This window comes from Microtus pennsylvanicus, chromosome X, assembly GCF_037038515.1.
Source record: "Microtus pennsylvanicus isolate mMicPen1 chromosome X, mMicPen1.hap1, whole genome shotgun sequence".
Lineage (NCBI taxonomy): Eukaryota > Metazoa > Chordata > Mammalia > Rodentia > Cricetidae > Microtus > Microtus pennsylvanicus.
In genome coordinates this window covers 86,191,630-86,334,948 of record NC_134601.1, presented here as the reverse complement: position 1 = coordinate 86,334,948, position 143,319 = coordinate 86,191,630, and the positions used below count along the sequence as shown (strand labels likewise).

General features: G+C 42.8%; 1 protein-coding gene across 3 annotated transcripts; it reads left to right on the top strand.

Annotated features, from left to right (window-relative positions):
* The first annotated feature begins 64,165 nt into the window (after nucleotides 1-64,165).
* Nucleotides 64,166-137,649, top strand: Taf1 (TATA-box binding protein associated factor 1). Of its 3 annotated transcripts, XM_075958924.1 has the most exons (39): nucleotides 64,166-64,431; nucleotides 65,072-65,186; nucleotides 65,504-65,620; nucleotides 73,008-73,127; nucleotides 75,107-75,348; nucleotides 76,297-76,518; nucleotides 77,206-77,424; nucleotides 78,136-78,343; nucleotides 81,912-82,088; nucleotides 83,343-83,470; nucleotides 83,564-83,671; nucleotides 83,767-83,940; nucleotides 84,390-84,563; nucleotides 85,159-85,263; nucleotides 91,660-91,860; nucleotides 91,998-92,139; nucleotides 92,490-92,620; nucleotides 94,251-94,331; nucleotides 96,580-96,729; nucleotides 96,892-97,011; nucleotides 97,262-97,437; nucleotides 98,888-99,066; nucleotides 100,810-101,023; nucleotides 101,545-101,710; nucleotides 104,454-104,665; nucleotides 107,937-108,045; nucleotides 108,943-109,041; nucleotides 110,055-110,232; nucleotides 113,607-113,674; nucleotides 116,630-116,752; nucleotides 118,649-118,741; nucleotides 118,825-118,909; nucleotides 125,859-125,926; nucleotides 126,198-126,314; nucleotides 130,036-130,161; nucleotides 131,222-131,378; nucleotides 132,400-132,577; nucleotides 136,286-136,350; nucleotides 137,498-137,649. In XM_075958924.1, the coding sequence occupies exons 1-39, from the start codon at nucleotides 64,255-64,257 to the stop codon at nucleotides 137,512-137,514; spliced, it is 5,541 nt and encodes a 1,846-aa protein (XP_075815039.1). In that variant the 5' UTR covers nucleotides 64,166-64,254; the 3' UTR covers nucleotides 137,515-137,649. The 3 variants fall into 3 exon arrangements, with proteins under 3 accessions (XP_075815039.1, XP_075815037.1, XP_075815038.1); XM_075958922.1 differs by lacking the exon at nucleotides 137,498-137,649 and having other exon boundaries at nucleotides 136,286-136,632; XM_075958923.1 differs by lacking the exon at nucleotides 137,498-137,649 and having other exon boundaries at nucleotides 64,191-64,431; nucleotides 75,170-75,348; nucleotides 136,286-136,632.
* The last annotated feature ends 5,670 nt before the right edge of the window (nucleotides 137,650-143,319 follow it).

The window sequence follows — 143,319 nt, the reverse complement described above, 5'->3', positions numbered from 1 at the left end:
GCTCTGCCTTCATGGACAAACTGTGTTTCTTTCCCTGGTTCTTTTTAGCTTTTTAACTCTAATCTTAGGACCAGGGCACATTTCTCTCACTGACTCTGACTCTAGGGACAAAGTGTGTTTCTGTGACACTAGTTTCAGAGCCAGGGCACACGTCCTTAGTTCTGAATTCAGGGATAAAGATGTTTCTTTCCCGGCTCAGGTCTAAAAACACGGTGTGTTTCTTTCAGTAGCCCTGGGGATCAGAGTCATGGTTCTCAGTGATTGGTCGGTTTCCTGCCCTGTGATTGGTTGGTTTAGCTGGGCAGGGCCACAGGCGGCTCTGCCTTCATGATCAAACTGTGTTTCTTTCCCTGGTTCTTTTTAGCTTTTTAACTCTAATCTTAGGACCTGGGCACATTTCTCTGACTGACTCTGACTCTAGGAACAAAGTATGTTCCTGTGACACTAGTTTCAGAGCTAGGGCACACGTCCTTAGTTCTGAATTCAGGGATAAAGATGTTTCTTTCCTGGCTTAGGTCTCAAAAACAGGGTGTGTTTCTTTCAGTAGCCCTGGGTTCAGAGTCAGGGTACTCAGTGATTGGTCGGTTTCCTGCCCTGTGATTGGTTGGTGTAGCTGGGCAGGGCCACAGGCGGCTCTGCCTTCATGGTCAAACTGTGTTTCTTTCCCTGGTTCTTTTTAGCTTTTTAACTCTAATCTTAGGACCAGGGCACATTTCTCTCACTGACTCTGATTCTAGGGACAAAGTATGTTCCTGTGACACTAGTTTCAGAGCCAGGGCACACGTCCTTACTTCTGAAATCAGGGATAAAGATGTTTCTTTCCTGGCTCAGGTCTCAAAAACAGGGTGGTTTTTTTTCAGTAGCCCTGGGTTCAGAGTCAGGGTGCTCAGTGATTGGTCGGTTTCCTGCCCTGTGATTGGTTGGTTTAGCTGGGCAGGGCCACAGGCGGCTATGCCTTTATGGTCAAACTGTGTTTCTTTCCCTGGTTCTTTTTAGCTTTTTAACTCTAATCTTAGGACCAGGGCACATTTCTCTCACTGACTCTGACTCTAGGGACAAAGTGTGTTACTGTGACACTAGTTTCAGAGCCAGGGCACACGTCCTTAGTTCTGAATTCAGGGATAAAGATGTTTCTTTCCCGGCTCAGGTCTCAAAAACAGGGTGTGTTTCTTTCAGTAGCCCTGGGTTCAGGTTCAGGGTTCTCAGTGATTGGTTGGTTTAGCTGGGCAGGGCCACAGGCGGCTCTGCCTTCATGGTCAAACTGTGTTTCTTTCCCTGGTTCTTTTTAGCTTTTTAACTCTAATCTTGGGACCAGGGCACATTTCTCTCACTGACTCCGACTCTAGGGACAAAGCATGTTCCTGTGACACTAGTTTCAGAGCCAGGGCACACGTCCTTAGTTCTGAAATCAGGGATAAAGATGTTTCTTTCCCTGCTCAGGTCTCAAAAACAGGGTGTGTTTCTTTCAGTAGCCCTGGGTTCAGAGTCAGGGTGCTCAGTGATTGGTCGATTTCCTGCCCTGTGATTGGTTGGTTTAGCTGGGCAGGGCCACAGGCGGCTCTGCCTTCATGGTCAAACTGTGTTTCTTTCCCTGGTTCTTTTTAGCTTTTTAACTCTAATCTTAGGACCAGGGCACATTTCTCTCACTGACTCCGACTCTAGGGACAAAGCATGTTCCTGTGACACTAGTTTCAGAGCCAGGGCACACGTCCTTAGTTCTGAAATCAGGGATAAAGATGTTTCTTTCCCGGGTCAGGTCTCAAAAACAGGGTGTGTTTCTTTCAGTAGCCCTGGGTTCAGAGTCAGGGTGCTCAGTGATTGGTTGATTTACTGCCCTGTGATTGGTTGGTTTAGCTGGGCCGGGCCACAGGCGGCTCTGCCTTCATGGTCAAACTGTGTTTCTTTCCCTGGTTCTTTTTAGCTTTTTAACTCTAATCTTAGGACCAGGGCACATTTCTCTCACTGACTCTGACTCTAGGAACAAAGTATGTTCCTGTGACAGTAGTGTCAGAGCCAGGGCACACGTCCTTCGTTCTGAATTCAGGGATAAAGATGTTTCTTTCCTGGCTCAGGTCTCAAAAACAGGGTGTGTTTTTTCAGTAGCCCTGGGTTCAGAGTCAGGGTGCTCAGTGATTGGTCGATTTACTGCCCTGTGATTGGTTGGTTTAGCTGGGCCGGGCCACAGGCGGCTCTGCCTTCATGGTCAAACTGTGTTTCTTTCCCTGGTTCTTTTTAGCTTTTTAACTCTAATCTTAGGACCAGGGCACATTTCGCTCACTGACTCTGACTCTAGGAACAAAGTATGTTCCTGTGACACTAGTGTCAGAGCCAGGGCACACGTCCTTCGTTCTGAATTCAGGGATAAAGATGTTTCTTTCCTGGCTCAGGTCTCAAAAACAGGGTGTGTTTTTTCAGTAGCCCTGGGTTCAGAGTCAGGGTGCTCAGTGATTGGTCGGTTTCCTGCCCTGTGATTGGTTGGTTTAGCTGGGCAGGGCCACAGGCGGCTCTGCCTTCATGGACAAACTGTGTTTCTTTCCCTGGTTCTTTTTAGCTTTTTAACTCTAATCTTAGGACCAGGGCACATTTCTCTCACTGACTCTGACTCTAGGGACAAAGTGTGTTACTGTGACACTAGTTTCAAGCCAGGGCACACGTCCTTAGTTCTGAATTCAGGGATAAAGATGTTTCTTTCCCGGCTCAGGTCTCAAAAACAGGGTGTGTTTCTTTCAGTAGCCCTGGGTTCAGGTTCAGGGTGCTCAGTGATTGGTCGGTTTCCTGCCCTGTGATTGGTTGGTTTAGCTGGGCAGGGCCACAGGCGGCTATGCCTTCATGGTCAAACTGTGTTTCTTTCCCTGGTTCTTTTTAGCTTTTTAACTCTAATCTTAGGACCTGGGCACATTTCTCTCACTGACTCTGACTCTAGGGACAAAGTGTGTTCCTGTGACACTAGTTTCAGAGCCAGGGCACATGTCCTTAGTTCTGAATTCAGGGATAAAGATGTTTCTTTCCCGGGTCAGGTCTCAAAAACAGGGTGTGTTTCTTTCAGTAGCCCTGTGTTCAGAGTCAGGGTGCTCAGTGATTGGTTGATTTAGCTGGGCAGGGCCACAGGCGGCTCTGCCTTCATGGACAAACTGTGTTTCTTTCCCTGGTTCTTTTTAGCTTTTTAAGTCTAATCTTAGGACCAGGGCACATTTCTCTCACTGACTCCAACTCTAGGGACAAAGCATGTTCCTGTGACACTAGTTTCAGAGCCAGGGCACACGTCCTTAGTTCTGAATTCAGGGATAAAGATGTTTCTTTCCTGGCTCAGGTCTAAAAACAGGGTGTGTTTCTTTCAGTAGCCCTGGGTTCAGAGTCAGGGTGCTCAGTGATTGGTCGGTTTCCTGCCCTGTGATTGGTTGGTTTAGCTGGGCAGGGCCACAGGCGGCTCTGCCTTCATGGTCAAACTGTGTTTCTTTCCCTGGTTCTTTTTAGCTTTTTAACTCTAATCTTAGGACCAGGGCACATTTCTCTGACTGACTCTGACTCTAGGAACAAAGTGTGTTTCTGTGACACTAGTTTCAGAGCCAGGGCACACGTCCTTAGTTCTGAATTCAGGGATAAAGATGTTTCTTTTCCGGCTCAGGTCTAAAAAACAGGGTGTCTTTCTCGTTCAGTAGCCCTGGGGTGAGTCAGGATGCTCAGTGATTGGTCGGTTTCCTGCCCTGTGATTGGTTAGTTTAGCTGGGCAGGGCCACAGGCGGCTCTGCCTTCATGGTCAAACTGTGTTTCTTTCCCTGGTTCTTTTTAGCTTTTTAACCCTAATCTCAGGACCAGGGCACATTTCTCTCACTGACTCTGACTCTAGGGACAAAGTGTGTTTCTGTGACACTAGTTTCAGAGCCAGGGCACACGTCCTTAGTTCTGAAATCAGGGATAAAGATGTTTCTTTCCCTGCTCAGGTCTCAAAAACAGGGTGTGTTTTTTTCAGTAGCCCTGGGTTCAGAGTCAGGGTGCTCAGTGATTGGTCGATTTCCTGCCCTGTGATTGGTTGGTTTAGCTGGGCAGGGCCACAGGCGGCTCTGCCTTCATGGTCAAACTGTGTTTCTTTCCCTGGTTCTTTTTAGCTTTTTAACTCTAATCTTAGGACCAGGGCACATTTCTCTCACTGACTCTGACTCTAGGGACAAAGTGTGTTACTGTGACACTAGTTTCAGAGCCAGGGCACACGTCCTTCGTTCTGAATTCAGGGATAAAGATGTTTCTTTCCCGGCTCAGGTTTCAAAAACAGGGTGTGTTTCTTTCAGTAGCCCTGGGTTCAGGTTCAGGGTGCTCAGTGATTGGTTGGTTTAGCTGGGCAGGGCCACAGGCGGCTATGCCTTCATGGTCAAACTGTGTTTCTTTCCCTGGTTCTTTTTAGCTTTTTAACTCTAATCTTAGGACCAGGGCACATTTCTCTCACTGACTCTGACTCTAGGGACAAAGTGTTTTTCTGTGACACTAGTTTCAGAGCCAGGGCACACGTCCTTAGTTCTGAATTCAGGGATAAAAATGTTTCTTTCCTGGCTCAGGTCTCAAAAACAGGGTGTGTTTCTTGCACTGGCTCTGGGATCAGAGTCATGTTACTCAGTGATTGGTCGGTTTCCTGCCCTGTGATTGGTTCGTTTAGCTGGGCAGGGCCACAGGCGGCTCTGCCTTCATGGTCAAACTGTTTCTTTCCCTGGTTCTTTTTAGCTTTTTAACTCTAATCTTAGGACCAGGGCACATTTCTCTCACTGACTCTGACTCTAGGGACAAAGTGTGTTACTGTGACACTAGTTTCAGAACCAGGGCACACGTCCTTAGTTCTGAATTCAGGGATAAAGATGTTTCTTTCCCGGCTCAGGTCTCAAAAACAGGGTGTGTTTCTTTCAGTAGCCCTGGGGTGAGTCAGGGTGCTCAGTGATTGGTCGGTTTCCTGCCCTGTGATTGGTTGGTTTAGCTGGGCAGGGCCACAGGCGGCTCTGCCTTCATGGTCAAACTGTGTTTCTTTCCCTGGTTCTTTTTAGCTTTTTAACTCTAATCTTAGGACCAGGGCACATTTCTCTCACTGACTCTGACTCTAGGGACAAAGTGTGTTCCTGTGACACTAGTTTCAGAGCCAGGGCACATGTCCTTAGTTCTGAATTCAGGGATAAAGATGTTTCTTTCCCGGGTCAGGTCTCAAAAACAGGGTGTGTTTCTTTCAGTAGCCCTGTGTTCAGAGTCAGGGTGCTCAGTTATTGGTTGATTTAGCTGGGCAGGGCCACAGGCGGCTCTGCCTTCATGGTCAAACTGTGTTTCTTTCCCTGGTTCTTTTTAGCTTTTTAACCCTAATCTCAGGACCAGGGCACATTTCTCTCACTGACTCTGACTCTAGGGACAAAGTGTGTTTCTGTGACACTAGTTTCAGAGCCAGGGCACACGTCCTTAGTTCTGAATTCAGGGATAAAGATGTTTCTTTCCCGGCTCAGGTCTCAAAAACAGGGTGTGTTTCTTTCAGTAGACCTGGGTTCAGAGTCAGGGTGCTCAGTGATTGGTTGGTTTAGCTGTGCTGGGCCACAGGCGGCTCTGCCTTCATGGTCAAACTGTGTTTCTTTCCCTGATTCTTTTTAGCTTTTTAACTCTAATCTTAGGACCAGGGCACATTTCTCTCACTGACTCTGACTCTAGGGACAAAGTGTGTTCCTGTGACACTAGTTTCAGAGCCAGGGCACACGTCCTTAGTTCTGAATTCAGGGATAAAGATGTTTCTTTCCCGGCTCAGGTCTCAAAAACAGGGTGTGTTTCTTTCAGTAGCCCTGGGTTCAGAGTCAGGGTGCTCAGTGATTGGTTGGATTAGCTGGGCAGGGCCACAGGCGGCTCTGCCTTCATGGTCAAACTGTGTTTCTTTCCCTGGTTCTTTTTAGCTTTTTAACTCTAATCTTAGGACCAGGGCACATTTCTCTCACTGACTCCGACTCTAGGGACAAAGCATGTTCCTGTGACACTAGTTTCAGAGCCAGGGCACACGTCCTTAGTTCTGAATTCAGGGATAAAGATGTTTCTTTCCCTGGTCAGGTCTGAAAAACAGGGTGTGTTTCTTTCAGTAGCCCTGGGTTCAGGTCAGGGTGCTCAGTGATTGGTTGGTTTAGCTGGGCAGGGCCACAGGCGGCTCTGCCTTCATGGTCAAACTGTGTTTCTTTCCCTGGTTCTTTTTAGCTTTTTAACTCTAATCTTAGGACCAGGGCACATTTCTCTCACTGACTCTGACTCTAGGGACAAAGTGTATTCCTGTAACACTAGTTTCAGAGCCAGGGCACACGTCCTTAGTTCTGAATTCAGGGATAAAAATGTTTCTTTCCTGGCTCAGGTCTCAAAAACAGGGTGTGTTTCTTGCACTGGCTCTGGGATCAGAGTCATGGTACTCAGTGATTGGTCGGTTTCCTGCCCTGTGATTGGTTGGTTTAGCTGGGCATGGCCACAGGCGGCTCTGCCTTCATGGTCAAACTGTGTTTCTTTCCCTGGTTCTTTTTAGCTTTTTAACTCTAATCTTAGGACCAGGGCACATTTTTCTCACTGACTGTGACTCTAGGAACAAAGTATGTTCCTGTGACAGTAGTTTCAGCGCTAGGGAACACGTCCTTAGTTCATAATTCAGGGATAAAGATGTTTCTTTCCCGGGTCAGGTCTCAAAAACAGGGTGTGTTTCTTTCAGTAGCCCTGGGTTCAGAGTCAGGGTGCTCAGTGATTGGTCGGTTTCCTGCCCTGTGATTGGTTGGTTTATCTGGGCAGGGCCACAGGCGGCTCTGCCTTCATGGTCAAACTGTGTTTCTTTCCCTGGTTCTTTTTAGCTTTTTAACTCTAATCTTAGGACCAGGGCACATTTCTCTCACTGACTCTGACTCTAGGGACAAAGTGTGTTTCTGTGACACTAGTTTCAGAGCCAGGGCACACGTCCTTAGTTCTGAATTCAGGGATAAAAATGTTTCTTTCCCGGCTCAGGTCTAAAAACAGGGTGTGTTTCTTTCAGTAGCCCTGGGTTCAGAGTCAGGGTGCTCAGTGATTGGTCGGTTTCCTGCCCTGTGATTGGTTGGTTTAGCTGGGCAGGGCCACAGGCGGCTCTGCCTTCATGGTCAAACTGTGTTTCTTTCCCTGGTTCTTTTTAGCTTTTTAACTCTAATCTTAGGACCAGGGCACATTTCTCTCACTGACTCTGACTCTAGGGACAAAGCGTGTTTCTGTGACACTAGTTTCAGAACCAGGGCACACGTCCTTAGTTCTGAAATCAGGGATAAAAATGTTTCTTTCCCGGCTCAGGTCTAAAACCAGGGTGTGTTTCCTTCAGTAGACCTGGGTTCAGAGTCAGGGTGCTCAGTGATTGGTCGGTTTCCTGCCCTGTGATTGGTTGGTTTAGCTGGGCAGGGCCACAGGCGGCTCTGCCTTCATGGTCAAACTGTGTTTCTTTCCCTGGTTCTTTTTAGCTTTTTAACTCTAATCTTAGGACCAGGGCACATTTCTCTCACTGACTCTGATTCTAGGAACAAAGTGTGTTTCTGTGACACTAGTTTCAGAGCCAGGGCACACGTCCTTCGTTCTGAATTCAGGGATAAAGATGTTTCTTTCCCGGGTCAGGTCTCAAAAACAGGGTGTGTTTCTTTCAGTAGCCCTGGGTTCAGAGTCAGGGTGCTCAGTGATTGGTTGGTTTAGCTGGGCTGGGCCACAGGCGGCTCTGCCTTCATGGTCAAACTGTGTTTCTTTCCCTGGTTCTTTTTAGCTTTTTAACTCTAATCTTAGGACCAGGGCACATTTCTCTCACTGACTCTGACTCTAGGGACAAAGTGTGTTCCTGTGACAAGAGTTTCAGAGCCAGGGCACACGTCCTTAGTTCTGAATTCAGGGATAAAAATGTTTCTTTCCTGGCTCAGGTCTCAAAAACAGGGTGTGTTTCTTGCACTGGCTGTGGGATCAGAGTCATGGTATTCAGTGATTGGTCGGTTTCCTGCCCTGTGATTGGTTGGTTTAGCTGGGCAGGGCCACAGGCGGCTCTGCCTTCATGGTCAAACTGTGTTTCTTTCCCTGGTTCTTTTTAGCTTTTTAACTCTAATCTTAGGACCAGGGCACATTTCTCTCACTGACTCTGACTCTAGGGACAAAGTGTATTCCTGTGACACTAGTTTCAGAGCCAGGGCACACGTCCTTAGTTCTGAATTCAGGGATAAAGATGTTTCTTTCCCGGGTCAGGTCTCAAAAACAGGGTGTGTTTCTTTCAGTAGCCCTGGGTTCAGAGTCAGGGTGCTCAGTGATTGGTCGGTTTCCTGCCCTGTGATTGGTTGGTTTAGCTGGGCAGGGCCACAGGCGGCTCTGCCTTCATGGTCAAACTGTGTTTCTTTCCCTGGTTCTTTTTAGCTTTTTAACTCTAATCTTAGGACCAGGGCACATTTCTCTCACTGACTCTGACTCTAGGGACAAAGTGTGTTTCTGTGACACTAGTTTCAGAACCAGGGCACACGTCCTTAGTTCTGAAATCAGGGATAAAAATGTTTCTTTCCCAGCTCAGGTCTAAAAACAGGGTGTGTTTCTTTCAGTAGACCTGGGTTCAGAGTCAGGGTGCTCAGTGATTGGTCGGTTTCCTGCCCTGTGATTGGTTGGTTTAGCTGGGCAGGGCCACAGGCGGCTCTGCCTTCATGGTCAAACTGTGTTTCTTTCCCTGGTTCTTTTTAGCTTTTTAACTCTAATCTTAGGACCAGGGCACATTTCTCTCACTGACTCTGACTATAGGGACAAAGTGTGTTTCTGTGACACTAGTTTCAGAGCCAGGGCACACGTCCTCAGTTCTGAATTCAGGGATAAAGATGTTTCTTTCTCGGTTCAGGTCTCAAAAACAGGGTGTGTTTCTTTCAGTAGCTCTCGGTTCAGAGTCAGGGTGCTCAGTGATTGGTTGGTTTATCTGGGCAGGGCCACAGGCGGCTCTGCCTTCATGGTCAAACTGTGTTTCTTTCCCTGGTTCTTTTTAGCTTTTTAACTCTAATCTTAGGACCAGGGCACATTTCTCTCACTGACTCTGATTCTAGGAACAAAGTGTGTTTCTGTGACACTAGTTTCAGAGCCAGGGCACACGTCCTTCGTTCTGAATTCAGGGATAAAGATGTTTCTTTCCCGGCTCAGGTCTCAAAAACAGGGTGTGTTTCTTTCAGTAGCCCTGGGTTCAGAGTCAGGGTGCTCAGTGATTGGTCGGTTTCCTGCCCTGTGATTGGTTGGTTTAGCTGGGCAGGGCCACAGGCGGCTCTGCCTTCATGGTCAAAATGTGTTTCTTTCCCTGGTTCTTTTTAGCTTTTTAACTCTAATCTTAGGACCAGGGCACATTTCTCTCACTGACTCTGACTCTAGGGACAAAGTGTGTTTCTGTGACACTAGTTTCAGAGCCAGGGCACACTTCCTCAGTTCATAATTCAGGGATAAAGATGTTTCTTTCCTGGCTCAGGTCTAAAAACAGGGTGTGTTTCTTTCAGTAGCCCTGGGTTCAGAGTCAGGGTGCTCAGTGATTGGTCGGTTTCCTGCCCTGTGATTGGTTGGTTTAGCTGGGCAGGGCCACAGGCGGCTCTGCCTTCATGGTCAAAATGTGTTTCTTTCCCTGGTTCTTTTTAGCTTTTTAACTCTAATCTTAGGACCAGGGCACATTTCTCTCACTGACTCTGACTCTAGGGACAAAGTGTGTTTCTGTGACACTAGTTTCAGAGCCAGGGCACACGTCCTTAGTTCTGAATTCAGGGATAAAGATGTTTCTTTCCCGGCTCAGGTCTAAAAACAGGATGTGTTTCTTTCAGTAGCCCTGGGTTCAGAGTCAGGGTGCTCAGTGATTGGTCGGTTTCCTGCCCTGTGATTGGTTGGTTTAGCTGGGCAGGGCCACAGGCGGCTCTGCCTTCATGGTCAAACGGTGTTTCTTTCCCTGGTTCTTTTTAGCTTTTTAACTCTAATCTTAGGACCAGGGCACATTTCTCTCACTGACTCTGACTCTAGGGACAAAGCATGGTCCTGTGACACTAGTTTCAGAGCCAGGGCACATGTCCTTAGTTCTGAATTCAGGGATAAAGATGTTTCTTTCCCGGGTCAGGTCTCAAAAACAGGGTGTGTTTCTTTCAGTAGCCCTGGGTTCAGAGTCAGGGTGCTCAGTGATTGGTCGGTTTCCTGCCCTGTGATTGGTTGGTTTAGCTGGGCAGGGCCACAGGCGGCTCTGCCTTCATGGTCAAACTGTGTTTCTTTCCCTGGTTCTTTTTAGCTTTTTAACTCTAATCTTAGGACCAGGGCACATTTCTCTCACTGACTCTGACTCTAGGTACAAAGTGTGTTTCTGTGACACTAGTTTCAGAGCCAGGGCACACGTCCTTAGTTCTGAATTCAGGGATAAAAATGTTTCTTTCCTGGCTCAGGTCTCAAAAACAGGGTGTGTTTCTTGCACTGGCTCTGGGATCAGAGTCATGGTACTCAGTGATTGGTCGGTTTCCTGCCCTGTGATTGGTTGGTTTAGCTGGGCAGGGCCACAGGCAGCTCTGCCTTCATGGTCAAACTGTGTTTCTTTCCCTGGTTCTTTTTAGCTTTTTAACTCTAATCTTAGGACCAGGGCACATTTCTCTCACTGACTCTGACTATAGGGACAAAGTGTGTTTCTGTGACACTAGTTTCAGAGCCAGGGCACACGTCCTCAGTTCATAATTCAGGGATAAAGATGTTTCTTTCCTGGCTCAGGTCTAAAAACAGGGTGTGTTTCTTTCAGTAGCCCTGGGTTCAGAGTCAGGGTGCTCAGTGATTGGTCGGTTTCCTGCCCTGTGATTGGTTGGTTTAGCTGGGCAGGGCCACAGGCGGCTCTGCCTTCATGGTCAAAATGTGTTTCTTTCCCTGGTTCTTTTTAGCTTTTTCACTCTAATCTTACGACCAGGGCACATTTCTCTCACTGACTCTGACTCTAGGGACAAAGTGTGTTTCTGTGACACTAGTTTCAGAGCCAGGGCACACGTCCTTAGTTCTGAATTCAGGGATAGAGATGTTTCTTTCCCGGCTCAGGTCTAAAAACAGGATGTGTTTCTTTCAGTAGCCCTGGGTTCAGAGTCAGGGTGCTCAGTGATTGGTCGGTTTCCTGCCCTGTGATTGGTTGGTTTAGCTGGGCAGGGCCACAGGCGGCTCTGCCTTCATGGTCAAACTGTGTTTCTTTCCCTGGTTCTTTTTAGCTTTTTAACTCTAATCTTAGGACCAGGGCACATTTCTCTCACTGACTCTGACTCTAGGGACAAAGTGTGTTTCTGTGACACTAGTTTCAGAGCCAGGGCACATGTCCTTAGTTCTGAATTCAGGGATAAAGATGTTTCTTTCCCGGGTCAGGTCTCAAAAACAGGGTGTGTTTCTTTCAGTAGCCCTGGGTTCAGAGTCAGGGTGCTCAGTGATTGGTCGGTTTCCTGCCCTGTGATTGGTTGGTTTAGCTGGGCAGGGCCACAGGCGGCTCTGCCTTCATGGTCAAACTGTGTTTCTTTCCCTGGTTCTTTTTAGCTTTTTAACTCTAATCTTAGGACCAGGGCACATTTCTCTCACTGACTCTGACTCTAGGGACAAAGTGTATTTCTGTGACACTAGTTTCAGAGCCAGGGCACACGTCCTTCGTTCTGAATTCAGGGATAAAGATGTTTCTTTCCTGGCTCAGGTCTCCAAAACAGGGTGTGTTTCTTCCAATGGCTCTGGGATATGAGTCATGGTACTCAGTGATTGGTCGGTTTCCTGCCCTGTGATTGGTTGGTTTAGCTGGGCAGGGCCACAGGCGGCTCTGCCTTCATGGTCAAACTGTGTTTCTTTCCCTGGTTCTTTTTAGCTTTTTAACTCTAATCTTAGGACCAGGGCACATTTCTCTCACTGACTCTGACTATAGGGACAAAGTGTGTTTCTGTGACACTAGTTTCAGAGCCAGGGCACACGTCCTCAGTTCTGAATTCAGGGATAAAGATGTTTCTTTCTCGGTTCAGGTCTCAAAAACAGGGTGTGTTTCTTTCAGTAGCCCTCGGTTCAGAGTCAGGGTGCTCAGTGATTGGTTGGTTTCCTGCCCTGTGATTGGTTGGTTTAGCTGGGCAGGGCCATAGGCGGCTCTGCCTTCATGGTCAAACTGTGTTTCTTTCCCTGGTTCTTTTTAGCTTTTTAACTCTAATCTTAGGACCAGGGCACATTTCTCTCACTGACTCTGACTCTAGGGACAAAGTGTGTTTCTGTTACACTAGTTTCAGAGCCAGGGCACACGTCCTTAGTTCTGAATTCAGGGATAGAGATGTTTCTTTCCCGGCTCAGGTCTAAAAACAGGGTGTGTTTCTTTCAGTAGCCCTGGGTTCAGAGTCAGGGTGCTCAGTGATTGGTCGGTTTCCTGCCCTGTGATTGGTTGGTTTAGCTGGGCAGGGCCACAGGCGGCTCTGCCTTCATGGTCAAACTGTGTTTCTTTCCCTGGTTCTTTTTAGCTTTTTAACTCTAATCTTAGGACCAGGGCACATTTCTCTCACTGACTCTGACTCTAGGGACAAAGCATGTTCCTGTGACACTAGTTTCAGAGCCAGGGCACACGTCCTTAGTTCTGAAATCAGGGATAAAGATGTTTCTTTCCCGGGTCAGGTCTCAAAAACAGGGTGTGTTTCTTTCAGTAGCCCTGGGTTCAGAGTCAGGGTGCTCAGTGATTGGTCGGTTTCCTGCCCTGTGATTGGTTGGTTTAGCTGGGCAGGGCCACAGGCGGCTCTGCCTTCATGGTCAAACTGTGTTTCTTTCCCTGGTTCTTTTTAGCTTTTTAACTCTAATCTTAGGACCAGGGCACATTTCTCTCATTGACTCTGATTCTAGGAACAAAGTGTGTTTCTGTGACACTAGTTTCAGAGCCAGGGCACACGTCCTTCGTTCTGAATTCATGGATAAAGATGTTTCTTTCCCGGGTCAGGTCTCAAAAACAGGGTGTGTTTCTTTCAGTAGCCCTGGGTTCAGAGTCAGGGTGCTCAGTGATTGGTCGGTTTCCTGCCCTGTGATTGGTTGGTTTAGCTGGGCAGGGCCACAGGCGGCTCTGCCTTCATGGTCAAACTGTGTTTCTTTCCCTGGTTCTTTTTAGCTTTTTAACTCTAATCTTAGGACCAGGGCACATTTCTCTCACTGACTCTGACTCTAGGTACAAAGTGTGTTTCTGTGACACTAGTTTCAGAGCCAGGGCACACGTCCTTAGTTCTGAATTCAGGGATAAAAATGTTTCTTTCCTGGCTCAGGTCTCAAAAACAGGGTGTGTTTCTTGCACTGGCTCTGGGATCAGAGTCATGGTACTCAGTGATTGGTCGGTTTCCTGCCCTGTGATTGGTTGGTTTAGCTGGGCAGGGCCACAGGCGGCTCTGCCTTCATGGTCAAACTGTGTTTCTTTCCCTGGTTCTTTTTAGCTTTTTAACTCTAATCTTAGGACCAGGGCACATTTCTCTCACTGACTCTGACTATAGGGACAAAGTGTGTTTCTGTGACACTAGTTTCAGAGCCAGGGCACACGTCCTCAGTTCATAATTCAGGGATAAAGATGTTTCTTTCCTGGCTCAGGTCTAAAAACAGGGTGTGTTTCTTTCAGTAGCCCTGGGTTCAGAGTCAGGGTGCTCAGTGATTGGTCGGTTTCCTGCCCTGTGATTGGTTGGTTTAGCTGGGCAGGGCCACAGGCGGCTCTGCCTTCATGGTCAAAATGTGTTTCTTTCCCTGGTTCTTTTTAGCTTTTTAACTCTAATCTTACGACCAGGGCACATTTCTCTCACTGACTCTGACTCTAGGAACAAAGTGTGTTTCTGTGACACTAGTTTCAGAGCCAGGGCACACGTCCTTAGTTCTGAATTCAGGGATAAAGATGTTTCTTTCCCGGGTCAGGTCTCAAAAACAGGGTGTGTTTCTTTCAGTAGCCCTGGGTTCAGAGTCAGGGTGCTCAGTGATTGGTCGGTTTCCTGCCCTGTGATTGGTTGGTTTAGCTGGGCAGGGCCACAGGCGGCTCTGCCTTCATGGTCAAACTGTGTTTCTTTCCCTGGTTCTTTTTAGCTTTTTAACTCTAATCTTAGGACCAGGGCACATTTCTCTCACTGACTCCGACTCTAGGGACAAAGTGTGTTTCTGTGACACTAGTTTCAGAGCCAGGGCACACGTCCTTCGTTCTGAAATCAGGGATAAAAATGTTTCTTTCCTGGCTCAGGTCTCAAAAACAGGGTGTGTTTCTTGCACTGGCTCTGGGATATGAGTCATGGTACTCAGTGATTGGTCGGTTTCCTGCCCTGTGATTGGTTGGTTTAGCTGGGCAGGGCCACAGGCGGCTCTGCCTTCATGGTCAAACTGTGTTTCTTTCCCTGGTTCTTTTTAGCTTTTTAACTCTAATCTTAGGACCAGGGCACATTTCTCTCACTGACTCTGACTATAGGGACAAAGTGTGTTTCTGTGACACTAGTTTCAGAGCCAGGGCACACGTCCTCAGTTCTGAATTCAGGGATAAATATGTTTCTTTCTCGGTTCAGGTCTCAAAAACAGGGTGTGTTTCTTTCAGTAGCCCTCGGTTCAGAGTCAGGGTGCTCAGTGATTGGTTGGTTTTCTGCCCTGTGATTGGTTGGTTTAGCTGGGCAGGGCCATAGGCGGCTCTGCCTTCATGGTCAAACTGTGTTTCTTTCCCTGGTTCTTTTTAGCTTTTTAACTCTAATCTTAGGACCAGGGCACATTTCTCTCACTGACTCTGACTCTAGGGACAAAGTGTGTTCCTGTGACACTAGTTTCAGAGCCAGGGCACACGTCCTTAGTTCTGAATTCAGGGATAGAGATGTTTCTTTCCCGGCTCAGGTCTAAAAACAGGGTGTGTTTCTTTCTGTAGCCCTGGGTTCAGAGTCAGGGTGCTCAGTGATTGGTCGGTTTCCTGCCCTGTGATTGGTTGGTTTAGCTGGGCAGGGCCACAGGCGGCTCTGCCTTCATGGTCAAACTGTGTTTCTTTCCCTGGTTCTTTTTAGCTTTTTAACTCTAATCTTAGGACCAGGGCACATTTCTCTCACTGACTCTGACTATAGGGACAAAGTGTGTTTCTGTGACACTAGTTTCAGAGCCAGGGCACACGTCCTCAGTTCTGAATTCAGGGATAAAGATGTTTCTTTCTCGGTTCAGGTCTCAAAAACAGGGTGTGTTTCTTTCAGTAGCTCTCGGTTCAGAGTCAGGGTGCTCAGTGATTGGTTGGTTTATCTGGGCAGGGCCACAGGCGGCTCTGCCTTCATGATCAAACTGTGTTTCTTTCCCTGGTTCTTTTTAGCTTTTTAACTCTAATCTTAGGACCAGGGCACATTTCTCTCACTGACTCTGATTCTAGGAACAAAGTGTGTTTCTGTGACACTAGTTTCAGAGCCAGGGCACACGTCCTTCGTTCTGAATTCAGGGATAAAGATGTTTCTTTCCCGGGTCAGGTCTCAAAAACAGGGTGTGTTTCTTTCAGTAGCCCTGGGTTCAGAGTCAGGGTGCTCAGTGATTGGTCGGTTTCCTGCCCTGTGATTGGTTGGTTTAGCTGGGCAGGGCCACAGGCGGCTCTGCCTTCATGGTCAAAATGTGTTTCTTTCCCTGGTTCTTTTTAGCTTTTTAACTCTAATCTTAGGACCAGGGCACATTTCTCTCACTGACTCTGACTCTAGGGACAAAGTGTGTTTCTGTGACACTAGTTTCAGAGCCAGGGCACACTTCCTCAGTTCATAATTCAGGGATAAAGATGTTTCTTTCCTGGCTCAGGTCTAAAAACAGGGTGTGTTTCTTTCAGTAGCCCTGGGTTCAGAGTCAGGGTGCTCAGTGATTGGTCGGTTTCCTGCCCTGTGATTGGTTGGTTTAGCTGGGCAGGGCCACAGGCGGCTCTGCCTTCATGGTCAAACTGTGTTTCTTTCCCTGGTTCTTTTTAGCTTTTTAACTCTAATCTTAGGACCAGGGCACATTTCTCTCACTGACTCCGACTCTAGGGACAAAGTGTGTTTCTGTGACACTAGTTTCAGAGCCAGGGCACACGTCCTTCGTTCTGAAATCAGGGATAAAAATGTTTCTTTCCTGGCTCAGGTCTCAAAAACAGGGTGTGTTTCTTGCACTGGCTCTGGGATATGAGTCATGGTACTCAGTGATTGGTCGGTTTCCTGCCCTGTGATTGGTTGGTTTAGCTGGGCAGGGCCACAGGCGGCTCTGCCTTCATGGTCAAACTGTGTTTCTTTCCCTGGTTCTTTTTAGCTTTTTAACTCTAATCTTAGGACCAGGGCACATTTCTCTCACTGACTCTGACTATAGGGACAAAGTGTGTTTCTGTGACACTAGTTTCAGAGCCAGGGCACACGTCCTCAGTTCTGAATTCAGGGATAAATATGTTTCTTTCTCGGTTCAGGTCTCAAAAACAGGGTGTGTTTCTTTCAGTAGCCCTCGGTTCAGAGTCAGGGTGCTCAGTGATTGGTTGGTTTCCTGCCCTGTGATTGGTTGGTTTAGCTGGGCAGGGCCATAGGCGGCTCTGCCTTCATGGTCAAACTGTGTTTCTTTCCCTGGTTCTTTTTAGCTTTTTAACTCTAATCTTAGGACCAGGGCACATTTCTCTCACTGACTCTGACTCTAGGGACAAAGTGTGTTCCTGTGACACTAGTTTCAGAGCCAGGGCACACGTCCTTAGTTCTGAATTCAGGGATAGAGATGTTTCTTTCCCGGCTCAGGCCTAAAAACAGGGTGTGTTTCTTTCTGTAGCCCTGGGTTCAGAGTCAGGGTGCTCAGTGATTGGTCGGTTTCCTGCCCTGTGATTGGTTGGTTTAGCTGGGCAGGGCCACAGGCGGCTCTGCCTTCATGGTCAAACTGTGTTTCTTTCCCTGGTTCTTTTTAGCTTTTTAACTCTAATCTTAGGACCAGGGCACATTTCTCTCACTGACTCTGACTATAGGGACAAAGTGTGTTTCTGTGACACTAGTTTCAGAGCCAGGGCACACGTCCTCAGTTCTGAATTCAGGGATAAAGATGTTTCTTTCTCGGTTCAGGTCTCAAAAACAGGGTGTGTTTCTTTCAGTAGCCCTGGGTTCAGAGTCAGGGTGCTCAGTGATTGGTTGGTTTATCTGGGCAGGGCCACAGGCGGCTCTGCCTTCATGATCAAACTGTGTTTCTTTCCCTGGTTCTTTTTAGCTTTTTAACTCTAATCTTAGGACCAGGGCACATTTCTCTCACTGACTCTGATTCTAGGAACAAAGTGTGTTTCTGTGACACTAGTTTCAGAGCCAGGGCACACGTCCTTCGTTCTGAATTCAGGGATAAAGATGTTTCTTTCCCGGGTCAGGTCTCAAAAACAGGGTGTGTTTCTTTCAGTAGCCCTGGGTTCAGAGTCAGGGTGCTCAGTGATTGGTCGGTTTCCTGCCCTGTGATTGGTTGGTTTAGCTGGGCAGGGCCACAGGCGGCTCTGCCTTCATGGTCAAAATGTGTTTCTTTCCCTGGTTCTTTTTAGCTTTTTAACTCTAATCTTAGGACCAGGGCACATTTCTCTCACTGACTCTGACTCTAGGGACAAAGTGTGTTTCTGTGACACTAGTTTCAGAGCCAGGGCACACTTCCTCAGTTCATAATTCAGGGATAAAGATGTTTCTTTCCTGGCTCAGGTCTAAAAACAGGGTGTGTTTCTTTCAGTAGCCCTGGGTTCAGAGTCAGGGTGCTCAGTGATTGGTCGGTTTCCTGCCCTGTGATTGGTTGGTTTAGCTGGGCAGGGCCACAGGCGGCTCTGCCTTCATGGTCAAAATGTGTTTCTTTCCCTGGTTCTTTTTAGCTTTTTAACTCTAATCTTAGGACCAGGGCACATTTCTCTCACTGACTCTGACTCTAGGGACAAAGTGTGTTTCTGTGACACTAGTTTCAGAGCCAGGGCACACGTCCTTAGTTCTGAATTCAGGGATAAAGATGTTTCTTTCCCGGCTCAGGTCTAAAAACAGGATGTGTTTCTTTCAGTAGCCCTGGGTTCAGAGTCAGGGTGCTCAGTGATTGGTCGGTTTCCTGCCCTGTGATTGGTTGGTTTAGCTGGGCAGGGCCACAGGCGGCTCTGCCTTCATGGTCAAACGGTGTTTCTTTCCCTGGTTCTTTTTAGCTTTTTAACTCTAATTTTAGGACCAGGGCACATTTCTCTCACTGACTCTGACTCTAGGGACAAAGCATGGTCCTGTGACACTAGTTTCAGAGCCAGGGCACATGTCCTTAGTTCTGAATTCAGGGATAAAGATGTTTCTTTCCCGGGTCAGGTCTCAAAAACAGGGTGTGTTTCTTTCAGTAGCCCTGGGTTCAGAGTCAGGGTGCTCAGTGATTGGTCGGTTTCCTGCCCTGTGATTGGTTGGTTTAGCTGGGCAGGGCCACAGGCGGCTCTGCCTTCATGGTCAAACTGTGTTTCTTTCCCTGGTTCTTTTTAGCTTTTTAACTCTAATCTTAGGACCAGGGCACATTTCTCTCACTGACTCTGACTCTAGGTACAAAGTGTGTTTCTGTGACACTAGTTTCAGAGCCAGGGCACACGTCCTTAGTTCTGAATTCAGGGATAAAAATGTTTCTTTCCTGGCTCAGGTCTCAAAAACAGGGTGTGTTTCTTGCACTGGCTCTGGGATCAGAGTCATGGTACTCAGTGATTGGTCGGTTTCCTGCCCTGTGATTGGTTGGTTTAGCTGGGCAGGGCCACAGGCAGCTCTGCCTTCATGGTCAAACTGTGTTTCTTTCCCTGGTTCTTTTTAGCTTTTTAACTCTAATCTTAGGACCAGGGCACATTTCTCTCACTGACTCTGACTATAGGGACAAAGTGTGTTTCTGTGACACTAGTTTCAGAGCCAGGGCACACGTCCTCAGTTCATAATTCAGGGATAAAGATGTTTCTTTCCTGGCTCAGGTCTAAAAACAGGGTGTGTTTCTTTCAGTAGCCCTGGGTTCAGAGTCAGGGTGCTCAGTGATTGGTCGGTTTCCTGCCCTGTGATTGGTTGGTTTAGCTGGGCAGGGCCACAGGCGGCTCTGCCTTCATGGTCAAAATGTGTTTCTTTCCCTGGTTCTTTTTAGCTTTTTCACTCTAATCTTACGACCAGGGCACATTTCTCTCACTGACTCTGACTCTAGGGACAAAGTGTGTTTCTGTGACACTAGTTTCAGAGCCAGGGCACACGTCCTTAGTTCTGAATTCAGGGATAAAGATGTTTCTTTCCCGGCTCAGGTCTAAAAACAGGATGTGTTTCTTTCAGTAGCCCTGGGTTCAGAGTCAGGGTGCTCAGTGATTGGTCGGTTTCCTGCCCTGTGATTGGTTGGTTTAGCTGGGCAGGGCCACAGGCGGCTCTGCCTTCATGGTCAAACTGTGTTTCTTTCCCTGGTTCTTTTTAGCTTTTTAACTCTAATCTTAGGACCAGGGCACATTTCTCTCACTGACTCTGACTCTAGGGACAAAGCATGTTCCTGTGACACTAGTTTCAGAGCCAGGGCACATGTCCTTAGTTCTGAATTCAGGGATAAAGATGTTTCTTTCCCGGGTCAGGTCTCAAAAACAGGGTGTGTTTCTTTCAGTAGCCCTGGGTTCAGAGTCAGGGTGCTCAGTGATTGGTCGGTTTCCTGCCCTGTGATTGGTTGGTTTAGCTGGGCAGGGCCACAGGCGGCTCTGCCTTCATGGTTAAACTGTGTTTCTTTCCCTGGTTCTTTTTAGCTTTTTAACTCTAATCTTAGGACCAGGGCACATTTCTCTCACTGACTCTGACTCTAGGGACAAAGTGTGTTTCTGTGACACTAGTTTCAGAGCCAGGGCACATGTCCTTCGTTCTGAATTCAGGGATAAAGATGTTTCTTTCCTGGCTCAGGTCTCCAAAACAGGGTGTGTTTCTTCCACTGGCTCTGGGATATGAGTCATGGTACTCAGTGATTGGTCGGTTTCCTGCCCTGTGATTGGTTGGTTTAGCTGGGCAGGGCCACAGGCGGCTCTGCCTTCATGGTCAAACTGTGTTTCTTTCCCTGGTTCTTTTTAGCTTTTTAACTCTAATCTTAGGACTAGGGCACATTTCTCTCACTGACTCTGACTATAGGGACAAAGCGTGTTTCTGTGACACTAGTTTCAGAGCCAGGGCACACGTCCTCAGTTCTGAATTCAGGGATAAAGATGTTTCTTTCTCGGTTCAGGTCTCAAAAACAGGGTGTGTTTCTTTCAGTAGCCCTGGGTTCAGAGTCAGGGTGCTCAGTGATTGGTCGGTTTCCTGCCCTGTGATTGGTTGGTTTAGCTGGGCAGGGCCACAGGCGGCTCTGCCTTCATGGTCAAACTGTGTTTCTTTTCCTGGTTCTTTTTAGCTTTTTAACTCTAATCTTAGGACCAGGGCACATTTCTCTCACTGACTCTGACTCTAGGGACAAAGCATGTTCCTGTGACACTAGTTTCAGAGCCAGGGCACATGTCCTTAGTTCTGAATTCAGGGATAAAGATGTTTCTTTCCCGGGTCAGGTCTCAAAAACAGGGTGTGTTTCTTTCAGTAGCCCTGGGTTCAGAGTCAGGGTGCTCAGTGATTGGTCGGTTTCCTGCCCTGTGATTGGTTGGTTTAGCTGGGCAGGGCCACAGGCGGCTCTGCCTTCATGGTCAAACTGTGTTTCTTTCCCTGGTTCTTTTTAGCTTTTTAACTCTAATCTTAGGACCAGGGCACATTTCTCTCACTGACTCTGACTATAGGGATAAAGTGTGTTTCTGTGACACTAGTTTCAGAGCCAGGGCACACGTCCTCAGTTCTGAATTCAAGGATAAAGATGTTTCTTTCTCGGTTCAGGTCTCAAAAACAGGGTGTGTTTCTTTCAGTAGCCCTCGGTTCAGAGTCAGGGTGCTCAGTGATTGGTTGGTTTCCTGCCCTGTGATTGGTTGGTTTAGCTGGGCAGGGCCATAGGCGGCTCTGCCTTCATGGTCAAACTGTGTTTCTTTCCCTGGTTCTTTTTAGCTTTTTAACTCTAATCTTAGGACCAGGGCACATTTCTCTCACTGACTCTGACTCTAGGGACAAAGTGTGTTTCTGTGACACTAGTTTCAGAGCCAGGGCACACGTCCTTAGTTCTGAATTCAGGGATAGAGATGTTTCTTTCCCGGCTCAGGTCTAAAAACAGGGTGTGTTTCTTTCAGTAGCCCTGGGTTCAGAGTCAGGGTGCTCAGTGATTGGTCGGTTTCCTGCCCTGTGATTGGTTGGTTTAGCTGGGCAGGGCCACAGGCGGCTCTGCCTTCATGGTCAAACTGTGTTTCTTTCCCTGGTTCTTTTTAGCCTTTTAACTCTAATCTTAGGACCAGGGCACATTTCTCTCACTGACTCTGACTCTAGGGACAAAGCATGTTCCTGTGACACTAGTTTCAGAGCCAGGGCACACGTCCTTAGTTCTGAAATCAGGGATAAAGATGTTTCTTTCCCGGGTCAGGTCTCAAAAACAGGGTGTGTTTCTTTCAGTAGCCCTGGGTTCAGAGTCAGGGTGCTCAGTGATTGGTCGGTTTCCTGCCCTGTGATTGGTTGGTTTAGCTGGGCAGGGCCACAGGCGGCTCTGCCTTCATGGTCAAACTGTGTTTCTTTCCCTGGTTCTTTTTAGCTTTTTAACTCTAATCTTAGGACCAGGGCACATTTCTCTCACTGACTCTGACTCTAGGGACAAAGCATGTTCCTGTGACACTAGTTTCAGAGCCAGGGCACACGTCCTTAGTTCTGAAATCAGGGATAAAGATGTTTCTTTCCCGGGTCAGGTCTCAAAAACAGGGTGTGTTTCTTTCAGTAGCCCTGGGTTCAGAGTCAGGGTGCTCAGTGATTGGTCGGTTTCCTGCCCTGTGATTGGTTGGTTTAGCTGGGCAGGGCCACAGGCGGCTCTGCCTTCATGGTCAAACTGTGTTTCTTTCCCTGGTTCTTTTTAGCTTTTTAACTCTAATCTTAGGACCAGGGCACATTTCTCTCATTGACTCTGATTCTAGGAACAAAGTGTGTTTCTGTGACACTAGTTTCAGAGCCAGGGCACACGTCCTTCGTTCTGAATTCATGGATAAAGATGTTTCTTTCCCGGGTCAGGTCTCAAAAACAGGGTGTGTTTCTTTCAGTAGCCCTGGGTTCAGAGTCAGGGTGCTCAGTGATTGGTCGGTTTCCTGCCCTGTGATTGGTTGGTTTAGCTGGGCAGGGCCACAGGCGGCTCTGCCTTCATGGTCAAACTGTGTTTCTTTCCCTGGTTCTTTTTAGCTTTTTAACTCTAATCTTAGGACCAGGGCACATTTCTCTCACTGACTCTGACTCTAGGGACAAAGTGTATTCCTGTGACACTAGTTTCAGAGCCAGGGCACACGTCCTCAGTTCTGAATTCAGGGATAAAGATGTTTCTTTCTCGGCTCAGGTCTCAAAAACAGGGTGTGTTTCTTTCAGTAGCCCTCGGTTCAGAGTCAGGGTGCTCAGTGATTGGTCGGTTTCCTGCCCTGTGATTGGTTGGTTTAGCTGGGCAGGGCCACAGGCGGCTCTGCCTTCATGGTCAAACTGTGTTTCTTTCCCTGGTTCTTTTTAGCTTTTTAACTCTCATCTTAGGACCAGGGCACATTTTTCTCACTGACTCTGACTCTAGGAACAAAGTATGTTCCTGTGACACTAGTTTCAGCGCTAGGGAACACGTCCTTAGTTCATAATTCAGGGATAAAGATGTTTCTTTCCTGGCTCAGGTCTCAAAAACAGGGTGTGTTTCTTTCAGTAGCCCTGGGTTCAGAGTCAGGGTGCTCAGTGATTGGTTGGTTTCCTGCCCTGTGATTGGTTGGTTTAGCTGGGCAGGGCCATAGGCGGCTCTGCCTTCATGGTCAAACTGTGTTTCTTTCCCTGGTTCTTTTTAGCTTTTTAACTCTAATCTTAGGACCAGGGCACATTTCTCTCACTGACTCTGACTCTAGGGACAAAGTGTGTTTCTGTGACACTAGTTTCAGAGCCAGGGCACACGTCCTTAGTTCTGAATTCAGGGATAAAGATGTTTCTTTCCCGGGTCAGGTCTAAAAACAGGGTGTGTTTCTTTCAGTAGCCCTGGGTTCAGAGTCAGGGTGCTCAGTGATTGGTCGGTTTCCTGCCCTGTGATTGGTTGGTTTAGCTGGGCAGGGCCACAGGCGGCTCTGCCTTCATGGTCAAACTGTGTTTCTTTCCCTGGTTCTTTTTAGCTTTTTAACTCTAATCTTAGGACCAGGGCACATTTCTCTCACTGACTCTGACTCTAGGGACAAAGCATGTTCCTGTGACACTAGTTTCAGAGCCAGGGCACACGTCCTTAGTTCTGAATTCAGGGATAAAGATGTTTCTTTCCTGGCTCAGGTCTCAAAAACAGGGTGTGTTTCTTTCAGTAGCCCTGGGTTCAGGTTCAGGGTGCTCAGTGATTGGTTGGTTTAGCTGGGCAGGGCCACAGGCGGCTCTGCCTTCATGGTCAAACTGTGTTTCTTTCCCTGGTTCTTTTTAGCTTTTTAACTCTAATCTTAGGACCAGGGCACATTTCTCTCACTGACTCCAACTCTAGGGACAAAGTGTATTCCTGTGACAATAGTTTCAGAGCCAGGGCACACGTCCTTAGTTCTGAATTCAGGGATAAAAATGTTTCTTTCCTGGCTCAGGTCTCAAAAACAGGGTGTGTTTCTTTCAGTAGCCCTGGGTTCAGAGTCAGGGTGCTCAGTGATTGGTCGGTTTCCTGCCCTGTGATTGGTTGGTTTAGCTGGGCAGGGCCACAGGCGGCTCTGCCTTCATGGTTAAAATGTGTTTCTTTCCCTGGTTCTTTTTAGCTTTTTAACTCTAATCTTAGGACCAGGGCACATTTCTCTCACTGACTCCAACTCTAGGGACAAAGCATGGTCCTGTGACACTAGTTTCAGATTCAGGGCACATGTCCTTAGTTCTGAATTCAGGAATAAAGATGTTTCTTTCCCGGGTCAGGTCTCAAAAAGAGGGTGTGTTTCTTTCAGCAGCCCTGGGATCAGAGTCAGGGTGCTCAGTGATTGGTCGGTTTCCTGCCCTGTGATTGGTTGGTTTAGCTGGGCAGGGCCACAGGCGGCTCTGCCTTCATGGTCAAACTGTGTTTCTTTCCCTGGTTCTTTTTAGCTTTTTAACTCTAATCTTAGGACCAGGGCACATTTCTCTCACTGACTCTGACTCTAGGTACAAAGTGTGTTTCTGTGACACTAGTTTCAGAGCCAGGGCACACGTCCTTAGTTCTGAATTCAGGGATAAAAATGTTTCTTTCCTGGCTCAGGTCTCAAAAACAGGGTGTGTTTCTTGCACTGGCTCTGGGATCAGAGTCATGGTACTCAGTGATTGGTCGGTTTCCTGCCCTGTGATTGGTTGGTTTAGCTGGGCAGGGCCACAGGCGGCTCTGCCTTCATGGTCAAACTGTGTTTCTTTCCCTGGTTCTTTTTAGCTTTTTAACTCTAATCTTAGGACCAGGGCACATTTCTCTCACTGACTCTGACTATAGGGACAAAGTGTGTTTCTGTGACACTAGTTTCAGAGCCAGGGCACACGTCCTCAGTTCATAATTCAGGGATAAAGATGTTTCTTTCCTGGCTCAGGTCTAAAAACAGGGTGTGTTTCTTTCAGTAGCCCTGGGTTCAGAGTCAGGGTGCTCAGTGATTGGTCGGTTTCCTGCCCTGTGATTGGTTGGTTTAGCTGGGCAGGGCCACAGGCGGCTCTGCCTTCATGGTCAAAATGTGTTTCTTTCCCTGGTTCTTTTTAGCTTTTTAACTCTAATCTTACGACCAGGGCACATTTCTCTCACTGACTCTGACTCTAGGAACAAAGTGTGTTTCTGTGACACTAGTTTCAGAGCCAGGGCACACGTCCTTAGTTCTGAATTCAGGGATAAAGATGTTTCTTTCCCGGGTCAGGTCTCAAAAACAGGGTGTGTTTCTTTCAGTAGCCCTGGGTTCAGAGTCAGGGTGCTCAGTGATTGGTCGGTTTCCTGCCCTGTGATTGGTTGGTTTAGCTGGGCAGGGCCACAGGCGGCTCTGCCTTCATGGTCAAACTGTGTTTCTTTCCCTGGTTCTTTTTAGCTTTTTAACTCTAATCTTAGGACCAGGGCACATTTCTCTCACTGACTCCGACTCTAGGGACAAAGTGTGTTTCTGTGACACTAGTTTCAGAGCCAGGGCACACGTCCTTCGTTCTGAAATCAGGGATAAAAATGTTTCTTTCCTGGCTCAGGTCTCAAAAACAGGGTGTGTTTCTTGCACTGGCTCTGGGATATGAGTCATGGTACTCAGTGATTGGTCGGTTTCCTGCCCTGTGATTGGTTGGTTTAGCTGGGCAGGGCCACAGGCGGCTCTGCCTTCATGGTCAAACTGTGTTTCTTTCCCTGGTTCTTTTTAGCTTTTTAACTCTAATCTTAGGACCAGGGCACATTTCTCTCACTGACTCTGACTATAGGGACAAAGTGTGTTTCTGTGACACTAGTTTCAGAGCCAGGGCACACGTCCTCAGTTCTGAATTCAGGGATAAAGATGTTTCTTTCTCGGTTCAGGTCTCAAAAACAGGGTGTGTTTCTTTCAGTAGCCCTCGGTTCAGAGTCAGGGTGCTCAGTGATTGGTTGGTTTCCTGCCCTGTGATTGGTTGGTTTAGCTGGGCAGGGCCATAGGCGGCTCTGCCTTCATGGTCACACTGTGTTTCTTTCCCTGGTTCTTTTTAGCTTTTTAACTCTAATCTTAGGACCAGGGCACATTTCTCTCACTGACTCTGACTCTAGGGACAAAGTGTGTTCCTGTGACACTAGTTTCAGAGCCAGGGCACACGTCCTTAGTTCTGAATTCAGGGATAGAGATGTTTCTTTCCCGGCTCAGGTCGAAAAACAGGGTGTGTTTCTTTCAGTAGCCCTGGGTTCAGAGTTAGGGTGCTCAGTGATTGGTTGGTTTAGCTGGGCAGGGCCACAGGCGGCTCTGCCTTCATGGTCAAACTGTGTTTCTTTCCCTGGTTCTTTTTAGCTTTTTAACTCTAATCTTAGGACCAGGGCACATTTCTCTCACTGACTCTGACTCTAGGGACAAAGTGTATTCCTGTGACACTAGTTTCAGAGCCAGGGCACACGTCCTCAGTTCTGAATTCAGGGATAAAGTTGTTTCTTTCTCGGCTCAGGTCTCAAAAACAGGGTGTGTTTCTTTCAGTAGCCCTGGGTTCAGAGTCAGGGTGCTCAGTGATTGGTCGGTTTCCTGCCCTGTGATTGGTTGGTTTAGCTGGGCAGGGCCACAGGCGGCTCTGCCTTCATGGTCAAACTGTGTTTCTTTCCCTGGTTCTTTTTAGCTTTTTAACTATCATCTTAGGACCAGGGCACATTTTTCTCACTGACTCTGACTCTAGGAACAAAGTATGTTCCTGTGACACTAGTTTCAGCGCTAGGGAACACGTCCTTAGTTCATAATTCAGGGATAAAGATGTTTCTTTCCTGGCTCAGGTCTCAAAAACAGGGTGTGTTTCTTTCAGTAGCCCTGGGTTCAGAGTCAGGGTGCTCAGTGATTGGTTGGTTTCCTGCCCTGTGATTGGTTGGTTTAGCTGGGCAGGGCCACAGGCGGCTCTGCCTTCATGGTCAAACTGTGTTTCTTTCCCTGGTTCTTTTTAGCTTTTTAACTCTAATCTTAGGACCAGGGCACATTTCTCTCACTGACTCTGACTCTAGGGACAAAGTGTGTTTCTGTGACACTAGTTTCAGAGCCAGGGCACACGTCCTTAGTTCTGAATTCAGGGATAAAGATGTTTCTTTCCCGGGTCAGGTCTAAAAACAGGGTGTGTTTCTTTCAGTAGCCCTGGGTTCAGAGTCAGGGTGCTCAGTGATTGGCCGGTTTCCTGCCCTGTGATTGGTTGGTTTAGCTGGGCAGGGCCACAGGCGGCTCTGCCTTCATGGTCAAACTGTGTTTCTTTCCCTGGTTCTTTTTAGCTTTTTAACTCTAATCTTAGGACCAGGGCACATTTCTCTCACTGACTCTGACTCTAGGGACAAAGCATGTTCCTGTGACACTAGTTTCAGAGCCAGGGCACACGTCCTTAGTTCTGAATTCAGGGATAAAGATGTTTCTTTCCTGGCTCAGGTCTCAAAAACAGGGTGTGTTTCTTTCAGTAGCCCTGGGTTCAGGTTCAGGGTGCTCAGTGATTGGTTGGTTTAGCTGGGCAGGGCCACAGGCGGCTCTGCCTTCATGGTCAAACTGTGTTTCTTTCCCTGGTTCTTTTTAGCTTTTTAACTCTAATCTTAGGACCAGGGCACATTTCTCTCACTGACTCCAACTCTAGGGACAAAGTGTATTCCTGTGACACTAGTTTCAGAGCCAGGGCACACGTCCTTAGTTCTGAATTCAGGGATAAAAATGTTTCTTTCCTGGCTCAGGTCTCAAAAACAGGGTGTGTTTCTTGCACTGGCTCTGGGATCAGAGTCATGGTACTCAGTGATTGGTCGGTTCCCTGCCCTGTGATTGGTTGGTTTAGCTGGGCAGGGCCACAGGCGGCTCTGCCTTCATGGTCAAACTGTGTTTCTTTCCCTGGTTCTTTTTAGCTTTTTAACTCTAATCTTAGGACCAGGGCACATTTCTCTCACTGACTCCAACTCTAGGGACAAAGTGTGTTTCTGTGACACTAGTTTCAGCGCTAGGGAACACGTCCTTAGTTCATAATTCAGGGATAAAGATGTTTCTTTCCTGGCTCAGGTCTCAAAAACAGGGTGTGTTTCTTTCAGTAGCCCTGGGTTCAGAGTCAGGGTGCTCAGTGATTGGTCGGTTTCCTGCCCTGTGATTGGTTGGTTTAGCTGGGCAGGGCCACAGGCGGCTCTGCCTTCATGGTCAAACTGTGTTTCTATCCCTGGTTCTTTTTAGCTTTTTAACTCTAATCTTAGGACCAGGGCACATTTCTCTCACTGACTCTGACTCTAGGGACAAAGTGTGTTTCTGTGACACTAGTTTCAGAGCCAGGGCACACGTCCTTAGTTCTGAAATCAGGGATAAAGATGTTTCTTTCCCGGCTCAGGTCTAAAAACAGGGTGTGTTTCTTTCAGTAGCCCTGGGTTCAGAGTCAGGGTGCTCAGTGATTGGTCGGTTTCCTGCCCTGTGATTGGTTGGTTTAGCTGGGCAGGGCCACAGGCGGCTCTGCCTTCATGGTCAAACTGTGTTTCTTTCCCTGGTTCTTTTTAGCTTTTTAACTCTAATCTTAGGACCAGGGCACATTTCTCTCACTGACTCTGACTCTAGGGACAAAGCATGTTCCTGTGACACTAGTTTCAGAGCCAGGGCACATGTCCTTAGTTCTGAATTCAGGGATAAAGATGTTTCTTTCCTGGCTCAGGTCTCAAAAACAGGGTGTGTTTCTTTCAGTAGCCCTGGGTTCAGGTTCAGGGTGCTCAGTGATTGGTTGGTTTAGCTGGGCAGGGCCACAGGCGGCTCTGCCTTCATGGTCAAACTGTGTTTCTTTCCCTGGTTCTTTTTAGCTTTTTAACTCTAAACTTAGGACCAGGGCACATTTCTCTCACTGACTCCAACTCTAGGGACAAAGTGTATTCCTGTGACACTAGTTTCAGAGCCAGGGCACACGTCCTTAGTTCTGAATTCAGGGATAAAAATGTTTCTTTCCTGGCTCAGGTCTCAAAAACAGGGTGTGTTTCTTGCACTGGCTCTGGGATCAGAGTCATGGTACTCAGTGATTGGTCGGTTTCCTGCCCTGTGATTGGTTGGTTTAGCTGGGCAGGGCCACAGGCGGCTCTGACTTCATGGTCAAACTGTGTTTCTTTCCCTGGTTCTTTTTAGCTTTTTAACTCTAATCTTAGGACCAGGGCACATTTCTCTCACTGACTCTGACTCTAGGGACAAAGTGTGTTTCTGTGACACTAGTTTCAGAGCCAGGGCACACGTCCTTAGTTCTGAAATCAGGGATAAAAATGTTTCTTTCCCGGCTCAGGTCTAAAAACAGGATGTGTTTCTTTCAGTAGCCCTGGGTTCAGAGTCAGGGTGCTCAGTGATTGGTCGGTTTCCTGCCCTGTGATTGGTTGCTTTAGCTGGGCAGGGCCACAGGTGGCTCTGCCTTCATGGTCAAACTGTGTTTCTTTCCCTGGTTCTTTTTAGCTTTTTAACTCTAATCTTAGGACCAGGGCACATTTCTCTCACTGACTCTGACTCTAGGGACAAGGTATGTTCCTGTGACACTAGTTTCAGAGCCAGGGCACACGTCCTTAGTTCTGAAATCAGGGATAAAGATGTTTCTTTCTCGGCTCAGGTCTCAAAAACAGGGTGTGTTTCTTTCAGTAGCCCTGTGTTCAGAGTCAGGGTACTCAGTGATTGGTTGGTTTAGCTTGGCAGGGCCACAGGCGGCTCTGCCTTCATGGTCAAACTGTGTTTCTTTCCCTGGTTCTTTTTAGCTTTTTAACTCTAATCTTAGGACCAGGGCACATTTCTCTCACTGACTCTGACTCTAGGAACAAAGTATGTTCCTGTGACACTAGTTTCAGCGCTAGGGAACACGTCCTTAGTTCATAATTCAGGGATAAAGATGTTTCTTTCCTGGCTCAGGTCTCAAAAACAGGGTGTGTTTCTTTCAGTAGCCCTGGGTTCAGAGTCAGGGTGCTCAGTGATTGGTCGGTTTCCTGCCCTGTGATTGGTTGGTTTAGCTGGGCAGGGCCACAGGCGGCTCTGCCTTCATGGTCAAACTGTGTTTCTTTCCCTGGTTCTTTTTAGCTTTTTAACTCTAATCTTAGGACCAGGGCACATTTCTCTCACTGACTCTGACTCTAGTAACAAAGTGTGTTTCTGTGACACTAGTTTCAGAGCCAGTGCACACGTCCTTCGTTCTGAATTCAGGGATAAAGATGTTTCTTTCCCGGCTCAGGTCTAAAAACAGGGTGTGTTTCTTTCAGTAGCCCTGGGTTCAGAGTCAGGGTGCTCAGTGATTGGTCGGTTTCCTGCCCTGTGATTGGTTGGTTTAGCTGGGCAGGGCCACAGGCGGCTCTGCCTTCATGGTCAAACTGTGTTTCTTTCCCTGGTTCTTTTTAGCTTTTTAACTCTAATCTTAGGACCAGGGCACATTTCTCTCACTGACTCTGACTCTAGGAACAAAGTGTGTTTCTCTGACACTAGTTTCAGAGCCAGGGCACACGTCCTTCATTCTGAATTCAGGGATAAATATGTTTCTTTCCTGGCTCAGGTCTCAAAAACAGGGTGTGTTTCTTTCAGTAGCCCTGGGTTCAGAGTCAGGGTGCTCAGTGATTGGTCGGTTTCCTGCCCTGTGATTGGTTGGTTTAGCTGGGCAGGGCCACAGGCGGCTCTGCCTTCATGGTCAAACTGTGTTTCTTTCCCTGGTTCATTTTAGCTTTTTAACTCTAATCTTAGGACCAGGGCACATTTCTCTCACTGACTCTGACTCTAGGGACAAAGTGTATTCCTGTGACACTAGTTTCAGAGCCAGGGCACACGTCCTTAGTTCTGAATTCAGGGATAAAGATGTTTCTTTCCCGGGTCAGGTCTCAAAAACGGTGTGTTTCTTTCAGTAGCCCTGGGTTCAGGTTCAGGGTGCTCAGTGATTGGTTGGTTTAGCTGGGCAGGGCCACAGGCGGCTCTGCCTTCATGGTCAAACTGTGTTTCTTTCCCTGGTTCTTTTTAGCTTTTTAACTCTAATCTTAGGACCAGGGCACATTTCTCTCACTGACTCCAACTCTAGGGACAAAGTGTATTCCTGTGACACTAGTTTCAGAGCCAGGGCACACGTCCTTAGTTCTGAATTCAGGGATAAAAATGTTTCTTTCCTGGCTCAGGTCTCAAAAACAGGGTGTGTTTCTTGTACTGGATCTGGGATCAGAGTCATGGTACTCAGTGATTGGTCGGTTTCCTGCCCTGTGATTGGTTGGTTTAGCTGGGCAGGGCCACAGGCGGCTCTGCCTTCATGGTCAAACTGTGTTTCTTTCCCTGGTTCTTTTTAGCTTTTTAACTCTAATCTTAGGACCAGGGCACATTTCTCTCACTGACTCTGACTCTAGGAACAAAGTGTGTTTCTGTGACACAAGTTTCAGAGCCAGGGCACACGTCCTTAGTTCTGAATTCAGGGATAAAGATGTTTCTTTCCCGGCTCAGGTCTAAAAACAGGGTGTGTTTCTTTCAGTAGCCCTGGGTTCAGAGTCAGGGTGCTCAGTGATTGGTCGGTTTCCTGCCCTGTGATTGGTTGGTTTAGCTGGGCAGGGCCACAGGCGGCTCTGCCTTCATGGTCAAACTGTGTTTCTTTCCCTGGTTCTTTTTAGCTTTTTAACTCTAATCTTAGGACCAGGGCACATTTCTCTCACTGACTCTGACTCTAGGGACAAAGCATGTTCCTGTGACACTAGTTTCAGAGCCAGGGCACATGTCCTTAGTTCTGAATTCAGGGATAAAGATGTTTCTTTCCCGGGTCAGGTCTCAAAAACAGGGTGTGTTTCTTTCAGTAGCCCTGGGTTCAGGTTCAGGGTGCTCAGTGATTGGTTGGTTTAGCTGGGCAGGGCCACAGGCGGCTCTGCCTTCATGGTCAAACTGTGTTTCTTTCCCTGGTTCTTTTTAGCTTTTTAACTCTAATCTTAGGACCAGGGCACATTTCTCTCTCTGACTCTGACTCTAGGGACAAAGTATGTTCCTGTGACACTAGTTTCAGAGCCAGGGCACACGTCCTTAGTTCTGAATTCAGGGATAAAGATGTTTCTTTCCTGGCTCAGGTCTCAAACACAGGGTGTGTTTCTTTCTGTAGCCCTGGGTTCAGAGTCAGGGTGCTCAGTGATTGGTCGGTTTCCTGCCCTGTGATTGGTTGGTTTAGCTGGGCATGGCCACAGGCGGCTCTGCCTTCATTGTCAAACTGTGTTTCTTTCCCTGGTTCTTTTTAGCTTTTTAACTCTAATCTTAGGACCAGGGCACATTTCTCTCACTGACTCTGACTCTAGGGACAAAGTATGTTCCTGTGACACTAGTTTAAGAGCCAGGGCACACGTCCTTAGTTCTGAATTCAGGGATAAAAATGTTTCTTTCCCGGCTGAGGTCTAAAAACAGGGTGTGTTTCTTTCAGTATACCTGGGTTCAGAGTCAGGGTGCTCAGTGATTGGTCGGTTTCCTGCCCTGTGATTGGTTGGTTTAGCTGGGCAGGGCCACAGGCGGCTCTGCCTTCATGGTCAAACTGTGTTTCTTTCCCTGGTTCTTTTTAGCTTTTTAACTCTAATCTTAGGACCAGGGCACATTTCTCTCACTGACTCTGATTCTAGGAACAAAGTGTGTTTCTGTGACACTAGTTTCAGAGCCAGGGCACACGTCCTTCGTTCTGAATTCAGGGATAAAGATGTTTCTTTCCCGGCTCAGGTCTCAAAAACAGGGTGTGTTTCTTTCAGTAGCCCTGGGTTCAGAGTCAGGGTGCTCAGTGATTGGTCTGTTTCCTGCCCTGTGATTGGTTGGTTTAGCTGGGCAGGGCCACAGGCGGCTATGCCTTCATGGTCAAACTGTGTTTCTTTCCCTGGTTCTTTTTAGCTTTTTAACTCTAATCTTAGGACCAGGGCACATTTCTCTCACTGACTCTGACTCTAGGGACAAAGTATGTTCCTGTGACACTAGTTTCAGAGCCAGGGCACACGTCCTTAGTTCTGAAATCAGGGATAAAGATGTTTCTTTCCCGGGTCAGGTCTCAAAAACAGGGTGTGTTTCTTTCAGTAGCCCTGTGTTCAGAGTCAGGGTACTCAGTGATTGGTTGGTTTAGCTTGGCAGGGCCACAGGTGGCTCTGCCTTCATGGTCAAACTGTGTTTCTTTCCCTGGTTCTTTTTAGCTTTTTAACTCTAATCTTAGGACCAGGGCACATTTCTCTCACTGACTTTGACTCTAGGAACAAAGTATGTTCCTGTGACACTAGTTTCAGCGCTAGGGAACACGTCCTTAGTTCATAATTCAGGGATAAAGATGTTTCTTTCCTGGCTCAGGTCTCAAAAACAGGGTGTTTTTCTTTCAGTAGCCCTGGGTTCAGAGTCAGGGTGCTCAGTGATTGGTCGGTTTCCTGCCCTGTGATTGGTTGGTTTAGCTGGGCAGGGCCACAGGCGGCTCTGCCTTCATGGTCAAACTGTGTTTCTTTCCCTGGTTCTTTTTAGCTTTTTAACTCTAATCTTAGGACCAGGGCACATTTCTCTCACTGACTCTGACTCTAGGGACAAAGTGTGTTTCTCTGACACTAGTTTCAGAGCCAGGGCACACGTCCTTAGTTCTGAAATCAGGGATAAAGATGTTTCTTTCCCGGCTCAGGTCTAAAAACAGGGTGTGTTTCTTTCAGTAGACCTGGGTTCAGAGTCAGGGTGCTCAGTGATTGGTCGGTTTCCTTCCCTGTGATTGGTTGGTTTAGCTGGGCAGGGCCACAGGCGGCTCTGCCTTCATGGTCAAACTGTGTTTCTTTCCCTGGTTCTTTTTAGCTTTTTAACTCTAATCTTAGGACCAGGGCACATTTCTCTCACTGACTCTGACTCTAGGGACAAAGTGTGTTTCTGTGACACTAGTTTCAGAGCCAGGGCACACGTCCTTAGTTCTGAAATCAGGGATAAAAATGTTTCTTTCCCGGCTCAGGTCTAAAAACAGGGTGTGTTTCTTTCAGTAGACCTGGGTTCAGAGTCAGGGTGCTCAGTGATTGGTCGGTTTCCTGCCCTGTGATTGGTTGGTTTAGCTGGGCAGGGCCACAGGCGGCTCTGCCTTCATGGTCAAACTGTGTTTCTTTCCTTGGTTCTTTTTAGCTTTTTAACTCTAATCTTAGGACCAGGGCACATTTCTCTCACTGACTCTGACTCTAGGGACAAAGTGTGTTTCTGTGACACTAGTTTCAGAGCCAGGGCACACGTCCTTAGTTCTGAAATCAGGGATAAAAATGTTTCTTTCCCGGCTCAGGTCTAAAAACAGGGTGTGTTTCTTTCAGTAGCCCTGGGTTCAGAGTCAGGGTGCTCAGTGATTGGTCGGTTTCCTGCCCTGTGATTGGTTGGTTTAGCTGGGCAGGGCCACAGGCGGCTCTGCCTTCATGGTCAAACTGTGTTTCTTTCCCTGGTTCTTTTTAGCTTTTTAACTCTAATCTTAGGACCAGGGCACATTTCTCTCACTGACTCTGACTCTAGGAACAAAGTGTGTTCCTGTGACACTAGTTTCATTGCCAGGGCACATGTCCTTAGTTTTGAATATCAATGACCCTCAGTGTTGGGGAGACTCTCATTCAAGTCTGGGGATAACATGACCCCCCAGTAAGTCATGAGGACCGTTTTTGCCTCAATCACAGGAGACTTTAATGATGAGGTGAGATGGGAACCAGTGCACTGGGCCTGAGACTCATAACACACACGGGGGGGGGGGGGGGGGGAGATTTCGACCCCGAGTGACCAGGAGAAGCGATTTTTAAGGCAAGAAACCACAGCCCAGTGATCCGGAAATGGCAGGGAGTGTGTCACAGAAAATTCCGAAAATACCAGTGAAGCAACAAGGGGGTAACCCCCTGCCTCTCAAGACCACTCCCAAGGTCATAATCAGCTAGTTCTTAAAACACATTACAATGACAATCACAAGGGGGAAACTCCCTGTTTCTCAAGACTATTCTCAAGATTACAACCTAACTTTATCTTCAGCTAGTTCCTGAAACAGTCACTAAATTGACTAACCCTAGATTTTTTATTCTTCTCTTCCTGCTTGGATTTTTGGCTATTTTCTTCCTGCTGGGGCGGGGACCTGGATTTATCCAGGGCTTTCTTTGGGGATAGCTGGAGTTATCTAGGTCTTTCATCTCCCCACTTCTTCTAGTACCTAGTTCTAATCATAGAACTAGATTTTAGTATCTTCTTGACCTTGTAAAGCACTATATTGGTGTCGTAACATCAAAATGTGAACAGCACTTATTCCTTCTCTATGGATGGTAATTAGTTTTAATTCATTAAAGTACTGAGGGGCCTGTATTAGGGCAGCTACCCCGAGGCCCAGGATTACTGCTAATCTCCTTTTGAGTGCTTGGTAAGTGTAGTCCAAGTGACTTTCAACACTAGACTATCACTGCCCTCAGCTTGAGGGTGGACCCCTATCGCTGAAGACATTGCGTTTAGGAACCAGAATTAGGATGCGTAGAGCTGGATCTGACCTAAAAGCCTCTTTCCTACAGTCTGGCTTCCATGGTGACCGAAAAATACTATGCAAGCTGCCAATGGAGAAAAGCAATTAAATAGTCAGCTGTAACACCTGTGAACTGTGACAGTCACCAGCATGGCAAGGGATTTGTAAAGGTGCAGGAAGTGGCACTCACATGTTGGTGACAACAGCTGGCTAATAGACCCACTGCAAAAGAGGGAAATCATGCCTGGAACTAGAAACCTAAATAATTTTCTGGGACTAGTGAGTCATGGGCCTTAGAAAAGAATCGACTACTGCCATTTTGCTAGATCAGTGCAATGCCTTACTGCATTCTGAGTCTTATCCTTACACCCACAGAGAAGGGTAGCTGCCACTCCTCATCAAAGACGCCTCGCTTTACAGCAAATGGAGACGTTAGAGAAACCACAACTGGACACAATGCAGAGAAGGACAGATCGTGGGGAGCCCAGCCCTAAAAGATACATCACAGTTCCTGCATCCGTGGTTCAGGGAAGAACATGGAAGAGTGGGCAGAAAGATTGTAAGAGCCAGAACACCAGGAAACCCACTGTGAAACAGTCTCTCATAGAACACCAGGAAACCCACTGTGAAACAGTCTCTCATAGAACACCAGGAAACCCACTGTGAAACAGTCTCTCATAGAAATGGCTCTTGACAAAGATCAGGACAGTGGCAATATCAGGGGACATGTTAACAGGGAAGGGGGAGATTTTCAGGGTCCCTCCCTTCTAAAAAGAACTATAGGCAAGTAATGGCTGCTGGGAGGAGAGTTAGCCTCTCCCAGTGTATGAGCCCTCTTAGTAATTCAACACAGAGGGTCAGCCCTGAAATATATATCCACAAACAACAAAACAGACTAAATACATTTAGTTATATCTTTGTATACACACATATACATGTATTATGTAACAATAAGAATCAGAAGAGGCTGGCAGCTTGAGCAGGGAGCATGGAAGGGGCTGACGAGAGGGTACCTGGGAGGGACTAGAGGGAAGAAAGGTAGAGGGAAAGTGGTGTGATTCTATTTCAATAAAAAAGAGGAAATTCTTAGCTATATTTTATCTTTTTGTGTGTGTGAGACAAGCTCTCTTATGTTCCAGGTTGGCCCTGAACTCAAGATTCTCCTACTTCCACTTCCCAAGTGCTGGGATTACAAGGATGTGCCACCGTGCCCCTTAGTTTATGCACTGCTGAGGATGGAGCTCATTCTTTTTTATTGATTTTATTGAGCTCTACATTTTTCTCTGCTCCCCTCTCTTCCTCTCCTCTCCCATTCAACCCTCTCCTATGGTCCTCATGCTCCCAATTTACTCAGGAGATCTTGTCTTTTTCTACTTCTCATGTGGATTAGATCCATGTATGTCTCTCTTCGGGTCCTATTTGTTGTCTAGGTTCTCTGGGATTGTGATTTGTAGGCTGGTTTTCTTTGCTTTGTGTTTAAAAGCCACTTATGAGTGAGTACATATGATGTTTGTCTTTCTGGGACTGGGTTACCTCATTCAATTTAATGTTTTCTAGCTCTATCCATTTGCCTGCAAATTTCAAGATCTCATTTTTTTCTGCTGTGTAGTACTCCATTGTATAAATGTACCACATTTTCCTTATCCATTATTCGGTTGAGGGGTATTTAGGTTGTTTCCAGGTTCTGGCTATGACAAACAAAGCTGCTATGAACATAGTTGAGCACATGTCCTTGTGGTACGATTGAGCATCCTTTGGATATATACCCAAAGGTGGTATTGCTAGGTCTTGAGGAAAGTTGTTTCCTAATTTTCTGAGAAATCTCCACACTGACATCCAAAGGGGCTGTACCAGCTTGCACTCCCATCAGCAATGCAGAAGTGTTCCCTTTTCCCTACAACCTCTCCAGCATAAGTTGTCATCAGTGTTTTTGATCTTTGCCATTCTTACAGGTGTAAGATGGAATCTCATAGTTGTTTTGATTTGGATTTCTCTGATGACTAAGGATGTTGAGCATTTCCTTAAGTGTCTTTCAGCCATTTTAGATTTCTCTGTTGAGAGTTTTCTGTTTAGGTCTGTGCTCCATGCTTTTATTGGATTATTTTTTCCTTTGATGACCAATGTCTTGAGTTCTTTGTATGTTTTGGAGATCAGACCTCTGTCTGATGTGGGGTTAGTGAAGATCTTTTCTCATTCTGTAGGCTGTCATTTTGTCTTGTTGACTGTGTCCTTTGCTTTACAGAAGCTTTTCAGTTTCAGGAGGTCCCATTTATTCATTGTGTCTGTGCTACTGGGGTGAAATTTAGAAAGTGGTCAGACGGAGCCCATTCTGACATTTGTTTGTTGAAACAGGTCTCAATATTTAAGTCAGGCTTGCTTCAAATAGGTCACCTTAATAAGCATAGTAAAGAATGCCTTTTAGACATGTAAAAATAGCTTAGTCAGAATCCCTACATGATTTAATAATCCTTTATTAACAGTTATACAAAAGGGCCAGAAAAAATGCTCAGCTAAGCTAAACGTACTTGCCAGCAAGCCCTCAGACTTGTGCACATCCCTAGAACTAACTGGAGTGGTGGAAGAAGAAAATCCACTCCCCCAAACTGTCCTGTGTTGCATTCATGAGGCAAATGCTCCTATGAGTATGCACACACACACACAAATAAGTAGGTAAATAAATAAATAAATGTAAAAAATACACTAAAGTCACAACCAGGGATATGATTCAGTTGTGACTGCAAAGGCAATCTTATTCAGCTGAGTTCCTGAGGGGAACTTCCAGGTATACTTAAGTGTGGTACATCCCACATTTGAGTGAGGTGTGGGTCTATTCAACAGAAACACAGCAATGCATTTTTTAAAAAAGTTTTTTTTTTAATTTTCGAGACAGGGTTTCTCCGCAGCTTTTTCGTTCCTGTCCTGGAACTAGCTCTTGTAGACCAGGCTGGCCTCGAACTCACAGAGATCCACCTGCCTCTGCCTCCCGAGTGCTGGGATTAAAGGCGTGCACCACCACCGCCCAGCAAAGATTTATTTATTAATTAGGTATACAGGTTTCTTCCTGCACATATCCCTGCAGGCCAGAAGAGGGTACCAGATCTCATTACAGATGGTTGTGAGCCACCGTGTGGTTTCTGGGAATTGAATTCAGAATCTTTGGAAGAACAGTGCTCTTAACCTCGGAGCCATCTCTCCAGCCCCACAGCAATGCATTTTTGTGAATAAAAATTGACATGTCAAGCTGGGTAGTGGTGGTGCACGCCCTTAATCCTAGCACTAGGGAGGCAGAGGCAGGAGGATCTTTGTGAGTTTGAGGCCAGCCTGGTCTACAAAGTGAGTTCCGGGACAGCCAGGAGCCCTGTCTCGAAAAAGAAAAAGACAGAGAAACCCTGTCTCGAAAAAGAAAAGAAAGAAAATTGGGAACTCAGATGTATCTTTAGAAAAAGACTTGGTATAATGTCTTTTTTCTTTTGAGACTGAAGGGTTGGTGTTTGCCTCATGTATCCCAGGCTGGTTTGTGGTCTGAACTTGTTCTTGATTGAGAATGGCCTTAAGCCGGGCGGTGGTGGTGCACGCCTTTAATCCCAGCACTCGGGAGGCAGAGGCAGGCGGATCTCTGTGAGTTCGAGACCAGCCTGGTCTACAAGAGCTAGTTCCAGGACAGGCTCCAAAACCACAGAAAAGCCCTGTCTTGAAAAACCAAAAAAAAAAAAAAAAAGAGAGAATGGCCTTGAACACCTGCATGTCCCTCCTTTCTACCTTCTGAGTCCCAGAATTACTCAGCCTGTCTAATAGTTTTAATTGTTTTGCAAAATTAAAGGTTATTTTTATGAACATCCTGATATTTGAAATCTTTTTATTTCTATGTATTTATTTTTGAGATTTTTTTTTTAGATGGGGTCTCATTCTATAGATCAGGCTGGCCTCTAACTCATAGAGATCTGCCTGCCTCTGTCTCTTGAGTCCTGGGATTAAAAAAATATTTATTCATTCTGTAGATCAGGCTGGCCTCTAACTCATAGAGATCTGCCTGCCTCTGTCTCTTGAGTCCTGGGATTAAAAAAATGTTTATTTTGCCGGGTGGTGATATGTTGTGGGATAATGGTCTTTCATCCTGTTACTTGTATTATTTTTAATAAAATGCTGATTGGCCAGTAGCCAGGCAGGAAGTATAGGCAGGGCGACCAAGCAGGAAGTAGAGACAGAACAATGAAAATTCTGAAAAGAGAAAGAGGCAGTCTCCAGTCGTCACCCAGGCACAGAGAAAGCCAGACACAGAGCAAACAAGATCTGACTGTCTCTGCAAAAAGGGTACCAAGCCACGTGGTTAACACAGACAAAAATTATGGGCTAATGTAAGTTATAAGAGTTAATAAGAAGCCTGAGCTACTAAGCCAACTAGTTTGTAATAGACCTCTGTGTGATGATTTGAACTAAACAGATGTGGGACCTGGTGGGACAGAAACCTCTGTCAACAGTGGTAGTGTGTGTCTTTAATCATACCACTCAAGAGGCTGAGGCAGGTGGATCTTTGTAAATTCGAGGCCAACCTGGTCTACACAGCAAGTTCCACGACAGCCAGGGCTACATAGAGAAACTCTGTCTTGAAAGACAAAACACACACACACACACACACACACAAAAAAAAAAAAACCAAAAACAACCTTACCATTTGTGTGAGTGTTTTGCCTGCATGTATGTCTGTTCACCATGTGTGTGCCTGGTGCCTGCGGAGGTCAGAAGGCAATGACTCTTCTGGAATGACAGATGCTCGTAAGCCAATATGTGGTGCTAGGAAATGAATCCGGGTCATCTGCAAGAGCAGCCAGTGTCTAACTGCCGAGACATCTTTGTACACATGAGATTTTTTTTAATCAAAATAAACAGGTGCTTACTAAATCAAGAATTTGGATAGAAGCTGAGCAGTGGTGGCACACACCTTTAATCCCAGCACTCGGGAAACAGAGGCAGGTGGATCTCTGTGAGTTCGAGGCCAGCCTGGTCTATAAGAGCTAGTTCCAGGACAGGCTCCAAAAGCTACAGAGAAACCCTGTTTCAAACCCCTCCCCCGATTGTCTCAATATTCATATATATAAGCAACGTGTTCATAACCTTTGTTTTGCCCTAGTACAAAGATATCATAATCCACATTGTCTTGAGTCTCAGGGTATTTGTTTATTTTGGGATAGGACTTTATTCTGTAGTTTAGGCTGGACCAAAACTAACTGTACAACCCTAAGCTAGCCTCAAGTTCCTAGGGATCTCCTACTCTACCCTCCCAAGAGTTGGGATTCTTTACTTTTGTTGGTATTTTTTTTTTTTTTGGCTTTTCAAGACAGGGTTTCTCTGTAGCTTTGGTGCCCGTCCTGGAACTAGCTCTTGTAGACCAGGCTGGCCTCGAACTCCCAGAGATCCGCCTGCCTCTGCCTTCCCAGTGCTGGGATTAAAGGTATGCGCCACCACCACCTGGCTTGTCGTATTTTTTTTAAGTTGAGTCTCATATGTCCCAGGCTGTCCTCCAACTTGCTCTGTAGCCAGATCCTCTTGTTCCAACCTTTAGAGTGCCTGAGATTAGAAGTGTTCGGCAGCCAGGCAGTGGTGGCGCACACCTTTAATCCCAGCACTTGGGAGGCAGAGGCAGGTGGATCTCTGTGAGTTCGAGACCAGCCTGGCCTACAAGAGCTAGTTCCAGGACAGGCTCCAAAACCACAGAGAAACCCTGTCTCGAAAAACGAAATAAATAAATAAATAAAATAAAATAAAAAATAGAAGTGTTCGGCAGTGCAGGCAGTTATTCAGAACTGGGGACTTGAACACTGGACTTTGTGACTGCTCGGCAGTCACTAATCTACAAGTTACATCTTCAGGATGTTCTGATTTTTGTTTGGTTTTCTAAATGCTCAGATTACAAGTGTGAGACACTATGCCTGGCCTCCTCCCTCCCTCCATCCTGTCCTTCCTTCTTTTTCCCTCCCTTTCTCTCCTGCCTTTTTCCCTTTCTCCCTCTCCCCTTCCCTTTTTCTGGATTTTAGACAAGATCATGTAGCCCTAGTGGGCCTTATACTCACTGTCACCGAGAGTGGCCTTCAACTTCTGACCTCCTTCCTCAGCCTCATGAGTACTGGAATTATAGCCAAGAGCCACGGTACTTTACTATTTCTTTTGTTAGTTTTTTTAAATATTTATTTATTTATGTATTATGTATACAATATTCTGTCTGTGTGTATGTCTGCAGGCCAGAAGAGGGCACCAGACCTCATTACAGATGGTTGTGAGCCACCATGTGGTTGCCGGGAATTGAACTCAGGACCTTTGGTAGAGCAGGCAATGCTCTTAACCACTGAGCCATCTCTCCAGCCCCCTTTTGTTAGTTTTTTAATGTTTATTCTATTCCTATTTTGTGTGTGTGCGTTGTAGGGGAGTCTGTTCTCTTCCACCATGTGGGTGGGCCCCAGGGACTGAACTCCCATAGTCAGGCTTGCACCTTTATCCACTAATGTAGTAATATGAGTGGCGGCGGGGCTGCGTCCCCAACACCCCAGCCGCCTGCCCGGCTAGCTTATGCCCCGAAATAATTACACAGACACTGTATTCTTTTAAACACTGCTTTGGCCCATTCCTATCTAGCCTCTTCTAGGCTAATTCTCACATCCCGATCAACCCATCTCTAATAATCTGTGAGCACCGGTCTTACCGGGAAGATTCTAGCCTAAGTCCATCCTGGGTCAGAGCTTCATAGCGTGTGTCTTCCCTGGAGCAGGTAGCATGGCGTCTCTCTGAAGCGTCTGCTCCGGAGAGGAGAGCTGCGGAGTCTGACCTCACTTCCTCTTCCTCCCAGCATTCTGTTCTGTTTACTCCACCTACCTATGTCCTAACCAATAAAAAAGGGCCAAGGCAGTTCCTTTATTAGCCAATGACCTTCCTCCATCACACTAAGCCCTGACTGTTTCTTATATTGTGTATTCAGGGCAAGCAGTCTACCACTGAGGTGTGCACCCGGACTTTCCTTAGAACCTTTAAGCTGCTCTAGTTGTCCATTTCTTCTAGGGTCTTTCCTATTTTTTCTTGACACCTCTACACTTCTTGCTCATACCATTGAAACCCAGTTTTAATCATCTCTCTTTTTCTGTGTTCTTGTTTGTTTGTTTGTTTGTTTGTTTGAGACAGGGTTTTTCTGTGTAGGCCTGGCTTCCCTAGAACTTGCTCTGTAAACCAGGCTGGCCTAGAATTCAGAGGGATCCACCTGCCTCTGCCTCCCAAGTGCTGGGATTAGAGGCTTACACCACCACCGCCTGAGTTCTTTCATCTTTTGGTGGGGAGGGTACAGGGGATGTTGTGATCTATCTATATGTTTTGTTTTTAGACACAGTCCCTCTATACAGCTCTCACTGTCCTAGAAGTCATTATGTAGACCAGATTGGCCTTGAACTCACAGAAATCTGCCTGCTTCTGCCTCCCAAGTGATGTGGGATTTCCTTCTGTATGCTATGATTACCATTAATGAATAAAGAAACTGCTTTGGACCTATAGCAGGGCAGAACTTAGCTAGGCAGGGAAAACTAAACTGAATGCTGCGAGAAAGAAGGGCGGAGTCAGGGAGATGCCATGTAGCCCCACTGGAGACAGATGCTGGAACTTTAGCCTGTAAGCCACAGCCACATGGCGATACCCAGATTAATAGAAATGCATTAAATTAAATGTAAGAGTTTGCCAATAAGAAGCTAGAGCTAATGGGGCAAGCAGTGATTTAATTAATACAGTTTCAGTGTGGTTATTTTGGGGCTAAGCGCCCGGGAACCAGCAAGCAGCCCTCCTTGTAACACCCCAGCGCCATCATTAAAGCCTTGTGCTACTCTACCTCTTATTTCCTGAAACCCAATTGCAACTTAGCTACCATTTAAGCTTATGATAGCATTCTGTTTTTTCCCCTGTGATATTGGGAATTCGAGCCAGGGCCTTGTGCATGCTAGGCAAGTGTTCTGCCCTCAGCTTCAACCCCAGGTATCGTGGTAATCTTAACCAATGCAGTGAAATGAGAAACCAAAATAAAAGGTATTATGAAATTCATCATTTCCAGTTGACGTTGTAAAGGACCTCAGACCTTAGTAGGCCCCCAGATTTTAGTGCAACTGACCCCATGATGGAAGTATCATTCAGGCCATAAAACTTGGCATATAGACAGCACCACCTGCCAAAACTAAAACAAAGACCTAATCCACCAAAGTCCATAGTTCTGGGAAAATCTCTAAATACACTAACCTTGCTTTTGGGCTTCTGTGGTTCTGCTTCTGGCTGACTGTTCTTGTTAACTGAAATATGTCAACCCAGATCATGGTTTTTGTGCTTAAAAGTCCACCCTGAGAAAGACTGGGATCTTGAACACACAGTGTAGTTGCCTAGTGGCTAATAAAGACTTTCTGTTGGCCTAAACCCATGTTCCCAAGCACCCTTCTCTGGTGAATACCCTACAACAAGGTGGAAATCCAAACAACCAACTCTCCATTCGTTAAACAAAGGAAGCATTTATATGCAAAATGACCTAAAACACCTGAATCCTGAGGGCTAGAGAGATGGCTCAGCTATTAAGAGCACGTATAGGAAACAAATTCTACTTATAATAGTAACAGAAGATATAAAGTAATACAGGCAAAGAAACAAGAACAATAATAGACATGGTAACATGGTCAGGGGAAAGCCCAGGAGGCCTCAGCCCTACACAAGGCCTACAGTCAACTAAGGAATGCTAGAGGGATAGTCTTCCCCAGGGAGGAGCACACCAACTGCTTATCCAATCCCAATAGTCTGCCCTGAGAACACAGATACAAGTAACATTGTATAGACTGATCCGATGCATCTTCTGGCCTGCACAGCCACCACACACAGATGTCACGCATTCCTACAGACATGCACGTAAATAAGAGTAAATTATACCCTTTAAAAAGAAGTACAAAAATAAAAATAAATCAACAAAAATTAAAAGCAACAAATAAAAAGAAAAACAAAAAATCAAAATAAAGAAAAAAAATGAAACTTAAAAGAAGGGATCAGAGAGCTGACTCAACAGATAAGAGCATTTGTGGCTCCTCCACCCCAAGTCTGATTTTCAGAACTATCTGCAGGTGGCTCACAGCCATCTTTAGCTCCAGCTCCAGGAGCCCCTATAGTATCTATGTGCATATACCCACATACAAACATGCACATCTATATTAATTAAAAATAATAAAAACAAGTTTTATAGAAAAAAAGAGAAATACAAAGAGCACAAAAGATATATGCTGAGCTGGGCGTAGTAACACAGACACCTGGGATCCCAGCACTTGGGAGCTCCAAACAGGCTTTGTGTTGAAAGCTAGACTTGGCTACAGGAGAGACCCTGCCTCAAACAAAACAAAACAAACAAAACCCACAAAGAAATGTAATTAGGTAATAAAAGTAGACAAAGTACTGATGAACACTGTAATATCGATAACTTTAAAGTAGCCTCGAAAGATGGCAGATTCTCGTGAGACTATCCCTAGATGTAAATTAACATTTGACTCTGCACATGATTTTAGCCAAAAGGCAGGCAAGAGCCCACATCTGGCTTTGCATTGGGATGGCTCAAAGAATGGGGCACATTTACATACATCTTCGATGGAACTTACTGATAAAATGCTTACCTAGCATTGCAAGACCTAAGAAAAGTTTATTAGAAAGCTGATTACAGGGGGAAGGACAAATGTGGACAATTTCATTTTCCCAAAATGGTCAACCCCCTACCTCACATCCTCCTTTGGTTTACAGCGTTAAAGCTACAGTAATATTAACAAACATGGTTTTAGAGCGCCACCTAGTGTTATATTAGCAGAGGTGATTAAAGGCTTGAACCAGACTCTGGGAATATTATCTTTGTCCTTATTGGGGGACTTCTCTGGATTTAGCAAACACAGTTTATGTAAATCTGGCACATAAATGGCTACCTGGTGGCTTGTTACAAGGTGGAGTTACTTGCTAGGCGGTGGTGGTGCACACCTTTAATCCCAGCATTCCGGACGCAGAGGCAACTAAAAATAGGCAATTTTAGATTGTGATGAAAATGTTCTAAGATTAGATTTTTTCCCCCTAAGATTAGATTTTTAAATTTTTATTTTTCTTCTTATTTTATGTGTGTTTTGACTGTGTGTGTTTATGTGCGCCACCTGTTGTCCAGGGAGGTCAGAAGAGGGCGTTGGCTCCTCTCGAACTGGAATGATGGATAGCTGCGAGGCACCGTGTGGGTGCTGGGAATGGAGCCTGGGTCTTCTGCAAGAATGATGAATGCTCTTAACTGCTGAGCTATCTCTGCAGCCCCGTAAGCTTTAGTATTATTTTTGAGACAAGGTCTCTATGTAGCCCTGGTTGGCCTGGAGCTTGTTCTAGAATCCAGACTGGTCTCAAACTTGCAGAGATCCACCTGCTTCTGCCTCTCAAGTACTGAGGTTAAAGGTGTGCCCTAGCACATCCAGACAAACTTTATTTTTATTTTATTTTTTCTTGAAAATTTCATAGACCCATGCATCTATATCACTTGGGTACCTCCCTCTTCCCACCCCAATTCCCCCTGCAAATTCATGTTCTCTTCTTTAGTATTTTTACACACACACACACACACACACACCACACAATATATATATATCTTACCTACCAAGTTTATTTATTATTTGTTTTGGGGAGCAGGGAGGTGGTGGAGACAGAGTCAGACAGTGTCTTACTGTGTAGCCTGGGTTGGCCTGGAACTCACTGTATAAACCAGACAGACCTTGATCTACCTGTCTCTCCCTCCCAAGTGCTGCTATGAAAGTTGTCACCATCATTCCCAATGGTCCAATCATCCTTGAAAGTAGAATGGTACCCTCAGAAGGTTTAAAGAGTCAGTAAAATAACAAAGAATAGAAGCTTGAGAGAGGAGTGGGGCTCGGTGGCAGAGTGCTCACCTAGCATGGGTGAGATTTCCAGTAACCCCAGCAAACACAAAGGATTCCAGGGCTAGATGTGGTGGGGGTATGCCTTTAATCCTAGCACTTAGGAGACAAGGGCATAGAACTCTCTATGAGTTCTGGTACACAATTCCATGACAACCAGCCAGAGCTACATAATGAGACCCTGTCTCAAAACAGACACAAATCAACAACAACCAAAAAGGTAGGTCTACAATTTGAGTCATAGATTTCTTTGAGACAGGGTCTTTCTCTGCAGCAGAGGCTGACCTGGAATTCATGGCAATACTTCTGCCTCAGTTTCCTGAGAGCAAGCTGTAGATTTCAGTGTTCCCTTTCAATAGTGGATGGAACAGACAGGCATAAATTTAGCAAGGCTATTGTAGAAATGAGAAACACCATGGATCATGGTGATCTGGTTGACTTTTATAGAAGATTCTCCCCAGTGTAACAGAACCCCAGATGTAGTTCCCCAGACCTTATCCCAACTAACGTCATGAAGGGAAGTGCCATTCACGCTATGGAACTCAGCATGTAGACAGCACCACCTGCCAAAATAAAAAAAAAAAGATCCATGTCTATAGTTCTGGGAAAGTCTCTTAATGTCTAACCTGGCTTTTTGGCTTCTTCTGCTTCTGTCTAACTGCTCTTGCTAACTGAAGTATGTCAACCCAGAACATGGTTTTGTGGTTAAAAACTCACCCTAAGAAAGGCTTGGAACTACACTGGGATCCTGAACACCAAGTGCAACCACCAGCTAATAAAGCTTTCTATTGGCTTAAACCCATGCCCAAGCAATCTTCTCTATGAGCACCCCACAACATTTCTGGAGGTCCCACACAGATCCCAGAGATCAGACCTTGATACACTGGGGGTCTCAGAGCCCCTGGAGCGAGGTTTTATAGGTTGTTGCCTAACATTTCAGAGTGAGCTGACACCTCCACTCCAAAAGGAAACAAACTAGAAAGTCCCCTGGTGTGTCACCTCTGGTCTGTCACCTCCTGGTGAGTCTGGTTAAGGCTACTTCTGTTTGCATACATAGGAGAAGCCGGACGTGGCGGCTGATCCAGTGTCTGGATCCGTGTGTGACATCATTGGATCCCTCTGTCTGTTCAGGTGTGTGACTGTGTACTGGCTGCCCCAATTGTGTCCTCTCTCTCTCTTTCTCCCCCACCTCTGTGTGCGTGTGTTTCTCGAGACAGGGTTTCTCTGTAGCTTTGGAGCCTGTCCTGGAACTAGCTCTTGTAGACCAGGCTGGCCTTGAACTCACAGAGATCTGCCTGCCTCTGCCTCCCGAGTGCTGGGATTAAAGGTGTGCGCCACCACTGCCCGGCTTCTGTGTTTCTATGTGTTTCTGAGAGTTTTTGGCTTTCTCTGGTGTGAGACCGTCCCCACACCCAGTTTAAGACCTGTGCCACCTTCTGCTGGGAATTCAAATCCTTTTGGCTCTTCCAGGTCATCGAGAGAAACAGAAAAACAAACAAGAAAACAAACAAACAAAACCATAAACCTACTTGTCCCATGTCCCACTCTGGGAACAGGAGCACCTACTTGCTTCCTTAGTGCTCATGATCAGGGTTGGTCCTTGTGGGGAGGAGCTGGGTCCATCATCTAAGTGGAATGCACACAAAGGGAAAATAGTTCCCCCAGGTGGACACCCCCTTTGCTCCACTCTGTGCCTGCTCTAAGCAGCCCCAGGGAAGGAAAAAAGTTCCCCAGGGCTGAGCCTGAAGGAAAAGAGAAAGCTGCACTCTGTTCCTTTCCATGGTATATGTCACTTTTTCAACCAGCAATCCGGAAAACCCACCATTCTCTGAAAAAGTAGAAAAACTGCCCCTGGGTCACTCTTGGCAGGGGTATCACTGCCAACAACACAGTCTGGACAGAACAAATTTTCCCTTCTGCCCAACACTGATCAAGGAGACTTTAAACAATTTTCGTTACGTCCTTCTTAAGGATTAAAGACAGGTTCATGGGAGCTGCAATAGTTACTTTAACTGAAGTGATCTGGGCCCAAGCCAGGTACTTCAGCCTGGAGAGCAGAATTGATTGATCCGAGCCAGGCTCTCAGATGGGGAAAGGAAGGCCCGCCAATATACATACGGACTGTCGGTCAGTGTGCTTTTACTACTGGCCATGCCCACAGTATGATCTATAGAGAAAGGGGGCTTCTCACAGCTAGAGAAAAGGGACATTAAATAATCTTGGCCCTCCTAGAGGCTATTTGGCTTCCCCTACAAACTGTTGTCCTCCACTGCCAGGCTATTGACCTGGTTGCCCGACAAACAGCCCCAAGACCAGTGGGGCCTATTGATACCCTAATGACACAGCATGACCCGGTGCTGCCTGAGACTCCACGGTAAAGAAGGCACGGACAGCTCAAACCCACAGGCTGATGGAGGACAGCAGAGGGAAGGGTCATTCTCCCAGAAACACCAGGCAGGACTCTGGTAACTGACCTTCACCAGGTCAGGTCCACAACCTTTCTGAGTTGCTCAGACCAAGGTATGCTATACCTAGACTGGACAACCTAGTGCGGGATGCCTCAGCCAGATGCCAGGTTTGTGTTCAAGTCAATACAGAACAGGGAGCCCTTACCCAGGCAGGGCTCCAATGAGAGACCAACAGGCCCACAAACTCTGGGAAAACTGACTTCACCAACATCCGGCCTGTGGGAGAAAGATAAAAGTGCCTGCTAGTTTTAATAGACACCTTTTCTGGGTGGTAGAAGCATTCCTCACCGGGACTGAAACTGCTCAAATAGTAGCTAAAAGCTCCTCCAGGAACTCATCCCCTGATTTGGTCTCATCCGAGGCCCCGTACTGACCTGGCTTTCATAGCCCAAACCTCTCAGTTAATAGTTAAAGCTTTAGACATAGATTTAAAACTTCCCTGTGCATACAGATGACAGAGCTGTGGCCAGGTAAAAGGGATAAACAGGGCACGGAAAGAAACTAGAACAAAACTCTCATTAGAGTCCAGCGAAGAATGGACAGGGCTCCTTCCTTTGCTTTGACTCTCTGCACTCCATATAGAGAGGGATCTACTCCCCTATGAGATTATGATAGGAAGACCTCCCCACTGCTTCCCAGGCACAGAGACCAGCAGTTGGCAGAACTCTCTAACCATTTGTTTCTCAACAGGCCCTCCAGTTCTCCAGAAAGGTTATTATTCATTGGACTATCCAAGAGATACAGCCGACCCCTGAGTCCACCACCACGTTCCCCTTGTTCCAGTTCAGGATACAGTCTGGGTCAAGCGAGTAGCCCAAGGGGCACTGAAACCAACTTGAAATTCTCTCCACTCCTAAGGTGGTGAAGGCAGCTGGCATTACTCCATGGATCTACTGCATCCAGGTCAAGAAAACAGAAACCACAGATGCTGCTGCCAAGTGGACTGTCTCCAGACTATGGACCATTGAAATTAAGGTTTCATTGGGTCCCTGGCCCTTCCACTCTCTGCCCCTCTACCTCCTCCTGAGTCTTGTGTTTTGCACTATGGGTATAAATGCAGGATCATGATCCAACCCCCACTGTCCTCAGGCCTGGACTGGAAATTGAGGAGGACAGATACAGGGAAGGTATCAGCTAGAGGGACTACCGGCCAGCAACACATGTTCTATATTGACTTTACTTGCTGATGCCTACTTTAAATATCTGGTTGCACTAGAGAAAGGAAAGCTATGGAAATTTATCTTTTGAGATAGAAATGCAGAGTTTACAATTCTATGCATGCCCTGCAGCTGGGCTTCCCAGTTGCCAGAAACAAAGGAGTTTCCACTGCAAAACTGGGGCTTCCAAAAAATTCCTTTAAAACTCCTTTGGGAAACAGGACAAACCTAGGGAACTAGACTCTATGCCACTCTATGCCTGGGGGATGGATGGAGTTAATCATTCCCAGCCAGAAATCAGCCAGGATTGCTGCTTATGCTTAGATACCTGGCCCCAATACTCGGAATTGGGCTGAAACTTGTTAATATCCAAAACCTTTTCTCTCCTTCTTTCATTTTGGTTTTTCAACACAGGGTTTCTATGTAGCTTTGGAGTCTGTCCTGGAACTAGCTCTTGTAGACCAGGCTGGCCTCAAACTCACAGATATCCACCTGCCTTTGCCTCCTCAATGCTGGGATTAAGAGCATGCCCACCACCACCCAGCTATATCTAAAACCTTTAGCCTAGGCACTTCCCCTTATTCTCATGCCTGCTGTTCTGCCTTATGGGCTAATTCATCTGGATAACAGCAACATTACCAAGCCCCTGGTAATACTTGGTGGGCGTGTACCAATGGTTTGTCTAAATTGCCTCTTCTGATGCTTTCCCAACTAAGTAGACAGGTTGACCAGACCCTGAAGGTATTAAAAACAACAGATTCCCTCACAGAAATGGTCCTACAGAAATTAGAAAGGTTGGGCTGGAGAGATGACTCAGAAGTTAAGAGCACTGGCTGATCTTCCAGAGGTCCTGAGTTCAATTCCCAGCAACCACATGGTGGCTCACAAGCATCTGTAATGAGATCTTGTGCCCTCTTCTGGCCTGCAGTCATACAAGGAGGCTGAACACTGTATACACAATAAATACATAAATCTTTTAAAAAAAGAAGTTAGAAAGGTTTAGACTTACTTTCCATGAGATATACTATAAGTTGCTTTGGAAAAAACCTGTTGTTTTTGTCCCTATGCTAATTGATCAGGAGTAATAAAAAAAATCTTGCCATGGCTGGAAAAAAACTAAGAAAGAGACAAAGGCATAAGTCAGATAATTGATACCAGTCACTGTTCTCTTTTTATTTTATTTTATTTTATTTTGTCACTGTTCTCTTGGTCCCTCTGGTTAAGCACTCTATAAGCTCTGACTGGGCCTTTAATTCCCATTCTGATAGGGTTAACAGTGGGCTGCTGCATCTTAAACTACAAGAAATCCATGTCTTTATAAACAACAAGACAAAGAAGAAATAAAAGAATAATGTAGAAAATGTTTAAAACTGAAGGAAAATAAAAACTAACGCATATTATAATTTATGGGGTTCTGTGAAAGCTCTAGCAGGGGGTAATTTTCCCATTAAAATTATTTTTTTTAATTTGCCTACATGTCTGTATGTGAACCACATGTATATAGTACCACCCATAGAGGCCAGAAGAAGGTATCAATCAATCCCTTGCAACTGAAGTTACAGATAGCTGTGAGCTGCCAAATGGGTGCTGGGAACAGAATACGGGCCTTCTGCAAGTGCTCTTTTTTGTTTTGTTTTGTTTTGTTTTATTTCGAGACAAGGTTTCTCTATAGTTTTGGTGCCTGTCCTGGAACTAGCTCTTGTAGCCCAGGCTGTCCTTGAACTCACAGAGATCCTCCTGCCTCTGCCTCCCAAGTGATGGATTTAAAGGTATGCGCCACCACCACCCGGCAGCAGCAAGTGCTGTTAAACATGGAGCCATCCCCCCCCCCAGACCCAAGGGTAATTTTTACAGGATTAAACTGCCTACATTTGAGTACTGAAGGTATAGCTCAGTGGTAGAGCATTTACCTAGTATGCACTGCACTTGGGGTTCAGACTCCACCACAAGCTTATTAATAAACTTCTAATTAAATGTTCACAATATTGAATGCTGGGATTAAAGGTGTGTGCCACCACTGCCTGGCCTGTACGGCCGACTAGTTTGGCTGCTGGGATTAAAGGTGTGTGCCACCACTGCCTGGCCTGTACGGCCGACTAGTGTGGCTGCTTTGCTCTCTGATCTTCAGGCAAGCTTTATTTATTAAAATACAAATAATATACCACTATACTTGATGGTTCCTCACCCCTTGCTACTTCTAAGTTAAGAAGCACAGGTTTTGCCGGGCAGTGGTGATGCACGCCTTTAATCCCAGCACTAGGGAGGCAGAGGCAGGTGGATCTCCGTGAGTTCAAGACCAGCCTGGTCTACAAGAGCTAGTTCCAGGACAAGTTCCAAAGCTACAAAGAAAACAAAAAAAAAAAAAAGCACAGGTTTCTTCTGTAGCTCAGGATTGAGGAGTGGGGGGCTGGAGAGATGGCTCAGAGGTTAAGAGCACACTGCCTGCTCTTTCAAAGGTCCTGAGTTCAATTCCCAGCAACCACATGGTGGCTCACAACCATCTGTATAGGGTCTGGTGCCCTCTTCTGGCCTGCAGGCATACACACAGACAGAATATTGTATATGTAATAAATAAATAAATATTAAAAAGAAAAGGATTGAGGAGTGTTCACATGGTTTTCTTCACCCTGAGTGTCTGGTTTACAGCTTCCTGTGACACTTCTGACAGCCAAGCCATTTGTCTTCAATGTGGAAAAGTTCTCCAGTTTAGTATAGAAGTCAACTGTAGAAAGCAGTAAATAAGTGGGTTCTGGGGAACCAGATTTGTGCAACACTTGTGCTTTTACACATTGAGCCATCTTCCTGGCGTTGGTTTATGAGACAAGGTTACCCTGGGTAGTGTGGCTGGCTTGGAACTTGCTATACATACCAGGCCGGCCTTGAACTTAGATATCTACCTGCATCACCACGTTTGGTCTGTATTGCTTTTTTTTTCTTTTGATGTTTCCCTCTACAAGCCTTTTGAGACAAATGTTTATCAGAGTGTTAGCGCCGTGGACTTGGTGATACGGAATTAGTCCTTGAAAAAGCTATGTCCCAACAGGGAGGTGTTAGAGGAACAGGCTTTAAACCCTGCACTCCGGGAGGCAGAGGCAAGTTGATCTCTGTGAGTCTGAGGCTAGCCTGGTCTACAGAGCAAGTTCCAGGACAGCCAAGTTCTGGGATAACGGTGTGCACCACCACCGACCTTGGACTCCTAAATCTTTTGTGTGGCCATTTCCCTTCTCATTCACATCTTACCTTATGGAGAGAACAAGAGTATCACCCAAATAAAACAAAACCGTTATCAATGAGTTCTGGGGTATCTTCTGTCACTGTCCTTAGCTGTTCTGTGTCTCTAAGGGTGGCCTTGCTTGCTTCCTTCCTCGATTCAACGCTAAATGCTTTCCGATTGCTCTGGCTTTAAAAAGCAGTGTGTGTGTGTGTGTGCGTGTGTGTGCGCGCGCTCCTGTGTGTGTGTGTGTGCATGTGTAATATTTATTTTTAATTATGTGTCTATCCAGGGGTATGTGTGCAGGGAGTGAAGTGCCCTCGGAGACCAAAGGTGCTGGATCCCCTGGAGCTGGAGTTACAGGTGGTTGTGAACCATCTGATGTGGATGCTGGGAAGAGAACTCAGGACTTCTGGGAAAGCAGCAAGCACTTGCAACTGCTGAGCCATTTCTCCACTCCTCTGGTAAATGTTAATTAATTGCACAAAATATTTGGTTTTATTAAGACATTTTAATACACACATATAAGGTGCTTCAATCATATTTCTTTTTTTAAGATTTGTTTATTTATTATGTATACAGTCTTCCATCCACGTGTATGCCTGCAGGCCAGAAGAGGGCACCAGATCTCAGTACAGATGGTTGTGAGACACCATGTAGGTGCTAGGAATTGAACTCAGGACCTCTGGAAGAGCAACCATTTCTCTTAACTGGTGAGTTACCTCTCCAACCACCCCCCGATTTTCTTTATCCATTCATCTTCTGACAGACACCTAAGCTGATTCCATAACTGGCCTATTGTAAAAACTGCCCTGAAAGCCAGGTGGTGGTGGCACACGACTTTAATTCCCACACTTGGGAGAGAGAGACAGGCAGATCTCTGTGAGTTTTTGTTGTTGTTGTTGTTTTTCGAGACAGGGTTTCTCTGTGGCTTTGGAGCCTGTCCTGGAACTAGCTTTGTAGACCAAGCTGGTCTCGAACTCACAGAGATCCACCTGCCTCTGCTTCCCGAGTGCTGGGATTAAAGGCGTGTGCCACCACCGCCCGGCTCTTATTTCAATTCTTAATGACCTGTATTAATTACTTTTTTATTGCTGGATAAAACACCTTGTTGTCCAAATGCAATTTATGGAAAGATCTTTCTGGTTTATGGCTCTAGAGGGAGAGTCTATAATGGCTGGGAGACATGGCAGCAGGCAGACCAAGCAGGAATCTCAGAGATCAAATCTTCAACAACAAACATGAACCAGAGAGTAAACTGGGAGTGGAGTGAGCCTATGAACTCTCAAGGCTTGCCATTACTGGGGCTGGAGAGATGGCTCAGTGGTTAAGCGTGCCGGCTACTCTTTTTTTAAAAAATATTTATTTATTATGTATACAATATTCTGTCTGTGTGTATGCCTGCAGGCCAGAAGAGGGCACCAGACCTCATTACAGATGGTTGTGAGCCACCATGTGCTTGCTGGGAATTGAACTCAGGACCTTTGGAAGAGCAGACAATGCTCTCAACCTCTGAGCCATCTCTCCAGCCCTGCTGGCTACTCTTGTAGAGAACCTGGGTTCGATTCTCAACATCAGCGTGACAGCTCAGAATCATCTATAACTTCAGTTCTAGGAAAGTCAATGCCCTTTGGCAGCCTCCATCAAGGCACATGTGGTTCAAAGGTCCATATACAGGCAAAGCATACACAGAAAAAAGATCTTCAAAGCCTGCCTCCAGGAGGCTCCTTTTTTAATTTTTATTTTTTAAATTTTTTTTTTAATTTTCAAGACAGGGTTTCTCTGTAGCTTTGGAGTCTGTCCTGGGAATAGCTCTTGTAGACCAGGCTGGCCTCAAACTCACAGAGATCCACCTGCCTCTGCCTCCCAAGTTCTGGGATTAAAGGAGTGCGCCACCACCATCCGGCTAAGGCTCCACCTCCTAATATCTCCAAATTTCCCACAAATAGCACCACCAACTGGGGACCAGGTGTTCAAATATGTGAAGCTATAGGGGCATTTCTCACTATTCCAAGAGTTGCTGTTTATGGAATTGCTGTATGTTGTTCTAGATGCAGGCTGCCCCCCTTGTGATTACTCAGAAGTCTAAGCCAGTGGTTCTCAACCTGTGGGTTACAACTCCTGTGGGGGTTGCATATCAGAAATCCTGCATATAAAATAGTTACAATTCATAATAGTAGCAAAATTAGTTATGGGGTAGCAATGAAAATAATTGTATGGTTGGAGGGTCACCACAACATGGTATTAAAGAGTCACAGCATTAGGAAGGTTGAGAACCACTGCTCTAGGCTTTGCTCAGCTTGAATTGCTCAGCTTGCCACCTCTTGTTGGGGGCTCTGGACCCCAGACCCTGAATTTCCTGTAAACAACATGTTATTCTTGCAGCTGCTTTGAGCAAAACTTGTTTTCCTCTGCTCTGAGCAGCCTGTGGCTGAGACCCTGATGGCAGGGGAGTGGTTTCTAATGGGGCTTGCAGCTGAAAGATCTGGAGAGCTGGGGTGTGGCCAGAGCCCTATATAAGCTGCCCCTGAGCATAATAAAGTGAGCATTCTTGGGGAATTCAAGGATGACCCATGTCTCTGTCTGTGTGTGTGTCAATCTCCAGGCCCTTGCCAGGCTCGCAAACAGTCCTGTGGTGCAGGTGGTACGCTACAGGCATAGTACCATATTACAGGCGTAGTCCCATAGTACAGGCATAGTCCCATAGTACAGGCGTAGTCCCATAGTACAGGCGTAGTCCCATAGTACAGGCATAGTCCCATAGTACAGGCGTAGTCCCATAGTACAGGCATAGTCCCATAGTACAGGCGTAGTCCCATAGTACAGGCACTACAGGACTGTAGTACATGTAGTAGCATGGACCGTACAACCTCCCAACGGGTCCTTGTTCTCACGTTTTGCTTTCCTCATCTGAGCACACATTCCATCCTGCCAGATAGCACACTGGATGTGTTGAGAGCTGGAAAAACGAAAGTAGGGGATCCCATATCTCCTCTGGCAGGTGAATTATGTGCAGTGCAAGTGACCATTAATTGAAGTAAAAAGGAATATAGTAAAACCATGATTTCCTTTGTTTTCAAATTTTAAAGCTTTGGGATTGGAGGTGTAGCCCATGGGTAGAACACATGCTTAGTGTGCATTGGGTCCTGGGCTCAATTCTTAACATCTCAAAACCAAAGCCCTAGTTCTACTGTTATAATTTACCGGGGTGGGGAGATGTCTCAGCAGGTAAGAGAACTGGCTGCTCTTTTAGAAGTCCTGGATTCAATTCCCTGCACTCAAACACATGGCAGCTCACAAATGCCTATAACTCCAGCTCCAGACATTCCAACACCCTCTTCTGGCCTTTGTGGGCATCAGAAATGTGGTGCACAGACACACAGGCAAGGGACACTTCTACACACGATTTTAAAAAATTTACTCATTTCCACTGTACTTTTATTCTGTTGTGAAAAATCAAAATGCAGTCCTGGTGCATTTGTTTTTTGAGACAGGGTGTCATGTAACTTAGGCTGTCCTCAAATTCACTACATAGCCAAAATGACCTTGAATTTCCGATCCCCCTGCCTCTGCTAGGGATTACAGACTTGTACCACTGCACCAGGGTACTTTCCGTCTTTATTATAGATCTTTCTCTCCTGTGGAACCCATGTTGACCTTGAACATAAGATCCTCTTGATTCAGGCTCCCAAGTGCCTGAATGGTGAGCCATTAAGACAGGGTCTTTATACAGCTCAGGCTTACTCTGAACTCCCTATGTAATCCAGGACAGCCTTGAACTCCTGACCCTCTTGCTTCCACTTCCCAGGCACTAGGATTACGTGTTCCAGCACACCTGTTTTACATGGTGTTTACATGGTGCTGGGAATCCAATCCAGGATCTTGGACATGCAAGGTAGTTAGTTAGTCTACCAAACCAGCTATATTCCTAACCTAATATTTGGTCTTTTTTGTTTCATTCATCTGACATGTTTTAAAAAATGATCCTTTATACTTTTTTGAGACAGGGTTTCTCAGTAGCTATGGAACCTGTCCTGGAACTTGCTCTGTAGACCAGGCTGGCTTCGAACTCACAGAGATCTACCTGCCTCTGTCTCCCGAGTGCTGGGATTAAAGGTGTGCGCCACCGCCGCCTGACAAAATTGATCCATTTTATTTTTTTTTTTTCGAGACAGGGTTTCTCTGTGGCTTTGGAGCCTGTCCTGGAACTAGCTCTGTAGACCAGGCTGGTCTCGAACTCACAGAGATCCACCTGTCTCTGCCTCCCAAGTGCTGGGATTACAGGCGTGCGCCACCACCGCCCGGCAATTGATCCATTTTATATCACACATCAGAGTTTCATTTCTTTTTTCCTCTTTTTCCTGTTTGAGATGTGGCCTCACTGTCCTGCCTCTGTCTCCACAATGCTAGGATTAAAGACTGTGCCACCACACCTGGCTCATTTCTTCTCACCGCTGAATACTGCACTGTATAGATCTCTCATTTTTGCTTATTGATTTCTCAAATAATAGGCATTCAGGTTTTCACTATTTTTTGGAGACAGGGTCTCATTCTGCAGCTCAAGTTGGACACAAAACTCTTGGCAGTCTTCCTGCTTTAGCTCCTCGAACTCTGGGATTACATGTATAAGCCACCATGGCCACCTTGGGTTTTCAGTCTTATTACAAACACCAATATGAGCATTTCTGCACAAGGTTCTCTGTGTTTTTGATTATTTCGAGAGAGGCTATAACACTGGAGGTTTGTCACTGTGTGTGGTGGCACTTGCCTTTGGTCCCAGCACCAACAGAGGCAGAGTTCTAGGACAGCCAGAATTAAATAATAGAGACCTTATCTAAAAAAAAAAGCTGGGTATGGTGGCACACACATTTAATCCCAGCACTGGAAAGGCAGAGACAGGCAGATCTCTGTGAGTTCAAGGCCAGCCTGGTCAGAAGAGTACCAGGACAGCCAGGGTTACATATAAAAATCCTGTCTTGAAAAACCAACCACCCAAACAAACAAGCAAAAATAGACCCTGTCTTGAAAAACCAAATAAATAAACAAACAAACTAAAACAGATGGGCATTTTGTAACACTAATAATACCCAAAGTCCTTTTCCATATTCTACAAGCCTCCCATCTACCTCTCAATGAATCTGCTTTTCCTTCAGCACAATCACCCAAAAGGCAATATAGTATAGTGAATAACTACTACAAGGTTTGTTAAAAAAAAAAAAAAAAAGATCATTCCAGAGGCTGGAGAGGTAACTCAGTAGTTAAGAGCACTTGCTCTTCTTTCGGAGAACCTGAGTTTGGTTACTAGCATCCATACTATACTCCATATACTATCCATCTATAACTCCAGCTCCAGGGGAGCCAGCCTAGAATACATACACAAATGAGTTCAAGACTTGCCTGGGAAACCTAGGAAAATCCAATCTTAAAATTTTAAAATACTCGGGCAGTGGTGATGCACACCTTTAATCCCAACACTTGGGAGGTAGAGGCAGGTGGATCTCTGTGAGTTTGAGGCCAGTCTGGTCTACAGAGTGAGTTCCAGGATAGTTAAGACTGTCCCACAGAGAAACTCGTCTGAAAACAAACAAACAAAATTTAAAATGGCAGAACAGTAGTGGTGCACACCTTTAATCCCAGCACTCTGGAGGCAGAAGCATCTCTGAGTTCGAGTCCAACCAGAGGACAGCCAGGGTTGTTACGCAGAGAATCAGAAGATCAAGCATCTTCTGCTACAGAGTTTGTGACTAGCCTGAGTTATATGAGACCCTACCTCAAAAACCAAATCCAAATCAAAACCAAACCAAACCGGGAGCCAGCTACCTGGGGAGCTGAGATAGGATCCTGAGTGCCAGACCAGCCCGGGCAATTTAGAGAAACCCTGCCTCAAACATAAATTTTCAAAAAGGGTTGCAGCCCAGTGGCAAGTTCTTCCCTAAGTATGTATAGGCTCTGTGTTCTATCCATAGCACTGCATAAATAAATAAGGGGCTGGAGAGATGGCTCAGTGGGAACACTGGCTACTCTTTTAGGAAACCCAGGTTACATTCCCAGCATTCATATGGTGATTCACAACCATCTGTAAGTAACTTCAGTTCCAGATATCTTCTGGCCTCTGAGAGCCCCAGACATGGCTCACGGATGTACATGCAGGCAAAATACTCATATGTGTATGTGTATATATAATTTAAAAAATAATTAGCCGGAGCCAGGAGGTGGTGGCACATGCCTTTAATCCCAGCACTCGGGAGGCAGAGGGAGGTGGATCTCTGTGAGTTCGAGGCCAGCCCGGGCTATAAGAGCTAGTTCCAGGACAGGCTCCAAAGCTACAGAGAAACCCTGTCTTGAAAAACCAAATATTAATAATAATAGTAATAATAATAATAATAATAAATAATAAGCCGGGCGGTGATGGCACATGCCTTTAATCCCAGCACTTGGGAGGCAGAGGCAGGTGGACCTCTGTGAGTTTGAGGCCAGCCTGGTCTACAGAGCTAGTTCCAGGACAGGATCCAAAGCTGCACAGAGAAACCCTGCCTTGAAAAACCAAAATAATAATAATAATTAATAAATAAAAATAGGGAGTGGAGTTAGGTGGCAGTGGCAAACAACCATAACCCTGGCACTCAGGAGTCAGAGGCACGAGGATCACTATGAGTTTGGCAGCATGGTCTATAGAGCAAATTCCAGAACAGCCAAGGCTACACAGAGAAACTCTATCTTGGAAAACAAAACCAAAACAAAAATAAAACAAAAACAAACAAACAAAAATAAAAATAAAGGGGCTGGAGAGATCATTCAGTGGTTAAGAGCACTTCTGCTCTTGGAGAGGGCCCAAGTTCAGTTTCTAGCACACACATGACAACTCATAATTGTCTGTAACTCCAATGTAGGGGATCCAATGCCCTCCTCTGGCCTCTGAAGTCACCACACACATGCACGCATGCATATAGTGCATACACATACATGCAGATGAAACACTCATATATATAAAATAAGCAAATCTTTAAAAAATAAGAGTTATGAAGAGTCACAGCATGAGTTTCAATCTATTATCATCTTTTTTTAATTGAGCTATTATTTTTCTCTGCTCCCCTCCCTACCATTTTTTTTAGATAGGGTCTCACCATGTAGCCCTGGCTGTCCTGGAACTTGCTATGTAGACCAGGCTGGCCTCGAACTCACAAAGATCTGCCTGCAATGGAGTTACAGACAATTATGTATCACTGCAACACGGCACCTGGCAGTCACCCTACATAATAGATCAAATTGGTATTATCAATACTGGGACATTCCGATACTGTGCCTTCTTAATGGCCAATAAAATATGAAACCCAGATCCATTTGAAGAAGCACCAGGCATATTCAGAACATCAAACATTTTCAGTAAAATTTCTCTAGGGCTGGAGAGTTGATTCAGGGGTTAAGAATGAGCGGTTGAGAGCATGAGCAAAGAACTCAGGGCCATGAGGGGTGCACCCACACACTGAGACAATGGGGATGTTCTTTCGGGAACTCACGAAGGCCAGCTGGACTGGGTCTGAAAAAGCATGGGATAAAACCGGACTCGCTGAACATAGCGGACAATGAGGACTGCTGAGAAGTCAAGAACCATAGCACTGGGTTTTGATCCTACTGCACATACTGGCTTTGTGGGAGCCTAGGCTGTTTGGATGCTCACCTTACTAGACCTGGATGGAGCGGGGAGGACCTTGCACTCCCCACAGGGCAGGGAACTCGGTCTGCTCTTCGGGCTGATGAGAGAGGGGGAGTTGATTGGGGGAGGGGGAGGGATATGGGAGGCAGTTGCGGGGAAGAGACACAAATCTTTAATAAATAAATAAATTAAAAAAAAAAGAATGAGCGGTTGCTGCTCCTCTAGAGGATCTCAATGCAGTTCCCAGTACTCCCATCAGGCCGCTCACAATGGCCTGTAACTCCAACTCCAACTCCAACTCCAGGGGCGGTCAACACCTCTGGCCTCCATGGACAACTGCACTCCAGGACATGCACCCATACATAGACACATACACATCATTTAAAAGTAAAAATCTCCAAAGGTACACAAAGAAACCCTGTCTCAAGAAACCAAAAAAAAAAAAAAACAAACGTAAAAATCTTGTAGGGTCATGGTGGCACACATCTTAAATCCCAGCACTCAGGAGGCAGAGGCAGGCAGATCTCTGTGAGTATGGCCAGCCTGGTCTACAGAGCAAGTTCCATAACAGCTAGGGCTGTTACAGAGAGAAACCCTGCCTCAAAAATCCAAACCAAACAAACAGATAAATAAATTCTCTCTCTCCTCTCTGTCTCTCCTCTCTCCTCTGTCTCCAAACCAAACAGATAAATTCTCTCTCTCCTCTCTTCTCGCTCTCCTCTCTCTCCAAACCAGATAAATAAATTCTCTCTCTCCCCTCTCTCTCTCTCTCCCTCCCCTCTCTCCAAACCAAACAGATAAATTCTCTCTCTCCTCTCTCTCTTCTCTCTCCTCTCTCTCTTCCCCCTCTATCTGCCTCTCTCTCTCTGTCTCTCTCTCTCTCTCTTTGGTTTTTTGAGACAGGGTTTCACTGTAGTTTTAGAGCCTGTCCTGGAACTAGCTCTTGTAGACCAGGCTGGCCTCAAACTCACAGAGATCTGCCTGCCTCTGCCTCTCTAGTGCTGGGATTAAAGGTGTGCGCCACCATCGCCAGGCAATAAATTCTTTTTTAAAAAAGAAAAAAAAAACTTCCCCATGTCTAGAGTAAAGGGAGGTGATAAGAGCTAATTGCAGGGCTGAACTTGGTGGCAGTAGACCAGTAAACTGAGTTACTTGGGAAGCTGAGGCAAGAGAATGGAAAATTCAAGGGCAGGCCTAGGAAGTTTAAGTGAGACTCTGTCTCAAAACAAACAGAATAATAGCCTGGCGGTGGTGGCACACACCGTTAATCCCAGCAGAGGCGGGTGGATCTCTGTGAGTTCAAGGTCAGCCTGGTCTACCCTGTCTAGAACCCCCCCACACACACACACAAAAGCAGAACAATAACAAAACAAGGAAACATGCACAAAAATGCAAGGTAGGAACCCTGAATACATACTAGGTTTGGAAAATGCAAGGTAGGGACCCTGAATGCATCCTAGGTTCGGAAACAGAGATGCTTCAAGTCCAACAACTCTAGAAATTGAAATGTTGACTGGCTGTTAAATAACTTAATTTTTAAAATCAGGAGAATGGTATAATTAACACAAACACACACAGAACAGAGTTATTTTTGGAGGCTAAGGTTACAGATATTTGTCACCATGGTGAGTTGAAACAAAAAAAATGTCTACTTTTTTTTTTAGTTTTTTTTTTTTTAGTTTTTTCGAGACAGGGTTTCTCTGTAGCTTTGGAGCCTGTCCTGGCACTAGCTCTTGTAGACCAGGCTGGCCTCGAACTCACAGAGATCCACCTGCCTCTGCCTCCCGAGTGCTGGGATTAAAGGCGTGCGCCACCACCGCCCGGCAAAAATGTTTACTTTTGTGTGTCCCGCAGGTGCTGTAGGTGGGTCCTGGGGACAGAGGACAGAACTCAGGTTGGGTCGATGCAGGTGTCTTTTACCACTGAGGCATCTCGCTGGGTAAAGATGTCTATTTTTGGAAATAAAGAACAAATATATAAAGTGCTTAATTTTTAAAATATTTTTATTTTATTTGCATTGGTGTTTTGCCTACATGTAGGCATTTATGTCTACATGTATGCTTGTGTTAAGGTGTCAGATCTTGGAGTTACAGACAGTTGTGAGCTGCCATATGGATGCTGGGAATTGAACCTGGGTCCTCTGGAAGAGCAGTCAGTGCTCTTAACTGCTGAGCTCTCTCTCCAGCTCTCCTCATTTATTTTTCTTAGACAGGGACTGGTAGCCTGGAACTTATTATGTACACCAGGCTGGTCTTGACTCCAGAGACACGCCTACTTGAGCTACCTACACCCTGAAAAATTGTTTGTTTTTTAAGTACTGGAAATTGAACCTAGGTCCTAGAACTCAGCGCACGCTGGCAAGTACTCGGCCTTGAGCTGTATCCCCCAGTCCTGTATACTTTCTCTTTCTCTCCCTCTTTGTTTCTCTTCTCTCTCACGGCTTTTATCAAACACTTATTTTGGTGCTGGATATCAAACCTAGGGTTTTGCCCACAAGTGCTCTAAAAAAACATAATGGGGTCAGCGGTTAAGATCATTGACTGCTCTTCCAGAGGACCCAGGTTCAGTTCCCAGAACACACATGGCAGCTTACACCTGTCTGGAACTCCGGGATCCAACACTTTCATACAGACATATATGCAAGCAAAACACCAATGCACGTAAAATAAGAATTTTTTTTTCGAGACAGGGTTTCTCTTAAGTTTTAGAGCCTGGCCTAAACTAGCTCTTGTAGACCAGGATGGCCTTTAACTCACAGAGATACGCCAGCCTCTGCCACCCAGTGCTGGGATTAAAGGCGTGTGGCACCACCGCCCGGCAAGAATAATTTTTTATTTATTTTATTTTATTTTATTTTTTTTTTGGTTTTTCGAGGCAGGGTTTCTATGTGGTTTTGGAGCCTGTCCTGGAACTAGCTCTTGTAGACCAGGCTGGTCTCGAACTCACAGAGATCCGCCTGCCTCTGCCTCCCGAGTGCTGGGATTAAAGGCGTGCGCCACCACCGCCCGGCGAAGAATAATTTTTTAAAAACTATGAAAATTTTAACGATTGTGAATCTCGAAGTTTCGGTTGCTTGCTTTACTAAGATTCACTTTTTTTTTTCATTTAAACACTGCCTGGCCCATTTCTATTATTGTGTGTAGTAGCACCGAGGTGCGTTTACCGGGAAGATTCTAGCCTACGTCCATCCTGGGTCAGAGCTTCATCGTATCTGCCCCAGAGAGGAGAGCTATCGAGTCTCCTAAGGTTCACTTTTTTGTTTTCCTTTTTCCTTTTTTTTTTAAATTTTGCTGCGCTCCGTAGACCAGGCTGGCCTTGAACTCACATAGATCAGCCTATGCCTCCCGAGCGCTGGGATTAATGGCGCGCGCTTATTTTGTTTTTCGGGACGGGATTTCCCCGTCTAACAACGTTCCTTTGGAGAACTGCACAAACCGGAAGAAGTCCCTGACCCGCTGTTCCCAGCATACGTCGCGCCGCCTCAAAACGCCTCTCTTATTGGAGGAAAATCTGCCTCTCTTACCCTAGCAACAAAAACGCGCGCTGAAAATGGGCGGGAACGAATGTTCCCTTTGGCCAATCGCTTTCCACTTTCCCAGCCTCTGTTCCTGGGTGGACCAATCAAAAACAGCTAGTGCAGTAGTCTTCCTGAACCTCCGGTCTCGAGCGACTGTCCGGCCCTTCCGGTTTTTTCTGCGCAACATCCGCTAGAATCTGGTAGGGTCAGAGAGCCGGCCTAGTCACTGCCGCGCGACTGACGTACTTGTTTCCGGCCCATGGGGCCAGGCTGGGCTTCGCTGCTGCCCACAGCCGGTGCCGGCCAGCCTGCTGCCATGTCAGACACAGACAGCGATGAAGATTCCTCCGGAGGAGGCCCATTTTCTTTAACCGGGTTCCTCTTCGGCAACATCAATGGAGCCGGGCAGCTGGAGGGCGAAAGCGTCTTGGACGATGTGAGGCGTGGGCGTGAGGCGGAGGGGGGTGCGGCTGGGGAGAACCGGAGGCGTGGCGGGCGACTGTTTAGGAATCGGTGAGAGAGGGTGTTTTAGCCCGTTCTCGGGGCGCAGAGCATCCCCTTCTCTTGGGTTTGAGGAGTAGCGGAGAGAGAGGCGAGAGCGAAAGCGCTCCCGAGAGCGCGCGCTCAACTCCGAGGAGAGAGGAGGAGAAAAGGGGAAAATGGCTAAGTGCCTGTCACGGACGCCGAGGTGTTTGGTTTGTACTAGGTTCAACTATTATATACCCCACCTGCCTACTTGCCTGGTGGGGTATATAATAGTTGAACCTAGTACCAGTTATCTGAACCTTTCCTGTGTGAGATATTGAAGAAGTCTTGGAACTCTGTTTTCCTGGCTTCCTCCGTTGATCGGGAGTGGCTTCAGAGCCAAGGCTATGGATGGAACCTGTGGAGTTTGGATCGGATCTCTGTGCAGTTTAAGTTTCCTGGACATTTCTTGCGTGTGATGTCCCTTTGAGCACATTGTGAAGTCATGTTTCAGATGGATTTGTGACTCTGTCATGAGCAAGGCAAATTCACCTTTGTGCCGGACCTTCAGGTTTAGTTGTCTTTCGACAAGCATGCTCTCCCTTTTTCAGGAGTGTAAGAAACACCTTGCCGGCCTGGGGGCTTTGGGTCTGGGCAGCCTCATCACTGAACTCACGGCAAATGAAGAACTGACTGCAGTTGAGGGTACCCTGGTAACCGATGAAGGTGAAGTGTGGGCCGTGAGGAGGACCGTGCAGGGCAGGGGAGGAGGCTAGCTTTTGTCCACTTACATCTATGTGGGAATTATTATCTACGGAAGTGAGAATTCCTTGCTTTTTCTTTTTTTTTTTTTTTTTGGTTTTTCGAGACAGGGTTTTTCTGTAGCTTTGGAGCCCATCCTGGAACTCCCTTGGTAGACCAGGCTGGCCTCGAACTCACAGAGATCCGCCTGTCTCTGCCTCCCAAGTGCTGGGATTACAGGCGTGCGCCACCACCGCCCGGCTTCCTTGCTTTTTCTTGAGCTATCTCTTTTCTGTCCTTAGGCTGGATTCAGAGTAGAGAAGATGCTGTGGACTACTCGGACATCAATGAGGTGGCAGAAGATGAAAGCCGAAGATATCAGCAGACGATGGGGAGCTTGCAACCTCTTTGTCACTCGGGTGAGTCTCTTTTTTTTTTAAGTGACAGGGTCTCTCTGCATAGCCCTGCCTGCTCTGGAACTTGCTAGGTATACCAGGATGGTCTAGAACGCATAGAGATCCACCTGCTTCTGCTTCCTTTGTGCTGGAATTAAAGGTGTTACCCACTATGCCCAGCATTCTTTAATGTTGTAGAATTAGTAGTGTAGTGAATTTGCTTCCTGGATAAATCTGTTTGGGCCTCTGATGTCTGTGCTTGATCTTTGTCATTGTTCTTTACTGTCTGTGCATTTGTTTTGTCTGCTATTCCCATTGTCAATTCAGTACAAGTAGTAGGTATTCTCTTTTACCAAACTCAGGCCTTTATTCTCATACTCTTCAGTCTCAAATTGTTGGCTGATAACAAGGGTAATATTTGATCTTTTTTTGTTGCTGTTTTACTTTTTTTTTTTAGAGACAGGGTTTCTTAGCTGTGGAGCCAGTCCTGGAACTTGCTCTTTAGACCAGACTGGCCTCGAATTCATAGAGATCTGCCTGCCTCTGCCTCCTGAGTGCTGGGATTAAAAGTGTGTGCCACCACTGCCTGGCATCATTTGATCTTTTTAAGTGCCAGTAGGTTTGAGATACTATTAGATGGTCTTCAAAGTTAGTGACCAAAACAAACCCAGTCTTTGCCCTTAAAGAGTTTATAGATTAAGAAGGATTAAGTTTACAGTCTCATGTCAATGAGCAACTCATTCCCCTACTACATTTTTTCTTCTTCATAATTTAAAGGTTTCCTCAGCTATATTTTAGAATTAAAATCCCAGAATTGGAACAGGTTTGTTTGTTTGGCCTCTGCCTTCAGAGTGCTAGAGTTAATCTTTTTTAAATACATTTTTTATTGATATTTATTGAGCTCTACATTTTTCTCTGCTCCCCTCCCTCTCCCCTCCCTCCTTCAGCCCTCCCCCAAGGTCCCCATGCTCCCAATTTACTCTGGAGATCTTGTCTTTTTCTACTTCCCATGTAGATTATATCTATGTAAGTCTCTCTTAGTGTTCGCATTGTTGTCTAAGTTCTCTGGGATTGTGGTTTGTAGGCTGGTTTTCTTTGCTTTATGTTTAAAAACCACCTATGAGTGAGTACATGTGATAACTGTCTTTCTGGGTCTGGGTTACCTCACTCAAAATTATGTTTTCTAGTTCCATCCATTTTCTTGCAAAACTCAAGCTGTCGTTATTTTTTTCTGCTGTGTAGTACTCCATTGTGTAAATGTACCACATTTTCCTTATCCATTCTTTGATTGAGGGGCATTTAGGTTGTTTTCAGGTTCTGGCTATGATAGACAAAGCTGCTATAAACATAGTTGAGCACATGTCCTTGTGGCATGATTGAGCATCCTTTGTATATATACCCAAGAGTGGTATTACTGGGTCTTGAGGAAGGTTGTTTCCTAATTTTCTGAGAAATCTCTACGCTGACATCCAAAGGGGCCTGTACCAGCCTGCATTCCCACCAGCAATGCAGAAGTGTTCCCTTTAGCCCACAACCTCTCCAGCATAAGTTGTCATCAGTGTTTTTGATCTTGGCCATTCTTACAGGTGTAAGATGGAATCTGAGAGTTGTTTTGATTTGCATTTCTCTGATGACTAAGGATGCTGAACATTTCCTTAAGTGTCTTTCAGCCATTTTAGATTCCTCTGTTGAGAGTTTTCTGTTTAGGTCTGTACTCCATTTTTTTTTATTGGATTATGTGATCTTCTGGTGTCCAACTTCTTGAGTTGTTTGTATATTTTGGAGATAAGACTTCTGTCTGATGTGGGGCTAGTGAAGATCTTTTCCCATTCTGTAGGCTGTCATTTTGTCTTGTTGACTGTGTCCTTTGCTTTACAGAAGCTTTTCAGTTTCAGGAGGTCCCATTTATTGTTTCTCTTAGTGTCTGTGCTGCTGGGGTTCTATTTAGGAAGTGGTTCCCTGTGCCAATGTGTTCAAGTGTATTTCCCACTTTCTCTTCTATAAGGTTCAGTGTGGCTGCCTTTATGTTGAGGTCTTTGATCCATTTGGACTTGAGTTTTGTGCATGGTGATAGATATGAGTCTATTTTCATTCTTCTACATGTTGATATCCAGTTATGGCAGCACCACTTGTTAAATATGCTTTCTTTTTTCCATTTGATATTTTTTGCTTCTTTATCAAAGATCAGGTTTTCGAAGATATATGGATTGATATCCGGGTCTTCTATTTGGTTCCATTGGTCCTCCTGTCTGTTCTTATGCCCATACCAGGCTGTTTTCAGTACTTGTAGCTCTGTAGTAGAGTTTGAAGTCAGGGATTGTGATGCCTCTAAAAGTTCTTTTATTGTACAGGATTGTTTTGTCTATCCTGGGTTTTTTGCTTTTCCACATGAAGTATGAAGAGTACTGTTCTTTTGAGGTCTTTGAAGAATTTTGCTGGGATTTTGATGGGCATTGTTTTGAATCTGTTAGAATTAGTCTTGTACCATCACATTCTACTTTTATTTTTTTATTTTTAGCCAGGGTCTCATGTAGGCCTTAAAATTAATAAGTAGCTGAGATACTTATTATAAGTAGTTCAAAACTGCTGTTATTCCTGCCTCTGTCTCCCAAGTTCTGGGATTACAGGCATGTTTTATGTTGCTTGACTTGGGAGAGATTTTACTATTTCTCTATTGTATGTTTTTTTTAAAGACAGGGTTTCTATGTGTAGCCTTGTCTGTCCTGGAACTAGCTCTGTAGACCACACTGTCCTCAAACTCACCCACCTCTCCCTCTCTAGTGTTGAGGTTAAAGGTGTGTGTTACCATGCCCAGCAATGCTTTCTTTTATAGAAGTTGCTTTGGTCATGATATTTTCACAGCAATAGAACAGGGACTAAAATAGTCCCCATAATACAGCCCTGACTGGCCAGAGACTAACTTCGTAGATCAGGATGTCCTCGATCTCAAATAGCTATGCCTTTCTCTGCCTCCTGAGTGCTGGGATTAAATGTGTACACTACCATGCCCAGTGTTTTGTTTCTTTTAAAAAAATAGGATGTCATGTGTCCTAGGCTGGTTAAATTCTAGATCCAAGGATGACCTTGAACTGATTGTCCTTCATCTACTGGAAAAGGGCTGGGATTAAGACAAGGTCTTACTGTGTAGTCCTGGCTGTCTTGGAACTCTCTGTAAACCAGGTTGGTCTCTAACTCATAGAGATCACCTGCCTCTTCCTCCCAGAGTGCTGGGGTCAAAGACGTGTGCCACTACACCCTGCTAGTTGAGCAGATTTTTAAAAGAACAGGTTTAGTGGAGATCACACAGCAATATTTTTTAGTTTTTTTTAAAAATATTTATTTATTATATATACAATATTCTGTCTGTGTGTATGTCTGTAGGCCAGAAGAGGGCACCAGACCTAATTACAGATGGTTGTGAGCCACCATGTGGTTGCTGGGAATTGAACTCAGAACCTTTGGAAGAGCAGGAAATGCTCTTAACCACTGAGCCATCTCTCCAGCTCCCTTTAGTTTTGTTTTGAGATAGGGTCTCATGTAGTACAAGCTGGCCTCAAGCTTCCTATATTGCTGTGGGTGACTTGTAAGTCTCAGGTCAGTCAGGGTAATATTTGAGACTTAGTCACTGTTCTATTGATGCGAAGAGACACCATGACCAAGGCAACTCTTACGATAGTTGACTACATAATAAAGTATTGGTTTTGCTTCTGTGTCCTTCTTGCTGGAATTAAAGGTATAGTGGCTCAAACATTGGGTGTAGTGGCATGACTTCTCTAGAGATTTGAGAAAATGTGAAATAAGAAAGTAATGGCAAAGCCAGTTGTAGTCACTCTGACCTGCACCCAGGAGGCAGAGGCAGGCAGATCTCTAAGTTCAACACCAGCCTGATCTACATAGTGAGTTCCAGGATAGTGAAGCCTTATCTCCAAAAAGAAAGAAAAGAAAAGGAAAAAAGTAAGAAAGAAATGGGGAAATAAATTAGCCAGTGGTATTTGTTGTTTTGAGACAGGGTCTCACTGTGTAATTGTCTGGCCTGGAACTCATAGAGATCTACTTGCCTCTGCCTCTCATGTGCTGGGATTGAAGGATGTGCTATTAAGGCCTCTACAGTTTTTTTTAAGACATGAGAAGCATACTGCTAAGTAGCAAAAACCAAGGATAAAACAAATTTTGTAGCTCTTTTATACATTATTTGAGATTTGATGCCATAAAGAGTTGCTAGCTGCTGGGCGGTGGTGATGCATGCCTTTAATCCCAGCACTCGGGAGGCAGAGACAGGTCGATCTCTGGGAGTTTGAGGTGAGCCTGGACTACAGAGCAAGTTCCAGGACAGGCACCAGGCACCAAAGCTATATAGAGAAACCGTGTCTCAAAAAACCACAGAGAGAGAGAGAGAGAGAGAGAGAGAGAGAGAGAGAGAGAGAGAGAGAGAGCGAGAGAGCGAGAGCGATGGTTTCTGGCCACAGTTAAATAGCGTGGTAGAATGGAAAGAATAGATTTCCAGGTCAGAATATTAAAGGTTGAAATCCCAACTCCATATTCCGTTTATTATCTGACACTTGAATTTGTCATTTGTAGTAATTCCCCAGTTTTCTTCTGTAGTCAATAAAATGGCTATTGCTTTTTGGGGATTTAAGTTTGTGTTCACATTATGGGAGATCATATACTAAACACACAAAAAAGAGTTGATAATTAGACTGGAAAGTTTCCTTTAGGCAGCCAAGATGTGGTAGAATTGAAGAAATAAAGTAAATCAGGGCAAAACATGTATATTTGGATTTAAATTAGTAGGGTGGGAGGCAGAGGAGATAGGTAGATTTCTGAATTTGAGACTATCCTTGTCTACATAGAAAGTTTCAGCACAGCCATAGAGAGATCTGGTCTCAAAAAAAAACTCACAAGGATTAATAAGGGTGATTATTATTTTGTGTGTGCATCACAGCACATGTGTAGAGGTCAGAGAACAACTTCATGTAATTGGTTATTTCCTTCCATTTCTTTTTTTTTAATTATTTGCCTTGGTGTTTTGTCTGCATGTATGTGTGAGGGTGTGAGATTTTCGAGTTCCAGACAGTTGTTAGCTGCCATGTGGATGCTGGGAATTGAACCCGGGTCCTCTGGAGGAACAGTCAATGTTCTTAACTGCTGAGCCATCTCTCCAGCCCCCTTCCTTCCATTTCTACATGGGTCCTAGTGATTGAATTCACTCAGGTGGCCAAGCTTGTGCAGAAAACTTCTTTTTCTAATGGGTTGTCTTGTTGACTAGGAGGCTCTTTGTTTAGATTTATTTAATTTTATGTATAGTAATGTTTTGTCTGTGTGTGTGTTTATGCATTGTCCGTAGATGCCAACTGGATGTGCTGAAACTGAAGTTACGGATGGTGTGAGCCACCATGTCGGTGCTAGAAATCAAATTCAGGCTATCTGGAAAGATTAACCAGTGCTCTTAGCCACTGAGTCATCTCTCTAATCCCCCCCCCCCCCCCGCTTTAAAAGAGTTCCCCCTTAAAAGAGTCATGTCTTTATTATATTTTTTAAATGTGTTTTTATTTTTGTGGGTGTGGGTGTTATGCCTGCATGTGTGCCTGGTTCCCTTGGAGGTCAGAACATATCAGATCCCCTGGAACTAGAGTTATGGAAGATTGTGAGCTGCCTTGGTCTTCTGCAAGAACAGTAATTGTAGGGCCTGGAGAGATGGCTCAGAGGTTAAGAGCATGGGCTACCCTTCCAGAGGTTCTGAGTTCAATTCTGAGCAACCACACAGTGGCTCACAGTCATCTATAATGAGATCTGAATCCTTCTTCTGGCAGAACACTGTAGACATGATAAATAGATCTTTTAAAAATAGAACATTAATTCCTTTTTTTCTGTTGAGCCATTGGTCCAACCTCTACTTTTGTTTATTTTTTAAATTACATTTATTTATTTTATGTGTGGAAGCATATGTCCCAATACACAGGTCAGAGGACAGCTTGAAGGAATCAGTTCTCCCTTACCATGTGGGCCCTGGGGAATCAAACTCAGGTTGTTAGGATTTGTGGTAGGTGCCTTTACCCACTGAGCTATCTTGCCAGCTCCCTTGGATTTTTGTTGTTGTTGTTGTTGCTGCTCTCTTGAGGCAGAATGTCATGTAAGCTGTGAAACCTAATCATAAAGCCTTTCATTCCCAAGTGTTGGCATCAGAGTCATGTTCTACCATACTGGCTAATAAGGATGACTGTTGAAAAGGAAAATATGTAGAACCAAAGAATATTTGGGCCATTGAGGTAGTATACACCTATAATCCCAATACTTAGGTTGTATGAGACCTTGTATCAAAACATTGAAAACAAAATATGGGGCTGGAGAGACGACTCAGAGGTTAAGAGGACTAGCTCTTCCAGAGGTCCTGCGTTCAGTTCCCAGCAACCACATGGCAGTTTATAACCATCTATAATGGGGTCCCATGATTTCTTCTGGTGTGCAGATGTACATGCAGACAAATCGCCCATATTCATAAAGCACATAACAAATTTTTAACCAGGTGTGGTGGCACACCTCTAATCCCAGCACTTGGGAAGCAGAGGCAGACAGATCTCTGAGGTCAAGGCTACCAACCTTCGTGGAATAAATTCCAGGACTACACAGAGAAACCCTGACTGGAAAAACCAAAATATGTTCAGGACCAACTATTGAGTACTACCAATAGTTTACAAGCACTGAAAAGAATGAACTACTGCCAAAATATATACAGGAAAAGTGTATCAGAGGCTTGGGAACTCTAAGGGAAACCCCCCCCTTTTTTTTTTGGATTTTTCGAGACAGGGTTTCTCCGTAGCTTTTGGTTCCTGTCCTGGAACTAGCTCTTGTAGACCAGGCTGGCCTCGAACTCACAGAGATCCTCCTGCCTCTGCCTCCTGAGTGCTGGGATTAAAGGCGTGCGCCACCCCCCCCCGGCTTTTTGTTTTATTTTTTAATTTTAGAAACTGGGAAAGAATATTCAATTAGGAGATTGAAGAAGGTGGAAACAAAACCCAGTATGATTAGGAAAAGGAGCAGTGGATCAAAAGGATTCACACAATTCCTGAACGTGCTCATACTCCATTTGACTATACCATATCTTTTTGAAGGCAGAAAGCTACATATTCTATGTATTATTTTTATATTTTGTTGACTATTTGAGATAGATTATATAGCCTGACTGGCCTCAAACTCAGCTACCTATTTCTGCCTTCCAAGTGCTGAGATTAAAGGAGTCTTACACACGCGCGCGCGCGTGCGCGCGCACACACACACACACACACACAAGATTTTCTGTGTGTTCTTAAATGATGCATAGTATTTCTATGGTGCTTTGCATTTTTGAGATTTGAAGGACGCTCAAAGGTATTGTATAGAGCTTTTCATATTGAGATTACTTTTATTTCATCAGATTATGATGAAGATGACTATGATGCTGATTGTGAAGATATTGATTGTAAGTTGATGCCTCCCCCACCTCCACCGCCAGGACCACTGAAGAAAGAGAAGGACCAAGATGGTATTACTGGTGGTAAGTAAAAACTGTTTATTTTCTTTTTAGGACTGAGTTTCTATTCATCAAAGCAGGCTTTTTTTGACATGCTTAAGGGTATTTTTAAAAAATATTTTAGAAAAGAAAAAAAATATTTTAGAAAAGAATGGCACTTCTAGAAAAAACGTCATATAGTGTCAAATACTGATATTGAGTAGAAATTTTCCTTTTAAATGTTCAGTAACACACAGTCAAGAAATAATAATTTAATGCAGTGCTTCTCAAATTAGGCTGCCAATCACATTTACCTACTTGATTATTCTGGAGTATTTGATTCAGAAGATCTGGGATAGAGCCCAAGAATTTTTTTTTTTTTTGGATTTTTTGAGACAGGGTTTCTCTGTAGCTTTTTGGTTCCTGTCCTGGCACTAGCTCTTCTAGACCAGGCTGGCCTCGAACTCACAGAGATCCGCCTGCCTCTGCCTCCCGAGTGCTGGGATTAAAGGCGTGCGCCACCACCACCTGGCTGAGCCCAGGAATTTTTGTTAAGAGTTTCCGAAGAATTTTTTTTTGAGACAGGGTCTTACTATAAAGACCCTCCCTGGAACTCTGTATGATAGGCCAGGTGGCCTTCAAATCTGTAGCAATCCGCCGGGCGATGGTGGCGCACGCCTTTAATCCCAGCACTCGGGAGGCAGAGGCAGGCGGATCTATGTGAGTTCGAGACCAGCCTGGTCTACAGAGTTAGTTCCAGGACAGGCTCCAAAGCCACAGAGAAACCCTGTCTCGGAAAAAAAAATAAATAAATAAAACAAATCTGTAGCAATCCTTCTGTTTCTGCTTTCTTATTGCTGGGATGACATGTGTGAGCTATCAACAGTTTTTGTTCCCCAAGACTTTTTTTGTTTGTTTTGTTTATGTTTTTCAAAATGTTTTCTATGTAACAGCCCTGGCTGTCCTGGAACTCACTCTGTAGACCAGGCTGGCCTCGAACTCACAGAGATCTGCCTACCTCTGCCACCTGAGTGCTAAGATTAAAGGCATGTGCCACAATCACCCAGCTTCCCAAGACTTTCTGATGCAACTAATTTATATGCTTGTATTTGGAAATTATGGTTTTAAAAACTTTTAATCTGGGCATGGTAGTGTACACCTATATTCCCAGTACTCTGAAGGGAGTAGGATGACTGCTAGTTTGAGGCTAGCTAGGACAATATAACAGAACCCTGTCTCAAATCACACAGTCTTCTGGAATGTAGCATTACTTAGATTTCAAAGACTAATAAGTTCTTGAGTTGTCAGCTCACTATTCTTATCCCTTATAACAGTAATAATGCTATCTTAGGTCAGAAAACGAGAGAAACAGCACCTTGATTTTTGGAACACGGATTTACTGTTTATCTCTGACTGGCCTATAACTCCATGTAAAACAGGTCAGCCTTGAATTCACAGAGATTTGCTCGCCTCTGCTTCCTGAGTGCTGGGATCTAAGGTGTATGCCACCATGCCTGGCCCTAATCTTCTATATTTTGAGGCTATGTTAATATAAATTCCTCCAGTTGGTGCTCTGACGGTTTCTTTTAGTTTGCAAGGTAAATGTTATCTAACTTTGTGTATGGAATTTATTTTTTTGTTACTCTGTGAGCTTAACAATTCTCCATCTTATAGATCACTGAAATAAACATAACAGGGCCTGATTAATGTGAAGTATTAATATAATTTTGATACTAATCACAATATTGGGCACAGTTTGGTCATTTATGGAAAGTAGTAAATGTAGTAATAGTGTTTGTTTTCTCTCATCATAACCCTAGGGTACCAGGTCCAAGGTGAGTTGGGGATGGTGGGAAATAATAAATTGGATGAGTTTTTTGGGGCTGCATACTAGTAATCTGGGTGCTTGGGACTATATCCCCTGCCACAGAGCCATGCATATTAGCTTAGAAGGGGTTGTTGGCTGAATTTGAGGAAATGTGTTCACAGTTACATTCCAAAGGGGTCTCTCTTCCTTGTTGCAGTGTCTGAAGATGGAGAAGGCATCATCTTGCCCTCCATCATTGCCCCTTCCTCTTTGGCCTCAGAAAAAGTGGACTTCAGTAGTTCCTCTGACTCAGAATCTGAGATGGGACCTCAGGAAGCAACACAGGCAGAATCTAAGGATGGAAAGCTGACTCTTCCATTGGCTGGGATTATGCAGCATGATGCCACCAAGTTGTTGCCAAGTGTCACAGAACTTTTTCCAGAATTTAGGCCTGGAAAGGTACTTTGTATGGAGACTATCCATTAGGAAAACTGACTTCTTCCATATTCTAAGTTCTTTTGTTATAATACTGAATTTATAGTGCATGAGATTTAATGACATACTTATTCAATGATAGATAATTATTTGTATAGGAACTTTTTATACTGTATTAAACCATATTTTGAAGTTGTATGTATTCATAGGAAATGTGGCCTGGAATGTCTCAAAAAAACAGTAAATAATTCTATTAGTGGCTAGTGAGGTGGCTCATTGGATAGAGGCACTTGCATGCATGCCTGGGGATCTGGGTTTACTCTCTTAAATCCTGTAAATTGAAGAGAACCAACTCTTGAGACTTGTTCTTTGACTTCACACATGTATTATGGCATGTTTACCTGCACATGTACACATGCACATACATAAATACATGACTAAGCTGGGTGATGATGGCGCACGCCTTTAATCCCAGCACCTGGGAGGCAGAGGCAAGTGGATCTCTGTGAGTTCGAGACCAGCCTGGTCTACAAGAGCTAGTTCCTGGACAGACTCCAAAGCTACAGAGAAACCCTGTCTCTAAAAAAAAAAAAAAAAAAGCTAAGGATTAGCCAGACATGGTGGTGCATGCCTTTAAACCTAGGCCAGGGCAAGTGGATCTCAAGTTTGAGGCCAGCCTGTTCTGCATAGAGAGTTCCAGGTCAAGACTACATAGTGAGACTGTGTCTCAGAAAACAAAAATAAAACAAAGCTAAGAACTGGGAATGTAGCTCATTGATAGTGTAAGTCCTTGGGCTCAAAGCCCAGTATTGCATGAAAAAGAAGGGGAAAAAAAAAGAAATTGTCTTACTGAGGGACAATACTTTTATGGTCTGAACTTAGGACTCCTCGTTTTCTCCCCTGCAATTGAATAGATCACTTGAGGTTTTCAGACACCAAATCTCTGGCATAATAGTATATTCTGTGTTCTAGGTGTTACGCTTTTTACGTCTTTTTGGACCAGGGAAGAATGTCCCATCTGTTTGGAGAAGTGCTCGGAGAAAGAGGAAAAAGAAGCACCGTGAGCTTATACAGGAAGAGCAGATCCAGGAGGAGGAGGATTGCTCAGTAGAACTAGAAGTCAACCAGAAATCTCTGTGGAGCTATGACTATGCTCCACCTCCACCTCCAGAGCATTGTCTCTCTGATGATGAAGTAGGCAAAGTAGACATGGGGGCATGCAGAAAGCTCTCTAGCTTGTGTCAAAGTTAGAACTAACACTTTAGCATTAATTGATTAATTAATAATTAATTGATAAAGCATTACTAGTCAAGCTTGGTGGCATATGCCTTTAATACCAGCACTTGAGAGGCAGAGGCAGGTGGATCTCTGAGTTCAGGTCAACAAGGCAAGTTTCAGGCCAGTCAGGACTACATAGAGAAACCTTGTCTCGAAAAACCAAAAGAAGGGAGTTCTTCGCTAATTATCAATAATAATTATGAGTTGCGCTTGGGAGGTAGAGGCAGGCGGATCTCTGAGTTTGAGGCCAGCCTGGTCTACAGAGTGAGTTCCAGGACAGGGCTACACTGTCTTGAAAAATCAAAAAAAAAAAAAATTATGAGTTAAATGTAGTGGTCTCACCTTTCCTATTGTAACAGAAAAATATTTGGTGGGGCAGGGCAGGGTAGATGATGATACTTTGTTAAATATAAAGCTATGACTTGTAGACAGAGTTTGCCATGAAATACCTTTATTTTTTTATAGTCTCATTCCAGGTAAAAATTCCTATTCAGGAATCATTCTTGTGGTTCCTCTAAGTCACCTTATAATTGTTAATTTTCTGTAGTTGTGGGTCATCTGGAATAGGAAAGCCCCACCTCTACATCTTTGACTCTGTTGTAGATCACAATGATGGCTCCTATAGAATCCAAGTTTTCCCAGTCAGCTGGAGACACAGATAAAGTGATGGATACCAAACCAAGATTGGCAGAATGGCGTTATGGACCTGCTCGGCTGTGGTACGATATGCTAGGTGTCTCTGAAGATGGCAGTGGGTTTGACTATGGCTTCAAAATGAGGAAGACTGAACATGAACCCACAGTAAAATGCAAAATGATGACGGTAAGCAACTCTGGTATATAAGAGAAGAATCAGTGTGCTTAGAGTTTTATATATATATATATATATATATTTGGTTTTTCTAGACAGTGTTTTGCTGTAGTTTTAGAGCCTGTCCTGGGATTAGCTCTTATAGACCAGGCTGGCCTTGAACTCACAGAGATACTCCTGCCTCTGCCTCCAAAGAGTGCTGGGATTAAAGGCATGCGCCACCATCACCCGGCAAGTTCCATAATTTTCATTAACTTCTCAACTTGGAAGTCCTTGGGTAAAATCTTTATTTAGTAGGTGATTTGCATAATAGGGTATATCATTATGTAACTAAACTTTATTCTAAGGATTCTGTTTTGAAATGGGTACAGTTCCAAAGTAGAAATTGGAGAAGAGACAGATTTTTTTTTCTTATCAGGTAATTTGCATAAGTAGAGCATCACTTTTTTCTGTGCTAGTGATTGATCCCAGGGTCTTGCACATGCCAGCAGGTACTCCACCACTGAACTACATTCTCAATCCTTGGTTTTTTGAGACAGGGTCTTATTATGTATACCAGACTGACCTCAAACTTTGAATTCTCCTTTCTGTCTCCCAAGTGCTAGGATTGCAGTTATCTGACACTAAGTCTGGCAAAGCACCTCTTGTGATATCTCATGAATCATTTAAGATTTGGATTGGGAACTTTGACCAGTGACTGATTTATTTTTTCTACTTGTACAGAAATTAAGGAAACTTGAGGAAAGCAATAGCATTGATCTTCTGGCAGATGAAAACTTCCTAATGGTGACACAACTGCATTGGGAAGATGATATCATCTGGGATGGGGAAGATGTCAAACACAAAGGAACAAAACCTCAGCGTGCAAGTTTGGCAGGCTGGCTTCCTTCCAGTATGACTAGAAATGCTATGGCCTACAATGTTCAGCAAGGTGCACTTCTATGCCAGCAGTGTCTAGCACACAGTTCTTCATCTCAGTCATTTTAACTAATCCTAGTTATGATCTTATAGGCTGTTGAGGGATAGTGAAATGCTTTAAATCTAATCCCTGGTTGTTTTTTTCTCATGTTTGTTTATAAAGACACTTTATCATTTTATAATTTTTCTCAACCATGAAAACTGTCAAAAAGAAATTCTGATATTGTAGAGATTATCATTATTAACTTTTTGATGTGTTTTCTTTTGTTTGCTGCATGTATCTGGTTGAGTTTAATTAGTTAATGTTGAGACAAGGTCTTGCTCTGTACCAGAAGTTAATCTGGAACTCACTATTTTCCTAATTGAAACTTCCTAAGTACTACTATTATAAGTGTTTGTTGCCATACCTGATTTGAGTTCAATGTCATACGTACTGTTTTCGTTCCTCTTTTTGGTTTTTGTTTTGTTTTTCGAGAAAGGGTTTCTCTGTAGCTTTGGAGCCTGTCCTGGAATTCGCTCTGTAGACCAGGCAGGCCTCGAACTCAGAGATCTACCGGACTCTTGTCTTCTAAGTACTATGGTGGTGGCGTTCTCATTGGAGAATATCTTATATTTCAGGCTGGCCTCAGGGTTTTTTTTGTGTGTTATTTTCGAGACAGGGTTTCTCTGTAGCTTTGGAACCTGTCTTGGAACTAGCTCTTGTAGACCAGGCTGGTCTCAAACTCACAGAGGTCTGCTTGCTTCTGCCTCCCAAGTGCTGGGATTATAGGCGTGCACCACAACCACCCGGTTTAGCCTCAGATTTGCTTCAATCTTCCTGCTTCAGTCTCACAAGTGCTGGGATTACATGTGTAATATAACACAGTATAACCCATGCTATACTGTGGTTTTTCTCTTGCTGTTTTGTTTATTGAGACAGGTTCTCACTTTGTAGTCCTGGTTGGTCTGGAACTTTTTATGTGTAGAACAGACTGGCCTACATTTATAAAGATATACCTGCCATTGCCTCCCAAGTATTGGGATTAAAGGTGTGTGCCACTATGCTTTGTTGATTTCTTAGCATAATTTTATGTGTAAGTTTTCAAAGTTGTTCATATAAATGTTTAAACTCACAGAAACTATTATTTATTGAATCTTTAAATAAAAAAATGGTTTTAAACATTTTTATCTTATCTATGTCAGAGCCATCAGTTAGACGTCAAAGAATCTTTAAACAAGTCCTTGGCGATCTCTAAAATTGTTCTTGGTGATCTTGGTAACCCTTTAACCAACCATGAGGATGGAGACATATTAAAAATTCGCCTTGATTAATTGACTCTTTGAGGCAGGGTTTCATTTATTATTTGTTTATTTATTTATTTGTTTGTTCGTTCATTTATTTATTTACTTATTGGTTTTTCGAGACAAGGTTTCTCTGCGTAACAGTCCTAGCTGTCCTGGAACTAGCTCTTGTAGACCAGGCTGGCCTCGAACTCACAGAGATCCACATGCCCCTGCCTCCCGAGTGCTGGGATTAAAGGCATGTGCCACCACCGCCCGGCAAGGCAGAATTTCATGCTATGGCCCTGGCTGGCCTACTACTTGTCATGTGTGTAGTCCAGGCTTGCCTTGAACTTGAATTAATCCTTTTGCCTTAGCACCTTGAGTACTGTGATTATAAGTTAATGCCAGGAAGCATTTAAAATGGAAAGAAAAAAGATGCAAAACAGCATATTTAAGTATTCCATTTGTAAAAATGAAAAACAACTGTATAAACAAAAATCTTACTAAAAGAAAATATACTAAAGATTTTGCAGTGGTTATTTCAAGTTTTTTTATTTCTCTTTAAGCCATTCTGTATTGTCCACATTTTCTTAGTTACCTTGGGTTCATTTCACAATTCAGGCCACGCCACCATAGATTTTTTTCTTAAAGTCTTACAGTATATAGCTCATGCTGGCCTACAATTCAGTATTCTCAGACCCTACCTCTTGAGTGCTAGATTATACATATGTACCACCACACCCAACTCAAAAATGTCTTAAATTTTTTTGGATTTTTCAAGACAGGGTTTCTCTGTGTAGCATTTGCTATCTTGGCACTGGCAACTAGCTCTGAAGACCAGGCTGGACTTGAACTTAGAAATCCATCTGCCTCTGCCCCATAAATGCTGGGATTAAAGGCATGATCCACCACTACCTGGCAAAAAATGCCTTAATTTTAAAAATCTTATGGAAAGATTTTTCTCTTCAATTCTAGGTAAATATGTTATTAGTTGCATAGTTTTTCTTTTGAAGTTTTTGTTTTTTGGGACAGAGTCTTACTGTGTAGCCCTGGCTGGCCTCCACTTATCCCTGCCTCCCAAGTGCTGAGATTAAAGGAGAGTACCACCATACCCAACTCAGTTACATAATATTTTTGATGCAAGATCTCGGTGTGTAGTCAATCAGGCCTCAAGCTCACTATCTTTCTTTTTTTTAATATTTATTTATTTATCATGTATACAATATTCTGTTGGCGTGTATGCCTGAAGGCCAGAAGAGGGCACCAGACCTCATTACAGATGGTTGTGAGCCACCATGTGGTTTCTGGGAATTGAGCTCAGGACCTTTGGAAGAGCAGGCAATGCTCTTAACCCCTGAGCCATCTCTCCAGCCCCCAAGCTCACTATCTTTCTCTCATCTTCCCAAGCTTATAATGTTCTTATTTTATACATAATGTTCTTAGAAGTCCATTTTTCTTACTTACCAATAATTGCTTTGTTAACATAGTTAAATACCAATATTTATATATACCTATATGCCAATATGTATATATAGTTTACTGATAAGGGGTTTCACTATGTAGCTGTGGCTTTCCTGGAATTCACTCTGTAGACCAGTCTGACCCAAAACTTTTTTTTTTAATATTTATTTATTATGTATACAATATTCTGTCTGTGTGTATGCCTGCAGGACAGAAGAGGGCACCAGACCCCATTACAGATGGTTGTGAGCCACCGTGTGGTTGCTGGGAATTGAACTCAGGACCTCTGGAAGAGCAGCCAGTGCTCTTAACCTCTGAGCCATCTCTCCAGGCCCCCTGACCCAGAACTTATAGAAATCTGCCTGCCTCTGCCTCTAGAGTGCTGGGATTAAAGTTGTGTGCTACCACCTCCAAGCTCATTATAATTTTTTATTTAATTTGTTTATTTTTTTATGTGCATTTACTGCAGTTATGTCTTTGTGGGGGTATCAGATCTCCTCGAACTGGAGGTACAGTGGTAAGCTACCATGTGGGGCTGGGAATTGAACCTGGCTCCTCTTTCAGAGGAGCCACTGCTCTTGACCATTGAGCCATCTCCAGCCCTTCACCATAATTATTTAGTTAGTCCTTTAGTAAGTAGGCTGCTTAAGTTTTAACTATTATGAACAATATTGCAGTGAACATTTTGTCAGCAGTAGTTTCTGTCAAAGTGAGATGTACATGATATCTAGTAGGTTCCTTTTGAATAGCTGTATGAGTACCTACACTAATATTTGTTCTTTTTCTATTTGCTAGAATCGTGACTAAAAGGAATATTAATGTTTTGTTTGTTACTGTTTTCTCCTTGTTTTGGCCAGGTTTTGCAGCCACACTAGATGATGATAAACCTTGGTATTCCATTTTCCCCATTGATAATGAAGATCTGGTATATGGACGTTGGGAGGACAATATCATTTGGGATGCCCAAGCCATGTCCCGGATTTTGGAGCCTCCTGTTTTGACACTTGATCCCAATGATGAGAACTTGATTTTGGGTATGTTGATGACAGAAGCCAGTGTTGTTTATCTTTGACATCTTGCTATTAATGTCAAAAGGCAAAAGGATACCAAAAAGGTTAGAGAGGCCAAAAACTAGAAACTTTTTTTTTATTAATTAAATGTATTCATATATTTTATCATGACTGCAGTTTACCCTCCTTTTCCTCCCTTTCCCTCCCCTCCAAACTAAATCTTTTAGGTAATGATTTTTTTAAAAAAGTTATAGGGGTCTGGAGATGACTCAGAGGTTAAGAGTATTGACTGCTCTTCCAGAGGTCCCAAGTTCAATTCCCAGAAACCACATGTTGGCTCACAACCATCTATAATGATATCTGATGCCCTCTTTTGGTATGCAGGCAAGCATGCAGACAGAACACTGGGTACATAAATAATAAATTAATCTTTTTAAATTAATAAAGTTGTAGCTGCCAGTTTCTAGTGTTTGAGTGTTTAGAAAAAAAAACTCATAGGAATGTTGAAAATTTTATCTTTAAGATCAGATATGTAAACTGGGCTTGGTGGTCCATGCTGGTGGTACATGCTGTTAATCCCAGCATGGGAGTCAGAGGCAGGCAGATCTATGAGTTTGAGGCCAGCCTGGTCTACAAAGTGAGTTTCAAAGGAGTTATGGCGTTAGAGGCCAGCCTGGTCTACAAGAGCTAGTTCCAGGACAGGCACCAAAAGCTACAGAGAAACCCTGTCTCGAAAACCGCCCCCAAAAAAATATATCCTTTAAACCAGAGCGCTGTCCATGACTTGTTTGCCTTGCAGCAGCAAGGCTACACAGAGAAACCCTGTCTCGAAGGAAAAAAAAATCACGCATGTAGTTGAGTGAATTACAATAACCTGGAAATAGAGTGAGAGATCCACTTAGAAACTCAAAATATCCATGGGAAATAGGAATTTTTGTTGAACCTGGTGGCATGTGTTCCAACTACTTGAGAGGGCAAGGAAAAAAGACTGTAAGTTCAAGGATTTTATAGGCAACAGAATATGTTCCAGAGCAGGTTTGTCAACTTAGTGAGATCCTATTTAAAAATAATGCAAAAGGAGATCTAGAGGGCTGGAGATGTAGTTCAGTGGTAGTCTTTGCCTAACTTGTGTTAAACCTTAGTTTCAATCCTTAGTACTACATAGAACGGTGGGGAAGAGGTAGGAGGGTTGTAAAAAAGGAGAAAGGGAAGAGGAGGAAAGAAAGAAAATGAGCATTTAGGGATAGCAATTCCAAAGTTTTTTGGTTACATTCTCAGAGATCCCCGATGAGAAGGAAGAAGCTACTTCTAATTCTCCTTCCAAGGAGAATAAGAAAGAATCATCTCTGAAGAAGAGTCGAATTCTCTTAGGAAAAACAGGAGTCATCAAGGAAGAACCACAGCAGGTTTGTGGAAAGAAAAGAACTTGGTATTTAGAAGAACAAAGAAAGATAATAGGAAAGAGTTGTCTGACCGAAGCTTATTTGATCTATCATTAGAACATGTCTCAGCCAGAAGTGAAAGATCCATGGAATCTCTCCAATGATGAATATTACTATCCCAAACAACAGGGTCTTCGAGGTACTTTCGGAGGGAATATTATCCAGGTACAAATAGCTGCTTTGTTTTGATGGAGGATGTGGGTAAATCTTGCCTAGGAAGGAGTTAGTGTTTATCTCTAACTCTTCTGTTTCCTGTTTAGCATTCAATTCCAGCAGTAGAATTACGGCAACCCTTCTTTCCCACCCATATGGGACCCATCAAACTCCGGCAATTCCATCGACCACCTCTAAAAAAGTACTCCTTTGGGGCACTATCGCAGCCAGGTCCGCACTCAGTCCAGCCCTTGCTGAAGCACATCAAAAAGAAGGCAAAGGTATAATTGAATCTTGATTAGAAAAAAATGTTCTGTAAGATAATTGGAGTACAGATTGGGAGACTATACTGGATATTAGATTATATTAGAGAATTGTTTATTTTCTCAGGTGTGATACAATTTTATTTTGGTTATTCAGGAAGATATCTTTATTCTTAGAAAATAAATATGGATATACTTAAGGCTAAAATATTGCAGCTTTCAAAATTGGTTTACTAAAATCTATAGAAAATTTGCAGATAAATAGTGAAAATGTTTAAGTAGTGAGATTAAGAATGTTCAGAGTACTATTCTTTCAATTTTAGTGATATGTTTGAAAGTTTTCACAATAAAATAGAAAAAAATGACATGGTAAAGAATGTTTTGGTATTGCCTCAGATTGGATGATATCAATGTGTATAGTTTATCTTCTTGTTGCAAATAGGCTATATTGTCTTTATTCTGGACAGATGAGAGAGCAGGAGAGGCAAGCCTCTGGTGGTGGAGAGATGTTTTTTATGCGCACCCCTCAGGACCTCACAGGCAAAGATGGAGACCTTATTCTTGCAGAATACAGTGAGGAAAATGGACCATTAATGATGCAAGTTGGCATGGCAACAAAGATAAAAAACTACTATAAACGGGTGAGTCTGTGGTCAAAGAAGTGTGCATGTGTGTGTTAAAAAATTTATTTACATTTATGTGTATGAGTGTTTTACTGCATGTATGTATGTGCACCATATGTGTATCTAGTGGCTGAGGGTGCCAGAAAAGCACGTCGGAATCTTTGGAATTGGAAATTTGGATGGTTACCATGAGTGCTAAGAACCAAACTTGGGTCCTCTGTAAGAGCAAAAAGTGCTTTTTTTGGTTTTTCAAGACAAGGTTTCTCTGTGTAGCTTTGGAACCTGTCCTAGAACTCACAGTGTAGACCAGGCTGGCCTGGAACTCACAGAGATCTGCCTTCCTCTGCCTCCTGGTGCCACCACCGCCTGGGTTAAACAGCAAGTGCTCTTAACCATGAAGCCATCTCTCCAGTTCCTGAAATGTTTGTTATTAATACAACTATAATTTGGTATGTATTGGTAATCTGTGAAAATCTATTATGTCATATACATTTCTTGGGAAAAAAGGAATGGTGTCTCTTGCTAATGGCAAATGCTGTGCTTATGGAAGATTACATGTGCATTTATTGGTATTATTCTATGAGTCTAACTTAGTTTGCTATGTTTCGCCTAGAAACCTGGAAAAGATCCTGGCGCCCCAGATTGCAAATATGGAGAAACTGTTTATTGCCATACATCTCCTTTCCTGGGTTCTCTTCATCCTGGACAATTACTGCAGGTGAAGAATTATTTCCTGTCTTATATTCTCTCCTAAGGAAATTGGCAGACGAAGATCAAGTTTGTCCAGAAAGAGACAATTTTGGTTGATTGAGGTACTGTTTGTGTATAGGTATAAGGTAGAATAATCAACTGGGTTTGGTGGGTGTGGTGGTGCACACCATTATTCTCAGCTCTTGGGAAGCCTGGTCTACATACTGAGTTCCAGGTCAGCCAGGGCTATGTAGTAAGACCCTATCTCAAAAAAGGCAAAATCTGGAAAGATGGTTCAGCATCTAAGAACACTGACTGCTCTTCCACAGGACTTAGTTTGATTCTCTGACACCTACATGGCAGCTCAAACATCTGTAACTCTACTTCCCGGGGATCTGAACCCTCTTTTAACCTCCTTGTGCACTTCATGCATCTGGTGCACAGACATAGATGAGGGCAAAACACGTACATTTTTATAAATAAAGATTAAATAATTAAACATAAAAGATTAGTATAATACACTGGACATTGAGGGCAGGAAGATCAGGAGTTCAAAGACATCCTTGACTATGTTGTAAGTTTGAGTCTGATAAACCAGCAAAACAAAAAGATTAGTATAATTTAAAATTTGAGACAAACTTTTTAAAAAATAATTCTTTTTTAGATTTTTTTTAGGCTGAACATAGAACAGTGAGCATTTTTTGTTATTTGATTTATGCTTTTGTTTTATGAGTTGTGTGTGTGTATTTTTTGAGCTAGGATCTTAATCTATAGCAGAGACTGACCTGAAACTTACTGTATAGCCTAGACTGGTCTCAAACTTTGGGGCAATCCTTAGCCTTATGAGTGCTGAGATTGCAAATATGAACTGATAAAACACAGCTTTTTGAATATATACACTGGCCATTAGTGGTGGTGGTGATGCATACATTTAATTCCAACAGAAGGGTGATGCTCTGTGAGTTTGTGGTCATCATGGTCTACATAATGAGTTCTGGGACAGCCAGAGATACATAGTGATACCTGGTCTCAAAAAAAAAATTGAAATAGGGCCTGAGAGAAAGAAGGCTCGGCAGTTAAGAACACTGATGCTCTTCCGTAGGACCTGGGTTCAATTCCTAACACCCACATGGCAGCTTACAACTGTTTGAAAATGCAGTTCCATGGGATCTGACACCTTCACACCAATGCACATAAAATAAAGTTAAATAAATCATTTTAAAATTTTTTAAATTTTGAAATAAAGAAAAAATATAAAAATACCCCCTGGTAGCTGGGTGTGGGTGGTGCCAGCTTGCAATCCCTGTACTAGGAAAGCACAAGCCAGAGGCTCACAAGTTTAAGGCTAGCCTGGACTATAAAGTAAACCGAAAACACTGGGAAGTATATCTAGAATTAATGTAGGTTATGAGTGTTTTAAATTTTTGTATAAAATTAGTATATTTGAGGGACTAGAAATATAAGCTTAGTGGTAGAGCACTTACCTAATATGTTCAAGGCCCTAACTTTGTGTCTAGTTTGCAAAATAGTGGTGCATTTTGATGATAATTAATCGTGGCCATCGTGAATACTGAACCGTACTTGAATGTTACAGTCTTGCCAGAAGGAAATGCTATGTTTTGTTTTTGTGTGTGTGTATGCTTTCTTCTGAAGGTTTTAGTGAGTTCCCTCTGGCAGTAGCTTTTAGATTCTTTTCTTTTTTTTTCCCAAGACAGGTTTTCTCTGTAGCTTTGGAGCCTGTCCTAGAACTAGCTCTTGTAGACCAGGCTGGCCTCAACTCTCAGAGATCTGCCTGCCTCTGCCTCCTGAGTGTTGGGATTAAAGGCGTGTGCTGCCACCACCACCCAGCTGGCAGTAGCTTTTAAAAAGAATTATGAAGGTTCACAAATGGTTTGGGACCCATCTCCAGAACTGCCTACCTTTTTATTCTCTCATTTCATTTCTTGAGCTGATTTTTTCCTTTTTTCTCTCTTTCTTTTTTAGATAGGGACTTAATCTGTAGTCTAGAAGTGACTTGGAATTTGGTATATAGACAAGTTTGGCCTTGAATTGTAGCAACCCTCCTGGTTCTGTCTTCCAAGTGCTAGGATTGCAGGTGTGTGACACAGCGTCCATAGCAATCTTAAGCATTCCTTTATTATTGTATCTTTATTTATTCCACTGTCACTCTTGCTAACTTTTCTACACCTGCAAAGTTTTTAAAAGAATCGTTTTCTTCTAAGTTTGTGGGGCAGGTAGTGCTAGAGGTAGTGTCAGGGCCTTGTGTATGCAAGTCTGAGTCCAGTCTGATAAACTGAGCCACATCCTTAGCCCTCTTCACCAGATTCTGATTATTGTTGGCTTTCTTTGATGTTTCTTGGTGGTGGTTTTCAGCCATCCCATCTTCTTCCATCTTTTGTGACTACTTTTATAGTTTCTTTTTTATAGTGTGTGTGTGTGTGTGTATGTGTGTGTGTGTGTGTTAGGGAGGTTGAAGGGCAATTGCAGGAGTCAGGTTTAAGTTTGATGGCTAACATTCTTACCTGCCAAGACATCTCAATGGCTCTAGGTTTTGGTTTTTTTTTCTTTGATATTGGATTCATATGTAGTACAAACTGGCCTTGATCTCCTGTTCCACCACTTCCCAAGTGTTGGAATTGTAGTTGTGTACCACCATGCCCAACTTTTTGTAGTCCATGTTTGTGTGACTCTGTGTGTGTGTGTGTGTGTGTGTGAGAGAGAGAGAGAGAGAGAGAGAGAGAGAGAGAGAGAGAGAGAGAGAGAGATCACATTCACTTGAGTGTGTGGATAAATGTACATGCAGAGGTCAGAGTAGGATATTTCACTTTTGTGGTCCTAGTAGTCTTTGAGGGACTCTCAAGCTTCCATCTAAAACTTCATAAGCCATATTTCTATCAACTGCACTGTTCTCAGCATTATCTTAGAAGTTTTCATAGAACAGATGATTAAACTCTGAGCACTCAATGGCTTTTTCATTCCAACATTCCAGACTCCTTTTAAGATCCTCCAAAAACACAGTCAGATATATCACAGCAATATTGATGGTCCTGGTACCAATTTTTCTGTCTGAGGATTTCTGTTGCTGTGATAAAGCACCATGACACACCAGAATTTACATGCAAGTTGTCTTTTACTTCATATTTACTTCATAACACATATGTGTCCACCTGTTTACACATACACTGCATTAAAAATGTAACTAAATTTTTAAAAAATTATTTACTATCTTCTGTAATTATTCCTATAGTGAACACTTAGAACTTAATTACTCAGCCAGGCAGTGGTGGCACAAGCCTTTAATTCCAGCACTCGGGAGGCAGAGGCAGGCAGATCTCTGTGAGTGAGTTCAAGGCCTTCCTGGTCTACAAAGCAAGTTCTAGGACAGCTAGCACAGAGAAACTTTGTCTCAATTAAAAAAAAAGATTTAATTTCTTAACTGGGTGGTGGTGGTGGCACATATCTTTAATCCTAGCACACAGACCACAGAGGCAGGAGGATCTCTGAGTTCAAGACCAGCTTGGTCTACAGAGTGAGTTCCAGGACAACCAGGGTCGTTACGCAGAGAAACCATGTGTCTCTACTCCTCCCCCACAAAAGAATTTAATTTCTCCATCAATGTGATGAAAGTCTTCCTTTTTTATTAATAGGATTTTTGTTTCTTTGATTTTTTTTTCAAGATAGGGTTTTACTGTATAGCCCTGGCTGTCTTGTAACTCACTCTAGACCAGGCTGGTCTGGAACTCAGAGATCCTCTTGAGTGCTAGGAATAAAAGCATGGTCCCACAACCATCTGACATTATCCTTATCAGGATTTTTTTAAAATATTTATTTATTTATTATGTATACAATATTCTGTCTGCGTGTATGCCTGCAGGCCAGAAGAGGGCACTAGACCTCATTACAGATGGTTGTGAGCCACCGTGTGGTTGCTGGGAATTGAACTTAGGACCTTTGGAAGAGCAGGCAATGCTCTTAACCTCTGAGCCATCTCTCCAGCCCCCCGTTATCAGGATTTAAAAAAAATTATTTTTATTTTTTCTGTGCAGTGTCGTTGTATCTGTGTAAGAGTGTCAGATCCTCTGGAACTAGAGTTACAGACATTTGTGAGCTACCGTGTTGGTGCTGGGAACTGAACTCGGGTCCCCTGGAAGAGCAGCAAGTGCTGTTAACCACTGAGCCATCTCCAGCCCCCATTATTAGGATATTTAAACAATTTATTTTTATTATTTGTGTGTTCACACATGTGAGTTCACCTGTGGAGGCAAAAGAGGGTGTGTTTGATGACATGTATATAAAGTTATATGTATATCTTAGCTGTCAGATGTGGGTGCTAAAATTAGAACTTCAGGCTGGGCAGTGGTGGCATACGCCTTTAATCCCAGCACTCGGGAGGCAGAGACAGGCGGATGGATCTCTGTGAGTTCGAGGCCAGCCTGGTCTACAAGAGCTAGTTCCAGGACAGGCTCCAAAGCTACAGAGAAACCATGTATCGAAAAAAAAAAAAAAAGAAAAAAATTAGAACTTCAGACCTCGTAATAGAACAGCAAGTACCTTTAACTGCTTAGCCATCTCACCAGCTCTCTCTCTCTCTCTCTTTTTTTTTTTGGTGGTAGGGAATACTTTACTGATTCAAAGCTTATAATAGTTGATCTCTATCTGGCTTCTACTTCCACCTCAAATATTTCTGACCAACTACTCTTGTGTTTTTGTTTATTTTGCCCTCTTCGAATACTTTGCTCCATCATTTTTGTTTTATTTTTCAATAATTAGCTAACCTATTCAAAAATATTCTGAAGCCAGGCCTGATGGTAGAATACCTGTAATCCTAGTACTCAACAATCTAAGTGATATAGGAGAATTGCCTTGTTTTTGAGACATCCCTGGTCTTCTGTAAGACCTCGCCCCCCTAAATTGTTTGTCCTCACCTCTTGTGTATGAGACTGTAGGGTAGAAGTGTATACTATATTAATTTTTTAAAATATTTATTTATTTATTATGTATACAATATTCTGTCTGTGTGTATGCCTGCAGGCCAGTAGAGGGCACCAGACCCCATTACAGATGGTTGTGAGCCACTATGTGGTTGCTGAGAATTGAACTCAGGACCTTTGGAAGAGCAGACAATGCTCTTAACCTCTGAGCCATCTCTCCAGCCCTACTATATTAATTTATAAAGCTCTTCATAACAGTCCTATGAAGAATAGGTATTTTAGGTATCCTACATTTTGTAGCTGAGGAAACTTAAGCTTAGAAACTTTGGCTTGTGTGTCTTCATACAGTGACTGGAAAAGGCTGTTTCTTCTGTATCTAAACCACATACTTTCATTTCTTTTTTTTTTTGAGTCAAGTCTCTCTCATAGCCTGTGTTGCCTTCAAACTTGCTAAGTGGCCAAGGATGGCCTTGAACTCCTGATCCTCTTGCCTCTACTTTCCAAGTACTAGGATTGTAGGTATGTGTTATAACACTTTTTCCTCCAATGTGTGTGTGATTATATGCAAGTGTGGAAGTCAGAGACAGAGGTCAATATTGGTTCTTTCTGTATTACTCACTGCCTTATTTTTTGAGATAGCATCTCTCATAGATCCTGGAATTCATAGTTTTACCTAGACTGGTTGGCTAGCAGGCTCCTAGGATCTTGTCTCTACTATTTTCACCCTGTCACCACTAGGATTATAGGCCTATAACTCTGTGCTTTGATTTTTATGTGAGTACTGGGGAGCCAAACTCAGGTTCTACAACAAGCACTTTGCCTGCTGAACCATCTTCCAGCCCCACTTTTTTTTTCTTTTTGTGGGGAGGAGTTTCTCATGCAACCAAACTAGCTTCAAATTCACTATGTAATCAAGGCTGACCTTAAATTCTTAATCTTCCTACTTTTTCTAATTAAGGCTAGCATTAAAGGAATATGGTACTATGCCTTGCTCTAACTCAATTCGTTTTGAATGTCAATCTCATGCCATTGCTCAGGCTGGCCTCAAACTTGTCCTGATCCTCCTGCTTCAGCCTCCTGAATGCTGTAATTACAAGCATTCACTGCCATTCCTGGCTCTGTTTTTAAAGTTTTTCTTTCTTTTTTGTCTGTTAAGTTCTAAAGGACAGTGGGTAGAAAAAATAATCTCAGCCAGGTGGCAAAGGCTTTTAAATCCCAGTACTCAGGAGGCAGATACAGGCAAATCTTTGAGTTGAGGACCAGTCTGGTCTACAGAGAGAGTTCCAAGACAATTAAGGCTACACAGAGAAGCCCTGTCTCAAAAAACCAAAATAATAATAATAATCTTGTTTGATATTCCATATCATTTGCTTTTTTTATTGTATAGACTTTAGATCTAATGAATATAAATAGTAAGTTTTAGTTTTTTCAGTAGTTGGCTGAATTTTCTAGGGTTTCTTTTGTAAATAACTTTTGTGGTTTATTTTCATTAGGCATTTGAGAACAATCTTTTTCGTGCTCCAATTTATCTTCATAAGATGCCAGAGAGTGACTTCTTGATCATTCGAACAAGGCAGGGTTACTATATTCGAGAATTAGTGGACATTTTTGTGGTGGGCCAGCAGTGTCCGTTGTTTGAAGTGCCTGGTCCTAACTCCAAAAGGGCCAATACACACATCCGAGACTTTCTGCAGGTAAGGTGGGAGTTGGGTTAAGATGCATGTGGTAATAGAAAGATGAAAACATATCTGGGCTTAGTTGGGGAAGGGAACCTGGTGAGGACTTTTATCCTTTCTTTATGTAATAAGAATGTATTTGACTTACTGGACAGGTTTTTATTTACCGGCTCTTTTGGAAGAGTAAAGATAGGCCACGGCGGATCAGGATGGAAGATATAAAGAAAGCCTTTCCTTCACATTCAGAAAGCAGCATCCGGAAAAGGCTAAAGCTCTGTGCCGACTTCAAACGTACAGGTCATCAGTTGTGACTACTTGTCTTCTCTGTGATACTCTCATAATCCCAAAGAAATATGACTTTCAGTTAAATCATAGGTAATAGAATAGAAATTAGTGGCTGTCAAAAGAAGGTACAAATCTTGTAACTAGAGGGAGGTTTTGATGCTTTTTTGCTAATTTGATGGCAGTTGGTTACTAGGAGTGTTCATGTGAGTATGTCTTACGTACATACTTGTGTCTCATATGAGATGTAGGAAACTGGCAGCGGGGTTTTATTGACTAGTCATGTCTAGACATTACTTGGTTCTGTGTCAATTTGCTCTGCTGTTACTTTAGAATTCAGAACAGTTTTTCTGTATCTTTTCCAGGAATGGATTCAAACTGGTGGGTGTTGAAGTCTGATTTTCGTTTACCAACGGAAGAGGAGATCAGAGCTATGGTATCACCAGAACAGTGCTGCGCTTATTATAGCATGATAGCTGCAGAGCAGAGACTAAAGGTGAGCCTCTTCTTGTTAGGCACTGCTTATGTCTACATTTCTTTTCAGAGAGATAGAAGTGAATACTCTAGAGATGATAGTTACTAGATTATTACCAGTTATTCAGCAATTTAAACTGCATGAGGTACTTTCTGTGTGTATGGATTCTAGGGAAAGCTAATGTCAATGTAAGTCTCAGTGAGGGAGTTAAGTCCTATTGTCCTTCTTTAAAAATAATAGATCACTAATTTGGGTGGTGACTCTTCTGTGAAACAAATAGGAAAGGGTCTTTTTGGATTCCCAGATAGGCAGAGATAATAGCAGGAAGTATGGTTTAGAGATGTATAGTATATAAGACTGTCTTAGTAAAGGTTTCTTTTTAAATTTTTTTTATATGCATTGGTGTTTTGACTGCATGTATATCTGTGTGAGGGTGTTAGATCCCTTGGAGCTGGAGTTACAGACAGCTGTGAACTGCCATGTGGACGCTGGAAATTGAACCAGGATCCTCTGGAAGAGCAGGAAGGTCTTTTAACCATTGAGCCATCTTTACAGCCCTATTAGTTAGGGTTTCTATTGCTTTAAAGAGACAGCATGACAACAGCAACTTTTTTTTTTTTTTTTAGTTTTTCAAGACAGGGTTTCTCTGTAGCTTTGGAGCCTGTCCTGGCACTAGCTCTTGTAGACCAGGCTGGCCTAGAACTCACAGAGATCCACCTGCCTCTGCCTCCCGAGTGCTGGGATTAAAGGCATGCACCACCACCGCCCGGCAACAACAGCAACTCTTATAAAGGAAAACTGGTTTATAGTTCAGAGGTTTAATCCATTGTCATTCTGGCAGGAAGCATGGCAGGATGCAGGTAGACGTGGTGCTGAAGAGGTAGCCAAAAGTTCTACATACAGGCTGTAGGAAGAAAGAGTGACACTGGGGCTGGCTTAACCATTTGAAACCTCAAAGCTCACCTCCAGTGACAAACTTCTTCCAAAAAGGCCACATCTCTCAATAATGCCACTTCCTGTGAAACCTTTATTGCCCACTTTCATTTAAAATACTACAAAGGGTAGAACAGAAAAAGTCCAGCTGAGAAGGTCTATAGTTAGAATCTCTCTTTAGTTTGCTTTATAAATGGGCCCTAGCTATTCACACATCCACATGAGTTCCTTGAAAAGTTTTTGTGTGAGGGCTAGAGAGATACCTGAATGCTTATGAGCACTGGCTGCTCTTCCAGAGTACCTGGGTTCAATTACCAGTACCCACATGGCAGTTCACAACTGTCACTCCAGTTCCAGGGGATCTGACACCCTCACACAGACATACAGGCAAAACATCAATGCACATAAAATAAAATTGAATTATTTTTTAAAAAAATAATTCTAGAAAAAAGCATTTTGTGTGAACACAGGGCCTTTGCACATGCTAGTCAAGCATTCTGCTAATGAACTATATCCCTAGGGCAGCAAATTCCTTGGAATTTGGCATATCTTCTAGTAGCTCAAGAATGCACAACAATAATACATGCATTTAAAACTACAGAATCCATTTTCTATGCTGATATTTTGTATTTAATATTCAGTAAAACTATTTTCAGAAAAAATAAACCTGTGTTTTTTTCAGTTGACTTTTTTTATACATAGAATTGTCCTCTTTCAGGATGCTGGCTATGGAGAGAAGTCGTTTTTTGCTCCTGAAGAAGAAAATGAAGAAGATTTCCAGATGAAGATTGATGATGAAGTAGGTTTTACAAACTTTTTTTTTGTGACAGAATCTTGCTCTGTAACCCAGTCTGGCCTGGAAACTCTAAATATTCCTACCTTTCTCTCAACTATTGAGAGTACGCACACATACCACCATGCCCAGCAACACTTGTATTTTTTATCTTTAATTGTATGTATGTGTTGTATGTGTGTCTGTGTGTATGTGCATGTGCACATAAGTAAGTGAAGGTAGGTGGGTGCCTGTGAATCTATCTGTAGGTGGAGTTACAGGTGCTTGTTTGTAAGCTACCTGACATGGCCATTGGGACCTGAACCCAGGTCCTCTGAAAGAGCAACAAGTCATTTCTCTCTTTTTTCTCTCTGTGTTGTCCTGGCTATCCTGGAACTCACTATATAAACCAGGTTGGCCTTGAACTCACAGAAATCCAGCTGCCTCTGAGTGCTGAGATTAAAGGTGTACGCCACCACTGCCTGGCCAGCTTCTCTTTTTTTAATAATAATAAAACTCCTCCCAGCTCTGTAGTTTTTCTTAAAGAAAAATTTTGAAGATTTATTTATTTGTGAATGTGTGTTTGCTTGTTTACAGAGTCTAGAAGAGGGGAATCACATCCCTTAGAGCTGGGGTTATAAACATTTGTGGCTAGGGCTTGTTATGTGAATGCTTGGATCCAACTTCCAGTCCTTAAGATTGTATGGCAAATGCTTTTAATCACTTAGCCTTCTTTATGGCCTATAACACTCATTTTTTTTTTAAATCAGTGCTTCTCATGATCTCTTTTAAAAAGAAGGTTTTGGAGGGGCTGGAGAGATGGCTCAGAGGTTAAGAGCATTGCCTGCTCTTCCAAAGGTCCTGAGTTCAATTCCCGGCAACCACATGGTGGCTCACAACCATCTGTAATGAGGTCTGGTGCCCTCTTCTGGCCTGCAGACATACACACAGACAGAATATTGTACACATAATAAATAAATATTTTTATTGGTTTTTTTTTTTTTTTGGTTTTTCGAGACAGGGTTTCTTTGTGGTTTTGGAGCCTGTCCTGGAACTAGCTCTTGTAGACCAGACTGGTCTCGAACTCACAGAGATCCACCTGCCTCTGCCTCCCGAGTGCTGGGATTAAAGGCGTGTGCCACCACCGCCCGGCAAATAAATATTTTTTAAAAAAAGGTTTTGGCTAGTGAGATGGCACACATCTGTAATCCCATCACTTTGGTAACAGGAGGATCAGATGTTCAAGATTATGCTCTGATACATAGCGAGTTCCAAACCAACCTGGACTAGAGACCCTACTGTAAAAAAATCAGAATAAGAAAGCCATTCAAAAAATTGGACAACAAAATGAGTTGTCCTTCTAACCTTGATCATCATGAATGTGGGTACCACCCTACCTACTGAAATCCCAGGGATAATGGACTGAAGAACACCACTGATAAATATAATCCTTATCCTGATTGTACTGAATCTCTAAACATTGTGATTTAAGTATCATAGAAGAGAGCCGAACATTGGATTGCCACCATATTTAACTTAATATTTGGATAATTTAAGAAACCATGAGGGGCTGGAGAGAGGGCTCAGAGGTTAAGAGCATTGCCTCTCTTCCTAAAGGTCCTGAGTTCATTTCCCAGCAACCACATGGTGCCTCACAACCATCTGTAATGGGGTCTGGTGCCCTGTTCTGTCCTGCAGGCATACACACAGACAGAATATTGTATACCTAAGAGAGAGAGAGAGAGAGGGAGAGAGAGAGAGAGAGAGAGAGAGAGAGAGAGAGAGAGAGAGAGAGAGAGAGAAACCATGAAAACGTTCAGAGAAATTATTCTACCCTTTTAGGTAGTGGTTAGATGTGGAACAATGTTTCCTATAACCCTGAGAATCCTTTTCTTTTTCTTTTTTTTTTTTTTTGGTTTTTTTCGAGACAGGGTTTCTCTGTGGTTTTGGAGCCTGTCCTGGAACTAGCTCTTGTAGACCAGGCTGGTCTCGAACTCACAGAGATCCGCCTGCCTCTGCCTCCCAAGTTCTGGGATTAAAGGCTTGCGCCACCACCGCCCGGCTGAGAATCCTTTTCTTTTCTTTTTTTCTTTTTTTTTTTTTTTGGTTTTTCGAGACAGGGTTTCTCTGTGGCTTTGGAGCCTGTCCTGGAACTAGCTCTGTAGACCAGGCTGGTCTCGAACTCATAGAGATCTGCCTGCCTCTGCCTCCCGAGTGCTGGGATTAAAGGCGTGCGCCACCATCACCCGGCTGAGAATCCTTTTCTTTATCTTAGGTTCGTACTGCTCCTTGGAATACTACAAGAGCTTTCATTGCTGCCATGAAGGGTAAATGTCTCCTGGAGGTGACTGGAGTAGCAGATCCCACAGGCTGTGGTGAAGGATTCTCCTATGTGAAGATTCCAAACAAACCAACTCAGCAGAAGGTGAGAGTCTTTAGATTTCTAGAAATCAAAAGAGGAAGGAATGAGGTTTGCAGTAGATATAAATAGAGTAGATGACATGGAAATGGTTCATTTGCCAGAATGGCATAGATGCTTACTGTTAGGAATTCAGCTCAGATTCTCACTTGTTTTTGTTTGAGACAGGACGATAAGGAACCTCAGCCAGTGAAAAAGACAGTCACAGGAACAGATGCAGACCTTCGTCGCCTGTCTCTGAAAAATGCCAAACAACTTCTTCGTAAATTTGGTGTGCCTGAGGAAGAGGTGGGTATAGAAGAAAAAAACTCTTGAGTAAGAGGCTTTGTATACAGATAGAAAGGTAGGAAGGTGTAAAGAACTAACTGGGTTTTTAATATGATATAGATCATGATAGGTCCTAAATACTTTACCTAAACTTTTCTAAATTTCTTTTAGTTTTTTTTTATCTGTGTTTCTAATAATGGCCCTAGTTTGTCCTTTTACGTTGCTAAATGAGTTATATATGCATATATATAGTTCTGTGTTTCTCTCATAGATTAAAAAGTTGTCCCGCTGGGAAGTTATTGATGTGGTCCGTACAATGTCAACAGAACAGGCTCGCTCTGGAGAGGGGCCTATGAGTAAATTTGCCCGTGGATCAAGGTTTTCTGTAGCTGAGCATCAAGAGCGTTACAAAGAGGAATGTCAGCGTATCTTTGACCTACAGAACAAGTATGTTCAGTACTGTGGAAAGTTTAAGCTGGAAAGGAGTAGTATCCTGGACATGTTTTGTTTTGAACTAATGGCCTTGTACATGCAAGACACATACTTTATCACTAAACTCTCCAGCTCCCAGATACTATTTTTCAATTTTGGGATGAGGTCTTATTATGTAGCCCTGCTATCTGGAACTTGCTATGTAGGATAGGCAGGCCTTGAACTTTTGATGATCTTCCTGTATCTGTTTTAGGAAACAGATTCTGGGCCACAGGTATCCTTTACCATGCTCTACGAGATATCATTGTATAATGAAGATGATATCACTTGAAAAAAATTTAACTAGGTGGTTGGGTATTTGAAATACCAGGCACTATCTATAATAATACTGCCAGAGTATCTGTTCCTGTTTTTTTAAAGACAAGGTTTCACTATGTAATTCTAGCTGACCTGGAACTCACTATGGAGACCCAGTTGGCCTGAACCTACATTTTTGCCTCCTGAGTGCTGGGATTAAAAGGATGTACCACCACACACAACTTTTTTAAAGCTATTTTTTGAGACAGGATCTTGCCATGTAGCCCATGTTGGTTTCAAGCCTTTGGCAGTTCTCTAGTCTTTGCCTTCTAGGTGCTGGGATTATAAGCATGTGCCATCATGCCTATTGAACCTGCTGTTTTCAAAGTAATTTAGCAAAAGCTTTGGATGTCATTAAATGCTAAGCTTGATCTCGGTTCAGTGGCAGTTCTTGTAGCCTACTTTGCTTAGGCCTGGAAGTTTTAAGAGTGATAATGGTTTTATTTTTTTCCCTCTAATGACTTAGCTATGAAATAATAGCAATGTGATAGGAAAAGATCCGTGAATCTAAATGTTGTAGTGTACTGGAGAGCTCTGAGCAGGACTTGAAAGGCTGAGGCAAGAAAGATCAACAATTCAGCGCATATCTGGAGTGGGGGATGGAGAGAGCAAACAGTCTCTTTTAAGAAAATTTTTAAAAACTGGCCTATGTGGTGGTACATGCCTTTAATCCCAGCACTCGGGGGAAGCAGAGGTAGGTGGATCTCTGTGAGTTCCAGGACAGCTAGGACTGTTACACAGGGATGCCCTATCTTGAAAAGCTGATGGATGGATGGATGGATGGATGGATGGATGGATGGATGGATGGATGGATAGATGAAATCCTGCCCCAAAGCTGCAGAGAAACACTGTTTTGAAAAACAAACAAAAAAATCCTGTGTGTGCTACCTTCTTAGCTTTTTTTCCCCAGTTATTCTGAAAGAATTACTGCAATTTTGCAAATCTGAATTGTCTAGGAAGATGTAGTTTTTCTGTTATGGGTTTCATGGCTTTATGGATTCTGAGTATATCTTTTTAAGGTTGATTTCTCAATTTTCTATTTCTCCAATCCTACTTCTTTCTACACTTATATTTCCCCTGCTCTTTAACTTTTTTCTTCTCTTGCTAGGGTTTTGTCATCAACTGAAATCTTATCAACTGACACAGACAGCAGCTCAGCTGAAGACAGTGACTTTGAAGAAATGGGAAAGAACATTGAGAACATGCTGCAAAACAAGAAAACGAGCTCTCAGCTGTCTCGTGAACGGGAGGAGCAGGAGCGGAAGGAACTACAACGGATGCTACTGGGTGAGGGGGTTTCTCAGACAAGTAAAGAAAGGGATCAAAAATGGAGCTTGAGTCCAAGCCGGAGACAAAGTAAAAAATGAGTATAGAGAAACTTGTAGATGAGGTAGAGAGATTTCTTCAAACTGGACTCCAGTCTGTGAGGAAAAAATTTTGAAGAGATGCTGCCAGCCGACTGCTTCCTTTTTCTGTGTCCAGATACCTGGCCATGCCAGAGCTACCAGTGCTATCAGCTTTCTGGGAACTCATCCTCCAGAGTAACAGTTTTAAAAAATATAGGAAGTATCTGGCTTGGTGTGGTGGCGCATACCTGTAATCCCAACACTTGGAGAGTGAGGCAGAGGCTTTTGATTTGAAGGCCTACCTGGGCTATATAGTTAGACCCTGTCTTCAAAACAAACCATGCATACATACATATGCAAGTAAGTAAATAAATAAATAAAATGGAGAGTTTCTAGATGAATTTGCCAGGTTGTCTTTGAAGTTTCTGAATTTATATTTAAAATCCTATGTGGATAGGCAATTTTCTGAGAAGATTCATGGCTTTCAGAAGATTCTTAAAGGAAGCTTAGATCCAAAAAGTGCTAAAAATCATCAAATAATTGCAGACTGAGGATAATGGATAACAAGGTCCCAATGATTCCTCTGGTAACAGATATCAAGCAGGCAGTGGATGTTGTTACTGAGAGGATGAAGTCTGAGGATGGAGATTAAAGTGACCATTTTCATTCATACTAGTCTTACCTTTGTTTGCCCATCTCTGTAAAATTTTGTATAATTTTGTTTTTCTGGCTCTTTGTAAAGATATATGGCTTTTTGTGTTTGTTTTATTTGTTTGTTTGTTTGCTTGCTTGCTTGTTTTTGAGACTATGTCTCTGTAGCTCTAGCTGTCCTGGAACTTGCTCTGTAGACCAGGCTGGCCTTGAATTCACAGAGATTTGTCTACCTCTGCCTCCCGTGTACTGGGATTAAAGGCAAGCGCCAGAGGCTGAATCATCTTGAATCATCTCTCCATACCTACTGAGTTGAGTCTACATTTTTTTTCGAGACAGGGTTTCTCTGTAGCTCTAGCTGTCCTGGAACTAGCTCTTGTAGACCAGGCTGGCCTCGAACTCACAAAGATCCGCCTGCCTCTGCCCCCCGAGTGCTGGGATTAAAGGCGTGCGCCACCTGTCTACATTTTTACAAGATCCCCAGATGTTTCCTATTCATATTAAAATTTTGAGAAGCATGCGCTGGGCTTATTTATTCCTCCTGAGTCCTTGCTTAGATGTTTTCATCAACTGTTTGCTGCTAAGAATTTTCTGTCACTCTGCTATTCAGAGGAATAAAAGTATAACTATTGCTTCTCGGTCTTCAATAGCAAACATAATATTTTGAGGTATTTCTTTTTTTTTGGTTTTTCGAGACAGGGTTTCTCTGTGGTTTTGGAGCCTGTCCTGGAACTAGCTCTGTATACCAGGCTGGTCTCGAACTCACAGAGATCCGCCTGCCTCTGCCTCCTGAGTGCTGGGATTAAAGGCGTGCACCACCACCACCCGGCTTGAGGTATTTCTAGAATGTTTGTATTTATGAAAATGGAAATTGGCAGTGGTTAAAAGAAGTCAGGAACGGGCAAATCAGGGTATTCTTGTAGCTATTAACAACTCTCTGCTTTTAATGTGGTATGTTGAATGTCTCCAACTCCAAAAAAGTAGCAATTTGGATTTTAGAGGGAATGTTTGGAAATTGTTCTCTATCTTGCAGCAGCAGGCTCAGCAGCCACAGGAAATAATCACAGAGATGATGACACAGCTTCAGTGACTAGCCTTAACTCTTCTGCCACTGGCCGCTGTCTCAAGATTTATAGAACATTTCGAGATGAAGAGGGGAAGGAGTATGTTCGTTGTGAGACAGTCCGAAAGCCAGCTGTTATTGATGCTTATGTGCGCATACGTACCACAAAAGATGAGGAATTCATGTGAGTTTGATATGCCACTTTTGAGTGTGGCAGGAAAAATAATGGAAACAACGTATATGTATGAGTTGTAGTAATAGGAATATATATTGTTATCCCTGGAAATCTGCTGTTGTTTAGAACCTTCTTGCCTTTAGATCTTTGGATTTAAACAGAGCTAAATCACTGGGGAAATAACTAGTTTGCTATGTTTGGAGTATGGTGATTTGCCTTTGCAAAAATCATTCCTGTAAAACCAGTACTTGGGAGGATTCAGCAGAAAGAACGTGGGTTCTAGACAGTCTGGGCTGTAAAACATTGTCTCAAAAATCAAAAGCAAAATCTTAATGATCATTTAGGACTTAGACTGAGAGATGTTATTTTATACATGTGGAAGACTATCAAGGAACATGAAGATGGCAGGCAGTTTATTTCATTTCCGCCTGGATGAATTACTTATATTTTGAGATGGTAGCTTTCAGGGTAATCATCTTGATTTAGGTTGCTTATGGTCGGTCCTATTGTATTTTTTTCTTGTTATTCAGTCGAAAATTTGCCCTTTTTGATGAGCAACATAGAGAAGAGATGAGAAAAGAACGGCGGAGGATTCAAGAGCAATTGAGAAGACTTAAACGAAACCAGGAAAAGGAGAAGCTAAAGGGCCCTCCTGAGAAAAAGCCCAAAAAAATGAAGGAGCGCCCTGACCTAAAAGTAAGTATACAGGGCTGGAGAGATGGCTCAGAGGTTAAGAGCACTGACTGCTCCTCCAGAGGTCCTGAGTTCAATTCCCAGCAACCACATGGTGGCTCACAGCCATCTATAATGAGATCTGGTGCCCTCTTCTGGCCTGCTGGCATACATGGAAGGAATGTTGTTGTATACATAATAAATAAATAAATCTAAAAAAAAATTTAAAAAAAAGTAAGTATACAATACCCAAGTGTTGTTGGACACAATGTAATTCTAGTACTTGATAGGCTGCCTCAGGATTGTGAGCTTGAAACACATAGAGACCCTGCTTTGAAAAGAAAAAGAAAAAATGTTTAATGATATGATCACCACTAACAAAGCAAAGGAAGGTAGCATAACTTTTCCCTCAGTTTTTGTCATCTTTAGTTATTGGAAATGGAAGCAGTATTGTAGAACACTAGGTTATATTATTTGTAACAACAAAGGATCTGGAACAAATCTACTTAGTGAATTCAGGCTCCCCTGGGCTACATGAGGCCCTCAGAAAGAAAACTCACTCACTCACATTTTCTCTCTCTCTCTCTCTCTCTCTCTCTCTCTCTCTCTCTCTCTCTCTCTCTCTCTCTCTCTCTTTATCTCTCTCTATATATCTCACTTTTTTCTAGGACTTGGGTAGGTTTGGTACATTTTATTTATATTCATTTACCTTTGTTATTGGGCATCAAACCCAGGACCTGATAAGTTTACTGCTGAGCTATTTCCCTAACCTTATAATGCTTTTTTTAAATGGTAGCTTTTTAAAGGAGGAGTTGGACAGGTGGCTCAGTGGTTAAGAGTGCTTACTGTATCAGAGGCCTGGGGTTTAGATCTTAACACTTTATATTGGATGATTCAAAAGCACTTGTAGCTCCAGCTTCAAGGGATCTAACACCTCTCTTCTGGTAGGTGCTTGTACACACAGTTGCACATATAGCCGTATACACACTGATACACATACCCAAAAGGTCTTTTCTTTTTCATTAAAGCATTTATATATTTACTCCTTATCTTTTATTGTCTAGTAATTCACTGCATAAATATTTATTTGATATCTACTACATATTAGACAAGATATATATGAAAAAAGAAACTTTCAAAAGGTTGGATTTTCTTTTCTGACCATTGCTGGAAGAATAGAAGGGCACAAGTATTCCTAGGAGACAAACATCTGTGCTATAATCTCCAAGCAGCAGTCTGCCTCTCTGGAAAGAAGCTGTGATAGCTGTGCTCTTATAGACAGGGGTTTGAAGGCAGGAATTTCTCCTGAGAGAACAGCTTTCTAGTGGAACAGCTTCAATGGAAAGCTGCTCAAACTGGCATCCAGCACATTCTACCAACAGATCACGTGATCTTATATCCAGACCTTTTGCTTTTAGTCATGTATTCACTTATTAATTAATCTGGTAGAACCTGGTGTTCTGTAATACCTTCCCCTCGAAGATACAGAGATGATGATTTGGGCTGCACGAAGTGTTCTTTAAAGATACACACAAGTTATAGTCCAAAGTTACCATTCCATCCAAGTCTAGCTGGGGCAGTCAGTGGATTTACTGGGCTTACTTAATGGAGCGTGGATGAAGGGTTAGGGACAAGACTGTGGGTGTGTAAAACAGCCACATGACTAATTTATCCTCCAGCACAGATGGTGACTTCCTCCTAGCTGCATAGCGGGAGTCCTACTTCAGTCAATGTTCCACTCCTTACATCCATCAGCGCCCCATGAGGCCACATGCAAGGGAGCATGTTTTAGTTACTTTTCTGTTGCCATGCCAAGACACCGTAATCAAGACAGTTTATAAGAGAAAGTGCCTAACTGACCCTACAGTTGCAGAGGATTAGAGTCCATGATAGCGAGCAAGGGTGTGGTGGGAGGAACAACTGAGAGCTCACATCTTGATCCGCAAGCAGAAGGCAGTGGGACTGGCACAGGTCTTTTGACAACTCAAGACCCACGACTAGTGCACACCTCCTCCAACACGGCTGCACTTCCTAATCCTCCCCAAAGAGTTCTACCAAGTGGAGACCAAGTATTCAAGTACATGAGCCTATAGGAAATGTTCTCATACAACCACCGCATTCTAGCCCCTGCCACTCAAAGGCTAGGAGCTGCATCATAGTGCAAAATACATGTACTTCAACTTTGAAAGTCCCCATAGCTTTTCAAGCCTCAACACGCTTTAAAAGTTCAGAGTTGCTTCTGAGACTCGAAACAATCTCTTCATTGTAATTGCTCGCAGTTGCACAGATACCTATACACACCGATACACATAACCCAAAAAGTCTTAAAAAGAAATTAGAAAAAGACTAGCCAGGCAGTGGTGACACACGCTTTTAATCCCAGCACTCAGGAGGCAGAGGCAGGTGGATCTCTGAGTTTGAGACCAACCTGGTCTACAAGTTCCAGGACAAGCTACAGAGAACCCTGTCCAGGTTGTTTTGCATCGCTTAGGTTAAAGATTCCATGTACTACTATGTAACGTACACCATAAGATAAGGTAACTGCTTCAATGGAAGCAACTGTGAACTTGGATACAGCATATCTGGGTTTGGTTTTGCTACTTAATAGCTCTGTGACCTTAACCTTTCCAAACCAGTTTTCTATAAAATGTTGTCTACCATTGTTTCTTCCCAGTTCCATATACATTCCTTTCTACTTTTGACATGGTTCAACCTGTTTACCTCTAACATGTTGTGGGTTTTTTTGCTTTTATTTTTTCTGTTGCAGCTGAAATGTGGAGCATGTGGTGCCATCGGGCACATGAGGACAAACAAATTCTGCCCCCTTTATTATCAAACAAATGCTCCACCTTCTAATCCTGTTGCCATGACAGAGGAACAAGAGGAAGAGCTAGAAAAGACAGTCATTCATAATGATAATGAAGAACTTATCAAGGTTGAAGGGACCAAGATCGTTTTGGGGAAACAGCTAATTGAGAGGTAAGGGATAGCAGGGAGGGAGTGCTATAGCAGAGATCGGTTGAAGGTTGATGATGATGGTTGGCAGAGGTAAATGTGATGTGATTGTTCTCTGAAGTGGAACTAAGTGTTGCAGAAATTTTGGATTATAATTGGTAATTTTTGCCAGTAATCAAAACTGCAGTGATCATTAGGGCTTACACCTTCCTTTTTACATGCTGTGCTTTGAGTCTTAAGTATTTGTGGAGGGTCAAGGGAGTTAATTTTTATACAGAGTTTCTACATAGCCCTAGCTGTTCTGGAACTAACTCTATAGACGAAGCTGGCCTCAATTTCTGAGATTCACCTGTCTCTGCCTCCTAAGTGCTGGGATTAAAGGCATGCACTGCCAAGCCTGGCTAAGTCTTAGTATTTACGTAAATACCCTTACCACAGTAGTGTTTTTCTTCTGTTTTGTTTTGCTTGTTTTGTTGGTTTGTGTGTGTGTGTGTGTGTATGTGTGTGGGGGGGGGGTACTGATAGGCACAGTGGGCAAGTGTTCTGTCTCTGAGCCATATGTCCTCAAAACTTTGCACAAATTTTTGAAAGTTTTGTTAAATTACCCAGGTTGGCCTCAAGCTTACTTACAATTTTTCTTTCTCAGCCTCCCATGTAGCTAAGATTACAGGTTTGGAGTGCCACACCTGGCATGTGGGTAGTTAATATAAAATGAGAGACTATAAAGAGTAGACTGTGCTTATGCCCAATCTTGCCGTTAGAGAATTTAATAGATAAAAATGGAGATGTTAAAATTTTTTCCATTTTAAGCCGGACGGTGGTGGTGCACGCCTTTAATCCCAGCATTTGGGAGGCAGAGGCAGGTGGAGCTCAGTGAGTTTGAGGCCAGACTAGTCTATAGAGTGACTGCAGAGTTCCAGGACAGCCAGGACTGTTACACAGAGTAACCCTGTCTCGGAAAAAAAAATTCCCATTTTAAAAATTATAAACTGATGGTGGTGGTGGTGATGCACAACTTTAATCCCAGCACTTTGAGGCAGAGAAATAGGTGAATCTCTAAGTTCCACGCCAGACTGGCTCTACAAAGCGAGTTCCAGGATAGCCAGGGCTACACAGAAAAACCCTCTCTCAAAAAAACAAAAAAAACAAAAACAGCTAAACAAGTTATAAACCTATTGAATAGTTGAAAGTTCACAATTAAAGTATTCTAAACGCACCTGTTCACCTTTTGCCATATTTGCCTAATCTTTCTTTGTATACCTCAAATGTTTGTAATCTGAACCATTGAGAAGTAAATTTCAGGTATCATGACAGTTCACTGCAAACACACATCTTCTAAGAATTGGGTTGTAAGACATGGTACTATTATCATAACTAAGAAATAGCACTAATTTAGTAATTTGCAATGCTCAGGAATTTTTATTCAAATTACCCAAGTCATCTCATTGTCCTTTGGCTCATTTTCTAATTATGGATACCATCCCAGTTTAGACATAAGTGTATTTTGAGTCTGTCGAAATCTAAAACTGTCTTACTTATTTTTGTACTTTTTATGACATTAACTTTTTTAGCAGTATAAAGAATAATTGTTTCGGGCTGGAGAGATGGCTCAGAGGTCAAGAGCACTGACTGCTCTTCCAGAGGTCCTGAGTTCAATTCCCAGCAACCACATGATGGCTCACAACCATCTATGAGATCTGGCGCCCTCTTCTGGTGTGTGGGAAGCAGAATGTTGTACACATAATAAATAAATAAACAAATAAATAAATTAAAAAAAAGAATAATTGTTTCACAAAATACCCCACTTTTTTAATATTTATTTATTATGTATACAATATTCTGTCTGTATGTCTACACCAGACCTCATTACAGATGGTTGTGAGCCACCATGTGGTTGCCGGGAATTGAACTCAGGACCTTTGGAAGAGTAGGCAATGCTCTTAACCACTGAGCCATCTCTCCAGCCCAAAATACCCCACTTTTTAGATTTTATTTTAAGTAGAACAAAGATTTATTTTAAAAAATGAAAATGCTGAAGATTATGAGGGACTCCAAGGGAGGAATAACCCACTTTGTTTTCTACTGATTAGACTCACATTAATTTTTTTTTTTTTGAGACAGGCTTTCTCTGTAGCTTTGGTGCCTGATGGAGGAAGGTCATTGGTTAATTAATAAAGAAACTGCTTGGCCCTGATAGGTTAGAACATAGGTGGGTGGAGTAAACAGAACAGAATGCTGGGAGGAAGAGGAAGTGAGCTCAGATGCCATGCTCCCCTCTCCCGGGCAGATACGATAAAGCTCCGACCCAGGTTGGACGTAGGCTAGAATCTTCCCGGTAAGCGCACCTCGGTGCTACACACATTAATAGAAATGGGCCAGGCAGTGTTTAAATGAATACAGTTTGTATGTTGTTATTTCGGGGTATAAGATAGCCAGGCGGAGGGAGCAGGGCGGCAGGAATGCAACCGCAGCTCCTTCAACAGGCGCCTGTGCCAGAACTATCTCTTGTAGACCAGGATGGCTTCGAACTCCCAGAGATCCGCCTGCCTCTGCCTCCCGAGTGCTGGGATTAAAGGCATGCGCCACCACTGACCCGCTCACATTAAATATTTTTGACTAGACGTTTAATAGACTATCTAGTTGATATTATGTATTTACCACATCAACAAGCACAACAGTTTCACTCCTTTTAGAGCTATTAATGATCATTGCCAAATTATTTAATTGGTTCTTATAACGTGGTGGTTTTTCTAATTCTAGAATTTCTCTATTTTAACTGGTATTTTTGATAAGGAAAACTTCATCATATCTATTTTAATATATTACTGTGAATTCTGAAATTCTTCCCATATAAATTTTAATGCATTTTCTCCCAATTTAACTCATTTAAGCCAGATCTTATGGTGGTTTTTAAAATATTTTATGAATATTTTGCCTGAATGTCTGTGTGTGCATACATGGAGACAAATGCCTGGTGTTCACAGAGACCAGAAAAGAGAGTTGGATCCCCTGTAATTAGAATTAACAGATCGTTATGAGAGCTGCCAAATAGGTGCTAGGAATTAAACTCAGGTTCTTTGAAAGAGCCATCTCTCAGGCCCTTCAGGTCTGTGGTTTTGAAATGATCCTGTAAATCTTTGAGAAATCATTTGCTTTCTGGTACAAGATGTTGAAAGCTTTCCTTGTCTCAGACTTAGAATTGACCATTTCTCTGAGGTGTCCGTGCTCCTTTTATTAAACCATCTCTTTATCCTATTTCGGAGAACTATAAATAACACAATGTTACTGATTGCAGTGCTGATGAGGTTCGCAGAAAATCTCTGGTCCTGAAGTTTCCTAAACAACAACTTCCTCCCAAGAAAAAACGTCGGGTTGGAACCACTGTTCACTGTGACTATTTGAATGTGAGTATCTGCATTGTCTTCATATCAGATGGATTCCCCCAGCTTTCTGGGACATGACTCTGTGTCAGATATTCCTTATGTCTGTTCCTTGAGAATTATGTGCATTGTTCATTAAATGACTTAATAAAATTTATTATTTTGGGTTTTTGAGACAAGGTTTCTCTGTGTAACCCGGGGTTTTTTTGGAACTCATTCTGTAGATCAGGCTGGTCTTGAACTCAAAGATCTGCCTGCCTCTGCCTTCCAACTATCCAGATTTAAAATTTATTTATTTTTGTTTGTTTATTATGTATGTATTCATCTGTGTATGCACTATGATGCAAACATGGAAGTTAGAAAACTTGTGAAGTTAGTTCTCTCTTACATGGAACCTGGAGATCAAGTTATGGTCACTATCTTGTATGGCAAGTGCCATTACCCACTGAGCCACCTCATTGCCCTGCCCCTCTTTGATGTGCAGGTTTTTTTTCCTACATGTATATAAGTGCGCTATGTATATGCCTGGTGCCAGCAGAGCCCAGAAGAGAATGCAATATGGTTTTAGTTGTAAGTCACTATGTGGGTGCTAGAATCTGAACCTAGGTCCTCTGCAAAAGCAGCAAAGGTCCTTAACCACTGAGCCATCTCTTCAACTTGTCCCTGCTCCAAAGTTTGCTTTTTTAAGATTGAATTTCTCTCTAGTCCAGGTTGGTCTAGAATTTACTATATACTCTAGGCTGGCTTTGAATTTTTAGCACTCCTCCTACCTTAGCTTCCTAATTGTTGGGATTAAGGCTGAAGACCTCCAAGTCTCGCTTTATTGAAGTTTTCTAAAATGTATCAGTATATTTGAAAAATATTTGGGTTTTTTTTTGTTTATCTAAAGCATTCTGGTTTCTTGTTTTTGTTTTGTTTTAGAGACCTCATAAATCCATCCATCGGCGCCGGACAGACCCTATGGTAACACTGTCATCTATCTTGGAGTCTATCATCAATGATATGAGAGATCTTCCAAATGTGAGTTCATTACATTAGATCTGTATAGAATAGGAAAACCAAGACCTTATGTTTTTTTTTCTGTTACTTCAGGTCGATGGCCCTAGTGCATATACCTGTATATCTGAAACCCCTAATTCTTTGGGTGTTTGTCTATTTTTAAATCGTTTAATGCAGTATTAGGTAATGAAGGACAGAATGTAGGCAAAAGGACACATGAGTTATAAGAGGATATAAAGCTAGTTTTTTTCTGGTTTCAGTGCAATGCTTCTTTTTGTGATGGGTATGTGAATTCAACTTTCTGAGTATTAAAGTAGCAAGAATAATTTTTTAAAATTATGTGTATACATGTATGTCTGTGTATGCATATGCAAGTTCCCTTAGAGGTCTGAGGCATTGAATAACCTGGAACCAAAGTTACAGAGGTTGTGAGTCCCCAGACATAGGAATTGAGAACCAAACTCAGGTCCTCTGGAAGAGCATAATATACTATTATAACCACTGAACCATCTCTCCAGCTTCAAACTTGTATGTCTTTTGTTTTGTTTTGTTTTGTTTTGTTTTGTTTTGTTTTGTTTTTTCCAGACAGGGTCTCTCTGTAGGAGACAGTCCGGAACTAGCTCTCGTAGACCAGGCTGGCCTTGAACTCACAGAGATCCATCTGCCTCTGCCTCTTGAATGTTGGGATTAAAGGTGTGCGCCACCACTTATATGTCTTATAAGAATTTTGCATTCCATAAGTGTCTAGCATATATGGAGCTAGAAAGACAGCTCAGTGGTTAAAAATACATACTGCTCTTGTGGAGAACTATGTGTGACTTTGAGGCCTGCCTGTTCAACAGAGTTAGGATAGCCAAGGCTACACAAAGAAACTCTGTCTCAAAAAAAAAAAAAAGGAAGGAAGTAAATAACTTAATGCAAAAACAGATTTACTACATCTGAAAAAATCATTTGAGAGTTAGTAAACCAGTAAGTTGTAATTGGCTCTGTCAGTGTTCTTTGCTCACAAATGGTGCTGGCTCTTGTTTCCACAGACATACCCTTTCCATACGCCAGTTAATGCAAAGGTTGTAAAGGACTACTATAAAATCATCACTCGGCCAATGGATCTACAGACACTCCGTGAAAATGTGCGCAAACGCCTCTATCCATCTCGGGAAGAATTCAGAGAGCATTTGGAACTAATTGTGAAAAATAGTGCAACCTATAATGGTAATAGTCCCTTGTTCTTTGACTGCAAAGGTCACCTTTCAGATTCTTATCTCTTGCTGATTCTAAATTCATTAGATTAGCATGAATGAAAAGACTAATGTGCATTTTTGGGTATGAACATCAGGCAGTGTACATTTCAGTCATATAGTAAGTATTACTTCTTTTTAGTTGCATTATATAATCCTTTTTTTTTTTTTTTAGACATGGTCTCACTATGTAGACCAGACTGGCCTCAATCACAGAAATTCTTTGGCCTCTGCCTCCCAAATGCCAGTATTAAAGCCATGTTCTACCACACCCAGCTTCCCACTATTAATTTTTAATATATTCTCTGGTGAATTTGAAGTCTGTGTTGAAGCAGTTGGAGTGAATAGTGAGGCAGAAAAGTATTTGTTTTGTGTGTTTTAACTCAGTCTGCATTTTTGTTACAGGGTCTAGATACCCATTTTGTCATTTTAAAAAAAGCAAAAAATAGGAGGAAGAAATCAGTTTGCATTAATTCATTTTTTTTCATTTCAGTCTAATTTTCTTTTTGTGATGGGTATGTAAATTCAACTTTCTGCATATTGAAGGAGCAAGAATATTTTTTCAGTTTTTTGAGATAAGATTTCTCTGTGTAGCCCTGGCTGTCCTGGAACTTGCCCTGTAGACCAGGCTGGCCTTGAACTCACAGAGATCTGCCCGAGTCGGCCTCCCGAGTGCTGGGATTAAAGGTGTGCACCCTTGCCGCTCACCAAGAACTGACTCTTGAACATTGTCAGGACAGGGGCTGGAGAGATGGCTCAGAGGTTAAGAGCATTGCCTGCTCTTCCAAAGGTCCTGAATTCAATTCCCAGCAACCACATGGTGACTCACAACCATCTGTAATAAGGTCTGGTGCCCTCTTCTGGCCTTCGGCATACACACGGATAGACTATTATATACATAATAAATAATAAATATTTAAAAAAAAGAAAAAGGAAATTATCAGGACAACTCACCTGCCATGGCTTATTTATACACGGACACACACAGGCAGACAGACACACACACATGCACGCACGCGTGTGCGTGCACACACACACACATACGCACACAAAATGGAAAAACAGAAGGAAATACAAAGAGAATTAAAACAAAGCCCTACTGGGGGATACAGCTCAGCAGTAAAGCATGCATGCAGTCCTTGGTTCAGTCTCCAGTAGTGGCAAGAAAAGAAAGTTTCTCGCAGCCCTATAATCCTTCCTTTCTATGCTTCACACTTTAAAATTAATTTATGTCCATTGGTGTTTTGCCTGCACGTGATTCTGTGTGAGGCTGTAAGATCCACTGCAACAGGAGTTAAAGACAGTTGTGAGCTGCCATGTGGATGCTAGAGAATTGAACCCGGGTTCTCTAGAAGAGCAACCAGTGTTCTTAACTGCTGAACCATCTCTCCAGTCACCTCTGTGACTCATTCTTCTGACTTCCTCACATGTCAGTGCTGATGATAGTGTGGTAGTAACATTGGCATTAAATTCTTCATTTGGATTAAGTAATCCAAATAAGAAGACCTTCCTTCTTTTCCTCCCATGCCCTCAATACTTTAGCTATAGTTTATTCCTTGATACCACCATTCCTCCCTTTTTGAGACAGGCTCTCTAAATACCCAGGCTAATCTTGAACTTGCTATATAGCTCAGACTAGCCTCAAACTTGGTATCCAAGTGCTTCAATCTCCCAATTTCTGGGATTACAGATATATACTGCCATACCTGGCTTACTTTCTTATTGTAACCTAATATATGGATAATAGCAAATTTTGTTTTTTAATAAGTTAATAAAAACTTTCAACTTACCCACTTTTAAACTAATAAACAGTACGTCTGCGAACATTTATGTTAAGAGCACTGACTGCTCTTTTATAGATCCTAAGTTCAATTCCTAGCAACCACATAGTGGCCCACAACCATCTATAATGAGATTTGATATTCTCTGGCGTGCAGGAAAAAGAAAAAAAATACTAGTTAAGGTGGGTGGTGATGGTACATGCCTTTAATCTTAGCACTTGGAAGGCAGAGATAGGAGGATCTCTGAGTTTGAGGCCAGCCTGGTTGATTGTGAGTTCCAGGACAGCCAGAGCTACACAGAGAAATCCTGTCCTGAAAAACAAACAAAAAAGAAATATTAGTTATATGTAAATATTTTGGGATTTTGGCAGGGGGTTCTTTTCTGGTTTGAGATGATCTCTTTATATAGTCTAGGCTACCCCAGGATCTACTTGCTCTCTGGTTGAAGCATGTCAAATTCTGTGATTACAGGTGTGTGTCCATGACTCCCAGCTTAAAAATGTTTTAATTATTCCAAAAGTGAGCTTAAATGGAACAGCTTTAAGCAGTGAATATACAAGAGAGATCAGATAGTTCAAGAATTTTCAGCTGGGTGGTGGCGCACACCTTTAATCCCAGAACTCAGGAGGCAGAAGCAGGCGGATCTCTGTGAGTTGGAGGCCAGCCTGGTTTACAGAGTGAGTTCCAGGAAAGGTGCCAAAGTTATAGAGAAACCTTGTCACTGAAAAAAAATGAATTTTCTGAAGTTCTTGGTAATGATTTCTGCGAAACTGAATTAACAATCTGTGTGCTGAAGAATCTGTTTCCTAAATAGAAAAATTTTAAATGTTCCAGTGAACATTACCATTTTCAAACACATTCTCCATCCATAGAGTAATTTTCAAGGTTTTAAAAGACCTAACAAAGCTGGCTCATGCCTTTACTCCCAGCACTAGAGAGACAGAGGCAGGTGGATCTGAGTTTGAGGCTACCCTTATCTACATATAGAGTTCCTTTCTGAGCCAGCCAGAGCTACATAGTGAGACCCTATCTCAAAAAAAAAACAAAAACAAAAACCAGTTATAATACAAGCATGTGAGGACACAAAAAATGCAATTAAAATTTGGGCCTGGAGAGATGGCTCAGTGGCTAAGAGCACTGGCTGTTCTTTCAGAGGACCTGGGTTGAATTCCCAACACCCACATGGCAATTCAGGTAAAATACCAATGCACATAAAATAAAAATAAATTTTAAAAAACAGTTAAAACTTATTCATAGTTTATCCATTATATATTAGGCACTGAAAAATGAAGTAAGAACTGGTGGTGTCTGTACCTGGTGTGGTAGCACACACCTGTAATCCCAAGGAGGTGAAGACAGGAGGATCTGAAATGAGTTCTAGACCAGCCTGGGATACAAGGGACTCTGTCTTTAAAAAATAAAAAGGAAATAACTGGTATATCTACCTAACTCAGTTACTAGGCTGGCACCTGGGACCTTTTAGGTTCTCTAGTAAATGTGTTAAAGTGTTGGAAATGTGGCAACTTTGGGCTTCCCACTTATAATGGCTATTTCTTGTTCTCTATAGGGCCAAAACACTCACTGACTCAGATTTCTCAATCCATGCTGGATCTCTGTGATGAAAAACTCAAAGAGGTAAGAACTAACTATAAGAGAAAGTGGTAGGCATAGTGACATACACCTGTAATCCTAGCACTTGAGAGTAGAGACAGGAAAATTAGGAGCTTAAAGAAAGTCATCCACAGCTACATACTGAGTTCTAGTGCAACTTGAGCTACATGAGAATTTGACTCAAAAATCAAAGTAGATTATAAAAAAACCAAATGCTGTGGTGTATGAAGGTGGAGAGTAGTACAGTTTAAGAACTATATATTTAACAGAAAGAACCATATCTGAGGGAATGACAGATCTTTGATACATCTGACAGATAGGGATTTAGAAATTATATAGACGCTATCTCCTGTAGATGGGAAAGCCAAGTCCAAAGAGGAAAATTGCTTGCTCTGGAATCATGCTGGGATTAAGATCCCAAACCTGTGTAACTTTAGAAAGGATGGCAGAAAATGGCTTTCCAGGAGATAAATCTCCTATAGCTCACATTACAACTCATTGCTGTACCAAGGAGGCATATTGAAAAAAAAAATCTTTTTGAGATAGTGCCTCATCTAGCTCAGGCTGGCTTGGAACTTACTGTGTCTAATAGGTTGGCCTTAAATTCATGGTGCTCCTTCACCCTCAGCCTCCTGAGTTCTAGGATTATAGGTCTGTCTGAGCCACTAGGCCTAGAGACAGTTAAATTTTTTCAATAATTAATTTATTTTTATTTTATGTGCATTGGTGTTTTGCCTGCATGTTTGTCAGGTCTTGGAGTTACAGATAGCTGTTAGCTGCCATGTGGATGCTAGGAATTGAACCCAGGTCCTTTGGAAGAATTGTCAGTGCTCTTAACTACTGAGCCATCTCTCCATCCCTGGAACAGTTTAATTTTTAAAAAATAATTTTCAATATTTTGGGCTTTTTCCCCCTTTCCTTTTTGTGCTAGAAACTGAACTCAGGGTTTTGCCTTTTTAAGTAAGCACTCAAACACTGAGTTACAGCCTCAGTCCTTCTATAAACCCCTACTCTTTCCTTTTTTAAATGTTCATTGGTGTATTGCCTACTTGTATATCTGTGTGAGGATATCGGGTCCCCTAGAACCAGAGTTACAGACATTTGTGAGCTTCAATGTGGTTGCTAGGAATTGAACCTGGGTCCTCTGGAAGACCAGTCAGTGTTCTTAACCACTGAACCATCTCTCCAGCCCCATATACCGCTATTTTTACCAAAGAAGATTATGGTAACTTATAAGTTTATAAAAGCACAGATAATAATGAAGTTGATACTCAACATAGATATTTCACAAGAGAACATGACTAATAAACATGGAGAATTTTCTCAACTTAATTGACATAAATTACATGTTTAAGCCACAATTAATTGAGCCTAGTAATACATACCTGTAATGGCAGCACTTGGGTTTCAGAGGCAAGATGACCAGAAGTTACAGGTCAGCCTAGGATATATGTTGAGACTCTGTTTCAAAATTAAAACAAAAACACCTACCAATTACATTCCTCTTTGTATCTATTAGAAGGCTAAAGTCCTATAACCAATGTAGAGATCCAATATTGGTACACAAGGGAGGTAGAGGTAAGAAATCAGAAATTCGAGATAATTTGTGGCAACATATCAAGTTCAAGGTTAGCCTGTGACTTAGACCCTGTCTCAAAAAAAGGGGACTAACAAGACTAAGGATTGAGGATACAGGCGGTGAGAACACAGAGATTTTCATAGTGCATAGACTGAAATGAATTTGTTGGATTAAGTTTTCTTTGTACAGCCAGGTGGTGGTGGCATGTGCCTTTAATCCCACCACTTGGGAGGCAGAGGCAGGTGGATATCTCTGAGTTCGAGGCCTGCCTTGGCTACAGAGTTAGTTCCAGGACAGCTAGGGCTATTATACAGAGAAACCCTGTTTCGGAGAAAAAAACAGTTTCCTTTGTACAAGTCGCTAATCAAGCTGGGTTGTATATGGGATGTGAAGCCCACCTGGGATACGAAGGATACATGCCTTATTAGAAAAACAAATAAAGGGGGCTGGAGAGATGGCTCAGTGGTTAAGAGCATTGCCTGCTCTTCCAAAGGTCATGAGTTCAATTCCCGGCAACCACATGGTGGCTCACAACCATCTGTAACGAGGTCTGCTGTCCTCTTCTGGTCTGCAAACACACACAGATTAAATATTGTATACATAATAAATAAATATTTTTAAAAAAGAAAAACAAATAAAAAGAGTAATTAACTGATTGTATTGATGTTCTATAGTCTCAACATTCATTTTATAGAAAAGATAACGTTATTAAAGCCTAATTTGCCAAAGATGTTTTTGTTGTTGTAACTAAACTAGTGATGTCTTGAGCTTTCTATTCTTGGTGCTATATAAGAATATGATGCTATGCCAGACTTTATTGAATCCCCATGGGAGGCTTTACCCTTTCAGAGGAGTGGATAAGGGGGGGATTAGGGAGGAGCTGTGGGGTACAGGAAGAGGGTTAGGAGGGGGAATTGTGGTTGATATGTAAAATGAATAAAAATAAATAAATAAATAAATAAATAAATAAATAAATAAATAAATAAATAAGGAAGTATAGGAAAAAAAGAATGAGATTAGAATGCTTAAGGGAGCCTGGTGTGGCAGTACACGCCTCTATTCCCAGTACTCTGGAGGCAGAGGCAGGTGGATCTCTTGAGTTCAAGGCCAGCCTGGTCAACAGAGTGAGTTCCAATACAGCCAGAGCTATATTATATAGAGAAACCCTGTTTCAAACGAACGAACAAACAAAAAGAACACTTAAGGGATTTTCTGACAAGTCCCTTTATCTAAAGTATCATTTATCTAGATTGTTCTGAAACTGAATAGTAGATAATTCAGAGGTAAATTTTGGAGAACTAAAGTCATAAGCAGCTAACTGAACTTTAGATTATCTTTAGCTTTTTTGTGGTGATCACACTTAAGGAAAACTGCCTTCATTTTGCTTTGCTTTATTTCAGAAAGAAGATAAGTTGGCACGTTTAGAGAAAGCTATCAACCCCTTACTTGATGATGATGACCAAGTAGCGTTTTCTTTTATTCTGGATAACATTGTCACTCAGAAAATGATGGCAGTTCCAGATGTAAGTACTTTTTATGCCAAATATTGTGAGGATAGTACTAGGGGATGGAAAGAAGTGTATAGAGGTAAGCATGTGTGTATAAAGAAATTGTAGCTAGGCAGGGGTGGTACACGCCTTTAATCCCAGCACATAGGAGGCAGAAGCCTGGTCTACAAAGTGTGTTCCAGGACAGGCTCCAAAGCTATATAGAATCCCTGTCTTGAAAAACAAAACAAAACAAAAGAAATTCTGTGTAGTACTTATGCCCATAGGAACTGGGATGTAATTTTAAATACTAACCTTTTTCTGTATGAATTCATTGTTGAAAGCAAAGATGCCAAGTATCTTTGAATATTAAGAGGTTCTTACTTTCTATTGCTAGCACTTAGTATTTGTTAGCACTTAGTATTTGCTCTCGAATAGCCTGAGAGAGAAGAGCTGTCAACTAATAGTAGGTTCTTGATTTAGAAATGCTCCTATACAAATAACAACATTTTGAATTAAATTTATTTATTTGTGCATGTGGGGGAAGAAGGTATAAGCCATAGTTTGTGTGTGCCCAAAACAACTTGGCTAGGTGTGGTGGCACAGCTTTTCATCCTAGCACTCGGGTGGCAGAAAGCAAGAATTCAAGGCCAGCCAAGTCTACACAGTAGGATCCTATCTTTAAAAACAACAAAGCAAAGCACTTAGGAGTCAGAGGCAGGCATATTTCTGTTAGTTTGAGGCCAGCCTGGTCTACAGAATGAGTTCCACCAGCCAGAGAAACCCTATCATGGGGAAAAAAAAGGAAATAAAAAACTCAGAGAATTGGAACTTCTTTCTATCCTGTGGATCCTGGAATTAAACTCAGATCATTGGGCTTATTGGTAAACACCTCTATCCACCGAGCCATTTTGCTGTCCATAAAAAACACTTCAATAGGGCTGGAGAGATGGCTCAGCGGTTAAGAGCACTGCTTACCCCTCCTAAAGGTCCTGAGTTCAATGCCCAGCAACCACATGGTGGCTCATAACCATCTGTAATGAGGTATGGTGCCCTCTTCTGGACAGAATATTGCATACATAATAAATAAAAAAATATTTTAAAAAAATATCAATAATTACTCAATGTTTGCTTTCTTTCTTTTTCCCTTTTTGTTCCAACTTTTTATGCCAAAGCTATCATCTATCATATTAGTTCTACAGACCATTTTATTATGTTGATGCCCCCAAAATTCTGAATTAAATTTTCTGTTGCATATAATCATAATGTTCAGCCGGGCAGTGGTGGTGCATGCCTTTAATCCCAGCACTCAGGAGGCAGAGGCAGGCGGATCTCTGTGAGTTCGAGGCCAGCCTGGTCTACAAGAGCTAGTTTCAGGACAGGCTCCAAAAGCTACGGAGAAACCCTGTCTCGAAAAATCAAAAAAAAAAACCATAATGTTCTATGTGTGCAGTGTTATAAAATTTTGAGATGGAACTATGGAATAAGGAATTTTATTTTTGCAGAACTTAGTCTTTAATGCAAAAATAATTTAGTTGTAGGTTTAGAAGAGGGAGTCTTCTTTAAAAATCAGGGTGGCTGGGTGGTGGCGGCGCACACCTTTAATCCCAGCACTTGGGAGGCAGAGGCAGGCAGATCTGAGTTTGAGGTCAGCTTGGTCTATAAGAGCTAGTTTCAGGATAGGCTCCAAAGCTACAGAGAAACCCTGTCTTGAAAAACTAACTAACTAAATAAATAAATAAGTAAATAAAAATCAGGGTGTAAGAATCTTTAATAAGACCCTTAAATTACAGAGAATTTTCCGTGAGCTTGTGTATTTTTGTGGAAAGAGTCTATAGTTTTCATCAGAAATATTTGTAACTCAGTGGAAATTGGGGCTCTCTGATATAAATAGTGGTTTTCATTTAACTGCCCATGCCTTCTTTTTACTAGTCTTGGCCATTTCATCACCCAGTTAATAAGAAGTTTGTTCCAGATTATTATAAAGTCATTGTCAGTCCAATGGATTTGGAGACTATACGTAAGGTGAATGATTTTTTATAAGCAGTGGCTTTTTATAGTCAATGTTTTTGTATATACAGCTGAATGCCTGATTGTTTTTGTCATAGAATATCTCCAAGCACAAATACCAAAGTCGAGAGAGCTTCCTAGATGATGTAAACCTTATTCTGGCCAACAGTGTTAAGTACAATGGTGAGTATTTGTTTTTTTCCTCATTAAACAGTCTTTTCTATCTAACATTAATTTGTGTTAATTAATTTTAAGGGCTCTGGGAGGTGGTGGCGCATGCTTTTAATCCCAGCACTTGGGAGGCAGAGGCAGGTGGATCTCTGTGAGTTTGAGGCCAGCCTGGTCTACAGAACAAGTTCCAGGACAGCCAAGGCTGTTACACAGAGAAACCCCGTCTTGGAAAAAAAAAAAAGCTGCTTAAGCAGCTTTGAACAGTGATAGCTAAATCAAGTAACTGAGTTTACTTTTTAAATTTTTGTTTTTACAGTTATATGTATGTTGTAAGGGGGGTGGTGTTCTATTATGCTTTTGGAGGTTAGAGGACAACTTGGAGATTTAGTTCTCTGCTTCTGTCATATGGGTTCCAGGGATTGAACCTAGGTTGTCAGGCTTGACACTGAACCATTTACTCTGCTCAGTTGTTGGTTTGTTTGGTTGGTTGGTTGGTTGGTTGGTTGGTTGGTTGGTTGGTTGGTTTGGGGTTTTGGGGAATGGTTCAAGTCAGTGTTTCTCTGTGTATCCTTAGAACTTGCTCTCTGTAGACCAGGCTGGCCTTGAACTCAGAGATCTCCGTGCCTCTGCCTCCCGAATGCTGGCATGAGCCACCACTGCCCAGTTCATTTTTTTTGAGTAAGTATATATTTTAGTGTGTGTTTTGTAAGAATCACCATTAAACTTCTAATCACAGAAAGCCATTTGTCCTTACTTTAGAAATTGTGTAAAGCATAGAAAAAATGAGGTATGAATAAAAATCAAATGAATATTCCTTGTCCTTTGAGTCATCACTATGTTTCTATAAGATTTGAAAAGTTACATTCCAACCCTACATGGAGCTGAAGCTGAAATGTGGCTATAGGCCACAGCAAACTTTGGTGTGTGGATTTAGCACCTGAATTGATGGAATAATGTGTGATAGAGTCTTTGCTAGCTGCTTCATCTGGATAGGAAGGATCGTCTCTGCTCTAGCACTTCGTTCGTTCTCCAGTTGATATAAACAAACAAATTGCAGCTTGACAAAGCTATAATGAAAGGATATACAAAGTACATTAGAGAGAAAAAATACTTTAATCTATGGGTTAGGAAAGGCTTCATGAACTAGTAAAAGAGTTTTTGTTGTGTGTGTGTGTGTTTTTTTTAAGATAGATTTATTTATATTTTTATGTACAGTATTTTACCTACATACCAGAAGAGGGCACCAGATCTCACTATAGATGGTTGTGAGCCATCATGTGGTTGCTGGGAATTGAACTCAAGACCTCTGGAAGAGCAGCCAGTGCTCTTAATCTCTGAGCCATCTCTCAGGCCCAGTTTCTGTTGTTTTATGGTCTCATATATCCTAGGCTGGTCTTGAACTTGATATATACCTGAAGATGACCTTGGATTCATCTTTCTGCTACCCCCTTCAAGTTTGTGTAGAACCCCACGTATGGTTCAGTAATTTTCTTTTGAGACAGTCTCAACTACGTAGCCCTGGCTAGCCTGGATCTGACTATGTAGAGCCCACAGAGACTGTTCTGCCTCTGCTAGTATTAAAGACACATGCCACTATACTCAGTCAAAAAAATTTCAATAAACCATTTTTAAGACGTATTTTTAATTATATGTATGTGTGGGTTTACACATGTGAGTGCAGATGCCTGTGAAGGCCAGGGGAGAGTATGAGATCTTGTGGAGCTGGAGTTATAATTGGTTGTGAATTGCCCAGCATGGTTGCTGGGAACTGAACTCAAGTCTGCAAGAGCAGCAAATGCTCTGAACCACTTGAGTTATCATTCCAGCATTGGGAACTTATTTTTGAACTGAGGCTTTTTTTGGGGGGGGTAATTTTTTGAGACAGGGTTCATTGTTTAGCTCTGGCTATCTTGGAACACACAAGTGCTAGGTGGGATTAAAGGTGTGCATCACTACCTCCTAGCTTGAACTGAGTTGAGAAATGTTGATGAGTTCCAGGACAGGCTCCAAAGCTACAGGGAAACCCTGTCTCAAAAAACCAAAAAAGAAAAAAAAAAGGAAAAGAAAAAGACATGTTGACTATTGTAGTTAATTACTAAACACTACTATGCTGAGCAGATAATCAAGAAGAGAAGGATGAGATAGAGGACCAAATGCAAAAAATACAAGGAAGTACTTTGGATGGGGAAGTACAAACAAGTTTGTTTTGAATATAGGGTAGTAGCCGGGTGGTGGTGGTGTATGCCTTTAATCCACTTGGGAGGCAGAGGCAGGCAGTTCTCTGTGAGTTCAAGGCCAGCCTGGTCTACAAGAGCTAGTTCCAGGACAGCCTCCAAAGCTACAGAGAAACCCTGTCTCAAAAAAACAAAAAAAAAATGAATATAGGGGCTGGAGAGATGGCTCAGAGGGTAAGAGCATTGCCTGCTCTTCCAAAGGTCCTGAGTTCAATTCCCAGCAACCACATGGTGGCTCACAGCCATCTGTAATGAGGTGTCTGGTGCCCTCTTCTGGCCTTCAGGCATACACTTGTATACATAATAAATAAATATTTTTAAAAAAATGAATATAGGGTAGTGGCTAGGTTTGATTATAAAATGAGACAGGGCTCAAAGGTTAAGAGCACTGGTTGTTCTTCCAGAAGTCTTGAGTTCAATACCCAGCAACCACATGGTGGCTCACAAGTATTATCACAAGTGGTAATGAGATCTGGTGCAGACAGAACACTGTATAAATAAATAAAAATAAATAAACCTTTAAAAATATAAAATGAGATAAAGGAGGTAAGACCCAAATTGTGAAAGGCCCAGTAAGTCACACTAAACCAGTAGAAGGGGAGAGGAATATAATTTTAGTAAATATCATTTAGGGCCGGGCGGTGGTGGCGCATGCCTTTAATCCCAGCACTCGGGAGGCAGAGGCAGGCGGATCTCTGTGAGTTCGAGACCAGCCTGGTCTACAAGAGCTAGTTCCAGGACAGGCTCCAAAGCCACAGAGAAACCCTGTCTCGAAAAACCAAAAAAAAATAATAATAATAATTTTAGTAAATATCATTTAGGAAGTTATTCACCTCCTCCACTTCATTATTAGGAGACCAGTAAAGAAACTAACAATAGCCATGTTGAAAAACAAACAAAACCTAACCACCTGGGAGCTGGAGCGATCACTCAATGGTTAAGAGCACTGGCTGCTCTTTCAGACGTCCTGAATTCAATTCCCAGCACCCACATGGTGGTTGACAACCATCTGTAATGAAGTCTGGCGCCCTCTTCTGGCCCGAAGGCATGTACAGGCAGAGCATTATATATAATAAATAAATCTTTTAAAAAAAGCAAAAACTAAAACTAAAAACCTAACAGCCTGAGCAGTTAAAAAGCAGCAAGAAGACCTGACATGGTGGCACATACCTTTAATCCTAGCAAATGGGGCAGTGGCAGGCAGATCTCTGTGAGTTGAAGGATAGCCAGGCCTCTGAATAAAGACCTTGTCTCCAAAAGGCAAAACAGAGCAAAAAGAAGCAATAAGAATGAAAAAGTTGGGCAGATTATATACAAAGTAAGAAAGTAGAATTGATACCTTCATACTTATGAACCAGATAGGTAGAGGGGTGTATGTGTCTGTCTGTCTGTCTTTTAAATGAGACATTAGAGTTGAACTGCCTCATTAAGGAAACTTGTGGACCAATTGTGACTCACACCTTTATTTCTAGCACTCAGAGAGCAGAGGCAGTTGGATCACAGGTATCTTTGAGTTCTACATAGAGAGTTCCAGGCCAGCCAAGATTTATAGTAACTCTCCCTCAAAAGCAAAAAGACAATATTATGGGTTATAAATGGGATATGTTTGGCTATCTGACATGAAGTTTGCAGTGATTTTTATTTTAGGACTTATATATTAAAACTATTTTTTTAGATGAGAGGAGGCTCTTACTTCTATGTTGCCTAGACTAGCCTGCAACTCTTGAGTGGTCCTTCTGCTTGTGTTTCCCAGTAACTGAGTCCACAGGTTCATTCTTATTTTAATTTTTCATTTAATTCTAAGCCCTTCGTGGGTCTGGAGAGGTGGCTCAGTGGTTAAGAGCGCTGACTGCTTTCTAGAGGTCCTGAGTTCAATTCCCAGCACCCACATGGTGGCTCACAACCATCGATAGTGGAATCTGATACCCTCTTCTGGCTTAGCACTCATATATAAAATATAAATAAATAAAATTTTAAAAAAAGAAAGGCAGTGGTAGTGTACTCCTTTAGTCCTAGTATTCAGGAGACAAAGGCAGGTGGATCTCTGTGACTTCAAGGCCAGCCTAATCTACAAGAGCTAGTTCCAAGATAGGCTCCAAAACTACAGAGAAGCCCTGTCTCAAAAAAAGAAAAAGAGAGAGAGATGAGAGAGAGAGATCCTTCATATACAATACCACATTATATGTATAAGACTATTTCCATAGAATTTTAATTTTTCATTCTTTTTAATGATAACCAGATTTCTTTAAATATATAATATCTCTTCCATCTTTCCCATTAATATTTCACTTAGAGCTTTTTGTTTTGTTTTTGAGATGGTTTTGCTCATGTTGGCCTCAAACTTGGCTCTCTTCCTCAACTTTTCCAGTGCTGGGATTATACAGTTGTATGCCACTGCACCCACCTTTTTATCCCATTATGGCCTCTTTTTTAAGATTTATTTATTATGTATACAGTTTTATATCTGTATGTGTGCCTGTTCACCAGAAGAGAGCAGATCTCATTATAGGTGGTTGTGAGTTCTAGTGATTGAACTCAGTACCTCTGGAAGAACAGCCAGTAGTCAGTGCTTTTAACCTCTGAGCCATCTCTCCAGCTCACCAATATGGCTTTTTTAAAGATTTATTTATTAATCTTTAAATAAATAATTTATTTTAAAGATTTATTTTGTGTCCGAGTGCTCCATCTGCATGTATGCATTTACGCCAGAAGAGGGCATCGGATCTCTTTATAGATGGTTGTGAGCCACCATGTGGGTACTGGAAATTGAACTTGGGACCTCTAGGAAAGCAGCCAGTGCTCTTCTTTGTTTGTTTATTGTGTATACAGTATTCTGCCTACATGCATGCCTGTAGGCCAGAAGAAAGCACCAGATCTTATTACAAATGGTTGTAAGCCACTGTGTGGTTGCTGGGAATTGAACTCAGGACCTTTAGACAAGCAGGCAGTACTTTTAACCACTGAGCTATCTAAGAGTTAGAGTCACTTCTTGAAACTGTATTGTGATGACAACTATCCTCCTCCTTTTCAGTCTTCTTTGCTGAATATTCTTACTTGTAAACTTTAACTACCATCTCTTTTTTTATTTTTATTTTATTTTATTTATTTTGGTTTTTCAAGACAGGGTTTCTCCCTAGCTTTTTGGTTCCTGTCCTGGAACTAGCTCTTGTAGTCCAGGCTGGCCTCGAACTCACAGAGATCCGCCGGCCTCTGCCTCCCGAGTGCTGGGATTAAAGGCGTGTGCCACCACCGCCCGGCTTATTTTTTTTATTGGAAAAAAAAATTTCCGCCTCCTCCCAGCCTCCCATTTCCCCCCCTCCCCCCACTCCTCTCCCCCTCCCTCGCCAGTCTTAAGAAAAATCTTTTCTTAAGATTTATTTATTATGTATGTATAGTATCCTGTCTGCCTGTATGCTTACAGGCCAGAAGAGGGCACCAGATCTTATAACAGGTGATTGTGAGCCATCATGTGGTTGCTGGGAATTGAACTCAGGACCTCTGGAAGAGCAGTCAGTGCTCTTAACTGCTGAACTATCTCTCCAGCCCCTACCATCTCTTTCTTGATGACTCTGTTTTAGAGCAAGATCTGTGTCTTCGTTCACATGCTAAAAATGTTTTTTTTGGGGGGGGAGGATGTTTGGTTTTTCGAGACAGGGTCTCTGTAGTTTTGGAGCCTGTCCTGGAACTAGCTCTTGTAGGCCAGGCTGGCGTCAAACTCATATTCACCTGCCTCTGCCTCCCGAATGCTGGGATTAAAGGTGTGCGCCACCACCACCCCACAAAATGTTCTTTTTAAAATAAAAAATTGCTGGGCGCCGGTCCCACCATTGCCCAGCGTATATGAATGTTTTGATCAAATATATTTCTCTGCACCATATACATGCCTGGTACCCAAGGAGGTTAAAAGAAGGTGTTGGATCTTCTGGAATTGGAGTTACAGATGGTTGTGAATCCGTGTGAGTGTTGAAAAATGTACAGGGATCCTCTATAAGACCAAATGCTCACCGGGCAGTGGTGGCGTATGCCTTCAATCCCAGCACTTGGGAGGCAGAGGCAGGCGGATCCCTGTGAGTTCCAGGACAGCCTAGACTGTTACAAAGAGAAACCATATCTCTAAAAGCCAAAAGAAAAAAAGAAAATGAAAAAAGAAAGTAGAAGAAAGGTCCAAGTTAAAGATTAAACATAGGTTTTTCTGGATCTTAAATAATTATATACTATTGGATAGGAAAGTGTAAAATTCTTGTTTTTAAATTTCAATGTATGAGGCTGGAGAGATTGTTCAGTGATTAACAGCACTGGCTACTCTTCCAGACGCCCTAGTTTAACTTCCCAGCACATACATAGCAGCCCCAAACCATATGTGACTCCAGTCTGACAGCCTCTTTGGGTACCAGGCATGCTTATAATGTACAGAAATACACATAAGCAAAACTCCCACATGCATAAAATAACAACATAAATTTTAGCTGGGTGGTGGTAGTGCACACCTTCAATCCCAGCACTCAGAAAGCAGAGGCAGGCAGATCTCAGTGAGTTAAAGGCCAACTTGGTATACAGAGCTCCTTCCTGGACAGCTAAGGTTACACAAAGAAACCCTGCCTTGAAAAACATAAACAAATTTTAGTGGTGTTTTAAATAAATGAATAAACAGCAATATGTATTAAATCAGTATTATTAAATATGTATTAATACAAATTTTTTAAGGTTACATTTTACTTCTTTCATAGGGTCTGAGAGTCAGTATACTAAGACTGCTCAGGAGATTGTGAATGTTTGTTACCAGACATTAACAGAGGTAGGTGGTTAAGAGAAGATCTAGCTCCCTGAAACCTTTCTATTGTGTCCTTGAGTTTGAAGCTTTCCTAACTACCCTGTTTTCTTTCAAATGCCATATTCTGTCTTCTATTCTCATTCCATCATTTCTTTCTCTGCTTTGTTTAGGTTATCAGCTGTGTTCTGTTGTTAGAATAGAAACACTGTGAAAACAGGGATTGTGTATGTGTTTTATTTTTGCCTGCCCAGTACCTAAATGTTGGATAAATTCATTAATTTTATTTGTTTCTCAGTATGATGAACATTTGACTCAACTTGAGAAAGATATTTGTACAGCTAAAGAAGCAGCTCTGGAGGAAGCAGACTTAGAAAGCCTGGACCCAATGACTCCAGGACCTTACACACCTCAGGTGAGCCAAAGAATTAGGAATTTATTAGAGTTTTCTTATGATTTGGGAAATTGGGAGCATATTAACAGATGTGTTTACTGAGATACCATTCTTCTCTGTCCTTCCTCTTCATATGCCTTTCGTGTGCTTTCTTGTCTTCTCAAAGGCTAAGGTGAGTGAGGGCCATGTATCTTCGTGGCCTTGTTAAATCCAGAAGAGGCAACTATGGGATGAATGAGTGGGGTGGTTGTTTATAGACAGTGTATGAGAATGCCAGATTCCTGACTACTATAGCCAGAGGCATCTTCTAGTTCTCTTGTCAGTAAATTTTGGGGTTCTAAAACATCCCTAGAATATAGATTGCTCAGTTACAGATGAGGGCCACATTGTTCTTATACCTTCTAGATATCTGAATACCTGTTACCTTAGAGGTATATCAGTGTAACTCACATCTCTCAATTTCTGGGGTTAATTCCTTTTCCTACTAAATGAAGACTTTTATATTTATATTTTAAGTTTATATGTTAGAAGACTAGAAAGCAGGGTAAATAAGAAATTTTTAGTTCTTTTAGTCTGAATAAACCTTTTGAGTATTTCCTCTGTATTACAGTCTGAGAAAGTTAGCATATTTGAAGAACAGACTTCAAATGCAGTATGAACAGATTCTTGGTTTCTTTATTGGAGACACTGTTAGAGTAGAAAAGGACATAAGATTTGATGTAAAACAGGCCTGGGTATGAGTCTTAACTCTGCTTCTGTCTAGTTTTGCGGTATTGGGAAATTAACATTTCTATTCCCATTTCTCTCTAAGATGTGCTTTCCAACATTAAATGATTAGTGTGCATGGCACATGATAGGAATTCAGTAAATATTTGTTTCCTTCTTTGTATGAAAGGGTTTTTATTTATTGTTATTGTTGTTTTGTAAAGTTCCCAGAGGCTCTTTCAAATTTGACCAAATACTCTAATGCAGAATTTCTTCCAATTCTCATAGGATTATTTTTCATTCTATCAGGTTTCACTCTAAATTTAAATGCAGCATAGATGATCTCTGTTGGATTTTTGCTGTCTCTGTATCTCATTCGTACACTTTCTCTATCTATCTTTTACTCTCTCTTTCATTCCAAAACCTAGGTTACTGAGGGGCCAGGTATAAAGAACCCTCAGATACTTCTTCAAGGTCCAGAACAAGGAAAGGCTCTTGGAGTTGTATGGGCAGATTGGGTCAAGGGGGCTTGGGTGAGTGATGTTGCCCAGGAAGGCCTTGTTTGCTAATAGACTCACAGTTTCCACAAGGTACTTTCTGGTAAGTTAAATCTTGGGTATTAGCCATCATTTTCCAGAAGAATAACCAATAAGTAGCATATGATTTTCTCAGGTCTCTGAGAGTCATAAGCTTAGACCATTGGTGAATCAAAGCCTTGTCCTTCCTGAGCAATAGCTGTTTTGGTATACTTAGTGAGTTTGCTATGGAGGGAGAGTATGAGATGGATAGTACTGCTCCGTTCTTTTCAGTTCATACTCTCATCATTCCCTTCATTTATGTGTATACGTTTTAAGATAGCCTAGTCATTGCCTATTAACTAAGAAAAGCCTCATGTGTGACCACCCTTACTCATTACTATATAAAATCAAAAGATTATTAGAAAGTGTCTGGCCAGGCTGTGGTAACATACACCTTTAATCCCAGCACTTGGGAGGCAGAGGCAAGCAGATCTCTGTGAGTTCGAGGCCAGCCTGGTCTACAGAGCGAGTTCCAAGACAGGCTTCAAAGCTACATAGGCAAACCTTGTTTCGAAAAACCAAAGGAAAAAATAAAAAAAGTGTCTGTGTAAGATTAATCTGTCATAATACAATTGTGATAGTATAGAAGCATGGAAGTAATCATGTTTTTTTTTTTTTTTTGGTTTTTTGAGACAGGGTTTCTTTGTGGTTTTGGAGCCTGTCCTGGAACTAGCTCTTGTAGACCAGGCTGGTCTCGAACTCACAGAGATCCGCCTGCCTCTGCCTCCCAAGTGCTGGGATTAAAGGCGTGCGCCACCACTGCCCGGCTAATCATGTTATTTTTAACTTCCAGACGGTGGCAGTCAATAATGTATTTGCATCTGGATATTTCTACCGAGCTTGCATTGAGCTCAGTACTTTAGAATTATTCATTTGCAGTTTCTCAAAATCCTCTTTATTTTTTTTAAATTTATTTTATTTATTTATTTATTTATTTATTTGTATCTTGTGGCAGTGTAGCTTTGGAGCCTGTCCAGGAACTCGCTCCCTCCCAAGCGATTAAAGGCGTGTGCCACCAATGCCTGGCAGTCCTCTTTATTTACATACTACACTTTAAAATTTTGCAAAAAATTCCTGATTTTTCCCTTCTGTTGCATACTGGTTTATCTGTGCACTAATGTTTTGAAATCTATTTTGCCTCTATTTTGGAAACTCAAATCTTCTCAGTCAAATGTTGTTTGCTTGCTTGCTTCCAGAACAGCACATGTGGTCTAGCTGTATGATCCAGACTGGCCTCAAGTTTGTGATCTTCCTGACCTAACTTTCCTAGTGCTCTATAGGCTTATACCCCTATTCCTTGCCTATAAGCAGGTTTTGTATTGACCAGAGTAACATGATGATTGGGGGAAATTAGAAGATGAGGCTGGAGAGATGGCTTGGCAGTTAAGAGTGCTTACTACTCTTTCAGAGGACCTAAGTTTGGTTCCTAGCACCCACGTTGTGTGACTTGCTGTTTTAATTCCACCTCCAGAAGTTCTGACACCTCCTTCTGGCCGCCATAGGCACTGCACTCACATGCAAAAACCTACACTCAAACATACATTCATACACATAATTTTTAAAAATGAATAAAGTCTTTTTTTAAAAGAAAACTGGAATATGCAATGAGGTTTCATTTATCAATTCCATCTGTTACAACTTCAATATTTTGAGTTTCTTCATATCTGTGTATGTGTGTTTATGTCTATAAATAAACTTTACAAGTGAAATTGATGATTATTACTTTTCTTATTCTATTCATTTCATGAGTATTTTATCTAGTCCCTCCTATTGTTGTCTAGAATCTATTTGCTAAATCCCCGTTTTTTGGGGGGACAATAAAAGGGAGGGATATATCATTTATTGAATACCAGGTATTGGTACATAGCTCTTAATTCTCATGACATCCCTGTAAGGTAGATATTATTATCCATATTTTACATGATTAACAGTGGTAGAACCAAGACTCAATCCCAGGGCTGTTTACTCCAAAGCCCATGTTTTGTTTTGTTTTTAACATACCATTTAGTTTTGAAGCAATGTCTAAAAACTCATGAACTGTCAAACCATCCCATGCTCTTGTTGAAATTTAAATTCCTTCATCCAGTTTATTATATGCCTCTAAGTCAGTAAAACTGTCACTAATATGAACTCCTGAACTTAAAAACAGCAAGGCAAGGCTTAGAAGAAGAAAGCAGGTTACTGACCAGAGAGGCTGTTAATATATACACTTGTCCCGAGGCTTTATGCATTTCTGCTTTAGTTTCTGAACACATACACTAGATACCGTAAGTCTGCTAGAGTTGATGTTATTCCTAGGGTTCTAAAACTGTCTACAAAGCTGTACCAGGCTGTGTTTCCTCTTTAATTGGATTGTCTTGCATGTCCTTTTTCTTCAGTGAATGTTATGAAGGAGAATTCTTTGTATTTCTTCTAGTTGTTCCCTTGGTAGAAGCTAAGTTGTATGTTTTATGCCACAGCCTCCTGATTTGTATGATAACAGCACATCACTCAGTGTTTCTCGAGATACCTCTGTATATCAAGATGAGAGCAATATGTCTGTCTTGGATATTCCCGGTGCTACTTCAGAAAAGCAGCTAACACAGGTAGGATATTCTTTCTCTTTGTGAGATTGGTGATCTGCCTGCTGGGTGGATGTGGAGGGATGGACTGTGATAGCATGCACACATGAAGGATGACTAGACCCTTTGGCCCTGAAAACAAGGCTTTGAAATTTGATTTCTGGGGCATAGTTGGTAGAATTAAGCATAGTAGAACTTTAGGGAAAGTAGGTGAGGCATCAGAGCAGCCTAATAGGTAACTGACTAAAAAGACCAGCTGCATTCGGAGACAGCATTCACAGCAATTGGCTTCCTGTTTGTGCGTTTTTTTTAAGTTATAAATTAAATTAAAATTATGTATAATTTTTAATTGGCTTTTGCCTGAGATATAAAAACGTACTTTCAGTCTGAAGCTGGTTCTCAAGGTTCCATGAAAGAGTGCAAAACCCAGAAGGATTTTCAATCTGAAAAGCTTGAGTTAGAAAGGAAACATTGCCTCTATTGACAGTTAAGAGTGAACCAAAAACTTTCCTATTCTTTGGTTTTTCTTGCCCTGTCCATTATTTTCAAAAAATGATTGGGGAAAATGCACATGCCTTGAGCAATATAAACAGCCTCCACTAGCAGTAGGGTTGGCTCTGATATCAGGACAGAGCATTTGTCCTAGGTAAAGAACCCTTGGTTAACTCCTATAAGCACATCCCTCAATGATGTGTTATTTGTGTTACTCACTCAGATTTGCCAGGGCCGAGGTAGGCTGGGCAAGGAAGAATCTGGTGTAGCTATTGAAGGGTATGAGGAGGAGGAAGAGGATGGGAAACTTAAGACTCCAGCCCCAGTGAGTATGCTTACAGAAAGCTTATGGTTACATTATACATTTATATGACAGGAGCCCCAGTCGTACAGGGCAGGCCAAATCCTAAGGTGATATCATAGAATTTCTCCATAGTGAGTCTCAGTCTGACTTTAAACTGTAGAATGAGGTAGACAAATCCATCTACTATAATTATTTAACTTCTTGTGAGGCAGCAAATGGGATGCAGGGGAAAGAAGGTATTCTGGTCTCTTACTTAGTCGATAATGGCTGCCACTTGGACTTGTTTAGGAAGGTGAAGAAGGAGATGGTGATCTTGCAGATGAAGAGGAAGGAACTGTACAACAGCCTCAGGCCAGTGTTCTGTATGAGGATTTGCTTATGTCTGAAGGAGAAGATGATGAGGAAGATGCTGGGAGTGATGAAGAAGGAGATAACCCTTTTTCTGGTGAGTTTTTGCTCCTTTGCTTCTGTTTCTATATAGCTCACTGTTTTGCCCTCAGGACTGAACAGGAACCTACTTGCTACTCATTGTGTGCTAGTTTAAAAAATCTGTCTCTTTTATTGGAGTTACATTAGTAGACATGAGAGTACTGAACATACACTCAGGATGATCATGTCCATTAGCCTAAGGAGAAATGAAGATGAACAGACACGGGTGCATAAAGGTAACAGTAAAAAAGGCAGTGCCCAAGTAGCAGCTTTGAAGGGTTGTGTTTGGGAAAAGGAAAGGAAAATTAAGAAAAATAATTTTGCCAGGCAATAATGGTCCATGCCTTTAATCCCAGCACTCGAGAGGCAGAGGCAGGCAGATCTATGTGAGTTTGAGGCCAGCCTGCTGTGCAGAGCGAGTTCAAGGACAGGCTCCAAAGCTACACAGAGAAATCCTGTCTTGAAAACCACCCCCAAAAATACTAATAATTGGAATTGTAATGGTAAGGTAAAGGTATTGAAGGGAATAGAAAACAGGTAGATTAGACTGAGATAGAAGACATAAATTGCTTGGACTCAGTTTCTGAACTATATATCTTGCTACTATTGACATTTGGTAGTTAAAGAAAGGTCTGAGAAGCTAGTCAGTAGTGGCACATGCTTTTAATCCCAGCACTCAGGAGGCAGAGACAGGTGGATCTCTGTGAGTTTGAGAACAGCCTGGTCTACAGACCTAGTTCCAGGACAGGTTCCAAAGCTACAGAGAAACCCTGTCTCAAAAAAAAAAAAAAAAAAAAAAAACAAGAAAGGCCTAAGAGGTGAGGACTATAGGCACAAAATCTGTATAGACTAGTTTTGGAATACTAGTCTAAAGATGCTAATTCTGACAAGAATTTTTCTTGCTCTTGTTTTGTTATTCTGGTGCTGTGGCTCAATGCATACTATCTAATACATTTGAGGCAAACACTCTGGCACTGAGCCATACCTCTAGTTCATCAAGCTTGTCTCTTACTGAACCGCAATCTGTCTTTTTACAGCTATTCAGCTAAGTGAAAGTGGAAGTGACTCTGATGTGGAATCTGGCACTTTAAGACCCAAACAGCCCCATGTGCTTCAAGAGACTACAAGGATGGGCATGGAAAATGAAGAAAGCATGATGTCCTATGAGGGAGATGGTGGAGAAGCTTCCCGTGGTTTGGAGGATAGCAACATCAGGTAATGACAGCAATATGATACTGGGCTCTGACATCATTTCCCAGCTATGATGACAAAGGGCCTAACATCAGATAGCTGTCTTCTGTCAAACATTCCCTGAGCACCTCTACTTAGGCCCTGGGAATACATAGATGAATAAGATATAGCCTGCCCTTGAAGCGCTCTTCTAATGGAATCATCATCTGTAATGATTTAAAAAATCATTAGAGATTCAATGTCATAAATTCCTAAGAACAAGCTGGGTGGTAGTGGCACATGCCTTTAATCCCAGCACTCAGGAGGCAGAGGCAGGCAGATCTCTGTGAGTTCAAGGTAGCCTGGTCTACAAGAGCTAGTTCTAGGACAGGCTCCAAAGCTACACGGAGAAACCCTGTCACGGGGGGGGGGGGGGGGTTCATAAGAACAGAATGCTGAGGTATCCCTAAAAAACTTTTAAGTAATCAGGGTCAATTTCACATAGAAGAATTTGAACTATGCATTACAGGATGGATAGGAGTCTGCTAAGCATATATAGTGACGGCAAGGGAGATAGAACTCTGACAGATGAAATAATATGTCAGAGGCATAGAAATATAACATGAAGTGTGTTCAAGAGTAAATGGTGGGGGCTGGAGAGATGGCTCAGTGGTTAAGAGCATTGCCTACTCTTCCAGAGGTCCTGAGTTCAATTCCCAGCAACCACATGGTGGCTCACAACCATCTGTAATGATGTCTGGTGCCCTCTTCTGGCCTGCAGACATACAAGCAGACAGAATACTGTATACTAAATAAATAGATATTTAAAAAAAATAGTAAATGGTGTTGGTTGGGAAATTAAGACTTTTGAAATAGCAAGAGCCTATATTGTAGAGGACCATAAATGGAATGCCAAAGCATTTGGATTTTGTTCTGTTAGGGGTCCATACTTTCAGTAAAAGGAAGTTGTAGACTATGCTGGCACACTTCTGTAATCTCAGTAGTTAGAGCATGAGGTAAGGAAGAGCCTAAATTCAAGGTTAGTCAGCTGTGATGGTGCAGGTCTAAAAAGGGGCAGGTGGATCTCTGAATTTAAGACCAGGCTAGTATGTAAAGGGAGGTCCAGAACAGTAAAACTGTGTCAAAAACAAAAACCCACAAACCTGGGCTATGTATTGAGGCTCTATCCAAAAACAAACAAAACTGCTGGGTGTGGTGATGCTCACCTGTGCACATTTTCAAGGTGGAGGTAGAAAGGTCAGGGATTAAAGGTAATATGCTGCTACAGGGTGAGTTCAAAGCTAGGCCAGGGTTACATGAGACACTGTTTCAAAAAAAAGAAGAGAAAGTAACATGAAATTTGTATGTTAATTGATTTAAGGGCAGTATGGGACAGAAAATTGCAGTATTCGGTTGAATTTGGGAGTTGTTTGTTTGATAAATAATGAAAATTTCATTGAGGAAAGAAAAACAGAAAGGATGGGAAAATGATTTTGGCTTTAAACATGTTGGATTTACTGCACATGTGATCCATCTTGCTAGCAAATAGATAAAATTTTATCTATCATAAGTAAAAACACAAATAAGTTTGGGATTTCCTCCTGTAAGGAGTTCTGCCTATCAAGAATTTTGAAACGGGTTAATAAGCAGTAGCAGTATAACATAAAAGGCAACCACAGGGTTTTTCTGGGACATGTAGAGGAATGGGGAGGGCAGCTGATTAGAGAAGGAAACTAAGCCAAATATGAGTAGTAGTTTTATAGGGTAAGAAGTATAAGATCTTCCAGAGACTTGGAATGGCAATGTGAAAACCTAATCATGAGGTGCTTTTTAAAGAATACTAGTAGGCCAGAGCTTTGATTAATCCATGTAATAGAAACGATTCAAAGAGGTACTTAAAAATAAATAAAAATTATTATTTTTTTTTTTTTTTGGTTTTTCGAGACAGGGTTTCTCTGTGGCTTTGGAGCCTGTCCTGGAACTAGCTCTGTAGACCAGGCTGGTCTTGAACTCACAGAGATCCGCCTGCCTCTGCCTCCCGAGTGCTGGGATTAAAGGCATGCGCCACCAACGCCCGGCAAAATTATTATTTTTTTAAAGAGGTAGATAAGAACCAAACTGAAGGACTCAAATGTGGGCAGGCATTGAGTGAAAACAGTGTCTGATCTGCTTTGTGTTTTAGAACGATTGCTCTATGCCCTAAAGAACAAAGGATAAAAGAAGTGAGCTAAGAAATTCACAAATTCAAATGGCCAATAGCTATATTTTTTAACTTTTCTAATAATCAAATAAGTATAATAAACAATGTGATGGAGCTTCTTGTTAGATTGGTGGGGATTATTTTGGGAAAGGGTCTGAGGAAAAAGATACTCTCAAATGGCTGGTAATATGTAAATAGCTAGGGTGGGCAGGAGAGAACTATCACAATTTTTTCACTATAAGTAAAAAGAAATTTGCACCCCCTTTGGTTCTAAAATTTCACATCTAGGAAATTTTACTATAAGAATATCTCTCTCTCTCTCTCTCTCTCTCTCTCTCTCTCTCTCTCTCTCTCTCTTTCTTTCTTTCTTTCTTTCTTTGAGACAGGGCTTCTCTGTAGCTTTCAAGCCTTGAACTTTTTCTGTAGACCAGGCTGGCCTTTGAACTCTCTGAGATCCTCCCAAGTACTGGGATTAAAGGCACGTGCCGCCACCACCCAGCCTCCAGCATTTTATTTTTAAATACTTAAGTCTCCTAAATACATAGAAAAATAGGACGTATATAAAAATATCTCTGGGGGCTGGAGAGATGGCTCAGAGGTTAAGAGCACTGGCTGCTCTTCCAGAGGTTCTGAGTTCAATTCCCAGTAGTAACCACATGGTGGCTCACAACCATCTATACTGAGATCTGGCGCCCTCTTCTGGCATGCGGGCATACATTGAGGCAGAATGTTGTATACATAATAAATAAATAAATAAATCTTAAAAAAAAATAAAAATATCTCTGCCAAAAAAATTCTCTACGTGGTGAGATATTGCTGATTCCCCTCCCTTTTCTCCTTATTGTATATTCTAATTTCTTTTTTTTGTTTTGTTTGTTTTTTTGTTTTTTCGAGACAGGGTTTCTCTGTGGCTTTGGAGCCTGTCCTGGAACTAGCTCTGTAGACCAGGCTGGTCTCGAACTCACAGAGATCCGCCCTGCCTCTGCCTCCCGAGTGCTGGGATTAAAAGCGTGCGCTACCATCGCCCGGCTATTCTAATTTCTTTAACAGTGACTATGCTTTTGTAATTTTTTTTCAGAAATAAAATTAGAATAAACAAACAGAAAATAGAACATTCTAACAGAAGCCTGAAGAATTAATTGAAGGAGTTCAATACTAGGGCCATGAAGACTTATTTCAGTAGTGCAGGCCAGGGAAGTTAACGCAAGACTAAGTGACAGCAGACAAGACTGCTACCCAAATTTGGATGCATAGATGAGTGAAACTAAGTACCAGATGAAACAGTAGGACTTGACCGCATTTGTGATCTTGTAACTGGTAGTGTGTGTTAGTTGGTCAGTGTCAGGCAGTTTATTTCAGGTTCTTATATATAAAGTCAAGAAGTTGGTGTTTTTCAACCGGATCATTTTTTTCTTAGGGACATGTGAAACAGTCAAGAAACCATTATTTTAGTGTCTTGAGGAGGGTGAGATGAGCTAATCCCTTGGCACTACAAAGCACTAGTCGGCTAGTGGGTGGTGTCCAAGCTTGAGAGATGTTGTTTCTCTTCTCAGTTATGGGAGCTATGAAGAACCTGATCCCAAGTCGAACACCCAGGATACAAGCTTCAGCAGCATCGGTGGGTATGAGGTATCAGAGGAGGAAGAAGATGAGGAAGAGCAGCGCTCTGGGCCCAGCGTGCTAAGCCAGGTCCACCTGTCTGAGGACGAGGAGGACAGTGAGGATTTCCACTCCATTGCTGGAGACAGTGACTTGGACTCTGATGAATGAGGCTTCCCTTAAACCTCTTAAATCAGCCTAGATTGATTGCCTTTCCCCTAGCTTATTTATATGTGTATATTGACAAATGATGTGATCAGATTACTACCTTAGCTTTAGTAATAGGTAAATAGTAATCATCTCTCCAGATTCTGAAGTAACAGGTTCTTTCCTCGTGCCACTACAAAGAAGAGAGAGCAGACTCACTCTTCCCCATTACACTCTTTTATGCCATTTATTGTTCTTGGTGTATAAACATGGCACCATTTCACTTTCTAATTTGCAGGCTGGAATAGGTTAAAAAAAAAACCTCTGCTGAAATAGAGAATTAGTTACTGATGGTCTGGCTCTGTGCCACACTTAAAATACAAATATATTGGACAAGCGGTTTGTTCATGTATTACTTACTTGGATATACAAAGCCTTGTTCCTAAATAGATTACAGAGACATAGCTTTAAATCTTTGAAACAGCCTGTGTATCCAAAATTATAGGGATCATATGAGTGTGCTCTTCCCTGCCCCAGGAAAAAATATAGAAAAATGGTAAGTGTCATAGGGCAAAGACTATCTTTCGTTTCTTTTATGCTTAGGATATGGTTCTATGCAAAAGTAGCTAATCAGTAAATGTTCTTAAAATCATGGAATCCCAACAGATATGTTACTGGGTATCTGTTCCATGCTAAGTACTTTACTAAATCATTGCAGTGCAAAGGTAAAATAAGAACTTGTCATCAAGTTGGGGGAGAGAGAGTGGAATTCAAAACATATTTATAAATCATTAGAACTGTAAGACAAATACAATTAGATGCTTAGCTGTAAAATATAAAGAAAATGGAAAAGATCATGTGTGGAAAAGCAGAGAAGTCTTCCAGAGACCACCTGAAAGCTGGTTGTTGAAGAAGTCATGGGTAGGAGTGTACCAGCTCAGAAAGTCCAGGCAGGGTGTTAACATGAAAGGAAAAGTTCAAAGTCTAGATATGACTTGTTTGTACCTGCCTTGTTTCAGATAGGATGCTGGAATGACTAGACATGACACTGAAAGAAAGACGGACAGGAATCATATCTTCAAGAGCTTTGCATTTGAGCCGGGCAATGGTGGCGCTTGCCTTTAATCCTAGCACTTGGGAGGCAGAGGCAGGTGGATCTCTGAGTTCAAGGCCAGCCTGGTCTACAGAGTGAGTTCCAGGACAGCCATGGCTACACAGAGAAACCCTGTCTTGAAAAATCAAAAGAGGGAGAGAGAGAGAGATTTTCATTTGATACCAGTGAGTGAATTTTTTTACTTAAGGAAATGAAGTCTAGAGAAGTACATTAGATTTGTTTCAGAAAATTTCTGAATATTGAACGAAGACAGAAATTGAATCAAACTACAGACTTTTATGATCCCACTTGTGTAAGAGTCAAAAACTAAATGTATATGATATGTTTGTATATACTTGTATGTGTAAAGGAGATGTGAAAGAGTATATGTTAAATTGTTAATAATGAACCTCTGCAGATGGGAATGGAGAAGAGGTGGTTTATTTGGTTTATGTATACTGAGTGAGTTTTCTGCTTTTATTTCTGTAGCATTTGAATTTTTTAGTGTGTATAATTTTTGTAATAAAAATTTTAAAATTTGCTGACAGTAGTGTGAAGAATGGTTTGGAGGGGAGAGAAAATGTAGTTCAGGCTAAGGGGAGTGGCCCATAGTAGGGTGGAGGTGGCATTGGAATGGAGAAAAGAGGGTTGGCATTGAGACATTTTCAGAAAAGTGTAATCGACATGTCTTCATAACATATTGGCACTTGGGATAGAAAAGGAAGACTGGAAAGGGTTTCTAGAGTTTCGATTTGGGAGATTAGATAGGTGCATGGTATTCATTTTTAAATTTGTTTGTATGTTTATTGGAAGGACGTTCCAGACAGAACCTCCCCATGAACAGCCCTGGTTGTCCTTGAACTCACTTTTTATACCAGGGTGGCCTCAAACTCAGAGATCCTCCTGTTTCTGCTTTTCTAGTGCTGGGATTAAAGGAGTGTGCCACCACCTGTAGGCTTAAATTTATTTTTATCTTTATTAATCTGTAGTTACATAATTTCTTCTCTCCACTTCCTCCCACGAACCTGTAACATAACCCCCACTCTTTCAAATTCATGGCCTCTTTATATTTATTACACGTTTCTTTCTTCCTTTTTCTTTTTTTCTTCTCTTTTTGTTTTTTTTAATGATTTATTTATTTTTATTTTGTGTGCATTGGTGTTTTGCCTGCCTGCATGTCTGTCTGTGTGAGGGTGTCAGATCCCCTGGAACTAGAGCTATAGTCAGCTATGAACTGCCGTGTGGGTGCTGGGAATTGAACCCAAATCCTCTGGAAGAGCAGCCAGGGCTCTTAACCCACTGAGCCATCTCTCCAGCGCTGTCTCTTTGGTTTTTTTTTTCAAGACAGTTTTTCTGTGTAGCTTTGGAGCCTGTCCTGGAACTCACTCTGTAGACCAGACTAGTCTCAAACTCACAATCCATTTGCCTCTGCCTCCTGAGTGCTGGGATTAAAGGCGTGCACCACCACTACCTATTTATTTCTATTAAGCGGTGTGATACATAGTTGGGTGTGGTGGTGCATGCCTTTGATCCCAGGCAAATTCTGAATTCAAGGCCAATCTGGTCTGTAGAACAAATTCCAGGGCTACACAGAGAAACCCTGACCTGAAAAAGAAAAATAAAATTAAAAACTAATAGAGAATAGGTAGTTTCCAATTGCAAGGATCATAAGATCCAGAGCAAGAAACTTCTAAATACCAGTGTATTAAAAAGTGATATTCAGGCTAGAGAGATGACTCAGAGGAGATCTGGTGCCCTCTTCTGTTGTGAAGACATACATGCAGACAGAACACTATATACATAATAAATAAATAAGTAAATCTTTTTTTTTAAAGAAATGATCCAAGGGCTAGTGAGGTGGCTCAGTGTTTGAGAGCACTACCTGCTCTTCCAGAGGACCCGGGTTCAATTCTCAGCCCCCACATGACAGCTCACAATTGTCTGTAACTCCAGTTCCAAGGGATTTGACACCAATGCACATAATATAAAGTTAAATTTTTTTAAGAAGTGATCCTTCAGGCAGATGGATTTTTGTGAGGTCAGGGCCAGCCTGGTCTACAAAGCGAGTTCCAGGACAGCCAGAAATGTTACACAAAGAAACCCTGTCTTGAAAAACCAAAAAAGAGAGTATATTTAGAATGAGAAGACTGAACTCTGCTTGCCAAGAAAGTATAGGAATGCTCCACAGGGAAGACTGAAAAGCTATATCATGAAGGCAGGCGTGATGGTTATACCTATAATCCCATCGCTTTGGAGGCTGAGGCAAAGGATGCTTTGGAGTTGGGTCAGCCTGGGCTATAAGACTCTAACTTAGGAGAAAACAACAGTTGATAAGTAGGTAGGAATTTAGCCATTAGCTATAGGGACCATGAGTGGGAAAACACTATAAGCAGAGGGAATGCTTGGACATTAAACAACATATTCCAACTATAGGTAGTTCCAGTTGAGTTGGGATACAGAGAAGGAACATAGCTGTAGATAAGATTTTCAATTTCAGGATCAGATGGTTATTTTAGAACAATTATTTTGGTAGCTGTATGATTTTGGATAGAGAGGAAGGGTGCCAGATGGTAGATGATTGCAACATAAGCCATAACTGAGTCACTGGTAGCAGGGATGAAGTGAGACTTAATGACTGGATAATAGGAAGAAAAGAGAATGGAACCTGTGTTTCTGACTTCAGTTTTTAGTTACTAGCCAGGGAGTGGTGAAGGCAGGTGGATCCCTGTGAGTTTAAGGCTAGCCTGGTCTACAGAGTGAGTTCCAGGACAGGCCCCAAAGCTACACAGAGAAACACTGTCTTGAAAAATAATTTTAAGAAATACTAAACTGGGGCTGGAGAGATGGCTCAGAGGTTAAGAGCATTGCCTGCTATTCCAAAGGTCCTGAGTTCAATTCCCAGCAACCACATGGTGTCTCACAACCATCTGTAATGGGGTCTGGTGCCCTCTTCTGGCCTGCAGTCATACACACAGACAGAATATTGTATACATAATAAATAAATATTTTTTAAAAAAAAGAAATACTAAACTGAGCCGGGCGGTGGTGGCACACGCCTTTAATCCCAGCAGTCAGGAGGCAGAGGCAGGCGGATATCTGTGAGTTCGAGACCAGCCTGGTCTACAGAGCTAGTTCCAGGACAGGCTCCAATGCCACAGAGAAACCCTGTCTCGAAAAACCAAAAAAAAAAAGAAAAGAAAAGAAAAGAAAGAAATACTAAACTGGCCAGGCAGTGGTGGCTCACACCTTTAATCCCAGCACTCAGGAGGCAGAGGTAGGCGGATCTCTGTGAGTTTGAGGCCAGCATGGTCTACAAGAGCTAGTTCCAGGACAGGCTCCAAAGCCACGGAGAAACCCTGTCTCGAAAAAAAAAAAACAAAAAAATCTGAAAGCTATCATATGTACACAGAGGACCTGGTGCTGACCCATTGTAGGCCCTATAATTTCTGCTTTAGTCTCCATGAGTTAATATGAACTTTGCTCAGTTGTTTTAGAAAACCTTGTTCTCCTGGGATCCTCCATCCCATCTGGCTCTTAGACTCTTTCCAACTCTTCTTCCTTTCTTCCTCAGGGTTCTCTGAGCTCCAAGGAGAATTTGATGGAGGTATCCCATCCCATTTAGGGCTGTGAGTTCCAACTCTCTCTCTCTCTCTCTCTCTCTCTCTCTCTCTCTCTCTCTCTCTCTCTCTCTCTCTCTCTCCTCCCCAACCTGTGTGTGTGTATGTTGTCTGGCTGTGGGTATCTGTGTGTGTGTGTATGTTGTCTGGCTGTGGGTATCTATGTGTTTCCCATCTACTGTAGGAGGAAGTTTCTGTGATGATGGCTCAAAAAGGCACTGATTTGGTTACCTAGCAGTAGTCTAACAAATTTTTTTTAAATAGAATTTCCATCAGTAGCAAAGAAAATTGAATGATAATATGTCTATTCAATGAAAAAAAATGCACTTCTGTTAATAAGGAAAATCTGTTATGTGCTAGTATGGAAAGATACCCTTGAGAAAATAATTCATACAGTAATATGCAGGTTTGATTTCATTTGAGGAGCAAAGGTGGTTATTAGTCTATGCTCATGTACTTTCAGAGTAGGAAAATTACTGAGCAATATGCCCTTTGAACTGCTGATAGCTTGAACTGAGATGAAATGGGCAAGGTTTACTCTTGACTCTAAACCTTTCTGTTCAAGTTTATTTTTTTTTATTTAATGTATGGTATGTTATACGTACTTGTAGGTACAAATTCGTATGGAGGCCAGAGGTTGATGTCAGATGTCTTTACCTAATCACACTCAACCATTATTCTTCTTTGAGACAAGGTGTCTCAGTGAATTAGAGGCTCATTGATTTCTCTAGACTAGCTGTCCAGAAGACTTCAGTGATCTTCTTGTGTTTACCCTATTCCCTACCTTCACCACAGTTAAAGGTGTGCACCCCTGTGACTGGCTTTTTACATGGGTTCTGGGGTCTGCCAGAAGGTCAGAGGGTAAAAGTGATTGCTGTCAAGCCTGAAGACTAAATCCAATCCCTGATACCCACAAGGTTGGAGAAAACTACTCCCCTCAGTTGTTGTCTGACCTCCACGTGCATGCTCACACATGATCAAGAAAGAGAACACCAGTGAGATAAGCATGGATTATGGGGATACAAACTCAGGTCCTCATGATTGGGAGGTAGATACTTTACTGCCAGTGCCATCTCTCCAGCCCTGTTCTTTTTTGTTTGATTGATTTTTGTTTTTAGAGACAGAGTTTCTCTGAGTAACAGCCCTAGACCAGGCTGACCTTAACTCACAGAGATCCGCCCTGCCTCTGCCTCCTGAGTGCTGGGATTAAAAGCCTGCACCACCTATTTCTTTTTATTTTAGTGTCTTTTGGTTTTGGAAGAGATAGGGTTGCTACTTCTAGGATGCTCTAAACTCACTAAGTAGCCAAAACTGGTCTTGAACTTTGATTGGCCCTCCTGCCCCAACTTCTTGAGTGCTGGGATTTCAGATGTTTGCCACCAGTGTCAGCTCAGTGTTCATTTTAAATGGTACCAATTTGTTTGTATATTTTTTTCTCCAGCGGTTCTTAGCAACACAGTTGTTAAAGGTGTAGAAGTGGAAAATACATTGTGTTAGGCTAAATGGTGCACATCTTTGATCCTAGCACCCAGGAGTTAGAGGCAGGTGGTTCTGAGTTCAAGGCCAGCCAGGGCTACAGAGTGAGACCTTGTCAAAAATAAATAAATAAAACAGGGCTGGAGAGATGGCTCAGAGATTAAAAGAGGTTGCAGTTCAAGAGGTTCTAAATTCAATTCCCACCACATAATGGCTCACAACCATCCATAATGAGGTCTGGTGTCCTCTTCTGGTATGCAGACATACATGCAGGTAGAACACATAAATAAATATTTAAAGCACACACACACACACACACACAAAACAAGCCCATAATGTGAGGACGTGGTTATAAGAGATAGTTTGGTGAAAAACCTTTATGGTGGTACTTACTGTAATCCAGCACTTAGAAATCTGTCTTGAGGCAGGAGGATTACAGTATGATCTTTGGTTCTGCCTTTTTTGAGATGAGGTCTCACTGTATAGCTGTGGCAGACCTGAACTTACTAGGTAATCCAGGCTAGCCTTGAACTCACAGAGAGCCTCTCCTGAGTGCTGAGATTAAAGGAGTGCACCACTTTTTTTTTTTGGTTTTTCAAGACAGGGTTTCTCTGCAACTTTGGAGCCTGTCCTGTAACTAGCTCTGTAGACCAGG

Excerpts from the sequence above, each read along its gene's own strand:
- Taf1 (XM_075958922.1), top strand. The coding sequence starts at position 64,255 with ATGGGGCCAGGCTGGGCTTCGCTGCTGCCCACAGCCGGTGCCGGCCAG. Across the intron at positions 78,344-81,911 it reads GGCCTACAATGTTCAGCAAG|GTTTTGCAGCCACACTAGAT; the intron begins GTGCACTTCTAT and ends TGTTTTGGCCAG. Across the intron at positions 131,379-132,399 it reads AGGAGATAACCCTTTTTCTG|CTATTCAGCTAAGTGAAAGT; the intron begins GTGAGTTTTTGC and ends GTCTTTTTACAG.